This window comes from Solanum lycopersicum, chromosome 7 (genome assembly GCF_036512215.1).
Source record: "Solanum lycopersicum chromosome 7, SLM_r2.1".
NCBI lineage: Eukaryota > Viridiplantae > Streptophyta > Magnoliopsida > Solanales > Solanaceae > Solanum > Solanum lycopersicum.
This window is the reverse complement of record NC_090806.1, coordinates 68,099,497-68,217,815: the sequence shown is the minus strand read 5'-3', so window position 1 is coordinate 68,217,815 and position 118,319 is coordinate 68,099,497. Positions and strand designations below refer to the sequence as shown.

The window sequence follows — 118,319 nt, the reverse complement described above, 5'->3', positions numbered from 1 at the left end:
ACGTAGGGAGTAGAGACTTAATTATTATTTAATATATTTAATTGTGCCTAACATGCAGCTGTCCCTACGATTTATTATAGGTAACATCCTCAATAAGTTGAATAGTTTGTTTGCTTAATTATTTTGTGAATTTTGTTAGCAAATAGTGACACCCATTATCCTCATGTGCCATGTTCTAGACATTGATATTTGCCTCCAATCATTTAAAAATTATAATCGATCTCCCAGACTCATGATGACGTAATTATTTTTTACTTAGTTACAATAATATTTATTATAATTTTATAAATGGAGTTTGAAAAGATACGTTATATGCAGAACTTATCTCTATCTTTAAAGGTTTAGAAATAGTTTTCGATAGACCCTTGACTAAAAAATAAGCATCTTTTAGTTAGTTTTACTTATTCATTTTAATAAATTAAGAAGATTTTATTGAATTTCTTTTCTATGCTGTCTTTTAGTATTGAATAACTACGTAAAATAATGTTTGATCAAATTTAGAGTTCAAAGCATTAATTTTTATAAAATATATTTTTTATTAAAGCCTTGATAAAAAGTTATTAGATTAACATGTGTCAAGTAATATACGACTGAGAAAATATTTACTGATTTTTTCTTGTCCCTACTATTTTTGAATTATTGAGTTATTAGAGGCTTTATGCATCAAAAGAAGCACTTGACTTTGTTTTTCATAAAAAGAGGTTTGAGTCTGTCATTTGTGTCTTTTTTTATCTTATATATACTTTATGAATGTTTACACGCAATTAAAAATAAGGAAAATAAAAAAATATAGCTTGAACTATCGTAAATAATATATAGATATTTTTTATTATATTTTTGAGACATAGCTATTATTGTTATTAAAAAATTAGAATATATATACCCTTCAAAAGTCAGGAAAATGGACAAATATAGCTCAAACTATCGTAAATGGTATACAGATACCTTCCATCATATTTTTGAGACATAGCTATCATTATCATTCAAAAACTAGAGCATATATACCCTTTATACTAATAGACATACGTGTATCATAATCTTATTCACCGATTCGACATCGGATCAAATAATAAGATTGCGTCACGTGTTCCTATTTAATCTTCCGTTAGAGTGAAGGGCATATACACTCTAGTTTTTGGACGGTAAGACATCAATATTTCGAAAGTATGACGAAGGATATCTGCACACCATTTACGATAATTTGAGAATATATTTAACCTTTTTTTCTTGAAAGTAACTGTGTTTCACGCACAAAATAATAATACGATATGATATTTACAAATTCATAATTTAAAATGTATGAGTTATAATAATTATGTTTATGTAAATATTTTTTTTATCGTTCTTTAGCTTATGTCTTATGCTCTTTGTTGTCATAGAAGCTTTGACAGTGAGTAGCACTTACTCCATCCACCTATTTTTACATATTCGATATATTAAAACTAGTCATTTAATTTTACTTTTTTATTAAAAAAATTAAAAAATAAATTTATTATTTTTCGTGTATATTATCTTGCTATTAAATATTACAGGAAATCATTTTTCCATAATTAAATGACTTATAATTAATATAGATAATATAATTTTAAAATGTATTAAATCGATTTAAGATTGGAGTAACGTTCATACTTCATCGTGGATGGACTTTATTATATATATATATATTTTTTTTTATCTAAGTCAATCTAATATAAACATACCAATATATATATTTGACATTTCTATATAATTTTTTTTTTGAAAAAATTATAAATACCAGGGTTAAAATCGATCCTTCTTAGGTATTAATTTGTCAAAAAATTTTATTATAAAAATATATAAAAAATATAAAATAATATTAGCGTATAATATGCAATTTAATTTATTTCCTGATTCAATCAATTAAATACATTATTCATTTAAGCACGATAATTAAAAGTATGAAAATCTTTTTATTTTCTCTTCTTGTATAAATATATATTGGTGATCTGTATCATGATTAATTAATCAATAATAATAATCATTAACTCCCCTTATCACCAAGTTGGAGTAACTAATTATCAAATGGACCTTATCATTAAATTTGTAGCTAATTAGCTTAGCTAAGATCCACAGATCAACAACTTCCTTGATACACTCATCATGTTTTTTTTATATTATTTTTTCGACGTAAAATTAGAATTTTCATTAGGAGAGTCATCTGAAATATGAAAAAGTTAATATAATTGAAAAAGTTGAAACTCATTATCTATTAATACTATATATACATAATAAATAAATTTAACTTTATATATACAATATAATTTTTTATCGTATTTTGATTTCAATTGTGATAATTTTCGTACACAATATTATTATAGTAATAAAATATTATTAGAAGGTAGTATGCTAGATATTTAGTTGTTATTGTTTTGTGTATCCACGTTCTTGCATACATCATCTACCTAGTGAATCCCATTTCTTATTTTTCTTACACAATAAAAAAAACTATTTACATAATCAAACTACTTAAATAATTATTAAAGTAATTCTTTCTAATTTTTACGTTAATTAATATCTTAGAATAAATATTAGTACTTAGCATACTATGACATGATTAAATTGTTTAATAATGTCGAAATCATCATATTTTGTTTGTATTTAATTAACTTAAGCAATTACTTATGAGGTAAAAGTTAACCAGGGAAATTATATATTTTACCAACCATCTAATAACGTGAGATATATTATTGGTCCATTAATTAAATTTTAAATACTAAATATGTTAGAACTAATGAAAAGATATGTACTCAGTAAATTATTGTTGACTTGATAAGTAAAAGACTATCTAAAATCTATTCCTTTTGTCTCAATTTATATGACATATTTTATATTTTGAGAGTCAAATAGTATAAGATTGATCGGAAATTCGCGCATGAAATTGTTAATTTTTTAAAATAATATTTATATATTTGTAAACTACGTAACAAGACTATGAGTCACAATAGTTGATAACTCAAAATGTTTATAAGAATTATGAAAACTTTACGATAAAAAATAAATGTATTTGACTCTTAAAATCCAAAAAATGACATATAAAATGAGACGGAATTAATACCATTGACAGATTTTTTCATTAGTTTTTTTTTTTACTCGTAAGCTCAAACGTCATGCTCCTCACATTCAACAATTAGTAACTAGCTAGGTTGATCAATTTATTTAGTTTGTGTTCACTAAAGGTGAAGTGTTTTTTCTTAGAAGTGACATTATTCTCTTATAATTTAAACTCGAAATATATAAATAAAAAAAAATATTTAACGCGTCATTATAATTGAATTGATTAAACACGTGATTGAAATTCAAAATTTAGTTATGTAGATCATCAAGAGTAGACTTTCGTTACTGAAAAAGAGTTAATTAAGTTTTTTATTTTATTTGATTAGATGATCACATTCAATTTTTAATATCATAATAAAATAAAAATTAAATAATCATGTACAAAATTTATATATTCTAAAAAAACACGAGGTGCTAAAATAGTACATCAAAATTTTGTGAAACCAAAAATTCAATAAGTTCGAGAAGGAAGCATGGAAAAAAATGTTTGTTCAAAATAGTTAATGAGACAAAAATATTTATTTCAAAGTGCTTGATTATCGCCTTAATTTACTTTGAGGAATTGACGTAACAATTGAGCCATTTTTTTAAATAAAAAATAAATTATTTAAGGTTAGTACAGTGTGATAACTTTTTTACACATAAGAAATATTCACAAGAAAGTATATTTTTTTCCCGTAATCAATCAGCTACGTATTAAAAAAAATATTTCAATCAAAATAAAATAATTAAACTTTCAAAATCTTAATTACATTAGTCGATTTTTTTATTATACACAAAATGACATCAAAGGTGTGATTAATATGGAGAAAAAAAATACATATATTCGAGTTACTAATCAAAAACCATTTAATTTTTTTTTTTCTAAAAATACAACTTAAATAAGATAATTTCGTAAAAAATATTATTTTTATATATTTGTTAGTAAATTGTAGTATATTTCACACCCCTATTCATAGAGTTTTTGGAGATAGGGTGCGCTAGGGATTCATCGAAGACTTTGAATAATAATACTACTAGTATACTCTTCTCAATTTATATATATATATATATATATATCTGATATCGTATTAAAATTTAATTAAATTTGAATTTGTGTGAAAAATCTTACAAAGAGAACAAATCACTCAGGTGATTTCATGTATGTGGAAAATAATATTTGAAATATATGAAGAAATATTTATCAGTTTGCTACGATACTAATTGACGTGGTATATATATATATATTTTTTTACCTGAACTGGTGGAGGTCTATCTGTCAGTATTCAGTACGAAGTAGCAAAGAAATTAGAGTAGAGAAACTACAAGGAAGCTAATTAATCCTGCTTGCACCAGCTCATTTTCAGACATCAATGCCCAAAGAAGCTCCCACACTGTTTTTTTTCTTCAATTTTTTGCACTATTATTTAGTTAACCACACCATTTTTTGTCTTTTTATTTGGTTCTTTTCTGTAGTGAGTAGTGTTTCTTTCGTTAATTAACATTTTCCTAAAAGACACACACTTTACTCAGACAAAATCAGCTATTTTAAGCTCAAAACCCCCCTAAAGATTGGACCTTTTTACTATTAGTGAGAAAAGAGTAGTTGTTTTTAGTTTCAAGAATCATTTTGTTACCTCAAATTATTATTTGGGTCTTAGGTCTAGATATCAAATCAAATCTGTAGTAGTTGCACTGGCAAATCAAGAATTGTGGGTCTAATAAGCTTTTTTTTTTGTTTGTTTGCTGGTTTGAGTTCAAATCAGAGTCAATACATCTTTTTGGAAGTTTGAGTCTTTGTTGGAATAGCTAAAAAGAAACATACCCAAGTGGCAGATTTCACTATTTTAGAATGTGAAAGATTATACAAAAGACTCACAGTAGAGGGACAATGATATTTGATTTATTGTACTATGGGAAATGCAAGAAAGGTTGGGTTTTTATGTTGCTAGTAGAACTTATCAGTCAAGTGAACTGATAGAAAGTTTTGATTTTTGTCTGTAATTAGTAGAGTTTGATTTGATTTGAAGTTCTGGTAGATTAGTTAGAAAGACATTTGGCTAAAATGTCTGGAGAAGATACACAAGAACTTCGTTCCTTGGCCTTGACACCAACATGGTCTGTTGCTTCTGTATTGACTATATTTGTTGCTGTTTCACTGCTTGTGGAACGATCCATTCACAGGTTATCTAATGTAAGCAAGGTTTTCTTTTGCACTGTTTGGCTTGTGTAGTTTTGTTGGTTTTATTGGAAGAATTGACTCGAGCATGTATCGGAAATAGCCTCTCTACCTTTGAGGCAGGGGTAAGGTTTGCGTACGCTTTGCCCTCCCTGGACACCACTTGGTGGGATTACATCGTTATGTTGTTGTTGGTTTTATTGGGAGAGTGTTATAGGAGTCCGGTACCAAGGAGTTCATTGTCTACTGTACATACAAAAGAATCAATGTTGGAATATATAGTGTAATTTTCCGGGCAAAGGAGTTCATGACTAACTTTTGTTCATGTTTCAATCTGTGTTATTCTGGACTTTTGTAGATATTCATGTTGTATGTTCTCAGAAATATAGGGTTTTGATCCCCTTGTGGCACCCTGGGAATTCTCTCTGACATTATAGGAACTATGAAGGATATAAATATTCATCATTTCTTTTTCATATACAAACTTCCTGTTTATTACTCAAGCAGCTTAAGAATTGGATATGGTTTGAGTTACTTGTCCTAGATTTTACAGTTTTGGATAGTTGCTTATATTAACAAGCTCCCTCGGATAGAAGCGAACATCCAACCTCTTCGAGTCTTCGTGTCTCGAGGCCTCTGATTTCGTATGAGATTGTATTTGATTGATTATGTTTCTTGTAGAACCATCAATTATGGAACTTCGAAAACTAACAGTTTTTATTATTTTATCATGTCAGTGGTTGAGGAAAACCAATAGAAAGCCATTGTTAGCTGCTGTGGAGAAAATGAAAGAAGGTATTATATGTTTATGGACATTTGAACTTAGAGCATACATACGAAAAGAAAAAAACTATTTGAAATTTGGATTACCCTCCTTTCAACCCCAAATATTACTTTTCCTGTCATAACCGTTTTCGACATTTGGTGTACAGAGTTGATGCTTCTTGGATTCATTTCTCTCCTTCTCACAGCAACTTCCAGCATCATATCTAATATTTGCATACCTTCAAAGTTTTACAATAATGCATTTGCTCCATGTACAAAGTCTGAAGTTGATGAAGAAATGGAGAATAAAGATTTGAAGGAGCGTAAACTTTTGATGGCTTTTGGTCTTCATAGGAGAGTATTAAATTCCTTCAAACAAAATACGTGTGGAGAGGTAAATTCGATTTAATATGTGACATATGAATCCATTATTCCAATAACTTGTATCAATTCTACTCTTGTTGCTACAAGATGTACCTGCAATTGATTATCCTGCAAAAATGAAATAACTACTTTTTTTAGTTTATTTCCTCTGAGATTCTTAGGTTCTCTCTCTTTCTAAAGTTGTTTCTGAATTAGTGTCAATAATCTGAATCAAACATTTTGTCAGAACCATGAACCTTTTGTATCATATGAAGGCCTTGAGCAGCTGCATCGCTTCATTTTCGTCATGGCCATTACTCATATATCTTATAGTTGCTTGACAATGCTGCTGGCGATTGTTAAGGTAAAGTTCTCTTTTACTTGAACTTGATAAACTGATGCACATTGTTTTGGTGAACTTTACAAGTCCACTTATTTTCGAGTATATGTTAATCTATTGTCCATGGAGTGGCAAGTTTGATTGGATGGAAGTAAACTGTGATGTATTAATCTGACTTGCAAAGTTTACTGTCATATGTGGTGGTAATGCTATACATCCTCATTCAATGGCCCTATTACTTGTTACCTTGTGGACAACAGATTTGGAGTGAATTTGCTTTCTGTGTGAGCTTCGTGATATGCTTAATTTATAGACTGCTGGAGAGGCATAGTGTGTGATAACCGGAGGCATCTGATTTGTTGCTCATGTTCTGATAAAAGTATTTTGATGCCTATAGTGTTGCGGGAATTCATCTCTCTGTCAACAAGATTTTTTGCTTTTACTTCAGCATTTAAGCATATCCTCTCTAGTAGGGGCATTTGCCACTTCCTTGCAGAAGTTGCCATGCCTGTCCTACGAAATGACCACGTCTGGTCTTTATCCTCATTATCACCACTTCTCTCTTCTTCTTTACTTCTGTAAACTCTATTCACATGTTCTGCATTGCTAGCTGCCTGATAAGTGAAAATCTGGACAGGTCCACAGTTGGAGGGTGTGGGAAGATCAAGCTCAGAATGACAGGCATGATGTACTAACTGGTAAGTTATACTTGCATGTGATTTATCAAAAAGTAATCTTGTTCTCTAGCTTCTACCGTTTGTTGTTCTCTTGTAATCATTGTGGATAAAGTCTGCTGGTTTTAATTTCTTATTCTAACAAGAGATGTAAATTTGAATTTATTCAGAACAAGAAAACATAAGGTCTTAATATTATTTATCTAAAAGAAAATTATAAGGGCCTTTATAATTAAATGGAAAGTTGGTTGTGTCAAGAAGCGTGCATGTATTATGATGGAGATGGAGCAAATAATCAGTTGTATGACTCTTTGTACATGAAGTATAAGTGGACTCTAATTACCGAAATCTCCAGAGACTTGAGAATGTACATGCATCGGATGATTCCTGAAGTTGAGAGTTCGGAGACAAACTGATGGATTTTCTTCAACTTGTGTCAAGGGGATTCAATATTTCATATTCAACCAGAAAATCTCATTTTTACGCTTTTTGAATTGAACGACTTACTGATGAACGGGGATTCAATTGTACCCCCTTGGCTCTCCATAGTTCTTCCCTTGTGCACCACAAAGATTAATTCATTCTTTTCTCGTCATGTGTGGAGATGACAATGTTTGTGCTAATCTTTACATCAGTATCATGTTACTTTGTTTTCCAATATTATTATTATCCCATTGTGGTCTTTCCTGGAGCAAACATGTATTTGGCACTTATTTCTATTTCTAGACATCTATTGCTTCGTATTTATTGATTAATGCATTTAGAAATTCTCTACCTTGGTGTCTATCAGGTAGCTATCTTCAGCTGTTATGTTTGCTTTTCTCCTTTATTTTGGGTGGGGGGGAGATGCATGAACCGGGGTAATATATATTTCATTCCTGCTTGGTATTCGTTGAAGAGATCAGCCATTTGTCCTCTAGAAATGTCTCAAAACCTCAATCAGTGCCCCTTTGAAATGCGAAATGTGGAGAAATCCATCACGTTGTTTACTTTGATAGAACTTTGAAAAAACCTACAAGAAACTGAACTCGTTTCTATGGCAGAAATTTCTAGAGCCAAGACATTCCGAAGGCAGTCAACTTTTGTCAGAGTTCACACATCAAGTCCACTTGCCAGAAACCATTTCCTTGTTTGGGTGGTTAGTTCTTATATTGTTCTTACTAGATACTGATTTCCCTAGCCCTCACATAATTTATTCATCCAAAGTAAATAAAGTATTTGCTTTTTAATAGTTATGCTTTTAGATGAGATGGTTCCCATAATTACTCGTATCGACTTGCACTTTATTTTCCCTTTCACAATTGGTTTGAGTATAATGTGTGTATATTTCTATCATCAAATTTTGCAGACCTGTTTCTTCCGGCAGTTTGGCCGCACAGTTGTTCGTGCTGATTACCTTACTCTGCGCAAGGGTTTTATCATGGTATGGATCCAATCATGGACCACTTCCCTTCAATTCGCTTCTTGCATTTTGAAAGAACTAATCTCTTGCAAAACATTAAGGAAAATATTTGAATGCTTTTGAAGGCAGTACTGTGGAGTATCTTAGAAGTTAAAAAGTAGTTAGGATGTGAAATTTGTTAGTTTAGTTTTAAGGAAATTACTACGTCACAAAAAGACATCATCTGATTAGAAGCAGCTCATATCACAGTTTGACAAACAACAATCTTGAAATATACAATCATGATAAAAGTACAACTGATGCACATTATGAAGAATGGAACACTGTCTTTCAAAACTAGACATGAAACTAAGCCTGTGTTAGTTTATCGAAAAGATTAGGACGCTATGTTGCAAGCCCGGTTCATTTTGAACTCTAGTTTAGGGATCATTTTAAGTTATATTCATGTTTGCATCACTGATTTTCTTTTCCATCACAAGAGTGTCTATATATGATACAGATTTCTGTTATAGATTACTAGTTACGACCTTTCTCCTCTTATTCGTGGCAGAATCACAACCTTACATCAAACTATGATTTTCACAGCTATATGATTCGCTCGATGGAAGAAGAATTCCAAAGAATAGTTGGTGTAAGGTAAGAATAAAAGTACTCCTTCCCCATTTTCATCCTCTTCTTTGAGTAGGCAGAGAGTTAAAAGTTGTTTAAAGAGAATTAGGCCAAATGTGGAGAGAAATTCATTTGATTTAGTTCTAAGATTTGATGAAGAAGTGAATCTCATCTAATTGTTGTGTTAGCATTAAGCCCAAGTAATGTTTTCTCCAGTTCATTTGGTCCTTAATCTTTGCAAAAATTTTGAGGTAGTACATTGAATCGGTTAGTAAGCTCCTGATGGAATGAGTAATGAATTTAGGAATTTTTGTTTCTAGTTGTTTCTCCATTTACGGTGGCTCATGTATCATCTTTTGTTCAGTGCACCCTGTCCATATAAATGATCATTGGATAGCACAATAGTCGTGGAGAACACTAGAGTAGATCAATTTTACTTTGAAGTCTGTTACTACAACAGTTCTTACTTGCTTTCCATCATTTATTTCTTGATTGAACCTTCCTCTCATAACTTTTGTGTTGTATCTTTGCAGTGGCCCTTTGTGGGGATTTGTGGTGGGATTTATGCTGTTTAACGTAAAAGGTAATTCAGCCTTCATTGTTTGAGATGAGCAACATAAGCCACTTTTGTTTTTTATCATTAGATAAGTTTGCATATTTCCGCTCCCCGACATTTGTGTTCTGGTGAAAATAAACTCCATCCACAAGCTTATGCATGACCAATTGAACTTTAACATGCAGGATCGAATCTGTATTTCTGGATAGCGTTAATCCCTATCATTGTAAGTGCTTCCATTGCAATTATGTTTTGAAACTCTTCATAAATGCATGAACATATACTCTTACGTATATAAAGCGATGCCTATTTCCCTTTCTCTTTATTCCTTACCGTGTTGTGTTAGACTTGACTGTGACCCTGCATGAGTCATCTTTCTTAATATTTACCTCTTCCCTTGCATTCTGAATAATCTTATATATTATATGAACTTATGGATGTGATAGAAGATATAATTAGTCGTTTACTTGTGCTTCCGTGCAGCTAGTACTACTCGTGGGTACAAAACTGCAGCATGTGATCGCAACCTTGGCATTGGAGAGTGCTGGAATTACTGGCTCATTCTCAAGGGTCAAGCTAAAACCACGAGACGAACTTTTTTGGTTCAAAAAACCAGAATTACTTTTGTCCTTGATTCATTTTGTCCTTTTCCAGGTTTGTTTGTACAATCATACTTCATTTTTCATTTGTTTCGTCTATCTATTAACTTTCTTTAATGTCTATATACACTAACTTGTTTTTGCATAACTCTTGCAGAATGCATTTGAGCTAGCTTCATTTTTTTGGTTCTGGGTATTCACTGCTCCCTTTCTCGTAGCTTAAATTTTTTTTTCCTACCAAACATTTAATACCTAGTCAAAGCATATCCTTTTAACTGCATTAAACATTTGCAATCTCTAGTATTCGACATTGGCACATTCCCTGAAATATCTGAGTTTTTGATGACGTTACGTCTTTATTCCAGTGGCAATTTGGGTATAACTCATGCTTCATAAAGAACCACACACTTGTGTATCTACGACTCATTATGGGGTATGTGTAATTACAAACTGTATTTGTATGTATTGCTTAAGGTTTCAGATTTACCAACACATATTTATTAACCACAACGGTCTAAACCTATGCTGTTGTTCGTCACCAGGTTTGCTGGACAATTCCTTTGCAGTTATAGCACCTTGCCACTCTATGCCCTGGTTACACAGGTATTATGTCACGACGGATATAGCTAAATTGAGAAGTCAGAATAGTATGATCCTCTTGTTAACGTTCGACTTTGTACACCATTACCTCTCTGGCCTTCTACAATATTCTCATAGCCACCTTAAGGTTATGGATGACATGTCTCAAATTTTCTAGTTCCGTCTCCCTTTCTTTTTCCGCTTCTTGCTCATGACAAGGAAATACTAATAGATGGGAGACAGTAGAGACTGGAGTAGGTGAGGTAAATGAGCACGATGGCGTACGGGAAAGGGAAGACGCTCTACTCTTAAATGTGGTTTACTTTAAAACGTCAACGATATGTCCAGAGACTATAATATCTTCTTGATCATCGTTGAAATGTTAAACTTTACGAACTACTTCAACTGTGCTAGTAACTCTGCATGTTGCACTTCCACAGTAAACTCGTGAATCGGACTATTAGATGAGATTGTAGATATTTCCAAGAACAAAGCTTTGAACATATTATACTTGCCTCTTTGCAGATGGGTACAAACTATAAGGCTGCACTGATTCCACAGAGAATAAGAGAAACGATCCACGGATGGGGAAAGGCAGCAAGAAGAAAAAGGAGGATGCGTATGTTCCCAGACGATTCAACTGTCCACACTGATACAAGCACCGTAATGTCACTCGAGGAATATGATAATGACCAGTTGGTTGATAGCCCTCGAACAGTGCATGGTGCAGGTACAGAAATTGAGTTGCAGCCACCACCAACTGTCACGGAGGATCATCATCATTCAGTAACAATTAACGACACTTCAAGTCGTATTGGTACTCCTCTCCTTCGTCCCTGTGCTTCTATTTCTTCCGCAACTTCTCCAACTCTTCCACCTGAAGTAATATCAAGATCATCTTCAATGCCTGCTAGAGGACATTTGAATTTGGATAAACAATAACCATTATAGTGAAATAACAGAACAACACGAAGTGAAGTTGGTGTTGATACTTCTGCAGGTTTGTTTTAACGTTGCATATAACATATATACTTGAAGATGTTTGACATGTAAAATTCAAAGAAATATGCAGGTAGGAAAGAAATAGTTTCTGTAGTTACGTTGCAAAAATATTTGTCCAAAAAACGCTATGGATTGAAAAATCTATAATAACTGTTTCTCTATGTATAATCAGTTACACACATGAGCTATCTAGGTAAGATAGGGCATCTTAAAGAAAGCTTGTATGTTTTCCTCGTCAAATAGTTAAAGAGTTTAACTAGTATACATCGACAGTTTGATGGATTATACACCATCAATGTACTTTAATATGTCGCAATAGATAACTTGTCTTGCTTTTCAGATTAGTAATTACAGAAATGAGCATGTCTAGTTCAGCAATGTCTTTTCATTTACGAATATCACAAGTACTTAATACATCAAAATAGTTTCCAGAGTACTGTCAAACGATAAGAAAAAGACCTCTAATGGAAACGTATAAGCATTATCACAAATCCCATAATATTCAACTTTTCTCACTGGCATCTATACTTGATCCTGCATCAGCCAGTGCTTCAGCCATCATTTTTGCTCTATTCTGAGTTTGTCTTTCCACAGCAACCATATAGAAACCTAACAAGCAAGATACAGATTTTGAACAGCATCAAGTATTCAAACAGAAAAGCTAAAAATAATTAAAGCACTCAGCAGAGATTTGTCCCAGTAACACATAAACCTTTCAAAAATCTTGGTGTATCATTAAACTATACATAAATTTTCATTTGTCAAAGAGAGTCATTGTGCATACTGAGAATGGAAGTAGATCATCTCAGAAATCCATACCATAGCACCCCTCAAAGCATTCTGGAACTAAAAGAACCTAAAAGTTGGCAGGTGAATCAAATTCTACAGTATCAAAGTAATAATATTATCAAACTTTGGTGACCTCTATAAAAGGTGAAGAGTTGATCCATTCGCCTAGCGGGTTATTGGTTCAGTGGTTATCCTACTTTTCAGTTAATCAATTGTAGTTCACACAAAGATAGTTGAGAATCAGTTATTCCAAATGTAAGAAAAATTTAAAACAAAGCTATAACATTGAACGAGTTCTCACCTAACCTGGAAGATCTCTATGTTTTAACTGGTAGAGATGTAGAGTTTCTCTACCTAGTAACTTTTTTGAAGCTCATTGGGTTTTTCCTATAAGCTCTTTCCCTATAGAGCAAACACCTTCAGAATTTAACAAACACTTAGTTGATAAACACCACAACATGCAATATCTTTTGGATGAATACGGTAAGCATTTGGCAGTCACTGGGTACTTCTAGCTTTGTGGTGGAGATTTCATATGCATAGTACCTAATTCGTTAATAGTTGACTTTCAGCCAGTCCAGTACATGCTAAAAATAACCATTGCTCGTTAGAGAGAAAAATCTCAAGAGGAAGTCAGAGAAGATCGATGGTATACCAATTGCACTTCCAATTGCACAGACCCATAAAAGCCTCCCTGACCATTTGTCAGCAACGATTCCTCTATTCCCAAATCCCATCAGCTAAGACTGGAGCAAAAAGAACATGTATTAGAATGTGAATTTCTCACCATGAACTGATAAGTAAAGCTAACTTTAGCAAGGAAAACACATATTAGAATGTGAATTTCTCACCATGAACTGATAAGTAAAGTTCACTTTAGCAAGGAAAACACATATTAGAATGTGAATTTTTCACCAGCTCTAATTTATTTCATACTGTTCAATGTACCTGATGTACAACGAGACCTATCATTTTCGTATTTTCAAGTCTAGGAAATCCCTGGGATACATGTTTTCAATATTTTCTTGCTGTCTAAATTTGTTTTCTTTCCTCACTTTCTGCTCTAAAAGAGCAAACTGAAAAAAACTAATTACATTTTACCATATGGTCACACCATTTTGCAGAAAATAGCTTTGTAAAAGTACAGAATGCTCAACAAGGAAGAATCAGACGAGAGCAACCAACATAATTAAATGAAATCCAAACACTCATGTGTGAGAGAATGACACTGTCAAATTGTTCTTCAAGGGACCAACAGATCAGCAAAATCAATGAATGCTATTGAAAATGATTTCATCTACAGAACCTATTAATCAAAATTCAGGCATTCTGACATTCAGGCACTCAAGTTCTAGTTAAAGATGTCCATGAAATTCCATCACTAATACTTTGCCTGCTGAATTGAGGTAGTAAAGCAAACTAAATAATCCACCAATTCGATGATCACTGTGTTCACAACATCGTAACAACAACATACCCAGTGAAATCCCACGAGTAAAATCTGATATAATCTGATATATCACTTAAGAACTAGTTTCCCACCGTAAAAGCTAAACATCTCAAGCTATTTCTGTTTCAATTCCTTCTCTAATTCTTCATGCCAGTTCTTACACTTTTTCATTTAGATCATAAAATCAGATCATTTTGCCAAAACATTAGGAATATAGTAACCACTTCATCTGTTTCACCTGAAGTGAAAATATAACTATAATTTTCATCGATAAGAGGCGGTGCTGTATTACACAAGGAACTACTACAAAAGAAATCAGAAATAAACTATTATACTTCAGAAAGAATTGATGCGTTAATGCATATTTTTAAGTTTCTGCGAGATTATTGATAAGAAAAGGAACAGGAGAAGGAAGAACAGAGAATCACCAGTAGAAATAAGCTGCCGCCGGTTGCCTGATATTCTACGCTTGGTTTTCGCCGGGATCGAGAGAGACAGAGATAGAGAAACCGGGTGGTAAGTGGCAAACGGGTAAGGGCTAAGAATTTGGGCTTGGGCTTGGCTTGGGCTTATGGGTAAATTCATTGGGCTCAAAAAAAGTTTTTTGAAAAAAAAACAAAAATTAATAGCGAGATAAACTCATTAATTTATGTTGGGCAACTTTCACATATATCAAACAAAAAATTCATATTTGTATGCTATAGCAAACTTTGCATAATTGCGCTCCATAGCAAACATAAAAACTGTATAATTCGCTATACATATATAAGTGTATAATTCGCTGGCCTAAATTGTATAATTCGCTGGCCTATTTCGCTGCAATTGTATAATTAGCTTTGCATACAGTTGAATCGAATTAAAATGTATGTATATTGCATAATTATAAGTGTATAGCAAGAAGATATATGTTTTTCTCGCTTTATACAAAAACAGAAACACAATATATACACTTCTGTTGTATAAAGCTAGAAAAAATTGTATTTCACTGCAATTGTATAATTCACAATTGTATAATTCTTTGGACTTTTCTCTGCAATATTTGAAGTAAAATGTTTGTAAATTATATAATTAAGTGTTTAACACAAAGATATACATTTTTGCATGTGTATATACAATTTTCTCTCGCTTTATACAAAACAGAAAAAGAAATTATACACTTCTGTGTATAAAGCGAAAGAGGCGAGAATGGGAGAGTGGCGAGCGAGACTTCTGGGAGAGAGAGGCCTGGCAAATTTTTGCCAACGTTTGCTATGGAGTACAATTAAATCAAACCCTAGCTATTCCATTTAATTTAGGTTATTAGTTTGCTATTATATACAATTTTCCCATTTATCCTGGTGATATAAATAGGGAAAATTTCATATATAGCAAACATAATTTATTAAATAACATTATATGGGTGTAGTTTACTTAATTATATTTTATGGGTATAGTTTAGTTTGTTATGTATCTTTTAATTTGTATAAAGCATTTTTTTAAAAAAATATTTTAAAAGGAGGGAGTATTTTCAAAACATAACAATGCTTGATATCAAAGTGTAGCAAAATACATGTTTTTTTGTGGCATAAAATATTTCTTTCTAACTGAAAATCGCGTAGATTTATTATCTGGTCATAACTACACGTACATATATGTATGTGTGTGTGACCAATTATTATATGTGTATGTATGTGTGGGCAATGAAGGCTAGAGTTTTTAAATATATAAATAAGTCTAGAAGTATTGTAAGTAGCATATGTGTGAAGTTCTATAATCTTGTCGTGTTCATGTGATGTTTTCAAAATAACACTATAAAGAGTTAGGTTAACATGATTATTATTACTTGTCGTTCAGCAAAATACTTTTCAAATTTACAATTTTAGTTTTGATTAAACCAATTCAATATATATATTAAAACATTATCAATTTTAAAAGAAAAAACATCAATATAAATAATCATCGAATCGCCTATTTATCGGCAAAAAAGAAACCATCAAATCAAAAAGCCCACTTTGTCCTCTTGGACACTTTCGAGGGTCAAGCAAATGTGGGGACAATGATAATGTCTATGAACAGGAGAAAAACGCGTAAAAATGTGTTTTTTTAGATTGTTTAAAGTATATATTGAATTATTTTAAATAATAATTAAATTTATCGACTAAAAATCAATAAGGAACACCAATAATTATCTATTAAATTTGAAATTTTCATATTTTAAGTTAAAAAATTTGACTTTCAAATTTTAATAACTATAATATTCTTGATAAAGTAGAAGTGAGCTCAGGAAGAAATGTAAGAATGAAAAAGTATGAATATTATCAACAATAATGCATTTAATTAAAGTACGCAAAATAATAATAATTAAAAAAAAACTTATTTTGCGATATACCAAAAATGGAGACAAAAAATAAGCATCAGCTTGCTTAGAGGATATATCATACAATTTTATAATAAAATAGTTCAATATTTTGATTAATCACAATATTGATACTTTAAAACATATACGTGAACACAATCAAGCTTTTAAAAAATCAAACAAATAGCTTTTAAAATAAATAAATTACTCTTTTCGTTTCATTTTTCTATAAATAATTAATCCATATTACTTGTCATTTCATAAAGTCGATGCATATATTGTTTCTTTTTTATTTTTGCAAGTTATTAGTCTTGAAAATATATATTTGACCACTTTAGAAAAGATAACTAAATGATTCATGTTCATTGGTTAAATTAATTAATCAAAATAAATTGATTCATACTCACTTATTGAAAACTTGAGATCCAAAAAAAATTAAATAAGAATAAAAGAATAAAGTTACATTATTTCTTGATACGAGTATAAAGTATAAAGATGTCATATAAAATAATACAGAGAATAGAATATCAAAAATAGTACAATAATATGCCTTTAGAAATATTTATTTAGCAGTTCTTTTGACCATTTTTTAAAAGTAAACTTTTCTTTTTAAAAGAAATTCTTATTTGATATCCAAAATCCACTAGCGAATTCTCTTTATTTGTACAACCTTGGAAATGGACTATTACCATTCTATTACTCCTTCACAAAATTGAGTTAAATAAATAAATACCAATTTTAGAATTATAATTTAAGTTATACATATAATATATATTTTTATTTTATTATTATATATTATTATAAGTGGAAAGCTCCAAAAGTAAAAAATTGAATTATCAGTTTTGCCTCTCTACTAAATTAAAACTTTTATAATTTTCATACATGTATTTAATCTTCTTATTCTCATTTCAAAATCTTGACCTTTTAAATTTCTCGTACAAATTTTAAAAAAATATAAATGACTAACTATTTCTTAAAGAAAATAAATTAAAGTAGATTCATGTATCTTTAAAGTTAAATTTCATCTCTATTTTTTTTTATATTTATTTTAATAGTATTTGACCTTTCAATTTTCCATATGTCTTTTCATGTTTCCGTAATTTTATTCTATAAATTTAACTTTGTCAAGAACAATTTTATTTATTATTCGTGCAAATCTTATGTGTAGAAACTCTAAAATTTATTTCACTCATTAAATTTTCTTTCTTTCATCTTCTAATAGTAATAGAAACTTCATCCTACATTCTTCATTTATATTTTAATATATAAAATTTCTTTGTTATTATTGGTTGTACATAATTTAATTTTCTTAATAATATTTATTCTGATCAATCTTTTCACATTCATTAAATACTATATAAAATGTATCATAAGGTGGGTTTGTCCGATTCTTTCATTTGTCTTTTTTTATTAGATTTTTCCTCCATAAAAAGTCACTTCAGATAAATCTATTCTAATATAATTGATTTAGCTATAAATATTAATCAACATTTTTTATATTATTGCTAAGCTAGCAGCATATTAACTTCTTTTAATATAATATCTATTTATGAAAAACTTCTATTGCAATAAAACTTAAATTTAGATATAAGTTAATTTATGCATGCCTTTGCATATTTAAACTATAAAATATGGACATAATCTATATTTGGAACACAGTTAACTATGTGGTTCGAGAAATAGTAAGCTCATAAGTTTAAAATAACTTCACATAAATAGTTTCTAAATTTCATATGAATAAACTTTTATATCTTATCTTAATAAATATGTACAAAGTTATTTTAAAGTGAATGAACATACCTTCTTTAAAATTAAATAATAATATCCAAATAATACCTTCCAAATACTTTAGTCAAATTCAGACTCGATAAAACTAAACAAGTGTTTAATGGATGTGATGGAATAATAACACTATTTATCTATATTTAATTAAAGGCTATCATATTCGAAATTAAAATTAAAATTCCATAGAGCAAACATACCAAACACACTTTGAGAATCCTGTCCATTTGCTTTAGGCACTTTTAGCATGACTCGATCGATTCATCATCAAATAATTACAAAATCCACTTTTAATTTGTCTCTCTCCTCACTCTTTCTTCTTTTCTCCTTCCTTCATAGTTCCTTCCTTCCTTCTCCGAAAAGCTAGCGGTTGAGTCTGAAGAGTGAACAATATATTGTTCGAATGGAGAGAGCCGATAAAAAACTTCATTAAAGCTACTTCGTTTGGCTCTCATTCTCTATCTATCATCGGCCGGCAAGTTTATACAGTAAGATTTCGTTTCTCTTTTCTGTTCAATGATCAATCACACTGTTTATTGTTTCGTTGGCTGAAAAATTTGGTTCGGTTTCTATCATTGAATGATCTCCAGAAGTGATTTTGTAATTCGTATGAACCGAATTGGATTTTGCATTGTTTAGCATTTGTAGAAGTATGAATTATTATTAGTTTTTGGATTGGTTGCTTTTTGATGTTTAAATTTCAAGCTGAGAATGTTCATCTGGATGTTATATTCGTTGATTGATTTTGTTTTGTGTGAGTGCATTGTTGTGTTAGTTGTAATTTTTGGTGTGGAAAGTGATGGAATGAAATGCCTGATTTTAATTTGTGACCTAGACGTTTAGTATTGTTTCATTTCATGAATATTGTTTAGGAGTTCGGCTCTTAAATCACAGTGATTTTCTTCTCTTTTTTTTTCGTTCATTGGAATAGACTGAGTTATAGTGTGTCAGCATCTTTTCAGGGGTGATAGTTGTATGCTTAATGTAATCTTCATTGATTTGAGGAAGAATATCAAATTTTGTTAATGTGCTTTCATGCTGCATCTGAATAGTTCTAAACTTTGGCATTACTAACGAGATTCGTTTGGCCGTGGATGATTAGAGAAGTGGATTAGTTTGTTTCAGTTGTAAATCATTTGTTCAGACCAAAGGATTTTACTTACACACGTGTATGGCAGTGTAAATACTGTATAGACTAGTTCTTTGATCGCTTATGTTAGTTAGATCTAAACAACCAGTTAGTAGGAGTTCTCAATTTTACTTATCAAAAAGTAGTATTTCTCCATTTTTACTATTGTTATTAGTTGCTTTTCTCCTGTCACAACTGTTGGTTCTCTGTACATTCTGTTATCCGTGAAATGTTGGATTCTCTTGTTGTTATGCCATCCAATCTCTGCCATTTTCCTTTATTTTGCGGTTTCTGCTATTCTACAAATTGTTAAAAAGCCTTTGATTAATAAGTGATGTTCTCAATATGGTTGCTTCTTTACTTCTTATCAGCGGTTCTTATTTCATCTTATACTGCAAGGATGAAGATGGAGGCACCTCCTTCGACAATCTTGTTTACTGATGATGATAGCAAGAACCTGGAGCAATTGCTTGATGTCTTTGGATCTGTTGTCTCTCTCGATGACATCGCTGCAGCTTATTGTAAAGCAGGTCGGGATCCAATTATTGCAGGTGATATACTTGGAGATCAGAAACCTAGCAGCTCCGGAACTACTAACTCTGAGATGGAAGAAAACATAGAGGATTCCGTGACTCTGACTTCTGAATTTGAGGAAGTAGGGGACTCTATGATATCGACATCTGCATCTGTATCTGAGATTGATGCCAAGAGAGTTGGTCCCAGGTCATCAAAGCAAAAAAAGTTATCAGTGTCTATGGGGACTGTCTCAAGCATGATCCCAAAAGACTATCTGACGAATAGGCCACTAATTACAGAAACTTCTACGAGAATCAAGCCACTGAAATTAAGCGCAGATGATTTCTTAACCCCAGAGCTAAGGGAGGAGAAAGCTCCATTAGGTGCTGCAGCTATGAGTGAAACCCTGCCCAGCAGTGTAGAGGAGTTCCTCTTCAACATGCTGGGAAGCGGATTTTCTCTTGACAGGAGTGTAATTGGAGATGTTGTTGGTGAGCACTTTACCTATGTCTACACTTAGTGTTTGTAAGATTATTTGATAAGTAGTGCTGCCACATGGAGTAATTCTACTTATACTTCCAATGACCTGAACTTGTGTCATTTCTTTCTTCACTTCTTTTCATTGATCTTCTAATGAAACTTGCAAAAGTTGGTTAAATGTTTCTTTATAGTCTGTTTTGAGACTTGATTTGTTAAGTAGAATGCAACTTGAGGATGGTCCACTTGTTCAGTTTGTCTCAGATATCTTTAAATTCTGTTCCCTTTTTTCTTCCTTATAACTGCATTGTAATTCCTATGAGCTTATAACTGCATTCTAATTCCTAGGAGCTGTCACAACTTTTGGATAATCTCCTTCCTAATTTGGTATTGTTGGATATACAGGTCAATGCAGCTACGATCTGAACAAGGTTAGTGATATCAACTCAACCACTTTGTATACTTTATATGTGTTTTTCGAGGCATCAAATGCTAATATTATATTTGGCTCAATTTTATGTTTACATTCAGCATATGCATGTTTGCACTTAACTCTTATGCTGTTACTCCGTAATTGGCACCACATTGTTATATGCTAAGCACATATGTGAAAGTTGCTCTTCTAAGCACCTGCAAATACCATTTAACCTGCTTATTCTCCGCCCTCCTTTTATTATTACCTATGAAATCTTGAAAGTAAGTCCTCAAAACGCTTTTCTAGGTCCTTCTCAAAGTCAATCCCGTTGCTGGTTTGGTTTTTGTGGCTTAAGTTTAAGTAGTTTTGATGTATGTGGTTTGAAGTCCACATTTAACTAGAAAATAAATTATGCTCCATTCTACTTATCAGAATAGCTATTAAGCCTCTATCACAGTTAAAGTAATTACCTCATGTACCTAAATTTAGCTTGTGGATTTAGGAACCAATGAATGAATTTCTTGCTAACTGTGGTTAACTTTCATGGCGAGAAACCTCAATGCATGTGTGGGATCATACATAAATGCCAGGAGGATGAGGCCAGGTTGCAGAAGCTTAGTTCTCATACTAAGCAGAAAAGACAATGCTCGGTTATTGCTGTTTGATCTTCTGATTCCGAATATATCAGCCTGATAACAATTTTGTAGTTCCTGCTTGGGTGCTTCTATCTTTTCGTTTCAGAATTTTTGCATGCACACTAGACATAGATTGGCTTACTTCTCTACAGAGATTTATATATCGCTCTAATCTTGCATTTTCATTATATTACACCCCCTTTCCGCTGAATATGCAGAGTATGGATAAGCTGCTAGATATGTCCGCATCAACTTTGGGAAAGAGCGATGATATTATAAATATAGGTGTCAAGAAAGTAAGTTTTCTTGTATGTCACTTGGTGTTGCTCATGTCTGCTGTAAAACTAGATACATCACTTACAAGCGAACTGCTATTTAATGATAGTGATCTTAGTCAGGCAATCTGCTTCCTAGCCACGCTCTTGAAGGAAAATGAGACAGCTTTTTCACAATAAAATTCTAGGAAAGGATAGTGTCTTATCTTTCTCTTTATTCTCCTTTTCCTCTCCCTTAACCCATTCACTCCTCACCCAGTTTGTTCTCTCCACCATGCTCACTCTGTCACCTGACCTGAGAAAAGTCCTTATGACTGGAGTTACTACTGTACTAAGGATCAGTTTTGCTTTGAGAAAAGGGTTCCACATCTATACAATAGGTTGATATCTTGACAGAACAGCCAAAGACCAGATATGCAGTAGAATTTATTTTCAAAAATAGATTCAAGTTAAATAACCTACTGATGTGACTACAGACTACAAAAATGAGCAGTGTATTCCTTTTGGGAGGTAATTTTGTAAGGGATTCTATTCATAAAAAATAGGTTTCTATGAGGTAGCTTCTCTAGAACTGGAAACAGTTTTGGATCTGTAGTGATGCAGTCCGCTTGAACTACTTGACGTTGCATCTAGCTGTAAAAAGAGCTTACAAGATTAATAATGTTCAATTCATTCACCATATAAATATCCACATTCCTTTGAATTGTAGGAATTACTTTTGTATTTTGTTGGCTACTATACTGCTAAGTTAGGTCAGACCAGATTTCCCCGTCTCTGAAATCAAAGGGAATAGATAACCAACCACTCTTCTCCTATCCCTGATTACCTGAGGTGCTGCAGCATTAAGAATTTATTTTTAAAAGTAAGGATCACAAACTATCTTTCAGGCATTATATTTAGACAGCCTTTAAACTAGTCCAGATATTCTATTCAACCACTTAAACTCAACCTATGACCATTTGAACACCTTACCTGTACTAAAAGTGTCATTCAGCCCCAATTTATACAAAAAAAGCTGTGTAACTCACACACATATGATGTGGCAGAAAGACAAATAAAACCATGACATGTGCATATGGACTCAAATAATCATTAAAAGAAAGAAAAGCTTAGTTTCTATAACGCATTCCTGCCCACTCAATCCTCCATTTCCTCTTTCTTCCTCCTTGGAGATTTCCTTCGACCCCCCCATTGCTTTCCACCCATTTCTTTCTCATTTTTCTCTTTATTCCTTTTGCTTTCAAAAAAAATTCCGCCAGAAGTTTCTGCCCGACTCGAAAAGTATGAAGATTGGCTGAAATTTTTATGGATATTTGTCAGAAAAAAATTCTCTCTGGCCAACCTTTTCGTTCATCTATTTAATCTAATATTCTAGTTTAGCATTTGCATGATAAATTATGGACTAGAGTCATGAGAAAAATGATTGTTTATAGAACATGTGCGATATAGCTGAGGTTTATGATGGTTGAAAATGGTGGTCGGGTGGCAGACCACCTGAAAGAGAAGAAAGGGGGGTGGGGGGTGGACTATGTATTACACCTATCTTTAATGGTAATTCTATAGTAGTTCCATATGCAATTTAAATTGTTTAAATCACATAAAATAATTTCCTTACTTACTATGCTTTCTCTAATTTACTATAACAGTCTGTGGAGAGTTCAGATTTTGCATCAGTTGTATCAAAAGAGACATCTTCAATGACAGATCCAGCCATCCGGTACTCTGTCCTCCAGAAACTATAATTTAATGTCCAGGAAGTTCTCTTTTTTTTTTGGTTAAACTGATTTTGTAGATTTTCAAGGTGTTGTTATGGATTGACTGTCATCCTTCTATTTTTGCTGATGCAGTTCCAAAGCAAATGAGAAGACTAAAAATGGGCTCAAGTTATCTATGAAGGAGCAGGAAAGGTATGAGATTCAAAAGGAAGTTCTGCATGCATTGTTTGATGTACCTGCAGCTTCAAGATATGATAATGTGGATGAAGTGATTCGTCCGGTGAAGGAAGTTGGGAAGTCTAGTAGATTAAATCTCGTTGTAGATAAACCATTACAGGAGACTTTAGAACGCCAGATTCTTATCAGGACACCACAAAGTGATGCAAAAAGTAAGCAGCACTAACTGCTTATTACTTGTGTTGGACAGATGAAAAAGTGTTTATGGTACATTTGGCTTTTTCTAAAGGTTTCATATCTTCTTTTCAATTGCCTTTTTTTCTATGATTTTGTACTCTTTTATGGCAAGATTGCTTTTTCCAGTTGAATCTGCCGTTGGCAACCAGAAACTGGAGAACTTTTTTTTTTCTTTTTCTCTTCTTAGTCGTATAAGTTCTATATGTTGGAGCAAGTAAGAAATAGAAAAATGCTCCCCCTCTTTATGGTTCGTCTTTTACTTGAGGTACCTTGAGCTTTATTTTATGGAAGTGAAATTACCATTTAACTTAACTGGACCCATAAAGACATCCATTCGTATCGAACCATATGGATGTCGGCCTGGAACAAGTGCAAGTATATTCCTGTCTTAGGTATACACTTATCCCTTGGAAACAGAGACCTAAACCTCAAAGTACCCTATACATTCACAGAAAAGATATTAGAATATTATATGTACTGGTGAAAAGAACATACCCAGGTAAACCTCACTAGTGGGGTCTGGTAAGGGTAGGATGTATGCAAATGCATGGATATTTGTAGCTATCCAGTACTCCTTTAGGATAGCTATTTGCTTCATTTTCTCATGTAAAACACCTCTTGTTCTTCAATTTTAGATGGTGAGGAGGATGAAGAAAGCTACGAAGTTCTTCGGAAAGCTGTAAAGGAGTACTGGATTACAATGAAAGAGTACTATAATGCAGTGAGTCATGGATACCTCTCTTCTACAGTTTCATGATCTAAATACCATTAAGATGCTTCATTCTGTGTCGAGCGAGAAGAAGAAAGTTTAGTATGTTAAATCTTGACTGGTATTACAAACTTAAATTGTTACCCAGGCTTCTGAAGCATTCTCCAAAGGAGATCATGATCAAGCACGCAAATTCCTGGAAGAGGTAGGGTGTTTGTTCCTTTATGTAGAGTGTCTTGACTGTTTGTATTTGAAAATATAAGTGAAGAAATAACTAGCCTCCATAGTCTCTATGAGATATTCTACTGATTGGTGTCGGCTGAGTAGGTGGTGTAGAGTTACTATCTTAATTAGCTCCATTAGGTGGTCAGAGTCTGAGCATTTCGTCAACTTCCTTCAAAGTATCCAAATATTTTACTTGCTTCTTGCTTTACACCTATCAAGGGAGGTTTTAGCTTCAACTTAGCCTACAAACATCGTAAAAAGCAAAGTAACATGCCAGGTTCAAGTTCTTCATATTCATCGACAGCTTTCACTTCTAGCACAATGAAAGAGAAAATACTCATAACATCACCTGTCACGGGAAAAAGAAGAAAAATAGCTCCAAATTGATGCTGGGTATAAATGTCCAATTTGTGCAAACTGTTCTCTTCCCATAAAGTTGACCTTGCCTTGGCTGATCCACTTGTTTAAATTTTCATTATGGTGGTGTGCTGGCATTTTACTCATTATCTTCTCATGAAACAGGGACAATTTTTCATGACGAAGGCGCAAGTGACGGATGAAAAATCCTCTCAAAAGCTTCTTGAAACCAGGTTAGGCAGAAGTCTGGCTTCCTTTCTCTTTTCTTTCTCTACTCATGTATGTTGCTTACAGGGCTTGTATTTACCGAATACTCCAACCTTAGTTGCAGTTCCAGCAAAGAAATTGTGACACTCGACCTTCACGATTTGGAGCCAAAGGATGCAGTGCGCTTACTCAAACTTCAGTTGACTTCTCTTTGTGGATTCTCGTGTAGGTTATCGTCATTATAGGACTTCGTCAATTGTTTTTATATAAAAATGGCATTGATATTTTCCCTTCTATCAGCTATTCAATATCTCAAAATCTTAGTTGGGATCACTGCTGAAGAAGCTAAAGGTCCCCGGAAGCGTCTGGTATGACTTGTTTCTTCTCCTTTTCTTGGTGCTGATATGTTTGAATAATTTGGTCTATCTGCTGCTGTTTTTCTCACGGGTATATGTTACTGACAATTGGAATATTGTAATCTTCAATTTTTTGGGGCAACACTGTAAATATTACTATTGACAAACCAAGTCAGCATAGAATACAAGCCTAAGAGCACCTAGCCATTTCCTTCACCTCTTATGAAGGTAAAGATGATCATAGGCCTCAAAAACGAGTCTAATTACATGTATATTCTCTCTTTAAGCCCCCTAGATCTATCCAACTTCTTCTGCATATAAGGTAGATTTGATCTATCTATTAACTCCTTACTCTGTGTAATTGCCCTCTCTATATCTACAGTTTGTCCCTTGAACAGGTTCCAGTTCTGGGCCCTCCAAGTATAAATGACCATTGCCCCCCACACAGCAGCTACTATCTTCTTCTGGATTAACTTCTAATGCTTCCTTCTATTTCCTCCCTTACATTTTTAAACCAGTCACACTCAAATAACAGATGCTGAGATGTCTCCATATCAGCAGATCCACAAAGACAGCAGTGCAGGTCATCCACCTGAATGTTTAGCTGAAGAAGTCTCCTTTTCTGATAGCTAACAATAAACTTGTGTTTTGGTTGTGCAACATCGTTTCATCTCTGTTCTGCAGCATTTTCCTTTTTTTTCCTACAACATCATGTAGCTTCTAGAGATTGAGTACCTTCCTCCAGGTGTAAGATTATATCCCTGGGTAAACCAAGCCCAAACTGTGGAATCATCCTTCATTTCACCCTTAGTGAGCCCTTATCCACCACTAATTGCCATAACAGTTCCCTACTTATGCAAGATTCCAGATTCTGCTGCCCTTGATATTAAAGCCTTCATTACCCTTAGGTACGCAAACTGTATCCCAAGCTACAAGGCTCACTTTCCTCTTTTCTTCATTGCCCCCATAGGAACATTCTACATCTTCTATCAACCTTTTTCAACACACTCTGGGGCTGTATTAACACCATACCCCAGAAGTTATGAATGGAGAACAACACATCAACAATCACTTGTAATCTCCCAGCGTAGGACAATTGCTTAGAATACCCTGTACTAATTTTATCTGATATCTTATTAATCAGAGTGGCAGGATCTACAGAGTACTTTTGAAGAAAATGGTTGTTTTTTATTCTTCCTGCCTCTGCCATGTTATACACGTATGCCTCTGCCATTGTTCAGAAAATTTGGCCTCAAGTCTAAACAATTCAGTCCAGATTGGTAACTCAAGAAGATAATAGACCTTAAATCTGACATATGAGAACAATTAAGCTGTGTATGCCAGTTTATCTTTTCACCTCTTAAAATATGCAAGTGGAAATTCCATCTGCATCTTTCATAAATGTGAAAACCACAATGTTCTGACGTCGAAACACTGCTGAATGGACAGTATTAACTATACAGTCAAGTACCTTCTAGTACTCTACTATAGGTGTCAGTTTATGGTCCTTGTAACCAATTACAGTAGTATAAGTTACGAAAAATTAATGTGATATCCAAACTGTTTCTTTCTTCTAGGAAATAATATATAATCTATTTCAAAATGTACATATAAGAAACAATTGTGGTTTAGAGAATGTTTTAGTGTCGACTCTTCTCATTTTCATTATTTTGATCGCGAATATTATCTGTATAGGACTTTGGATAGGTTAGGGTTGAGACTTTCTCCCATGCTGTAGGATTAACAAAAAATTCATTATGAACTTATTCGATCTCTGTTGTTTCATATCCCAGATAGTATGTCCAATTGAATTATTTTTCTCCATTCTATGTCTATTACATCTCATTTCTTTAGCTACTTGAATCGACATTGGACAAATAGAAGTATGAGACAGATATTTGTAAACAGGTACTGAAATTTTTGGAGAGGGATTCCATACCATGGACGGAGGAAGAAAATGGCACAGTGCTTGTGATAAGAGTGGATGTGATAGATCCGCGGAAAATGACTTTTGCTAAAAAATCAACTGCCAGAGTCCGATAAATACATCACTGAATAGATCATTGTTCTAAAGCATGAATTTTGTATCAACTTGGATCTTGTGAAATGCTTTGATGCTTCTGCATTTTTTATAACCACAAGGAACAACCTTGGCCTTGCTACCAAAAAGACTTGTATTTGATTCTTTAATTTCTCTTCTTAATTCTCAAGCCGGTGAGCAAGTTTTGCTTAGGCACCGATTTACTTGGTAAAGACTAATAGCAAATTGATTTCAGAAGTACATTATATGAAACATGCAATGCTTTGACTTACCTATGCATGTTGCTTTCTGTTTTTAACTTAGAATGCACTGTACTTGTATAGTTGTGCTCCATGATAGTTAGCATCTGGTATTAAAGTGGATTACAGTCCCACGTTGGTTTGGGAATGTAATCGTGGTTTAGTTATATGGACTTCGGCAAATGGACTGGCATTGAGTTGAGTCCAAATTCTTCCTCGTTTAGGCTCCAAGTCCACATTCATCTCAGGGCTGGACCTAGTGGGTGTTAGAGTGGATTACATTCTCACATTGGTTGGGGAATGAAAAACAATCCAAAAATCGCATGTTATAGTGCTAAAGCAAACTCGTAATTGACAAAATGTGGACACTCGATCTAATTTAGAATTAAATTTATTTACATGTAAAGATGATACAAATCTATCAAAAATAACTAAAACCAAGTTAACTGACAAAAAAACACAGAATAAATTGAAGTGATCATCCATTCATTAACACTTGAAATGATAATAATTCAAGCTAATGCATGAGACACCATTGATCATTGTGTAAGTCTTTGCATCTCAGTTTGTTCATTCAATGTCTCAAGAAGAAGCGGAGGGGCGTATTGAGCAGTTCCTTGATGCTCCTCTGAATCTTGACAAAATGAAAGTATTATGGTATCAATTGACATCTCCACAACTGCAAAGAAGAGAGTTGCCACGACGTATCCAAGAAACCAGCACACCTGCATTAGAAACACGAATCTAGCTTAGAGATACAGAAGAGAAGTTCGACCCAAAGACAGTTCCATCACGGCATGTTCTATATCGTTCTCTTCTAGTAAAGGGGTCACAATCATGACTCAAAAAGAGATGCGTGCACATACTTCTAGTTAAAACAGTTTGTAAATTCATGGAAACACACTCATTTGAACCTCTTAATCATCACCATAAGTACTCATCAAGTGAAATCTTCGAACACTTTTTTACTAAATGAACTACAGAAGTTCACTTATGTAGTTCTTCACTCTCTATATTTCTCTATGTTGCATCATTTAAGGTGGTAATAAAAACTTCTCAAAGGAGCTGGGCTATTACTTAGTTCAGTTTTGTGAAATTGATGGTTGCATCTGCTTAAATGAAAAATCCGTCCAGAAGAATTAGACTTACCAGAACCGGGAAAATTGGTGACGAGATCTTGTTATGTCCAATGTTGTACTTGTGAGTATCCAACATGAGAAAAGCAAAAAGTGCACTTGCAAGACTGACACACAGCTTCCCAAGAAAGAGAATAACATCACCAATGACGTTCACCTTTCCAATCCGAAGGATGTTACTGATAATGAGATCAGTTGCAATCTCAGAAGACTTAAAAAAGCCTTTTCCTGTTATTGCAATCTGCAAAGCATCACAAACACTATCATTTCTGATGCTGTTAAGATAATCACTATAAATCTAGATCACGTGTAACAATGATGACATGTTCTCGTTAATTTAACGTTCTGAATTTACGAGAAGTTGAGGAACATTGAATGGGATTGCAACATTTTGTACTCTTACCAAGATGTAAGCATTACGATTCACAGATTTGATGATCCAACCAACACACTGCAGGAGACACTGTGAGGAACTATATACCATTCTTCCAAACCAACTTTCTGGTGCAGAGTTAGTAACTTTAAGTTTACGCCGGAGTGCTTCAAGTATAAACCTGATAGACTCTATAAATGAAACAATCAGAGAACCAAGAGCAACGGATCCAATGCTGTAACGTAAAAGCCGCTTCATAGAGGAGAGCACTGGGAGAAATGAAATTTCTGGCTGCACTTGCAAAAGTAAACTGATCAGTCACAAGTGCATACCGAAATACTATGTAACAAATCAGGATTTTTTTCTTCTGAAAGATATACGAAGCTGGCTACTGAAGCTGATTGCATACAAGTATCAAATGACAAACATGATTATGAGAAGAAATAGCAGAAATTCAGAATATTGTGGAATGTCGAGATGAATTTTTTCCCCGACATGGACTCGATGGACTTCATTGGTTTGTTCAAAATGAATCTGTCTAGAAAGTAAAGCAATTGGTTTTTGACCAGCATTGCTGGAAAAATGAGGAGGATTTATGACTCACCGATGTTCCACCTCGAGCCCAATAGTATGTAGCGACAGAGCCTGCAATGACCGTTGCAGAGCTTGCCACAAAAAACTGAGTGGCCCAAAATCCGCCAAACAAATGAAAAAAAATTGCAGCAGCAATATGAGAAGTATACTGGATGCTGTAACCGCAGCAACGATCACAGCTCACCCTTTTTGATTTAAGATCATAAGCACAGCAGTTGGTGTTGCAATCATTCTGGACAACGCGTCCAGAACTAAAAAGATGAAGAGCAGCTGAAAACCAAAACATGTAGAAGATTGCTAGGATAGCATACGGAATGATGGGGAAAATTATTAATGCTTGTACTTCTCCAATGACCTTAGCAGCTACCTGCAATTAAGATTATCATTCATAATCTCAGGTTTTAAGTAAATATATCTAGAGATAAGAAGCTTTATGATAGACTTACCTTCAGGACTGAAGTAGCCATAAGTATACGACGCACTATAGCGATGGATGACAAGACCGAAATAATCATTACAGCAGTCATGATAACAGCAGCAGCATGGAGATGACTTATTTCCTACCAAGCAGATAATCTAATTTAACGGTACAGCAAACTATTACATAGAGGATGATGAAACTGACAAAAGGCAAGCATACCCTTGCAGATACATGATAATACGGATCATGTTCACCAATGATGGGGGAGATAGGGTCGTTCCCTATCCATCCAGCTGGACAGGAAAGAAGAATAATTTTGTTAGTATACTCAATGGAAATATATGATGTTCAATTACACAACAAACATAAGATATAATGCAGGACTACGTGAGATCTTCACGAACTGTAGAAAAAAAAAAGATCTTTGCATAAGACAGAAAGACTTGAACTTATCAAAAAGAAAGAAAGGATTACATCAGGAAAAGTATCTATCTTGGTGAATGGGCGCAAAAGAGTGCAGCATACATTAAACAATAGGCATCTTGTCGGCCTTTTTACTAATTTTTGTTTGATAAATGTGGTGTTTGGGCTAGCTTTTGCGCACCTCGACTAACTCCAAGGAGAATGGAAAATGGAAATAAAAGGAAAGAAGATATGTTTCCCATGAATCATCTTAGTACAGAAGTCGTGTAGTTTTCTTTAAACCCAGGGAAGGGGGTGTGAAGATTAAAAAAATCCAGAATCACAAGTACTAATAGTGCTATGAGACTTTTGGACATAGAACAAATAATAGAAAGTATAAAGTTTGTCAGAGGGTACTACATCTCAATCACAACTTGGACATAGAACTGAAAATTGACATGAATTACAATTACTACGTAACGACAGAGGGAAAACACTAGGGAACAGTGCCTACCTTTTAGATAGTAGAACATTGTGACTGAAACTATGAGGCCATTAAAGAGGACGACAGTTATCCAAGGCATTGCAGCCACAAAGTGACGAATCATCAGAAGCCATATCACTGATAGAAAAACTGGCAAAATTCCTCCACAAACAATCAACACTCCCCATGACTTGCCAACATCAGCTACATATCTCTGAAAATGTAACTCAAATGTGAATTTTGAACTCTTAAATAAAGAATGTGATACCATAGAGAACACAATCAAGGCACATTGTTATAATATGTGTTACTTGAGCATTTCAGTGTTCTCTTGTTTTAGTCATCGTTAGACCATTGACACACAAGTCAAATGAAACATTTGTTATTTATGAAAATGAGTTACACTTGTACCGTTTGAACTAAAGATTTCGCAGAATTTGTGGGTATGAAAAGCAATTTTTTTTACACGTGGTTATGTATCCTGATGCAGGTCCAAGAGAAAATGTCATCTACAGCCAATCAAACGAGCAATCTACACTATACTATTGAGTGTCTCATTTTCTCCCGGCAAGTTCCGATGAAAAGATTCTATCTGCGTACTTTACAAGCAAAACAAGAGAAGTGTTAAGTCACTCAACCTTTAAGACCAAAGATCGAGAGTTAATTAAGCCATGGATAGACTTATCAACTGCGATATCCTCAACAATGTTTACACCACCCATCTCCTTCCAATGCCGCAAAGATACATTTGATGCACGGGCAATAAGCTGACAGCTCCAATAAACTGTCACAAAAGGTTAGGATATTGAAAAAGAAATTAAACATGTCAAAACACGTGAACTTCCAACAGATGGGGGGGGGGGGGGGGGGGAGTATGTTCCATTTTATCAGGTGTGGAGCTGAAATCATCAAAAAGACCTTTAATTAAGCTGGTTCCCAAATCAATAAGAAGTACTTAGCAAACAATATGATTGACATATCATGCCGCAAATGATACTTTCACTTACCATTAACACTTGGAAATATGACAGGGTAGCAAGGACCTTGTAGCTGAAGTGAAGTGTTTCTTAGGTCTGGAGTAAGGTCCGCAAAATAATCATAATTTCTATCGATCCAGTCATCTACTGACAGACGAACCTCGCCTTCTGGATAGTCACACACCCAATTTAGAGAATCTTCAGATGGGATAGGACAGTCCATCAAGCAAATAGTCCTAGCATTAGAAAGTTTGGCCTGATTATCCTTTGAACCACTTTCATAAACTTGATTTGGGTTCACCCAGTATCTGAGTTCCAATTCACGAAGATCAGGATCAGCATGTCTATCACCACAAACATTGCCCTTATAGTCCAGCCCAGATGTAAGCCTGATAAGCCATAACAGATGCATCAGCAATACAACAAATGAGTGAACAGATATATCCATTGAGAAAGGGAAGATCTTTTTCCTTTTTTTCGCATGGACAAGCTGAAAAACTCTTAAAATATAATTTCATTTAGAGAAAAGAACCTTTCACAGTTATGTGACCAGAATATAAAAGATATCACTGAAGACATATTATCAAAAAGAATTTCTACATGTTTAGCCATGAAAAGATGAATCAGGCCACATGTGAGGGGCTAGATGAGAACATTCTTGAGTTGATTTCACATATGGTCACTCAACTAATAATTATTATCTCGGAAGGTCACTTTCTTTGTTGAAGAAAATTGAAGTATAAGAAGAAAGGTGTATTCTTTATGAGATAATAACTATTAGTGGAGAGGCTATACGAGTAATCAACCCTCTCACAATTCCTTATTTCCAACAAGAAGTTCACATATCCATACCAATCTTTAACTTATAACATTGGCCATAAAATCAGGTTCTTTAATGACAATCTCAATAACAAAGAGCCAAAAAAGAACATTCTTTTCAACTTGTGGCAACAATTGTGCATTTTTCCACACCCTTCAGAAGGTTAAGTCTTAAAGAAGATAACTTTGTACCTCAGCAAGACAAAAACAAAGCAACATCTAAAATTTACATTCAGCCAAAACAATAAAAGACCAACCTTTCAAAGAAAAGTAAATCAAACCCACATTACACTACCACAAGATATGAACAAAAATGAACACCTTACACAAAACACATTAAACTAACAGATCAAAATGCCAAAAACAGCACAGACACACTTAGGGTATGCAAAAACAGCAAAAAAGATTGCAACTTTTTCATTTCTTGATTTTTTTTTACCTCAAGGGGTTTCCTTGGTTGAATCCAAAGCTGGAATTAACAATCATAGCAACCCAAAAAGTAATAAAGATAACAAGAAACACTACATCTCTACATTTCCTGTTGTGTTTGATAATTCCATCCCCTTTTTCAGCTACCCCACCATCACTTGAAGGGTACTTCCCTATTACAGCTCCTAAAGGTCCTCTCATTTCCACTACACCTAAATCTCTCTGTAAAAAATCTTCAAATCTTGAAAATGAAGTAGCAAAAAGGGTTCATAAAAATGGGATTTTTTTTTTCTTCAGAAAAGATGAAAAGGAAGTGAAGAGTGTGAAGAAAGAAGCAAAAAAGGAGTGTGAAAAAGGGACAGGGGTTTATGGGAATATGTTTCTGCTAATTCAGTAATTAGTCCCACTAGTTCTGATTAAAAATGTATACTTTTTTTTTTTAATGTAAAGTTTTATTTAGTGTTAAGACAAAGATTGTGTATTGGATATTTTTTTAAGGGTAAGAAGACAGAATCTAATGACAAAGTGCCAACAGGTGAAAGTGAACTGGTTTTGAGCTTCATTTTTTTCTCTCTTGTAAAGTTTTAGAAATACCCTTGTAATTTTTGTTATAATACAAGAATTGCCCCTCAGATATAAAAATAAATAACTTTTGATATATCTGAGTTTATAATTTGAAGTTTATGTATTTCTATGATAATTTCAAATTTTAATAATTGAAATTTGAAAGAGTTAATAGAGTTTTTATGTGGAGTGTGTGGATGCAAAATTTTGGTAATAATTTTTTTTTTATCAAAAATTAGAAAAAGAACTTAGATAAACATGAGAATGTTTTAAAGGAAATAAGGAGTTAGTATTGACCAATTATCATAGATTCTTGTAATTAGATTGATTAACTTTAAAATAAGAGTGATTATTTATGGAAATAAATTTAGATTTTATGTAAAAGTAGGTAGTGTAACAACATTTTAATTAAATGAAAGAAAATAATATATGAATAAGGAAAAAAAAACTATGAGATGAGTGTTTTTTTTTATTAGAAAAGCTTTCACTTTTTCCAAGAATAGATCATTTAACATTTTTTTAGTTTAATAATAATAATAATAAAAAAGAGGATATTCACTGCAAAAATCTGGACTTTTATATGTAGGCATCCGACAATAAAAACTGTTAGGAAAAGATGGACTATAACGTGGGATTATAATAATGAGATTAAATATAATGATATTTTTAATATATTTTTTTTCATTTTAGTTGTATGTATGTGTTATTGAATTAAAAATAAGATATACAGAATGTAATAATATAAAACATATGTTTGTTTACATATAATTGATAAATTTAGATAAAAAAATTATATATGCTCCTTAACTTGGCTCGAATCACATTATGCTCTTTAACTTTGAGTGTGTACAAATAGACACTTAAATTTATATAAAGTTGAACAAATAGACACACATGTCATTCTATGTGTCATTTTTTATCCTACGTGTGTTGTGTCATGTAGAACTCACGTGTTTATTTATTTAAAAGTTGAATAGTTAAAATGTCTGTTTGTGCATTATGAAAAATTGGAGGTCAAAATTAAAATTTAAAGTCAAATTTAGGATTCAATATATGTATTATACCATTCTTTTTACAATTTAATCTTTGTTCTTTAAAAAGAATTTAGAAGACAAATTATTTTATTTCGGAAACTTCAAAAAAGAAATTATATTTTATTCCCAAATTATTATTATTCAAGCCCTCTCAGCCACAATTTTTAAAAAGAAAAAAAAAAGAGTACTAAAATAGCCGCCGAAGAGTAGATACATTTTCCATAAAATCTGGAGATAGTTTGCTATTAGTAGAAATAATATAACATCCAATCCGATCGAACTCATTAACTTTTATTTAATACTTACATTAGTTTTCAGAAATTTTTTAAATATATATAAAATTTAGTAATATTAAAAAATTAAAATCTAGATTTCATAAATTTTAAATTTCGAAAAACTTGTTTGATTTGCGTGTATTAAATTATCACACAAGTATAATTTAATACAATCATATATAATATAAATTTGTTCAATGTTAATTAACAAATGAAAAGTATATCCATTAAGATTATAATTTAATATCGAATAGATTGAGTTTAATTTGTAATGCTCAACAAATCATATCAGTAGACTATCAAGATTTCATTTTAGCTGGATTTTGACTTACTTCACCATATGTGACATTGATATATCATTGAGGTCTTAATCATACAGTATTTCTTTTTTTTTTTTGAACATATCAATTGCAATTGTAAAACTGTTTATTCAAAAATTACATCCTTTTTATCTTTTTTTCAAACTCTAGCTTTAGAGTGAAAACGAATACTACTAAATAATAACTGTAAACACCTGGTAATGCTGATAGATCCGAACAAGGCTGCAAAATCGCCAGTTTTCTCCTCTCGTTTTGACAGTACAAGATGCAAGCTTGTTGCAATCGTGTACCATTGTTCATCACTGCTCTTCACATATCTTCAAGCACAGATAATGAATAAGTTCACAGTATACAAAGCTAGCCTCAACAGTAATAACAGTGTGGCTTACTCTTTTTTATCTCCGTTTTCTCCAAGCATATGGAGGTGGATAACAGAGAAAACGAGACAGGCGCATGTTCCTCCAGGCTTTGAGCAGAAGTTTACTTGCTCTGCTCATAGCTGAGAATTTCTTCGTTTTCATTCTCTTCTTCTATTCCACTGGCTTCTGTGTTCCTTGTCGCATCATGCACGTTTTTGTTTCCAGTAACTACTGTCTTTAATGAGCTAAGGAAAGCCTCTACTTCTCTAGAGTCTTGTTGGTCACCGAGCCATTTACTTATGCTTGACACCAGATGGGGTTTTGGTCTCCATGCGGGATTTTGTCCTCGTACAGCTATGGCTTTTTTCATGCATTCAAAAGCCTTTTCCATATTATTCATATTCAAGTACCCTGCAGCGATGATAGCCCAACTATTTGGGATTGGTGTCTGACCTTTCTTGATAATATCATGCAGCATGGTTTCAGCTTTATCAACTAAGTCATTCTGGCAATATCCAATAAGAAGGATATTTGGCACTCTAAAATCATAGGTGTGGCAAGAAGACTCCCACTCTTTTAGCACGGTCTCAGCTGTCTCTAGTTCACCAAGCTTCACTAAGGAACCTAACATGGTGATGTAGTCCCTGTTAATTTGCTTTTTACACACAACCTTATGTACACCCCACAATCGCAACATCTCTTCCTTGTTGCCTAGATTTCCGTAGTGGGAGATCAAATGATTGTAACCTATTGGATCTTTATGTAGCCTATCTTCTAACTTTTTCAAGAAAATAAGAGCTTTCTCCTTGAACTTGGCTTTAATATAAACATTAGCCATCATGGAATAGGTGATCCAGTCCGCCGATATGAAAGGCTGACTTTCCATTTCTTCAAGAAGCTTCTCCATACCATTAAAATCAGCTCTTTCTCCACAGCAATTGATGCAGATCCGATAGCTGAAGTTATTAGGGGTGACACCATTCTCCTTCATCTCCGATAGCACTTCAGAGACTTGCTCGAGTTGGCCAGTACTTCTGTAAAGGCACATGAGATTGTTGTAAACAAGAGTACAGTGAGCATAACCAAGTTCCTTCATTTTCTGAAAGTGGGTTAGGGACTTCTCAACTAGGCGTTCTCTAATATAACAGTTAAAAAGAGCACCGGAAGTCTTATCATTCTTCTGTTCATCGGTAAGGTTATTAAAGTAGCACTCTGCAGCTTCCCAACCATGCACAACACCAATAAGATCCAAATGCACAGCACAGTCTCCTGACTTGAAAGGGCAGAGACCTCTGACACTCATCCACTCTGAAACCTACATGGAAACAAGCATGCACCACCAGCTTTAGTAACAAGGGAAAGTCAGATGTAGCAGTAAAATTCAGAGACCAGAAGTTGAAACATGTTCCTTTCTCCCCTTCTACATCAGATGCACAAGCATTTCCTATCATACTCAATTTCTTCTTTGTAAGAAATAGGGTTGTCTAAGAAAACTTCATTTGCAATCCATTTTTGTTGAGACCTGAATCCCATCTTGCTTGGACTCTCCAAAATGTTGTCGTACCTATGCTCAATCCACTAAAAATGCACAACTTTTGGAGGATCTGACACATGCCCATCGACATTTTTGAAGAGTCCGAGCAACATAGCCTGAATCAATTAAGCAGAAAATGGGTTGGTTGAAGTCACGTGAGCAGACTTAGCTTTGCACCTCAGCTTTTCCATGTCTAGTGTTCAAACTTAGTCCATCTATATACGGATGAGCTATTACAGCAAAGGACGTCAGATTCCAGAATTATCTTGAAACTACTCCCCTTCAATCTTCATCTATCCTAACCGATTTCTCCCTCTATTCTTTCTACCTCTTATCTTTTCTCTGCTCCTTTATCCTTCTATCTTCCTAGTTCCTCCTATTATATCTTCCATTTCTACCTTGCTTCATATCAAGTAGAGGTTGATACCAACTGCCAAGAGCTTGTAATAGTATTTCCTTTAGTTTTTTTCATTCATTATCATTGCATTTAGTTTGTTATCATTCATATGAGTTGGATTTAGCGACTGTTAGATAGCATTGTCCCTGTTTCTCATTATAATCTCAATTTCAACATAAAAACTGCGGTGAAGCTGTTAAATTCTATTGATAGATCCACTAAGATCATTATAATTTATAAGCCTTTCGCTAAAGAAGATTAAAAATCAAAGAAACACCAGCTCAATCTCAATCTCATAACTCAAGTTCCGCATAATCCGCCTCCCCAAACAGAATTCAATCACTCAATCAACTTAGGACCCGATTATCATTAGCATAAGATATCACTTTTGTCAAATTTTTCACTCAAAACTTGAAGAAGAAAAAAACACGTATTTTCAAGAGAAATGCAACTTCAAACCTACATACTCTTACATCAAAATACCTCTCTTTTTTCAAATATCACTCAAATTCATATCGAAACGCCTACTAAACCTCGATCGAAAATTAACTGAGTCTGCTATTACTAATCATTCATATCTATTCCCCTCTATTCAGGACCTATCATATTCGAACACTAACAAAAACAACATCATACCCTACGGTTACATTCCAATACCAACTAAAAAAAAAGTGCAGGAAATGGAACCTGGAGAGCTTGAGAAAACCGTTTACGGCTACGGAGATCACGAACAATGCGTTGAAGCTCGAAGCTAGTGACTTTTCTGCCCTCATCCACCCATTCATCCAAAACTGGAATTATGAGATCCGCATGCCTCACAGGGCTAATTCTGGAAAACAAATTGTTACGCTTTGAATTTGAAGAATACACAGTAGCGCAATAAGCACGAACTGGAAAAGCTCTTTGAAGAAGATTGTAAGAAATTGATCTTCTCAAAATTGCGAAGTTCATTGATGAGCTTATTGGCTTTGTTGATTGTGATGATACTGAAGAACAACAATGGTTTAAGCTACCCAACATTGAAATTGAAGTAAGCTGAACAAAGAAGACAGTTGAGATTTAGGGTTTTAGAAAATTAATAATACCAATTTGACATTAATGATAAAGTAATAAGGAATATAAATTTTTCCATCTTTTATTTTCGATTTACATTAAAATACTACACATATTTCCTCATAACTTATACATATGTTAGTTACGAGGGATTTTAAATTACAAATCAAATGTCAAATTAAACTTATATATATGAATAAGTTACTCGCTAATTAGCTATCAAATGTTATATAAGATATGTACGAATAAGTTGTCTTTCTACTGGCTACCAGACAATTTCGAGCTTTTTCATTAAATTAGGCAATATATAATCATATCAGTTAAAAATTTAAGTGGAGAAGTAACTAATTCCCGTGTTACTAATTAATACATGCATAATTATTTCATTATTTCACTTTTAATTGTCATATTGCGTCTTTCAAAAGTTAATTTAATTAATTTTAAAATTAAATTAGATTTATTAATTTGATATTTTAAACAAAATTATATATATGTATATTTCACTTGTACTTCCGCATTTGTTTAGCTAGTTCTTTAGAATCCTTTTTGAAGTTTTATTATTGTATGTTGTATGCTTGTTCTTGCTACACTGTGATACTTGTATATGCGTAAATGTTGCAACGTTGATCACACTTATTGTAAATGAGATTTGGTACATTAACTTTCAGGTTCTAGGTTGTTTACTTCAGCATTTGTTTAGCTAGTTCTTTAAAATCTTGTTGAAGTTTATGAAAATCTTTTACTTAGTTTATTTAACTTGCTTCCGTAACTTAAATGTCTTAATTTTTAGATTATTTGCATTAGTTTGGATTGTTGTAATGATTCACCCACCAAAAAGTTAGTGTGAGTGTCAATCACAACGATTTAGATCGTGACAAAAAATAACTATTAGGATTGACAAAATGAAAAAAAAAAAAAAGGAATCAACTATATGTTAATTTTCTAAATGAAAAATAATGCAATCAACTATATGTTAATTTTCTAAATGACAATTATTTGAACCATCACATTTTTTCCCCAGCTCATTCATAAGAAATAATACATTTATTATTGAAATTAGTAAAATATAATAAGCTTTGTCACGCTCTTAAAATTCAAGAGCATAACAATTACATCGTGTTACATAATACATACAAATAAAATCATAAACATTATACATCGTATCGACTAATTCCAATAATGAAATTGCCATGCAAAAATAAAACGTAAAAATACAAAACAAAATAATTTAATTATTATTTTTTTGATTAACTTACTAGCATGTCCATGAACCATCTAAAAAAAATCTTAGGCCATGAACATGATGTAGGTTAAATACAAAATTTAAAAGTATACTTTCTATTTAGGTTTAATTAATTAAATTGTCTGCGTGAGGCAAAAGTTTGTCCAAATTTCCATACAGAAGGTACAACATTGATGAATTCTACCGTCTTACCATCAACCAATGTGATTCTAAACGACAACGTTTGTGATCGAAGATCGTTTCGACTTTGCCAATTGACACCCCAATTTCTATACATTGGAATCCAAGTTTTTGTTCTTGAGCCTCTAATGGAAACACTCTTAATATCACCACTACCTCCCACATTAGATATCATCACCATGTTGAAATTTGATTGTCCTTTTAATGTGAAACGTACTCCTCCACTCCTCTTACATGCCACCCTGAAAAAATAAATCATATTTTTTATATCAGAGAGCGGAGTTACAGTTCTATTTATGATTCGATAGAATACAAAATAACTTTGAATTTTAACTCGACACATGATACAATCATTGATATAACATCATTCCGTTATACGTAACAATTAATTATACCTGATTAAATGATGTCGTTATAAAAAAAGTTTAAATATTTTATCTAAATATATAATTCATTAAAATATCGTAGAAATAAAAAATTCAAAATTTTAGGAATATATAAAGTAAACGTGCCAAAAGGTGTTTTATATATATATATATACACACACAAAAGTTGTTGATCTTGTTGTAGTGTGATTCTTAATGTCTATAGGCTTTATTTTTGGACATAAAACAAGTTGCTCACATGCTAATTATTCTTTTTCTACATATATTGTCTTTTCTTTTTGTTTAGTCTTACAAGTTACAATGTACGTAGCATCATGATTTATTTATTAAAACAAAAAAAAAAAAAGAGTTTGACTTTTATTAACCAAAACATCTATAATAAAGGTATAATTAAATTTAAAAAAAAAAAATTTATAAATTCTGTGTACGTCACTGATCACTATAATTATATATACCTGGTGTAGAGAACGGGAACAACACCTTCATTGCCTTGTCTAGCAATACGAAGGAAAGCGGGCAAAGACATGTCAAAATGTTGACGTGGTGCGTCGCACCACCCTCCGTGGTTATTTGGAGGGCAGAAGTTAGTGGCCGTCACAGTGACGGCCCCATGTGGGATGCACCACCTGCGATCGAGCTGGCGGTTGCATCTCACTCTATAGCAAGCTCCACATGCTTGTCCATTTCTGAATAAGGCACTACTTAATGCCGCTGTGTTAACTCCAAATCCAGCATGATAAGGGTTATCATAACCACAAGCTCCACCTAATGACCAAATTTAATTAGTTTGTACTTCTTGATACGTCTAAATAAGATATTCAACAGGTGTTTCAGTTAGACAGAGTGAATCATGACTCATGATCTAGTATATTGAAATCGACGTGTTATAATATCGATTAGTCGAAAGTAGAGTAAAATGCAACTCAAATATAGAAAAGTACAAAAAAAAAAATGATAGAGGAAGTTTGATCATGTTGAACAAATTGAATTATGACTCTTTTATTGATCGATCTTGACAATAAATGTGTCATGATCAAACTTTTGAACAAATTAGGTTATATATATATATGACATGTTTATAATTTGATCTCTTTTCTGATTACATATTCATATTTGACTCTACACATTCGTTTACTGGTACTATAAAGTAAGCTATGTTTAAAGCTAATTTATTCTAGAAACAAAATAATTATGTTGTTTCAATCGATCGTAATCTTAATTCAACCTATAAAAAGCTAGCTCAACATGAGTAAAAAACGCTGGTGAGAACTTAACGAGATGCTTACCAAAAGTGCTTGGATCTTGATTGACTCCATAAAAAGTAGCACGACCATTAAGCCAATTTTGTGCGTTAATCTCCACAATAAACAAATTACAAGTAGTAAACAACAAAACAAACCTCAAAATCTTAATGTTAGGAACAAAATTCTCCATAATTAAAATTTTGAAATTTTCAAAATGGAACAAAGAATATAATGTAATAATATATTTCTTAGAATTGAAGTGAAAGATAATGAGTGGAATATTAATGCATGAATGAACGTGCCTATTTTATAGACTTTAGGATTCTATAATTTTTTTCAAACAAATAATTAATGCAGTAATAAGAAATACGCGTTTGTCGGTGATTATACTTATAATAGAAACTTTAATTAGTTATTCATCTTACAAAATACTATGAATTAGCAAAAATGATTAGAACTACTAATTGTTTAATTAGTATAAATTAGCATTTCTTATATATTATAAATCCACGAAACTGCTACTAGTACATAGTATCATGAATATTATTAGTCATAAACGATAGGTTTAAATCTATAATATTTTTTTAAAGTAAAATGGACTTAATCAACCATCAATACTAAGAATATTAAAAATTGAATATTATTATTAGGAAATATTTTGTATTCACACGACTTAGAATTACCTCTGCAAAAATTTCCATCATTTGAATTAATTAGAAAATTTTCTTCTTTTTTTTCCTCTCTTTTTCTTAACATCGAGATACTTCGGTCCACCTCTATCAGATACAGTACATTATAACTTAATTTGTGTTATGAAATTATATAAATTTAGAAGAAGAATAAAGTAGGGAGAAGAGAAAATACTTCTTAAATTCTATTGAAGTATATTTATCATTGATCTTTCACAAATCTTGTTTACGACGAAGGAAAACCTTTTATTTATAGGGAAAACCTTACTTGGTCCCCAAGTAGGATTTCTAAACATATCCTACAAAGACTCCGCGTAATTAGGCATTCACTGTAATACAAATTGTTTATAACACTTTGTATATAATATAAATATTATTGTCGGTATATATTAACCTCAAAACCCTAATTATTTCTAAGATTTAGTTTATAGTTGTGTGTAAGACTGTGTATTTGATACATAACTCATGTATTTGTTTGATATGTACCGAGCGAAGGAATAATGTATCCGCAAATTCAGAAAATTCCAAACTTATTTTAATTTAGAAAACTTTCGAAATAAGATGTAATTACCGCCCAAATTATTGAGAAATTAAAGTATAAAAAATACGCGTTTTTTCTTTTTATTATACGGAAATGTACGTAAAAGTTTGTTCAAAAAAAGGGTTGAAAATAGACAAGAAAAGACCACATGTCACAGTTTATGAAAAAAACTGTTTTTATTGCAATTCGTCGGTGATTATCCTATTTTTTCGGTCTCTAATTATTTATCGTTATTTTTTAAAATTATTTATGATGAATTAATATGGTTTTAGAAATTTAAAAAGACAAGACTATCGTTATTGTTCTTATCATAGAAGATAAAAATAGTTAAAATCGTCTCTTAATTAACGTTTCTTAAAAAATGTATAAAAATGAGAATTATGATAAATAATTTGAGACGGAGAAAAGTATATGAATTTATTCATGTTATATTGACTTTAGGATATATCTAATTAGTCAGTCGATTGATACAATTTCATTAACTTAATATTGGTTGTACGGAGTACGACTTTTATCACTTTCCTGGTACTTTCTTTCTATTAATTTGAATTTAAAAAAATTAATACTGGTAGACAGTAGCAGATGGAATAACTGAAATCTTGTTTGTCTTTGCTGTAATGGATTATCCACATGTTCATACGATAATGATGAGGTTGTTTTTTTTTTAATTAAAAGTTTCGGATATAAATTTTGAATAGAAACCCTATTTCGATTGAAGCCTTAAGCGGCGCAAATCCAAATATATGGATTCCTTATTTGTTGTTGTGTATATAGATGTTAAATTCACCTAGTATGTTCACTTCTTTATTTTTTAAAGCTCGTTAGAAAGAAAAAAAACCTTGTTGTTGTTGATACGAATGCAAGTATTGTGACTATGCGCACGGTTCGGAGAGCACTGAATTAGAATGAGAGGTTTACCACCACATCATTGCATGCAAGGGGAGCTCGCTCGATTCGCAGATTGGTCCGACTCGTAATTCACTTCTGACCCCGTGTTCGATAGCCCGACCGTAGTGATGTTAATTGTGGTTACATTCATAAGTAGCTTGGTCCATCTTTACCTCAACTATGTTATTTTTCTATTGAATTATTGAACCACCCATAATTTGTTCCTTTTAAGTATCGTTAGCTCATGTGAACCATAATTTGTGAGAGATATTGATAGAGGATACATATGTTGTCCCAGAACTCATTAGTCCAATTAATAGTGAAATTGTTCGAGAATAATTGTGTTTTACTTCAAGTCATTTGAACACATTAGAAAACAAATGAAACCAACACACGGTTTGTCTTCATTCCTTTAATCAAAAAATCTTTACAATACGAACATAATTGAAGGCATTTACAATTGAAAAATTGATCAAAACCAGTCAACAATGTTTAAAAGGAACAAATTATGGGTGGTTTAATGATTCAATAGGAAAATAGCGTAGTTAAGGCATCTGAAGGAAAAAACCCGTCAAGTTTAGAGATGTATTTATGAGTTCGGTCATTTAGAATCCTATTATTAACACAAGTATGAAATCTCTATGCAGAGATCCAGAGATCGAAAACTTAAATTGACTTATGAAAATCCAAACAATATTAAAACAAAAATAAGATGAAGATCAAAGAACACAGAAAAAAAATTGGAAAGTAACATGTTCATTATTCATATTACATTGCCAATTATCACAAAGACCATTCTGGGCCACAAAGCAAAAGGTTCACTGGGCTCCTTACAAGAGACTACCAAAGTAACAGAACAGATAGCCATGGCTATGTCTGTTGCCACTTTCTCAAGGGCAACAAAGTTCCGCGAAAGAGAAGGGAATGCACAACAATATAACAGTAGAAGGAAAAAAAAAAAGCAACCTTTACGCGGTATGAAGCTTTTCTTTGGTGGTTGTTCAATGTCTTATATGCCTATGTATTTCTACTATCTACTAATCGACTGTTAGCGACAACAGTCTGCATAATTTTCACAACTATACATCATATGTTAAACGCTCAGAATAAGAGAAGGCATAGGATAATGCAGCAGCAAAGAAAGATGGATAATCTGTTAAGAGATTTTTCCACTTGCCTCATTCTAAAACCGCCACTTCCTGGAATGGTGGAAGTGTTTGGGTGAGGATAAGCAAATAAACTTGTGTCTGAGTTCCCAAACATCCTTCCCAAAAACATTTCTCCGAATACCCCAACTGTTGGGCTGGACAAACTGATCGTTGAAGTACCCCCAAAGCTGGATGGAGCCAAAGCAGCATAGCTACCAAAGGCAGAGGGGACGGATCGTCTGTGATGAAGTTGCTGACTCACGTGAGAAGCTGGAGACAATGAATTAACGAGAGTTGCTATCTCGATGGCTTGAGGCCTGCGTGGTACTACAACATCCCGTTGAGACTTCTTGGATTCAGATTCTGGGGATGATGTTCCACGGCCATAAAGAGGTACCAGCGATGAGTTTGAGATGTGAGCCTTACAGACTGGACATTTACATTTCTCTTCTGATCCCGGAGTAGATCTATCAACTTGAAGCCACTTGTAAATGCAAGGCCAGCAGTAGAGGTGTCCGCAGAGGGTGACAACAGGATCGTGTGCCGAGTCGAGACAAATATTGCAATCATAACCTCCTGTTATATTGTCAGAACTTGATGTTGGAACTGGAACTGGAATTGCACTCCCCTTCTCAAGGGAAACATCTTCTTCAGATACAAAAGTGAACATATCTTCATCAACAAAATTTTGTTCCACAGCCATGAGGTCTGTTAAAACGGAAAAATTTGCAAACAAATCAGTCACCCTATAAAGTTCATTCAGACACTCCACAAATAAATCCATAGGAAGTAAATGACCATCGATACAAACTTAACCTGAAAATCTACAAGGACAGGATCTATAAAATAGCTTAAAACAAGAAATGAACCATTTGAATGAAAAGATACACATTCATCAACACAACAACATGATTGAATGTCAACAACTTCTATCGAAGCATGAAATCGGATATCCAAAAGACTTATTATATACAGTTGGTCCATTTCTGATGAGTTGACCATTTGGAAAGCAAAATGAAGAAGACAACTTAACAAAGCATCTTCCAGTTCTTCCTTTTTTTCGTTTTCCTTTTCTTTTAGAACTTAGCCTATAGGGAGTATGCGTGTGATTAGGGAGCAAGGGTTGGAAAAATTAGAGTCCCAACTCCCAAGTAAACACGCTTTAAATACTAAACCATATAATTGCATCCATTCGCTAGAACCTGTCTTCTTCAAACCAGAAGTGGCGGGGCTGAAAAATTAGATCACAAAGCTAGAGTGTGGCTAAAACTGCAGTTCAATTCGTTTTGATTGACAAACTCCAGTCTACATCTCCAAGCCTACATTTCAAGTCTAAAAGACGAAAACACATAGAAACGCAGTCGGAAAGGTTAATATTCTTATGCCGATAGGAGATAAAAACACAAAATTTTGATGGCACAAGTTTGACATATAACAAAATTATCTCCTCAATTCCTCTTTCCATTTCTCCATTTCATAAATGCACGCAAAACTTTCCCTATCATGCATTTGAAACGAAACAAATAAAATTCTTCAATTTCTGAAACAAAATAGGCATTGCACAAAACTAAAATCATCAAAAGAACTCACTTACACAAACAGTTCAATGAATATAAAGATTTTATTTTACACAAAACTAATCAACACCATTAATTCTTTCTGTTTTTGTTTCCACCCTGATCCAACAATACCCGCATTAGAACCCGACTAATTCATAGTAATTTTTTTCATTTCTTTGGCTCAAACCCGATTAAAACATGTAATTCATCCCCGATCCCACAACATAGCAACACTAACTACTCCTACCCATAACCAAAAAAAAAAATTAACCAAAAATTAAAGTAAGTTGACCAAATTCCTTCACAATGTCAAAATCCAAAATTAACAATCTTAACCTCAAATTGAAAATTTTCCATTTTCTCAATCAACACAAAACTCAAAACAAACATAGATTACAATGAACAGAAATCATAACAAATAATTCAATCAATAATATGCGAAAACAAAGATCTCAAAAACATAAACACAAAAACAAAAAATAAGATGAAAAACGTACCAATAGATGAAAAACGTAAGGACGAAGTTTCAACAATGGCGAATTGCAGAAAGCGAAGGTAAAGAGACGGTGAGAAAAAAGATGAAAAATTGAATGGAGGAGGATAACGGGTCAGTTTCGATATTTATTGGGGTTGATTTTGTATTTATAGAAAGTTCAGTTCTCAATTTTCATTTCTTATTATTACTTCTCAACCGCGTAATTTGAGAAAAATTAGGGACGTGCGTGTAACCCTATTTTCTCAGTAGTTACTATTTTTTTCGATATCTATTTTGGGACTCGATATATTTAATTTCTTATCCAAATGTTATTTAAAAAGTAAAACAGGTTATTGAAAGCGATTTTATATAATAAAAAAGTTATTACTCCGTTACTAATTGACAATGCGCTTTAGATTTTATTTTTTCGTTTAATCGAATTTTATTATTGATAATGTCTATTAATGTCAACATACGAATCTTTGAATCGAAACCCTTTCCAACTAAATATTTGTCTATTTCAATCTTTAGGGTCAAACTTGAAATATTTAAATAATACGAAGAAATTTCAGTTATTATATTATGCTTTATGATTATTATTTCGAATTCGATGAACGTAGTGGTTCATGATTTGGATTCTTACATGTGATATTATTCCTAAATATAATTAATTGTTGTGTATTTATATTACTTTATTAGTTTTAAGATGAATTTGAATATGAGTAAGATTTTTTGTTTTATATTTGATAGATATATTAAATGATTTTTCTTCATACGACCTAATATTGATTGACAAGATTAGTTGAAACCTATTATTTATTGATAGGAAGGAGTAAAATATTGTGTAACTAAAAAACATATATTTTAGCTGACTCAAATATTATCATTATTAAAAGAAAATAATATTTTTCATTACTTTTTGCAAGTTGTATGAACTAGTTTGCCAAAAATAAGATCATGTTTGGAATGACATTATGTTGGGAGGATAAGGTAAAAAATAAAAACTTTAACGTTACGATTAAAAGACACCATTTTAAGAAATTTTGTAATAACTTAATCATTAGATAAAATTTTTAACTTATGTAAAAAAATATCAATACTTATATATATATTCACAATTTAACTTATATACAATATAATTTTTTCGAAAAAAGAAGGATATATTCACAATTAAGTTGTATTTTCCTCTTTCTTTCATTCTTCAACTACCAAAAAGAAAAAGGGAAAATTGTTGGTGGAATTTTAAAATCACTATACTATTATAAAGAGTGATTGGCACGTAAAGTGTGTTTATTTTTCTATTTTTTCTTATTTCAATGTTCAAAACATGTTTCAAAACTAAACATATTATATTAATTATCTTTTTCTCGTCTTTAACCTGATTTCTATCTAAATATTTAAAATATATAAAAAATACGTGAAGTCTTAATTCTTTTTATATTAGTATTCTAAAAATATATATATTTAATAATTAATCAAAATTTATATAGATTTATTACCGAAAAGTGAAGTATGACAAATATCATAAAATGGGTGTAATTCTTCTTAAACTATGTTGGTGTTAATTTAATTGATACTTACATAGAAGATAAGTATACGTTTCTTATGACAATGAGTGCAAACTACACATGTTTAAGTGTTTGATTAATTCTTATAGTATATAATTAATTATAGTTTTAGTTTGAAAGTAATTAATGTTTTCATGTGCACCGTCAAAAAGTTCATTTAATCACGCTAATTTAATACAAGAGCACGTTAATATTTGGAAAAACAAGAGAAAGCATGATCGACTCATTTAAATTTGTGTAATGACAAGGATATATGTGAATCTCTAAATTTACGGGAAGGTTGTTGCACTCTTAACTTACAAATACATTCACATAATTTACTCTACATGATAAATAAGTTAAAAAATAACAAGATACACAAGAAAACTTATGATCATGGTGTTCAGACCACCTTTCACACACCTTGATTGATTGATTCCACAAAATAACTGCCACCTCCACCAACAATAACTCTATCCACCAAAACTAAGACAGATAAAAAAAAATCATATAAATTTTCATGATTCTCAACAACTTCGATCGATTGATTTAGATGTGTATTACTATTATTCAAGATTTCTGATATCTTTATCCCTAACGAAAAACACATGCAACAACCTTCCCAATATATTTGAGCAAATAATCAATGCTAGGTGGGCTTTGAGTAGAACTTATCCACAATATGTTTTGACAGTTTAAGAGTATCTTACAGCCTGTATGTCCATTATCTACAGAGACATAATAAAGTGGAGCACATTTTTTTGCCCTGTAGGTATATCAGAGGGATGGACCAATTAGTTTTTTAAACATACTGTTAATGCCATGTCAGCTGAGAATTATCATCCACATATCGAAGGGCCTGATATACCATCGTTACAGAAATGACTTACATATATTCTTACCATTACACGAATGCCCGGATTTGCTGCCATGAATTGCAGCTCTATCAAACACAAATTTGCTATCAGCAGTCGGCAAGGTATTGAACAGCCCAGAAAACTCTAGCAGTGAGTACCTGAACTCACAAAACCAAAGATTACTGAAAAACATATATAGCATATGTGCTTTGCCTGTGATAGTTTTGATGCTACGGGCACCAAATATTCGAGTTTTTAATCAAAGCATGAGTAGTATTATGCTTTGTTAAAAGCATTTATAAATAAAAAGTGAATTTCTAAACATGAGAAACGATCAACGTAACGTTTAAGTAAGGGGAAACACACAATGCAACCCAACTATACAGGAGCATTACTGGTTTACTTAAACCATCGCCGCACTAGAGGGTGAAAGGGAATAATACGAGTAAATTCCCAGATAATATATCTATATATGCAACATTTTACAAGAATTTTTCTATGGAGGTGGTAAGTGTTGATTTAGGAACTGCACCAATGATTGCATCTTTCTTCTCTCCATTCTTGAATATCATCACGGTTGGGATGCTTCGGATTCCAAATTCGGTTGCAATGGAAGGACTTTCATCTGTGTTCAGCTTTAAGCATGTAAGCTTGCCAACATATTCCTTCGCTAGTTCATCAATGACGGGGTGGATCATTCGGCATGGACCACACCACGGAGCCCAAAATTCAACCAGTACAGGTACAGTAGACTCAACTACAAGTGTCTTCCATGTTTTATCACTAACAGTAGCCACTGCAATTTCCAAGAACTGTGTTAAACCAGCAAATGATGCTAACTATAATGATTAATGAGAAATCTACAACAGCAATTCTCTCCACAATTAACTAGACAGGAAAAGGTTGTGTATCCAATTCTTTAAAAAAACTAATCATATTATGGAAGCTAAAGAGAAAAGTTGACAACAGAACTTCCCATTTTCCCAACTAACCATGGCTAATATAAGTACATAACTGGTGCAACATCTACATCTCACACAAAAGGTCTTAAGCCATGGTGAAACATGAAGATTCCGCAAGGCAAAGGAAGCACTGATATGACCAACAATGTTTAGGCAGTAGCTTCACATGCTAGCAACCAATATTCAATGAATTCTTAGCAGGTAAGTGAAACTATGAAAGCAACAAAGCTTTGAGGGTATTATACCATAGCGGCCCAATGACATCTTTTACACTTTATTGAGCTTATTGTCTTGACAAACTAGTTCGCTTATATAAATTGTTAAAGAGCACAGACCAACATAGTTCTTTTTATAGCTGAGAAATGCCCAAGAGTCAGTGGCGCATGGTTCAAAATTTCGTGGATATAAACCCACCCACTGCCCTTCTCCACTTAAATACCATGCATACAATGCTATTAACTGCAGTAGGATGCAAACCATTACATGCACCTAACATACTATTTCCAATAGAAAAGGAAACAAAGTAAACAAGCAAACAAGAGGAACTATGGAAGAGCTTAGCGCAGGGAACATTACAAGGGTCTTGTGGGAGATGTCAGGTGGTTGTGAAAGGTGAAGGAGCACATGAACGATGTTCCCAATATTTTTACACGAAGGATGTTTCAAATGTTTTGCATTCTCTTGTTTCCTTTCTTCTCTTTCGCAGAGTATCACAACATTATTCTTGTCTCTAAGACTCCTAAAGGACATCTAACACAAGTAATCGACATATTACTAGTGGTTTTCCGGGACAAATTCCAGTTATACTGACCTGAGAGCTAATCCAAAGTTATTAGCTATGTGCACAAAACAACAAACGGCAACTTTGAGGCTCTTACTTGCCTTCGATGTATCAGGATTTAAACACGAGGGAAGAGAAAACACAAAACTTGAGCATTTTCTTCCCTCTCTTTCTACGGAAAGTATCCAAATGTTCAACATTTCAACTGAGAGAGTAATAAATGACAAACACCAGCTCACTATTCAAGGAAAATATAAAGCATACTCTGTTCTCAAATCTACCAACTCTCGCACACTACATAAATCTAATTCAATTAATAAGGAAATTAGGCAAGCAAAGTAACCAACACCAAAATACCGATACTCACAAGCAGAATACAAGGAAAGACACACATATTGTTCACAGATTTCATTTCCCATTCCAAGTAAATATACCTTGAATGCGAAATAACTCAAGTTATTACTATTACTATGAGAACTTATTATCTATTTAGAACAGATGAAACTAAAAATTAACTCATCTTAATAGTAGAAACTTCCACCGTTAACACAATTCAATTTCCTGGAACTGAGTTTTCAGCTAAGGCATAAAGGAGCATGGAGAATTTCAATATAAAGAGTAGTAACAAATACTTTCAGTTACAAAATACCTTCCACGGCGGTATCCTGAGCTTCGCAAACGACTCGTCCTCCTCGGGGAATGATTTTAGAGCATGAGCTAGTGGATACAGATGAGCGAATTGGCTGGATCTTAAGGCCGCTGAATTGAGAGAAGCTAACAGAGAAACGAGGACCGGAGAAGGAATAACCGGCGACCTGAGCAAGCGATGACGACGGCAGCGCCGATGCGCGTGGGACTGTAATGGTTTCCAACACAGCAGCCATGGAAAGAGAAGAGAGAGATAGAGAGTGTGTGTGGATAGTGGGAGAGATGGGGAGGAGAGCGAGAGCGAGTGGATATTTACACAGAGATAGTGAGGTCTGTGGCTGAGGCGAAAATAGTTTGGTTATTGAGTTTTTTTTTTTAAAAAAAAGGTTAGCTAATGTAAGATATATCTTAATTAATTACTCTCTTCGTTTCATAGTTTAATTTATAACGAAATTTTAAAAAAAATTAATTTTGAGATTTTAATTTAAAATTTTATTAAATGTATTAAAATACTCCTTAATCTTGTGGTCATAAATATGCTACGTAAAAAGTTAAAATTAAAATGTAAAGAGATCATTTTTTTTTATAAAAATTAAAAAAAAATACAAAAAGAATATGAATTATGTATTTTATATTAAAATCTTCAACTTAAAAACGAATTATGTATGACTATAATAAAAAATTTTCATATGATATATATTCCAAATTAACTACGTTCCACTGTATCGGAGTTTGGTAATCGAGTTGAGTGGAGTGGAGCGGATGGATGAGGAGTTTTGTGTCTCTATCATCCACGTGCTCTCAGTAATGTTGTTATACATTTTTATTTGATTTGGGCCATTAGATACTTGGGCTGATTACCGTACTCCTAACAGGCCCATTTTAAAGACATTCTTTGAGAAAATAGCCTAATTTGTCATGTACTATTTGATAATTGGACAATTTTATTCTCTGATAATGATTCTCTTAGGATAATCATATCCCTTAATAGGAAATAAAAAGTCTCTTTTTTATATTTCAACTTCATGATTTTCTGTTATAGTTAAAAGTTATGGAGTAAATTTTAACTTCTATTTTATGGCAAAAGTATGAATGAACTAAAAGTCCAGATGAAAAAGTTGAAGCGTGATAGTAAGTATCTCTTTTATTTCTAATCAAATATTTCAAATTCAAATCTTAAAAATAAAATCAAGTTTCACTTTATTCCAAAGCAAAATTAGTCAGACTTTAAAATAAATATTATTCGGAGGAAACAAAACGAAAAGAAAGTGTTATTGGAGTTGGTAGAAAAGGAGACAAAAAGTGTGAATAATCCATTGGGAAGCACAACCTTTAGGAATCAATCTCCCATACCATCCTCGTGTAGTCAGAGTACTATTAGCACAAAGACTTAGAACTTAGAACCTCCCACCCAACATGCCCATTATTATTCTCCCTAATATAAGTATATCACCATTTCCACACCTATAACAACGGCACCAATTAATACTTTTTATGCGATATTAAATTTTGTATAAGTAATATCGTATTAGGTACGAAAAAAATTAGTATATTCAGGTAGTAGGTCAAATGGAAGTTCAAACGTACCGGCACTGGCCCTGTGGTTGGGTCTGTCTGTTTTCTCTGAATGGTCAAAAGTTTCAACTCACGTTTTTATGAATAGAGACAAATTCAGCCCAAATCAATATTGGAAACAGTAGCTTAGCAGCAATAACTCCTGGAAAATGCCCATGCATTCATCTTCTTCGTCTCTTTCACGGCGCCAGAAGCCTAATAACAACAATGAAAATGGCATTAGCAAGTCTATGTCGGCAGAAGAAGAAGTGAAGCTTGCAGCTCTTGCTATCAGCTTTAACATACGGCTCAGATCAGCAGATATGCCTTTCGCCATGCAAGCACATGCCCTTCGTTACGCCAGAACTCTTCTCCTCCAACCTGTGAATCACCGTCCTAATCCCTCCCTCCTCGCTCGCTCCCTAAAAAAGGTGAGTGTGATTCTTCCAATCTAGTTTTCAAATTTGAGTTCGAATTTGAAAATTTGACGCCGGTGAAACTTTTGTGGATTTTTAGGAGTTTGATTCGATGTATGGACCGGCATGGCACTGTGTGGTAGGGAAGAGTTTTGGATCGTTCGTGACTCATTCACCTGGTGGATTTGTGTATTTTTCACTTGAATCGTTCTCGTTTCTTCTGTTCAAGACGGAGGTTCAGTTGATCACTGAAGCAGTAGTACCAACACCTGCTGCCCGCTGATTGGTTGCTGCAGCTGGCGGAGACGGTTGTTGCTTGGTTGACGCCTGTCGGTGGTTAGTTTCCCAATCTCCATTCTGAAACAGATATAGTTGCGAACTTGTTTTGGAGGTAATTTCACAAGCTAATTATGATTGTACATAATACTATTGATATTTCTCTAAGAAAAAAAATACATGTAGCACACTGTTTCCTATTTCTAAGTTCTTTCATCTTCGAATACATAATTCAGCAATATCAATGGTGCACTAATTCCAATTGAGATGGTTCCATAAAGCTCAACGTCGCTCTAGACAACACTAAGTCATCTAATAGAATCTTACTCTGCTTTAAGACAAGTTTCTTTCTCTCCCACATGAACTGCTCTACCTTGTCTACATCTTCCGGGGTGTCAACACCATGAGTCTCATGGTCAACTTTTTATCACCTGAATACAGGACGAGATCCATCCAAAATAATAAAAACACTGATAAATTAACCGGAACGAGTAAACGGTTAAGTCAAGCTTGCAGATTTAGTACCTTCATCTATTATCTCAGGTTCAATAAGAGGTTCATCTCCTTGTATGTTAACAACAATGTTACATTTCTTCCCAAGCTTTTGAAATGCTTCATTACAACGCTCAGTTCCTCCAATTTAATAACTGAGCATTAGCAATCTCACCGACTGAAATTCTCATAAGTAGCAAAATTTAGGATTAAGAAAACGACGGATGTTCTGTTTACCATTTCTACATGATTCAGAGCTCATTATTACTTCAGCACCAAAACCTTGACAGCACTCTAGCTATCTTTTCATCATCTGTCTGAAATTCTCTCTTCCTTTTCTATTTTCTTCCAATAGTTCGACCTATCCATAAGTAGCAAAATTTAGGACTAAGAAAATGACGGATGTTCTGTTTACCATTTCTACATGATTCAGAGCTCATTTTTACTTCAGCACCAAACCTTGACAGCACTCACATATCAGCATTTGTGATTACTACCACCAACTATTGCTACTCTTTTCTTTCCTATTTTTCTTTGTCGAAGGTTGGGGTTGGGGTTACGAGAAGTAGTCAAGTTATGTGAAATGGAGACGTACCAACATGATCCAATGTAGCAGCAAGTTTAGCCTGTTCCCATGCTCTCTGCAATAATTCCGATGACCCAGCTCTGAAACCTGACGGATTGGACAAGGTACGCACGAGAACTGAGAACGGCGGCCATTGCAGCTCCTACAGCTAGACCATTTAGGATTTATGATTTTAGGATTTATGATTTTGAAGAGCCAGACGATGATGAATGGAGAGTTGAAAAAATTATGGCAGATCTAGTTTTGCTAGCTCCATGTTCAATTGAATAGGAGGTGTTACAACAAATAGGAGTAGATATTGTATTTAAATGGCTATAAAGGTCTTATTAAATGTGAAATGAATTACTATTAATTATAAATTAAGTATCACATAAATTATAAATTAGAACCGATACAAATGATTGATAGAATAGATAACTCTGTATCCAAGACTGCTCAAACCTAAAACCTCTTTAAAAGTTAGTAAATTAAAATGTGCTCTCTTATCTGTATTGTTACATCTATAATCTTAATTTGGCACAGATTTAGAGAGTAAAAATTATAAGAAATGTAAAAATGTGATGTTAAATTTATTTGCATGGAATATTGAAACTAAAAAGTAAAGCAAATAATGCAAATTGAAAATGTAACATTTGGAAAAGAGAACGAACCAATTACTTTGATCAGCAAAGCAAAAATACACTGATACTATTAGCCTATAGCAAAAGAAAAAAGTGCAAATCGGACTTGGTCCAAATTTCAAGCTGTATAAGCGCCGCCGCCACGGGAACCACCACTACGGCCGCCGCCACGACGGCCATAGTCATCGTCATCCTCATCAGAATCATCATAGCTTCCATACACATCATCAAATCCCTTCGATTCATCATCATCAGAATCGTCAAAATCATCTTCATCATCAGAATCGTCTTCGACATCTTCTTCCAGATTAGGACGTCTCATGCTACTGGTCGATCGGCTTCCACGAAGCTCCATCAAAGACAAATCAAAAACAGGCAAACCGGAGCCGATACCAATCGGGAAGTTCCAATTCAGAAGAAATTCATCCGCATTTGACACACTCAACTTTTTACTATCAGAGAAATGCCCAGTCAGAATCGACTTTGGTTGAAATTGAGGGGAAATGATAGATGAGCCTACAGAGGCGGCGGCGGTGGTAGCTCCGGGGCGGAGGAGCTGACGGTGAATGATATTTTGGAGTGAAGTTTTGTTGGTTAAGCTTTGAAACCTAGATACAGCAGCCATGGTTGCTAAAGCTGTTTAGCTTCACTGAAAACGAAAGGGTTTTATAAGGGTTTAAGAGCTCTAGGGTTTTGGAGGGTTCTAGAGATTTATTAAAAAAGAAGGAATAGTAGACTTATAAAATAATTTTAAGCTGCCGGCGAATATATAATTTTAATATATATTTACATATCAAATATAATAAATTCAATGTTTTAAGAAACGACTATAGCTAATAACAAAGATAAATATAACTAACACACAAAATTGAACAAATATTCATAGGACAAATATGAGAGATAATAAGAGATACAAGTAATACAGTAAAAGCCAAATACTGTTATACAACATGAAAGATATAAAAACGAAAGCAATTTGTTTCTTAAAAAAAACTATGCCCTGTTTATTCTGAATATGTAAAAACACTGTTTTTGTATATTTGATCAGTAAGAAAATAGCTAACAAAATTTTCGTAATGATAACATGTATTGGACATTCTACATAAGTATATTAGCTTTCTTCTTTTTTTAGAGAATTAGTTCTGTAACCAGTTTCAGACGTTGAAGCCTTCAGCTCGAAGGCATTTAAGATGAGCTTCGATCCATTTCTCACAAGCTGATTCACCGTGTTCAACAATGCATTCATCTCTCACCTTTTTAGTCTCTGGACAAGCACAGCAGATCTTCTTCTTTGGCTTTGAATCTGCCGGGACTGTAGCGGGGGCTAACTTTTCATCTTTTGGAAGTTGTGACGAAGATGTGGTTGTTGAAGTGTTCTCTTTTGATACTCCATCCCCCAGTTGCGATGAAGCACCACCCATTCTCAAAGAAGGCTGCAAAGAGTTGGGAAACAAAAGATCGATGATAGCTATCAGATTAGCATTATAATCAGCCAACAGAAGGGCAAAAGATATTCATACACCAAATCGTGTTAATAGAACCAGCCTTCCGAAAGACAAAAACTACAACAAAGGTAACTATCTTCTTTTTTTGATATAAGTAATGAAGAATATTTCAGATGGTAAACTTGTACTGAGGCAACGAAAAGAGATTACAGATTATGCAACTCCTTTGTCGTGCCTAACAATGCATGTACGTTATTTACAAGAGACAAGTTGCACCAAGAAAGCTAGTAAAACAACACATCTCTGTTTAAGGCCAATTATCTACGTCCTTAGCCTCGAAAAATTGTACTGTTCCTTTCCAGCCAACAGTCCACCAGATGACATGTGGTATAACGTTCCAAAGTTTCAATGGACTTCTTGTTCAGACTCTTTCTTTTCCAGCAATGCAGTAAACAACGGTCACTATCTAAAGTAGTGAAACCTACAAACTATAACCTTGTCAATCAGATATGCTCCCCTACCAAAAATGTTACCCACCAATTATCATTTCAAATTAAACTTCCCATGGTAACACTTTAAAATGATCAAACTTCTAATGACGCACGATGAATTGAGACAGAAAAAGTGCTATGAAATCCAATTCAAATACCTAACCACCACACCACCCATAAGAAGAGAACATGCAAGAGAGGAGAATACAAAGCCATTACAAGAATTTTACAATCTTCTGCAAATTTTCTTCTCTTTTTACTTCTTTCAAAGGGAACGCTCTAGAATCTACAGTACTTTTGCCGCATCTTACTGCATTCCAGTCATCAGAAAAACACATCCTATGTTACCTACACCAGTAGTAATAAATCTTAGTCTTTAGTATTCTTAAGTATCACCTCTTCTTCGTATTTTCTCCTTATTCAAGAGCTATTCCAGCTACTATAAGTAATGAAACTTTCTGCGTATCAACACACGCTCTAAAAGTTCCAAGCAATTTCAATAAACAAGGCTCTCATATGACATGATTTCTTCTTTCTACCCCTCCTTATTTGGCACCGTTTCCCAGTTAACATCTTTAAAACAAAAACACTTAGACACTTATCTATGTCTGCATATTAATATCTTCTAATCCTTCTACTCTCCTCTTTCCGTTACTTTGTGTAAATCACAGCAAACAAAAGTAGGGCTAATGCAAATTCCTTCAACAATATAAGAGACCTTCCGTTGGATACGCTACTTCTTATCACAAGATGTACTGTCCATCCAGGTCTGCATGATGCAGTCTAGATGCCTTCATCAAGTGAAATCCTAATAAACACAAATAGTACGCGTCCTATCTAAAGAACTTTACACTTCTGACAAGTGACAATACAACTACACACCGAGGCGGATCTATAGGATGAACCTCTCGACACAAAAATCACATTTAAACAAAAAAATTATGTATATATAGAGATTTTGAACCTCCTAAACATAAGATTAGAAGTTGACTTAGTAACTGAGAGCGTTCAAAATTCACCTTGAGGTTCCTAGTTAAAAATATCAAGCACTACATTTTTTCAATTTTTCGAATCCCTCGCTAAAGATCCTGGATCCGCCACAGACTACACAAACACAAACACAAACTGACACTGACAATACAGAAATATACAGCAATTGACACACAGTACATCATATAATAAGTATAAAAATCAGTAAGAAGATTTCATTACAGTAATCCTTTAACTTGTGAAGCTCAAATAAGCATCTCAAAAATTGTCTCTAACCCTAATATCCAAAGCGACGATGCAAATAAAAAAAATAATCAAGGATTTAAGCGTGTTACAAGAGATAATTGATTGAAAAACACCATGTAAGAGCAGTTGTAATCGGCAAAATAAACTGAAAATTCATAATTTTTACGTACCTTTAAGTTCGTTTTTTTCTTCTTCTTCTTCTTCTCGGAGAAGAGAGGGTTTATGAAAAGGTTTATGTGGACAAATTCCTTGCTACGTTTTACATCAATGGCTGCATTTATTGGCCTCGAGTTTATATGAAATGACAAAACAGCCCCTAAGTTTCCAAATAGACACCCCCACCCCTACTCTTTGTGTTATTACACAATTTATGTTCGCGTTGAAACGTGGTGTGTAAATTGCGTTTCGTGCTTGTACATCTTACATTCTCGGATGTGGTTTTATAAATTACGATTTTTTAAATAAGTCTAGAATGTGACTTGTGAGTTACGCTAATGTAATTTGAATTTTACATTTTACTTCTCGGTGCCCACCCCATTAAAAGAACTAAGAAATTAATTGAGAATAAAACTTATCTTTTACTTTTATCTTAGTCTGATTGTTTAGAGTGTGATTGCCGAGTCACTAAACGAAGTCCTCTGTTTCTTCCGAAGGTATCTACCAGCAATGAGAAAGAGATAACTAAGTACTAAATGAAGTCCTCTTTTTCTATCGGTGGACCAACAATGAGACATAGATGACTAAGTGACATGGAATATGACAACGACAACAACATATTGTAGAGGTGGAACCAACGACCCACTATTACTAACCTATCTATATTTACATGCCGAGCGATAGTCAAACGGGAGTAGTGTGAATGTGAGACACCAGCGGAATGATCGGCCAGAGAAAGGCTAGGGCTGCTTCCTTCCCATCACGTCCCTTTGAGTGTATAAGAGATATAAAGCGACTGTAGAGAAAAAAATTTGTGTCAAAATGAAGAAAAAAATGTGAATATTAACATTTTCTTTATGTAAATTTGTCTCGCCTTGGTTATATAGTTGTTTGTACTTCAATGGATTCAAAGTATATATTAACACATACATTTGTTACATTTATATAAGGTCATTTATAGTCATGAAAGTCGAAATAGTAGAAAATTTGTTTGACCAAAGTGTGGCGCATATATTACTAACTGTTTTTTTAATTTATAGAATATTAATTAAATCATATAATTTATTTATTTATATTATTTAGTGATAGTATTTAGGGAAGTTTTAAATGACTTATTCTACTGGTTATTAAAAAAGCATGTGTTTCCATCATAGCAAACTTTTTCAAGAACAAGTTGCGGACACTACCACATATTCTTTTCTCCATTTGGTGGTCTAAGTTTACAACATTACTGGAATTTCCGTGCAAATTCAAATTTAATCAAGCTTCAGATATCAAGTTTTAATATAGATATCAAATATCGAGTAAAAACCATAAAGAAAAAAGTTTACAACATTACTATCCTGCACTTGATCATCATGGCTAGAGGTAACACTAAATTCTGCTACAAAGTTAGTTATTTGTATGCATATGTTTCCGTCTATAAATTCTAATAGCAGTGAAAACGAGGGTTCAGTAGACAAAGTCAGAAAAAGGGCAGTGAAGTCTACAAAACAAGAAATGAGCAACCTATTATTTAAAAATTAGTGATATCTACAATGTTAATTGAATTGATATTCACAACCTCAAAGGCAAAAACTAATTTCTTTCTTCTCACATCGGACAAGTACCTATCAAAATTGTCCTAACCTTTTTGTTCAATCAATAGTGAGGAACAAAAACAGGTTTGTATAAATAGATTCTTCTCTTTTTGCTTCCCAAAAAAATGAAAGGCAAGAATATCAAAATGTAGTACTGCTTCCCTTACTCCCAGACCCAACTTTACGATGTCGCCTTGAGTTAGACTTCCTTTCACCTTTTCCGCGCTTTGGAGGTCTCCTTACTGGAGGTTTACTAGAAGAACTATCACGAACCAAAGCCGGTGGAGGATGTGCACGACTTCTCACTACTGTCATGTGAGCCCTTTGCTCCAGTAAATCTCTGTGGTATGCCTGCATAGATTTGGTATATGCTCTTTTACTATGCGAAAGTATTGTATGTACTGAACAGCAAAAATTAAGGCAAGTAACTAAGCTAAACCGTAAAACATTGTATCCAACGTAAGGGGGGATTTTCCCTTGTGGATGGATACCTGTATCACGAAATTTCGCCTCTCACAATCCAAAAACATGTTGACGTTCCAGCTAACTTTTGCCATCAATTTGTCCCTGACAGTGGAAAAGCTCAGTTGGTCCCTAGAGGTAAAACGGTCAACTTCATTGAACCACAGACAGGTGAACAGATTTGTGATGGGAATATGCTCCTTTATAATAACACATCCTTCGGGAACATCTGCAGAATGTTTAATGAGCTAAGTAAATTTTGAGAGCGAGTGGTCAAATGAAGACAAGGTGTAAGTGTGGACTCACCACTGGTAATAGGAAGCTTAGCCTCTGAATATGCAGTTAAACCTTCTTTCTTGTAGAAATCAATTTGGTGGTCGATGGATACATTATCATACTTCCCTGCAGCTTTATTAGCTTCAGCTTCTTCAAAGACGTCAAAACGTCTATAATGTCTTGAAATAGCAAAAGTAGCATTCTGGCGCCACAAGAATCTGACATAAAGGAATAGGAAAGAAGAAACTCATAAAGTTATAGTAGAGGTGAGATATCGCAACTAGAAGGGTACAGGCCAACAAGAGAATGAATCATTTATTCGGCTGCCGTACACACTACTAAAACAAATAGAATATGGCCATGTTGAAGAGAAACTATACCGCAACAGGGAAAAAAAATGAAAATAAACTACCAAACTGTTGCGCCTCTCAAGGTAATCCTCAATAACTCATTGGTCATTGTCTAAGGGGTGGCATCATAGGGAAACCCTAGGGCTGCACTATCCTGCCTAATAAATTCTTACAAAATGGTATGTACAAAGCACATTCAAGGTGCAACCCACAAATAAAAGATGGGTACCATCATTGCATTGACCGTTCATTGCTCAATCCTTTCACTACTACAATCATTTGATCAATACCTAAAATGAAAAGATACAAGTATGTATATTATTTTTTCTAAGTATGCATCTTATCCTTTTTCACCTTTGGAAAATCAACCTCATCATTGATAAAACCCCTTTGAGTTGGCATATAAAATCCAGGAAATACAAAAAAATCAGCAACAACAATCGGGTTTTTAGATGATGCAGACTTCATCAGCTCCAACCCCCAGTAATAACCCTGGAAATATCAGCTTCACCCCATAGCTAACAGCTTAGCACTAGCGCTATCATAAGAATAGGAAAAAGTGATGTGCATATAAGATGAAAACTATTATTGGGAAGCTTAAACGAAAATGAATTAGATCTATTACCAAATAAGAAACATGTACAGTAGCTAGCCATTATTAAAAACCGTTTTCCCTTATTACCAATAATAAGCCATTGCTAGAACTTAATAGTAGAATCTCTCCAAGCACAAGGCATTCCAACCGGCATACAAGGACACAAGAGTCAGTAAAACCAAATGTACCTCTCAAGAATCTGGTAGGGATCCACAATGAGCTGAAGCTTTCCATCTATCCAAATAGAATAGCGGACATTAGGAAAGAGCCTATGCAGTAGGAGCTTAGGTACCTGCCACAGATACATCTCTTTCAACCAAATCCATATTCATATGTTCTACTTCTAATCCACACTTCACATATGAAAGAGTTACTGTAATTATACGCCATGAAAGAAAAATATAATGAAGTCAATTCAAATTGAAAAGGAAAAAAAAAAGAAAAGGTAAAGACATTGCATATATTCTATTAACTCTTGGCATGTAGGTTTGTTCTCTCTTCTTCTTTTTTTCTAACTCTTGTAGGTTTGTTCTCATCACCATATGTGAAGATAAAGTTAGACAGTTACGTTGCCATAGGGCTAAGGTCTAGTGGTAAAAGTGCAGTGCTGATGTGTCGTTTAGGCACATGTAACGGGTTTAAACCCTTCTGTAGACAAAAAGCTTGATATTTAAGTGGAGAAGGGTAGAGTGATGGTCCCAATTTCCCACCGAGTTTCGAACCATGTGCCTCTAGCCCTCAGGGATTTCAGATTATCTAAAAAAGAAGTTTAAATTACTTCGGCAGCATGGCCTCAACCAAAAGAAAGTCCCTCAATCTGCTGACAATCATTTCCGGGCAGAGGTGTAAAAGACTAACTTAACAGTGATTGGGATGCTATACTACAGAGTCCCACAATAGATATTTAATCTTAGTAAAAGGCAAAAGAAATATATGATACACCCCAAGTTCATTACTTTTCTTTTTCTTTTTTTTTTTGTTTCCTACATACAGCATGCTTAGAATTTAGTGTCTTTTCATACCCAGATGCCACATCAAGCACTCGCATAACCTCAACTAGTCAACCCCTAAGAAGAAAGAAGATTAGAGAAACAACAACAAACCCAGTGTAATCTCATAGCTGGGGTCTGGGGAGGGTAGGATGTATGCAGGCCTTACCCTACCTTTGTGGGGTAGGGAGGTTGTTCCTGAAAGACCCTCAGCTTATTCCAAGCATGGTAGGAAGCAGGTTAGAGATCAGGTTTAAAATTTGATAGAAACCATGATTGAGATGGGGGGATTTAAAAGAAAACTATAAGAACAAACCTTCCCATTGCGTCTCGCATCAGAATAAGGCACATTGCGAACAAGAATAATCCTCCATAAACCAACCCTATTTCTGCTATCCAAGAGGCTAGAGTTCTTCAAGGATGCTTCTGTTTCTTCATCAACAAACATATAAAAGGGAACTTTTTCTCGTGTAGTTTTACCCCAGTTCTTTGGCTGTTGAATCACGTCATAATTTCCTGTAGAGCATTTATGTAGATATAGGTAAGGGATATCTGCATTTGCTTTATGCTTATAAGGTTCACAGTGCTGTAGATAGATGATTGTGGTTTTGTTACTAGCCACTTCTATCTTGGCTACATTTTCTAATCCTCTTTCACCTTATACTCCTAGATTATTAATTAAAAATAAAAAGATGAAACTATGGAGCATAGCTATAGAGTACCAAATATGGCTGATGCCACAATGACATCATGGAATTGCTCCATCTCCTTTAGATCCGCCGCGTCGATGTCAAACCCTGTTCTATCACCAGGTCTACAACCTTGGACAAATCTGACCCAAATATATTAGGGATGAGACAGAGAGCAAATACTCTGGAAGGAGGACAAAAAACTAAAGCCAACAACAATAAGACAAGTGATTGTGTCAAGATGACAAGTGCAACTTACCCACAATGCACAGTCATTGACTCTTTTATTTCAAACGAAGCATTCCTCTCCGCCAAAGAAGGGTACCCACCAAATGCAGAACCCCTATGAGGTTCAGTCTTCATGGGAATTTGCTCGTGGAAATAAGTTAAATGCTGAAGCCCGGGTGACACTGACGGGACTCTAGGCATACGCGCTATTGCTTGATCCACAGGAACGTAGCATACAGGACATGCTGAATGAAAATGAAAGAGAGCACAACCCAGATTTACACATTATGTGAAGTGCTGATCAAAGCAAAGGATATAATACAATATTGTAAAGCTACGAAATAAGATAGGGTTGGAAAAAGGTGAATTTTACACTTACGTCGAGGCCCAATTCGCCTCCTATCACCAGGTGGAGGAGGAGGAAATGCAAAATTTCGACAAGGATCGGGAAAAGCAGTGGAATCTTTAGTCTGTATCATAGACAAAGCATGGGGAGGAGGAAGCTGGGCATTATGCTCACCGCATACCACAACCTTCCCAGGCAATAATGCAGATAGATGGTATGTGCTGTTTTCAAACCACTCCTTGAAGTCCAATTCAGAACTCCTTGATGCATCCTCTGATAATCGCAAAAACTCTTGTAAGAAAATCAGGAAATCCATCTCATAACAAATTACAAAAGTAAGTTCAATACTAAATAAAATGCAGTATACAAGTGATGATGGTTTTGCCACTTCTCACGAAGAAATAAGGCTAGCACGACATTACCATGCCTTCTTTTTTTCTCTTTGTTGGACATGAAATAGATCGATACTCCAATGATGCTCCAAAAGAAGAAAGACAAGTAAGAGTGAACAAACAAATCACTGTAAATCTATGATTGCAGTAGTGACACAAATTAAGTGCATTTCTGATTTCACAGCTCAACAGGGGATAAATAACTACTCCTTTTGCTGCAACGCCACCCTCAGAGAAAAAAAAACTATCAAAGTTTTTCTTTATTATCAAATCATTATTCCCATTAACAGCTGTAGAACTTTAAGCTTATAACTTCCAAATAGGACCCTTACAGAGAAGACATGCTAATTTAACTAGATAATTTGTACGAACTAGAATATCTGTCTTTCCATATTTGTTTTATTATTTCACTCCCTGTTTCAATTTGTTTGTTTTACTTTCCTTTTTAGTCGGTTTCAAAAATCATGTCTCTTTCCTCTTTTGGCAACTATTTAGTTTCAACTCTCCACCTGGCATCTTTAAGACCACAAGATCAAATGACATTTCGGGATAGTACGAATATTTTAAATTTAAGACCACAAGCTTCTTGACTTTTTTAAACTCCGTGTCAAGTCAAACCCAACAAACAAACTGGACAGGAGGGAGTCCTAAATTTCATGATGATATTAGGCTACACCAATAGAGCTGGAGATCAAGAACAAAATTTAACACACTTCTCTTCAATACATTAGACGTTACAACACCAGAAGCCAACATAGAGCAAAAGTCCATTGCTCTCATTATACAGTCTAGAAAATGACAGACTTCATTCTATTAAAACCAACATTTTCATTTTAATTGGTCGTTCCCTTCACCTATCCACAATATGCATTAGGTCCTATTAATAAAAGGTATTAGAGCATGCACTCCTCGCAACCCATCAGAAGAAATAAAGCTACTAAAGTTTAAAACTTAAATACATCCCTATTCCAGACAACAAAGAAACCAAAAGGACTTTCAGGAAACGGACCTTTATTAACCATCCAAAATGCTGTAAGAAAAGCCAAAAGTGCAAACGCAGCTAAAATCAGCATTCCAACTTGTTTTCGCACCAAAAACCTGAAAATAGAGGGAAGAAACTTTTCCTTCTCTCTGTAAGTAGAGAGTGATATCTTTGAACCTTTACGCGAGACAAACGAATTACTGTGAGAGTACAGAACTCCATTCTGTGCCAATTGCTGCAAAGACCCATCGCTTACTGTACGAAGGCCCAATGACCACCCAGTCATTGTTCCTCAAACCACAAAATAACAGCAACAATCATCTCTTTCTTCCTTCTAAAAACCCTTTCATTCACTATACTCCCCAACTCTTCAGGCCTTCGCAACTTAAAAATTCCTCCTCCAAGGTAACACTGTCTCACCTCCTCATCACCCCGAGATCCCCAATGTTGACGTACTGAATCAGTATAAATATCCTTCTTCTAACACAACAAATCCAAATCCAATTCTATAGATCGCCAAATCAATCAAAATCCAATTCACTATACACCTATACTATAACCAAAAAAAAAAAAAACATCACAAACTAACTCCAACTCCAAATTAAACAATACTTCCAAAAAAAACATCAAATTGATCTCAAAACACAACGGAACAATTAACTAACCAAAAAATTCAAAAAAAAAAATTCACCATGAATAATGCAGTACAGAATTCAAATCTGGACAAGTTCCAGCAGAATAGATCAATTCAAAAACGGAGAAATAAAAGAGGTTTAACGATTTACCTGAATCGGACAGCAAATTTTTCTGAGAGCTGTAAGAATCCAAAATAGGGCTTGAATTTCGCTTTTTTCCGTTCGAATTACCGGAAAAAAGTTTCCTATTTGGGGGTCTGATTTTATAATTCTCTCTCTATACGACTCGGCTTTTTTTTTTTTCTTTTTCTAGTATTTCGTCCCCTTTTGTCTTTAATTAATTTTTTGCTAAATTTGATGATGAAGTGTAATAATATTATTTGTCTAGTACTATGATTAAATTAAATCATATGGATATGAGGATATTCCTTTTTATTTTTTCTTTATGTTTTATATAAGTAATTTATATTTAAGAAACGTTTGTTTAATAGAGTGATATATATTTTTGTCTTATTAATATATTTAATCATAATTTATAAGTTGATTTAGTTTGATAAAGTTATTAAGTGTTGGTACGTTTGTCAGATGTTTATCATTTTATTAAATGGCGAATTGATTAGAAGAAAATGTTGAGATATTAAGTTAGTCTTATTGAAAGGAGATATTTTATCAATTAATTATTTTGAAAAAGTAAAAAAATTTAAAATATTGAATTTTTAATTCATCTAATTCTTAATTAATAGAGGTAAAATAGTAAATTCATTATGTTAATTATTCTTTTTTTTTTTAATATATGAGTCAATTTAAAAGTAGACAAGTAATTGAGGACGGAGAGAGTAGGTGATAAATAGAGCTATCACTTGTTATAAGAGTTGTTAATTTGCATGTGTAAAATTATCGACAAGGAAACTAAGGCCTGTTTGAATTTAACTTTTGGCTTATTTTTATTATTTTAACTTTAATAAGCATTTTTTAATTTTATTCAAACACCTAAAATAATTCAATTCAAACGGCATCAATTCCAATGCACTATTTAATGTTGTTTTCTTTTGTCGTGTCTTTAATTACCGTCAAATTTTCCTAAAAAGGGAAAGCTATAAATATCCACAATTTTTTCTCTATAGGTAATAATATCTATAACAAAAATTAATTGGTTGCTTTAAAATTGAATAGTGTGAAATTTTAATGAAAACTTGGATGATTTGGAAAAACGTTTACTTCTATTATTATGTCATTGTAGAAGGAAATAACAAAATTTTATTTATTGATAAATTGTTGTCATTTCTAACACAATCACACGATACAACGTGTTGAAGATATGAAATATGTTGAACAAAATGAATAGAATTTGAGTCATACTAGGACTGGGCTACTAAAAATTGACTAGGCTGCCATGTCGACCACTACTCTTGTAAATTATTTTATATTGTAGTAAAACTCTAAGTATAGTAATCTAGTCGACTTTTAATAGCCCACTCCTGTGACTCTTAACACTAACATTTAACAGTTATACACAGTTGATTGTACCACGTTGTTCAATATGTTCCATATCCTTTAATCTTCAACACAAGGAAACTATAATATCCATTTAGTTACTAAATAAAAAAAGTCAAACTACAAATAAGAATGAAGCAATGAAGTTTTTTTATCCAAACATGAAATGGAAAAAAGTAGTCAAGTCTACCACTATTTTGAAGAGAATTTTGCTTTTGTAATAATATGGACTATATTCATATAAGTAGAGAAAGAAAAACGAAACTACCAGTACTAAATTCAACTCGTAAAATTGTAATCGAATTGATTTATGTTAATTCTTGAACATTCTCTCCTCTCCCATCTCTAATGGCTTCAAATTTCAAGATGATAGTGCTTGTGATGCTTTGCAGATATAGCGATAACTGGAAAGGGCTGTTCAAAGTCTTCTGAGATTCCAACTGATCACATTTATCAGTAACATTCTTTGGATTGGGAAGGTGAATGTCAATGGCAATGTTATTCTCCTTTGGAAAGCTGTGTGTATCAGTCTGGTAAATAGACTTGATTTCATTACCAAAATGAGCATGGAACTGTACAGATGAAGAGAGGGTGTTGACATTACGCTAATGAGCATGAAACAGTGTGAATGTTGGACATTGGCTAATGAGCATGGAACAGTACAGATGAAGGGAGGATATGTTGGACATAACGCTCCAACAGCCTCCTGGCAATGTAAAAGTAACTAAACGGGACTAAACCAGGCAACAACTATAATAAAATTGTATGATTGGAAAGTGATAGTGGTTCTCCAGTCAAGTACTGAGTTTGGCTACTCTCCTGCTTTGATATGGACTTCTTGAATCACCTGATCTGTCTAACTAGTTGTAGTCTATTTCTTTTGGATGGGATTTTCCATTTAAGCAGATGTAAACTTTCAACTTCACAGAACTAAGAACTAACAAATAGCACAGATAATTTGAGGAGTTTCTATTACCACTTCAAATGATGCAACATAGAGAGCTATAAAGAGAGTGAAGACCTATATAACTTCCACAATAGTATCATAGAGTAGAACTGCTCGAAAAAATCACTTGATGAGTACTTGTGCTGATGGTTGAGAGATTCAAATGAGTGTGTTTCCATGAATATGGACACTGTTTTGACTTAAAGGACGTGCACAAGGTGTTGTAGCTTGATAACTTATGAGGAACATGATTCACTTGAAAAGATTCAAGCATGAGGTTCTGTAGCCTGACAACTTAGATTGATAACTGTGAGGATAGGATACTTTCAAGCTCTAGCAATCGTATTCAACTGACAGTTGTACGATTACCAAAATTGAATGCTTACCAGCAAGAAAATAACACTTAACCAACTCCGGGAGTTTTGGGTCTTCAAGATCAACTTTGAATGGGAGGACATCTAAGAGCCAGTTTGGCCAAGCGGTTTGGAAGCCCAAATTACTTTTTGGGAGAAAGAAACACCTTTTTGGAAATTTGCGATGGTTGGCCAACAAGCAGTTTTAAACCGCTAGGCCAAACCAGCTCTAAAATAACTAGTTAACCTTCAGAGATGGTGAACACTTCTTAGGACACGACTCTTTCCGACCCATGATAATGATCCCCTTACTAGAGGTGTATAACATATAACATGACAAAGAGTTAAAATCACGATTAGTGAAGTCTCTCTGGTATTAATGGAGAAGGGTAAAAATAGAACGCATAAATCATCCACTATGAGTTTCGAAGCTGGATAATGAAACCTCTTTGAGGCTAACTTTTCTTTTGTATCTCTAAGGTTGATTCCTATTTCTAATGCAGGAGTGATGGTGTCTTGGATAAGTCGCGACAACTCTCTTCTTTGCAGTTGTGGAGATGTCAATTGAAACCATAATACTTTCATTTTGTCAAGATTCAGAGGAGCATCAAGGAACTGCTCAATACGCCCCCGCCTTTTCTTCTTGAGACTTTAAATGACCAAACTGAGATGCAAAGCCTTAAACAATGATCAACGATATCTCATGCATTTGCTTCAATTTTTAATATTTCAAGTGTTAATGTATGGATGATCACTTGAAAATAGCTATCGTGAATTCTTACCCCCATACATAAGCAATGCCTACTAACAACTAAATAACATATCAAAATTCTAATCACGATAACAATAACAATAACATATTCAGTAGAGTCTCACAAGGTAGAAAAAATCTTTCTAAAGACCCTCCACTCGACTCGAGTATAGCAAATCAAAGTAGGTAAATCCAATTTGCGACCATATATGAAATACTTTGCTAAGTTAAGAAGTTTCAATAGCACAATTCGATCGGGTTTTTTCAAATTAGCTCATAATTAATCGAGTTGCATGCAAGCTGATCCAAACAATTATACATTGCATCAAAATACATCTTGGAAAGAAAAATGGAGTGATGAAATGAAAAGTACCTAAACAACGTCACTCCTTATTGAGGACTTTGGGAACTTTGATGTAAGGGTCCTCAAAGCTTGGCACAGCAGAAATCAATTCTTCTCTATTCTCAAACTTCTCCGGTACGTCTCCACGCAAATTATCTCCTTCAGTATTTGCTCTAATCGCTGGCTCAATACTCTGTAAATCAACAGCTTGAAGTTGTCCAAACCAATCTACAACTTGTCTAATTTTGGGAGCGAATTCTTCAATTTCTTGTGGATTGAGTGAAATTCGAGCAGTTTCAGCCAAACGTGGAACATCTGGAGGTTCTAGAACACTCGATTTCACGGTGTAGCTTCGAAAAGCCACTGGTAATCGGGAAATGCGATTTTTACTGAAATTGAACAAGGATGTACCATTGGCAGTTCTTGTTGGTTTCAGATAATGCAAAGCACTGATGCTTCCCATGGATGGCGTTTGGAAAATGAAGACGGTGAGGTAGGCGGCGGTATACGGTGGCAGACGGCGGAAGACGGCACCACTGTGAGAAGTCTAGGATTACCAGATTTTGGAACAAAGGGATTTGGGCTTCAGATATCAATCTTCATGGGCTTTGGCCCATTAAATTTTGGGCTGAAATCAACTAAGCTAAGGGGCAAGTGCACAAATAGCCCAAATTTTTAAGAATCTTAAAGCTATATCGAAATTAAAAATTCAAATTTACGAGATTAAAGTTGAAAGTTTTGAGTCTAAAGTTTGATTTTTCGAGTCTAACTACGAACCTATATATACGAGATTGACATATTGTATTACAGTTCAAACTTCAGATGTTTGAGTTTAAAATTATATTTAACAATCTTCATCATTTTTGAATATTAAACTACAATTCAAACTTCAGATGTTAGTTTAGAATTAGATTTGACGGTCTTTATCGCTTTTGGTCCAAATGTCATAAAGTTGAAAGCTAATTAAGCCTAATTTCATATGTAAATGGTTGAAGTTCAACCTATTTGTCTTTAATTCATTAACTACACTTTATTTCTTGGTTGATATATTATCAATTGAAGTCTAATGTTTTTTATGTCATACAACAACTCATAAATTAGAAAATTTAAGTTTGTTTTTCTTCTTCTATTTTTTTTTAAAAAATGGGGGTAGGAAAAAAGAAAATAGGGAGGAGATTGTGAGATGGAAAATTGTATCTACACGAAAATTCGAATAGTCATTGAACCGAGTTACTAAGATTTTCCCATTTAAGTTTTGTTTTTATCAACTTACTATGGAGTAATGTCCTTTGAAGTTAATCTCTGGTTATTTAAACTCACACTCAAATTTGAAACTCTATATCCATAATCAAAATCAAAACTCTGATGTTTGACTTATAGGTGGTCAAATCTTAAAATTTCTACTATTCTTTACACAGTGATAATTCTAAAAATGACTATTTATATCCTTTACCTTCGAAATATTTTTTCTAATACTTTAATTTTCGCACATTAAAAATATATTTTTTCCTAAAAATTGATTGGATTATTTTGTTAATTTTATTTCCATTCCTAGTAGGACCAAAAAACACAGATAGAACTAAAGCCCCTTGATGTGGGCTGGTCCTACTCACCCGTTGCATTGTCTGGTCAAAACAAGGCACAACCATTAATTTCATGCATCAATTATTACTACTATTCATTATTAAATATCTTAGTATGTAATCATGTGCTTCTACTTTTTCTTATAATTATTATTTCTCGTTCGGCATCACAATTTATATTAAAGCTCTGATTAAATTTAGACCATGTATCACAGGGCTCTTTCAAAGGGTTGGCACTTCCAAATAAATTTTCTTCATATCTGTAATTAAAACTAAAAACTTCTGATTAAGATTAAAACAGTTTCATCATTACATCACAATTCGGATCGCTGCTTCTTTTAGTCTTCATTCACCTCAACCATATCTTCTCCTTTGCTATTTAAATACTACTATTTAATTTGGAAAAAAAAAACTTCAATATTGAAATCCAAAAGTATAGTTAGTAATGTCGTATTGTGATAATACACAAGTTTATTTATATACCAAATTTATTATGAGAGGTAGAGTTTGAATTTTAAGTTTACGTATGATAAATTTGTATCTAATTTCAAAATTAAAATTTGCTAATATTCTTAATATGAATATAAGATTTAAAAGAAAAATTATTAAGTTGATTTGAATACGTAAGTAAGGTTCTCCCTTCACAAATGGAACTGATGACCAAACAAAAATAATATTTACTTCATCCTATATTAGTTGTCAACATAATTAAAAAATAATTGTTTCAAATTATTTGTAAATTTACAAAAATATTTAATTTTTCTATTTTACATTAGCATTAATTCTTTTTGAAAATGTAAATAAGTGTAATTTTTTTTTTAAATAAATATCTTCAAAGTAAATTAATATAATCATCATTTTTATTTATTATTTTTAAGAGGTAGGTAAAGAAGAAAATATTATATGCTCGGATGAAAAAACCTTATTAGTTAACCCACATTTGATTATTTTATTACGTAAATAAGTGCATTGCAACGTTTTATTATTCATTAATTACGAATAGTTAAGAAATCTCACTTTATTTGTAATTATTATTAATTTAATATAAATATCAGTTACAAATATTTTTTTCTTTCATATGTTGCCATAGTAGGAATATATATGTTTTATTTGTTTTATTTCTTCTTAATGACTTAAATCAATATCAACTAATTCCGTTTCATGCTAATAACAATCAAGGATAAAATAATTAATTAAAGAGTCAATCCTTGACCATATTATAAAAGCTAAAATAGGGCCACTAATTTAGTTTAACTAAAATATATTTGGACTTGCCTTACTCAACATTAAATTCTTTCTTAAATTCACAAATTAAATTGTTTTCCTAAAAACACCTTTAAATAAAACTTTCTTATATCATCATAATAACTCGTTACAATTATTTTTAGAAAAAACTGAGTTGAATTAATTACAAGATTGCATGAAATCCATCAACATATATTTCTCCCTCCGTAAGATATTATTTGTCATAATTTATATTTTTAGAATTAAACTATAAAAATTTTAACTAAAATTTTAAGATATATTTTTTCATTATATTAATATGCAAAAAATTATAATTTATCGTACTTTTCATATAGTTTTAAAATATCTGATTTTTTTATTTAAAATATCGAATTAATATAACCTAATTTACCTTTAAAAATTAATCAAATTAACTTTCAATAAGCGTCACATGACAAACAATTTCGGACCAACAAAATATTTCAATATAAGGCAGGCATATGTTGAACAACTCTTAATATGGACCACGCTAATTAAAGTTATGCATTAACAAAAGAAAATCAACTGAAATGTCTTTTTTTTTATAGAAAATAGTGATATTTTCTTTTGTTTTCAAACTTTAAAAACTCACATCCAACAAGATAATAATTGTTTCGATAATTAATATTTTATATTTTCCTCTGATTATATTTTTATAAATCTATTGAAGAATTCACAATTGCATTGATAACCAATTTATATATAATATTGGTCAAGAGGAGATGATTATTCGGGTCCATATAAGAAGATTGTTACTCTGTTTCTAATTAGTATAATACATTACATCACTATGAAACGTTCTAATAAATATATGATCATTTCTATTGACTACAAAATTTTACTACTTCATCCATTAATTTTACTTGACGCTGTTTGATTTGGCACACCTATTACTATACTATCCCTGTTAAGTGATGTTCAATATTTAATATCAAGAGATAAGAGTCTGAAAAATATCCCAATTTTGGTCGAATTTATTGTTGCGATACTAAACTTTGATGAGGACCTATTACCACCCTAGACTATTTAATACCGTATTTAAAACATATATATTTGTCCACGGACATAAAAAACAATGCAAAATTATAAAAAAGTAATATGTCCACGCGAGCACACATGTACCTTTAAAATAACACTATTAAATAGTTCAGGAATAGAAAATACACTATTAAATAGTTTAGGAAGATAATAGATCCTCATAAAAGTTGAATATTGCAACAATAAATTCGATTAAAGTTGAGGTATTTTTCAAACCCTTACCTTACTATCAAGGGTAAATTATAAAAAAAAATAATTATCCTTTTTTTTATATGTAAAAAGTGCATGTAAACATGAAAATCTATTTTAAAAGTAAACATAAATACATGAATTATATGATACAAATTTAAATTAATTACGATTAGTAATATGAATATCGAATATCAAATTATTATTTTAATGAAAAAGGAAATATGAAGCAATTGGGTTTAAGGGGGGTGGAACCCACATATGCTTTAATTGGTGTAATTAAAACTCATAATTAATGACTTTTTTTAAAACAATGGTGGGGGTAATAAGTTGCTCAGTATGGTAAATGAGGAATAATAATTGCACTTAAAGGTCTCAACTTATCATATTAATGCGTGAAGACCCCACAATTTAAAAGTAGAAAACCAAACCAGTCCCCCACCCACCCCACCCCCTACCCCCACCCCCCAAAACAAAGCCACATTACTTTGTGCAGAAAACAGAGAACAGAAGTACAAGACACTTCTACCCCTACGCGCCTTTATTACCACGCGCCTTCACGACCACAACTGGAGTTTGTACTGCTCTACAGGTGGCTATATGGTCCCACTTATGGACAAAAACTACTAATTATGCTAAAAAAAAATGGAAAGAAAAATCTACTAATCACATGTGATAATAAATAATTTACAAAAATAAAATAAAATAGATATGAGTACAAAACAAAGTTTGACTATTGAGGCACTGGTGATTATTTTTATTTGGAAAATTTAAATTGAGTCTTATAATGTGTGATTTATATTTAAAAGAAATTTTAATATGGACATAGAAAATGAATAAAAATATATAGATAATTAAACTAATATTTTACTCCTACATTAATGCTCAATTTTGACTTAATTTGTTTGATACTGAAACATAATCATTATTATGTTAATTTTGTGTTTTTTGATATGATATTATTTATATATTTCATTTTGAATAAGAGTGAGTTTAAATTAAGGTGTGTGATTCAATAATTAATGAAATAAGTTAAAGGATTACGGAAATTCTTATTTAAAGTTTATTTAGAATTAAAATGTTAGCTAATTTCGATAAAGCTATGACATTAGGGCGTAAATTAATTAAAAAATTAGCTCGCGAGAAGAGGATTGTCCAAATCTATAAAAGCAGGCCTTATATGACACTTGACCTAAACCAATCCCAAAAGTTAGTTCATGGGAGGAGGATTGTAAGTTCACAAAGATAAACACCCAATCAATTCTCCAACCATATGAAACTTTTACTCAATTTAACGTCAGGATACAACAAATGACGTAATTCAACCCTAAAAACTAGCTGTCGGGTGAAGATTGTTGAATTCCATATAAACAGACCTCCCGTCTATTTTTTTAATGTGGGACATTTACCACTCTAACAGTCCCGTATCCATTTAACATCTTGCCATCTAGACTACTTCACCTTCCATTTCAAGTTTGTATCCTAGCATAAGAAGAAATCTATTGAGTGCAATTTAAGTTTGTACTTCGATTAAAGAGATGACAAAACAAATCAGCAAATAAAAAAAGTCTAATTAATGCGATTTAAGCTTGTATTATGATTAAAAAGTTAAAAAGAAAAAACAAGTAGAGAACAAGTCTATTAAATACGATTCAAATTTATATTCAGATTAAAAATAATATTATTCAACTCCGATTAAAAGGTTAAAAAGAAGAAAATAAAGTAAAAGAGGGAGTCTACTAAATACAATTGAAGTCTAATTTGGAGGTGATTTAGGTGGCATCATCAATAGAGCCAAAATGTAAGTTGAAGTAATATAGATAGCTTGAGCTGTCTTCTTCTTTGTTTTGATATGCGCGTGTCTTTAAACTAAACATGTTACTAAGATCTAAGAATGTCACAAACGGAACAGCATCGATCTTCTCAGCTTCCCTTTTCTCTGTTTTCTCACACACACACACACACAGTGGGTACTGTGAAGTGTATTTATTAAAAAAGCTGCTCTTCGGCGGTCAGAATATATAAAATCCCACCTAACAATTGTTTATGTTAAAAAAAAACGCCTTTTTTTCCCCTAAAAGATTAATCTTTTATCTCTCTTGTGTGTGTATGTATTGTGTACTCCTGTGAACTCAATCCATCTGTGCCCTAGATCCACAACTATGCTTTCTCCTCCACCCAACTATATGTACTGCATAGCAGTATTCATTTCTAGCACAACTGTTTTGACTGTTTTGTAGTGGCTGTACATTTTGTACTCTGTGTGTTATATGAACTGTTTTCTTGGTTTTCTGAAGTGTTAATGTTCTGTTGAAGTTTTTCTTTGATTTTGGTTATGTGGGTGTAAGTTTAACGGTGAAAAGGTGAGATTTTGGGAGGTGCGGTTTGTTTGATTTTTGATAAGATGATAATTGGTTATACTGTCGTAATTGGGGAGTGGTGTTCTCTTGAAAATTTTGAGGGGCATTGGTGAAAAGGAGTGATTTTGGGAGGAGGGGTTTGTTTGATTTTTGATAATTGGGTGTGCATTGGTGAAAAGGTGTGATTTTGGGAGGTGGGTGTAGGTTTATTAGCGAAAAGATGAGATTTTGAGAAGTGGGGTTTGTTTGATCTTGATAATTGGTTGTGCTGTAGTAATTGGTAGGTGCTGTTTTCTTGAAAATGAAGAGTTGTATTAGTGAAAAGGTGTGATTTTGGGAGGTGGGGTTGCATTCTTGGTGCTTTTTAGTTTGGTATTTTTGGGATGGGTTGTGTTTGTGGTAAGCCATCTGCCATTGAAGACAGTAGAGATAGTCCAAGGGAGAGGCTGTCAAGTAAAAGTGCTGCAAGTTTGAGAGGGCCAAGAACTGGTGGTTCATCAAGAAGAGAGGAAGCTTATAGAGTCAAAGATCGTTTGGATAGCATTGATGGGAAGACAATGTTGATTGATAAACAAGTAAATGGTTCAGTAAGACTGCAGACTGAGAATTATGAGAGGAAAAGAGAGAAGCAAGAGTTAATTGGGACATTACCTAAAAGCAGTGAAGGGGAACAGGTTGCTGCTGGATGGCCACCCTGGCTTGCTGCTGTTGCTGGAGAAGCTATCAGAGGATGGGTGCCTAGACGAGCAGATTCCTTTGAGAAATTGGATAAAGTATGCTCCTTTGTTTTGTCTCTTGACTTTCCATTCTACAGTAGAAACTTCAAACATTTCATGATAATGGTCACAAAAATAGTCTCTTTCTCTCTCCCCCACAAAAAGTGAGTCTTTACTTTCTATGTTCTTGGTAGACGTTTGGTGATGACTCGTGTGATTTGTCCTTACTAATTCATACTAGTGTTCTGCTTAGTTTTAATAATCCAGAAAACCGGTAATGTTTTACTTAAGCATCAAAAGATAGCTCAATTACCCCATCTGTAGCCAATGTAGTCTCTCACATTTGGAGTGTGAACAATATAATCTTGTGACCATGTTAAGAAATGGACATTGGTAGAGGCAGATCCAAGATTTTAGCTCTGTGGGTTCAATCTCTTTAAGGTTCTTAGTTTTGAACCCATGATAGTTTTGAAGTTATAGGCTCATTGCAGTTTTAGTAATTTTTACACATAAATTTACACTCCCTGTTGAAAGTACTGGGTTATGTCAAAGCTCTATCCATCCATAGTCAATGTGGAATTTTGACAAGCACAGAGCTGGAGTTGGAATTTTCTTTGTGTGGTATAGCCGATCACAAGTTTGTGCTGATATAAATCCTAGGGAAATGAGCAAGAAATTGATCTGTTTTCCTTATGTAATAAATCTACTTCTCCAAAGTCAAAACCCCTTTTACTGGGAGCCAACTGTGGGTTTTCCGCATTTGGCTGCTAGGCTGTTCAAGCCCCAACCTCATAGTTGGAAGCGTAGGCTCTTATAACTGGGCTATATTTCAGCTTTCAAGGCAAACATTAATTCATTAATGTACTTCATAATGTGAGTTTTTGAAAGCTGGTCCATAATTCAAAAGGAAGTGAAGGGTTGCAGGAGGTTGACATCCATTTTAAAATTGTCATAATATCATAAATCAAACATTGAATCCATAGGCATACGTTCCTTTAGGCATGCACTGCATTGGCACCCATGTTTAGTTTTGAATTGTCAATGGATGTATTGGAATTTCTTGCAACTATAGCAGAATATACACAATAAATATAGTTGACCCCATCTAGATTTTGATTGAGACAGAGTTAACTGATTGATTGATTTGTCTCAATTGTCTCTCTTTTGTATACTAGTGCATGTATTCGTTATGTTTGAATAGGCCTGATTTGGTTTCTCCAATGTTTTGCTACATTTGGCCCAATTTAGAGAACACTGCTATGCAGGTCGGATCCAGATCTTTCAGTTGTTTCAGATTACCATGAAACAACTCACATTTTCACCTTTTTAATTCTAAATATATGGTTTCAGGTTATAAGCGTAGGAAATTGCTACAGTTTTTGCCAGAATGCTATCTACCAGTAACATTCATCTAGTATTCTCACAGGGAGACATTTTATGCTTTTGTTAGTTGGAATGGAGTGGTAAAGTTTGGAGGAGAGGTGTAAAGCTTTGTGTCTTTTCTTATGAACTTTGAACCTTAAAGTCAATTGGTGTTTGTTTGCCCCAGACTTTCCCGTGATTTCGTTATCTAAGAAAAAAAGAGTTCCAGCGATTGGCTGCTGATTTTCCCTTTCGTTGAGGAATGCAAGAAGCTGGCTTTAGCTTTTTATATATGCCAGAGGATTACAAAAAAAATTGACAGTTCTGGATGATGCATATTCTCTTTCACTTTGAATCAAAATATCAGTAAAGAATATCTTCTTAAACAAGAAAATATCCTTTTGCTTGTATGTTACATAAAACCACTAAAGCATTGCAAACCAGCACGAATTGCTCCGGTCATGAAGGCCGATGACATGTCTGGAACTTGCTCCTTCCTAGATTTCTGTACACTTTGATCGGAGTTTTTCCACATGAACTATTGCATGCTCATTTTAGGTGTTGTACTTGTGTTTGGCAAGCTACCCTTATAACTTACAAGTTTAGCTGGTTCCTCAATTATTATAAACCCTGATAGTTCATAGTAATAAATTTGACATCTATTTCACACTCGTGAAATATTTTTCAGCGTGTTGTGATATATGTGAAAACATCACCCTCCCCAGACCCCACTTGTGGGATTACACTGTGTATGTTGTGTTGCTGTTGTTGTTGTGTGTTTCTGATATATGCAAACACTGTGATCTAAGGTGGCTTGAGAAGGGACAACACTCACACTTCCTGTTCTTCAAGAAAAAAAATTACAACTTCAAAAATATTCGAACATTTGTTTCTTATGATCACAAACAGAAACTTGTTTTCTTGTGGTAACACTAGTATGATCTGTTTACTTCTTGATATACTTGTCGAGTGAATGAGTCTAACTTGCTACTTGGTGTTGTGGCTTCCTTTTTCCATAGATTGGTCAGGGCACCTACAGCAACGTTTACCGTGCTCGTGATCTTGATCAAGGGAAGATCGTTGCATTGAAGAAAGTGAGATTTGATAATCTAGAACCTGAGAGTGTTCGGTTCATGGCTAGGGAGATTCACATATTACGGAGGCTTGATCATCCAAACATAATAAAACTAGAAGGTTTAGTTACTTCTCGGATGTCTTGCAGCCTGTACCTTGTATTTGAGTACATGGAACATGATCTGGCAGGACTAGCATCACATCCTGGTCTTAAGTTTACGGAGTCACAGGTGCTCATTTGAATTTGCTTGCAATGTCTATCCATTCAATGTCTTGCAAATTACACTAGTCTTTTTATCACCTTTTTTGCAAATTACATAATTCTCATAGTCAGACCTCATAATCCTTTTTCAGGGTTTATTCTGTTTGCTATCTAAATGGAAAATTGTACTTGCCTTTTGTAGGTCAAATGTTACATGCAACAACTTTTACGGGGACTTGATCATTGTCACAGTCGTGGTGTCTTACATCGTGATATAAAAGGCTCCAACCTTTTAATTGACAATAATGGTGTATTAAAGATTGCTGACTTTGGTCTAGCAAGCTTTTTTGATCCGCGTCAAAGCCAGCCTCTTACTAGCCGTGTAGTGACTCTCTGGTATCGGCCTCCTGAACTGCTACTTGGTGCTACTTACTATGGTACTGCTGTGGATTTATGGAGTGCTGGTTGCATACTAGCAGAACTTTATTCTGGAAAGCCCATAATGCCAGGAAGAACAGAGGTGTGTTCTTTGTTAATCGTTTGTTTTTTATGCTTGTACCCGATTCACTGATTTCAAAATAAAATGTAGCAGGTCCCATGGTTGAATATCATAATGGATAGTGAAGGTTTACTTCAAAAGTTATTAGGATCCAAATATATTCAGGGTCATCAGAGCTCATTGGTTAGATGTGCCAGTGAGACCAAATTGTGGAGTTTGTACCCTGCTTTTTGGTTCTTGATGCTGGTGGTAGATAAGACAATTCTTCGTGAAACCCGTCAATAGATCACACTTCATTTTAGAGAAGGTTCAAACCATTAAAATAATAAGAAGTCATATCAACCCTGTGAATGTTGAAGCATCCTATTAGAGTGTGTTAGTAATCTTTAAATACCCCTTTATTAGAAGTGCTTCAATGATACTATTAAGGTAAGATGTGATTTGCCACATAAATGGTATTGTCATGGTTTACTTCAACTTTGAAATGGAAGTAGTCGCTTTGCTGCTTGGTAAAAAAATTAGTAGAGCCGATGGTTAGTAATCTTGCTGTACGCGACAAGTTGTGCTGTTGCTCAAGGAATGATTATTTTCATTTTCTTCACTAGATGGTAGATGAAGTCACACTTCGTAGTTATTAGAATGTGAATGATCTTGATGTTACTTTGGTACTTTAACACAAGGAGTTGCAACACTGTAATTTTGATGTATCTTTGAAAAGATTCTTCTCATGTTTTTGACCTCTGATACAGTTCTATGCATCCTAGTCAAATGCAATATGGGTTGTAGCATGTGATCTTATATACTTCTTTGTTTGCAACCGTTTACAGATAATTTATCGTGTCATCCTGTTGCATCTTTTGCAGTCTAATATGATGAATAATCTATGGTGGTTTGAACTTTCTCTGACAGAGAACATTCATTAGTTGTGTCTTTTATTCAATTTGATATTACTGGCTGTTACTTGTCCTATACTTGTATGATTGTCTCTCTATAGAGCTTAACATGTTGATAAATTTGAAGTGCATACTCTGTGGTGTAGGTTGAGCAGCTTCATAAGATTTTCAAACTGTGTGGATCACCTTCTGAAGAATACTGGAGGAAATCGAGGTTGCCGCATGCAACAATATTTAAGCCCCAACAACCTTATAGGCGCTGTGTTGCAGAAACATTTAAAGAGTTCCCTGCACCAGCACTGGCACTTATAGAAACCTTACTCTCCATAGATCCTGCTGATCGTGGGTCCTCATGCTCTGCCTTGAAGTGTGAGGTATGAAGTTTCTTAAAGATAAAAATCTTTCTGTATCACTAGGACATTCACTTTGTCGAAGCTGTAGACTTGCCATCTCTCAAACTATCATTTGTACTCAAACAACCAATTGATGATGGTGCAATCTCATAAAATTTATTACAATCATATGTTTTGTGTTTGTGTTTTATGCTATGGACACTGAATGGCCATATGATTAGACAATTTTTCAGAATTTTCCTTATGAAACTTGCCTTTTTTTTTTCCTTACTGAAAAAGCCTGCTTATTTCAGTTCTTTACAACAAAGCCACTTCCTTGTGATCCTTCAAGCTTGCCAAAATATCCTCCGAGCAAGGAATTTGATGCAAAAGTTCGAGATGAAGAAGCCCGAAGGTAAATTAGCAGAAAACATAAATATTATTTGCGTAGCTTCATAGTTTAATGTGCTGCAGAATTTTCACAGTTTAAATGGGCATTAAGACGTAATTGATAGTGCTGATAGATCTGCTCTTGTTTATGTACTGATACTCTCACTGCTTTTGTAAATATTTAGGCAAGCGGCTGCTGGAGGTAAGGGTCATAGATATGACCCAGAAAGGAGAGGAACGAGAGAATCGCGTGCAGTTCCTGCACCCGAAGCCAATGCTGAGCTAGTTTCCTCTATGCAGGTAAATTTTCTATGACAGCTTGTTGACATTGATTTGCCCATGGAGTATTGCACTTTCCGGGTCACTGGCTTGAGTAAATCAAATAACCTTGAAATCTTTACTTATGACGCCGTGAAATTACAGCTTCCTCCTTCTCAATTTATGTGGCTGTGTTTGACTGGGAATGGAGTTAAGGAAAAAATGGATTTTTGAAACCTGTGGTCTAAAACAAGACATTGACATTTGTGTGACTTATAACTCTTCATTAAGGATCTAATCGAAGGAGTAAAAGCCTGGATGGCTTGGTAAGCAAAAAGTCAGTTATGTTGGCGCCAACTTCAAGTAAAATTGCAAGTTTTATGTTAAGTTGTTTCTAAATATTAAAACGGTGCAATTTTTGGGGTAGAGACGAAGCAAAAAGGAAGGTGTGCTAATATAAAATGGGACAGTGGGATTGTTGCTATTTCCTTTTCTGGTAGGGTGTCTGGGAAGAGGAGGTTGAGCATATGACATCTACTTATTTAACCTCTAAAATGTGAGAGCATAAAAGTGGACAGTTGCTCAAGTGACCATCGTGAGTACAGTTGCACTCTGACACTGTTAGACGGCAGTATCTGCAGATTTAGCTTCTTCAGTGGCCTTTTCCCTCACTCTTTAGCATAACAAAAACTTAAATTTTGTGTTGTTCAGAGATTAATAGCCCGTCTTTTTCACAAAATATTAAAATAGGTTGCTTGACCAATTCCGTGAATCTGTTGACAACAATCCAAGTGTTTAAATGTAGACTTCTGTCATGGCCTCGTTCTGAGTTTATGCTCTTTCTTTTTCTTTCTGGTATTCGTGTTATCGATGTCTTGCATTTACCTTATGTTTGCTCGTCCAGACCTTAAAAATACATTTTTTTGTTGATTATATTGTTTTGTTCCATATTCATGTGATGTGGTGCTCTCTACGCAGAAAAGACAAGGTCAATCCAATCCAAAAAGCAGAAGTGAGATGTTCAACTCTCATCCAGAAGAAGTTGCCTCTGGTTTTCCAATTGACCCTCCTAGACCATCTCAAGTCGTCGAAGAAGCAAGTAATGATCCCCACGTGCAGCTTCATAAGCGAGGTTCCCATTCCGGGCCATTGTCTCACCGAGCTGCTTGGGCAAAAGCTGGAAAGAATATGGATGATGCCCCAAAGCTTTCTGTAGCGGACATGTCAGCTATGTCTGGGCTAGTCGCTGCAAGGAGAAGCATGTTCTCTGAAGACCGTCCAGATAAGTCAGGTTCACACAAACAGGAGGTTCCTAAACTCATAGCCAGGTTTCCCGGATCCTATAAAGAGGCTTCACATTCCACAATGAAACAAGAACAGAAAAATCATGCACTTGCTAGCTCACATCATCAAAACGAGGACGGTAGAACCAGCAACAACGATCCCGTTCTTGTAAGAAGCCTATCCACATATTCTGTCTATACATCTGCAAAACTACCATGATCTGATTTACTTACTCACAATCTTTTTTCATGTCAGTTGGGATATGGATCAAAAGGCAACAAAATCCACTACTCTGGACCACTACTAGTTCCATCAGGCAAAATGGATCAAGTGTTGAAAGATCACGATCGCCACATCCAAGAAGCTGTAAGACGAGCACGCTTGGACAAGGCGAAAGCAAAGAAAATTCAGGTTGAAGGCAACAAATTATCAGCCAATTCATTATTTGTTTCTGGCCGTTGAGCTTCAACTGAGAGCGAATCGGCTAAGAACAACTAAAAGAGAATCCAGACTATAGAAAAATCACTAGTTAGTTAGTATTATCATGTAAAATGAGTCAAATTTGAGAAGGGTGAGTTGAGGGAGTTTGTATAGAAGTTGTTTAAGGAAGGATAGCGCGGGGCGTTTTTTTCGCCATTTGTAGAAGAATTTATCTGGAAAAGATCTCCCTTGTTTTCTGCTAATTTAAACAATGTAACTCTCTCTAAACATTGAATCATTCTTGCTGTTCAGGTAACTGTCTTCAGTCTCTGTGCAAGAATGATATGTTCAACAAATCTAAGTAACTTCAAATAATCTACTATGTCCAAACATGTCATAAGTATTAAAACTTAAAAAGGACATCATTATGGGAAATGGTTAGTTCAAAAAAAGCAACAATCTCGATACAGAGTTGTATTTGTTAGGGAGCGTTATAGATTTCACAGCGTGAATCTAAATTTAGTCAGGGTGGAAAAACAAAAAGGATTATTCCCCAACATCTTTTTATAGTATCAAGATGCCAAACATTTTCAGCTTATCAAATATGCTACATAATGAGAGGTGGTATCTACACATATCTTCTATTTACAAAAGAACAAAACTAGTTTGATGTGTAATATGGAGAAGCTTATCCAAATTAAAAACATGTTATAGTTACAAAACTTTTGATATATTGGTAGCTACCAGGGGCCGACCCAGTAAGCCAGATGCGGGTGCTCGAGCACTCATTGATTTCTGTAATTTTTTGTATATATATATATATAGAAAATATGATACATATGTTATTATAATTTAAATGAGCACCCATAGAACAAAAGCAGTTGTGGATGAGCTGACTTAAATCTCTGCAATAAGAGGCGCAGTGTTCGAATCCTCGCCAGTAATAGCATTTCTTTTTTTAAATTTTTTCTAGAACCTTTAAATTCTGGATCGGCCACTGGACAGAAATAATATTTCTAATAGATCAGTAATTTCCAATTCTTTCTCCATCAATGTTATTGCAACAACAAATACAAATCAAAGAAGCTGCATGGCTAATAATATAACCATTTACCAATCCACAATTATCTAAAAAAGATGAACAATATCAATGGAAACTTACATTTCCCTTTTAATGTAAATGTAAACATATTCCTGCTAAAAAAAAATGTTTTTATAATCGTTTTTTTTTATAGATAAGTTAATTAAATATAATTCTTTTTTTTTAGACTAAAGCCATTAAGTAGTATGACCATGAATAAAATTTACACCACCAAATCATTTTAACATAATTGTATTTATAAAATATATTTCTTCCTTATAATTTTTATATGACATGAAAATAAAAAACACATAATGTAAGATCGAAGGAATATTATTAATAGAGTAAGGTAAAGAGACCTCTCGTTTTTCCACGATGTTCATATTCATGCTCGATTAAATTTAATCAAGCTTTTAACAAAGAGTCGATTTCAGTAAAATTTTAATCCAAGACTTTTTTATTTAATATTTATTTGATCACTTATAAAGACATAATATACGAGAAAATTTGATTTCGAGACTTTTTTATTAAAAATTTATGTGAACTCTTAATAAAAACGAGATTTAATATAAAAAAAACTCTAACTCGAGACTTTTATAGGATGAAGGAGTGTTTATCGCTTTAAAAAAAAAAGCTCGACTGTACTGGAATTTCACAAATGGAAGAACAAACGTTGAATCTGTATCAGTACAGAAAATCAGCTCAGTTCTTCAGAGTTTCAACTGTATTGTATCGATTTCAAAGTAACCCGGGTCGATTCTATAATGCCCTAATTCAACAAATTTCACATCGTAAGAGCTAAAATGAAATCTGGGTACTGTCTATTAACCTGTCATTTTCATGGAGTTTTGTTAAATTTGAGGTTGAAACTCGAAACCCATTTTTTATTAGTTTGAAAGGGGGTTCAAGTAGTTGAGATTTCAACTCAAAACAAATTCCAAAATGATATTTTTTTTGTGTGTGGCTTCTGAATTGCATGATGTTTTAGGGTTTCCTCGAGTTGGCTGAAAAGTTGAATCTTGAGAATGACGTAAAAGGTGCGCACTTACCCATTTGTTAATTCATTGTATCACTGTGTTTCATAATATTAAATTACTCTATCTTGATTATTTTATGCATGTTTTATACTTTCTAGTAAGATTACAAAGATTTAAGTAATAATTAAACCAGATTATATACCCAAAATAGAAAACTTAGTTGTTAATATCGAGATCCTCTTGAAGATCCTTCTTGTTCATAATAACTCACATGTTGTAAGATATTCTTTTGTGATTAAAATACCATTTTGCCTGTCTGCTTTATTGAAAAAGCTTTGAGGATGTGAATGAGCCACGTACATGTAAAAAATAGAAGAGGGAACGAGTGGGTTTTAGATAATGAGGAGCTTCCTCTACTGTCCCCACAAGGTATTTTTTTTCTTTCAATTTTTAGAGTAATCCAAAAGAGAATTGATTTTTACTCATTTAAAACATCAGGTCTAGAACAACAACTGAATGTATTCTTTTGTGGAAGAAAAAAAACTAGTATAAAAAAAGCTTGTTTTTTTGGGTTCATTTGTGTTGTTGAGGAAAAATACTTTTTTTTTTGGCTATATTGTGAGGCTGTGGTGTTTCCTCGGAATAAAGCACACTTTTTGGTTTTGTGCTTTAAAGTTGAAGTATTTGGGGTGAGTGGTTGTTGTTATTTTGTTTGCTCTGGATGAAATAAGAGGTCAGCTTCTCTCCTTGGTAATATCGTTCTCTCTCTCTCATGAAAACGTGTAGCATAGCATGCCCTTGTGCATTTTGATGAGGCATTGGATTCTGTCTGCTGATTCTTTTTGAGTGAGTTTGTCTCTCTTAAGGAAGACCTTAGATTGCTTTTTTTTGCTTGTTTGTACTGTTTTTCTTGGTAAATAGGTTGATAACTTGAATAAAATGAAGTTGAGAGACTTCTGAAATGATGGGTTTGGCCTTCCTTTTACTGAAAATGTGTTCTTGATTCGATATGGCTATGGTGAAAGTGAAAGGATGTGCTAGGATTCTAAGAATTTCCCAGCTGGTTAATGTTGTGGCCCTTGGGCTACATACAAGTTATACGTAGATAACAATGGAGGGTTCATCTGAATCTGGTTGGGAGGGATCAGATAGTTATAGGGGTTTGAATTCTTCAGCTCTTGTGGACAGGAATCCTAGATTTCAAACGAGCAGCATTAGGTCCTCCAATGATGTGTTGCATGATTCTGGGTTTGTTCCAGGTAGAAAGGGGAGGGAGATAATTGAGTTCCCTCCTGCAAATCATCTTAAAGCCCAAGGTGGGGTTGCAGAGGATAGGCTCACTGTGGATCGAGGTTGTCGCGGAACAGACTTTAGTGGTGTTAGTTTGAGGCAGTGGCTGGACAACCCAGAGAGAGCTGTTGATGCTCTTGAATGTCTGCACATATTCACCCAAATTGTGGAGATTGTAAACCTGGCACATTCACAGGGAATAGTTGTTCATAATGCACGACCATCATGTTTTGTCATGTCCTCTTTCAAACGTATTGCATTCATCGAATCCGTATCCTGCTCGGATTCAGGTTCAGATTCATCAGATGATGGTTTAAACAGCCAAACTGTCGAGTTAAAGGATTCATCTTCAGTTTTGCCTCATAAATCGGAAGGGCTGGGGATTCATAGTTCTCAGCTTGAGAAGATTTCTGTAAAAGCTTCAATCGGATTATCTGAAAACTGTTGCTTACAGTCAAGCTCAGGCCATATGGTTCAGACTTTAGAAGCTAGTATGAACAGACTTGAAGAAAAACAGCACACCTTCCCAATGAAACAAATGTTGCTCATGGAAACCAATTGGTACACTAGTCCAGAAGAAATTGCTGGTGCTCCAAGCTCTTGTGCTTCAGACGTTTACCGACTTGGAGTCCTTCTCTTCGAGGTTAGTACTTGTTAGCTAGTATGTTGCTAAAGGGCCTGCTGAGTTATATTTCGCACGACTGCAAAGATGAAACTTAATGTTTTAATGATTATTATAATTTTGAGCAGCTATTCTGCACCTTCAGCTCATCAGAAGAGAAAAGCGCAACTATGCATAGTCTGAGACATCGTGTCCTCCCTCCTCAGTTGTTGTTGAAATGGCCAAAAGAAGCTTCATTTTGCTTATGGTTACTGCACCCCGAGCCGAGCAATAGGCCAAAAATGGGGTGGGTATTCTTTTTATGCATCAACCGGATAATTTTTTTCCTCGCTTTGTTCTCCCTCATGGAAAATGGTTCTTTGATTTGTTTGATACCTGGTTGATTTGTTGTCAGTCTTTTTATACCTACTTCAATCTGTAGCTCAATCCTTAGTTTTCAAAGCTGTTATTGGCATATAATGCTCACTACACTGTCAGAGTTTATAGTATACACGCTCTCTTTCTGGTAGAGAACTCTTATCTGGAGAAGTCACCAGATGTTGAGTTTTGTGCATGGATGAATAAATCTTATCACAGTAAATAAGGAAAATATAGGAAAGCATGCGTGCCTTTCTTTCAACAGCACTAATTCATTTCTTTTTTCTTTCCTCTCTTTGGTTGATGAGATGACCCAAGGTTACATTTTGGGTGTGTAACTTGTTAGAATAGGAGTAGAAACAAGAATAGTATGTAGAATTCTACTTAGAAAAGGATTGTAATGTAGTGTCCTAGTTGGAAAAAGAGTCTAATGTAGTGTCTAAAAGTAGGTCTCAATGTAATATATATAGATACAAAATTCAATATATTCTCCTATATTTCTTACACAACTCATTAGGAGTGGTTGCGGGGCTTGGTTGCCTCGACAGGCAAAACTGTTAGTTAATTGATCATCAGCTATGCTTCCCTCTTTGCATAATGCTATTTCATGTCTCATCCCTGGCGTCTTGAAACGTCTTATCAGCTTATTGTTATGGAAATTTGTCCATATTGTTGCTGTTATCTGCACAATTTGTTTGAACCTTAATTGATCACTGCAAAATGTTTTCCTGCGCTGTGGTAAAAGTAAAAGTAAAAGAATGGGAAAATGGCTCTTAAGACTTAGTGAGAGAGAAATAACTAGAAATGAGCAAAGTTTTCTACTAATTAACATCAAATGGTGGCCGAAGAAGTATTAGGAGAGGTGATTAGACACATGGCACAACTTTAGCTTACCGTGGACATGACCTTTCATAGGAGGGTATGAAGGTGGCAGATAAGGGTAGAAGGTAAGTGATAGTTGAGTGATGTTTTGCTTTTCGACGGGATTAGGCTTGATGGTAGTCTGGAGCACCGTGTTTGTCGTTGTATTAGCCTATTCATGTAATTTCTCGCCTTTTGGTGTCTATTACCATAATGTTTTACTGTGTTTCTGTTACCGCACTTTTGTGATGTTGTTGTTGTTCATTTTCTAAATGCTTTGTACTACTTTCCTTATTAGTTGCCGTGTTTTCTTCACAATTGTTTTTCCTTTTAATAACTTTTTTGATTTGAGTTACAGTTTGTTACATATATGTGCCACACTACTTTGCTTTTGGTTGTTATGTTTCTCCCCAATACCCTTTTTCGTTTTATGACTGCTTTGATTTGCTTGAGCCAAGGGTCTTTCGGAAACAACCTCTCTATCTCGGAGAGGTAGTGGCAAGGATTGCATACCCTCTACCATCCCAGACCCCACTTGGTGGGATTTCACTGGGTATGCTGTTTTTGTTGTGTTACTATTTTGATTTGCTGCACTTGAATTGAGGGTCCTTCAAAAACAACCTCTATGCCTCAACGAGGTAGGGGTAAGGACTACGTACACTCTACCTTGCCAATTACCATAACTCCACTTGTGGGATTTCATTGGCAGGTTGTTGTTGTTGCATTAAATGGTAGTCTTTACCTGTTGACCAGATTCATTTCAAGCGCCAAATATGATTCACTTGAAGAATCTACTGTCGCTAAAATCTTAGTTCATTTTATTTTTAACTGCAATGTCCCTCTCTCCTCTATTCTTGTTATTCTGATTCTACTTCTCACATCGATGACAGTGACTTGCTAGAAAGCGACTTCCTTAATGCTCCAAGAGATGAGTTTGAAGAACGTGAAGCAGCAATAGAACTTAGAGAAGAAATAGAGGAGCAAGAGTTATTGCTGGAATTCCTTTTGCTAATTCAACAACGAAAGCTGGAGGCTTTACACAACTTACGTGAGATTGTATCTTTTTTATCATCTGACATAGAAGAGGTCTCAAAGATGCAGAAGACCCTTAGAGTCGAAAGGGGTTCAAATCAGGAGCCAGTAAGGGATTTAGGTTCAGGAAAGATAAATATTGCTGAAGATGATGATGCTGGGTGCTTTGGATCTAGAAAGAGATTTAAGCCAGGCCTTTCTATACACACAGCTGAGGAATACAATGGCAATCCAGATGAGTCTGAGAAACATGTCGAAAACAAAGGGAGCATTCTGGCAAAAAATTCCCGGTTGATGAAGAACTTCAAGAAATTGGAGGTGGCTTATTTCATGACAAGACGTAGGGTTATCAAACCGACAGGCAAATCACTATATAGACATTCTCAGGCAAGTACGGATTGTAGAACTGCAGTTCTGGCACCTGAAAGAAGTTCAATGAGTAATTTGGCATCAAAAGAGGGGTGCAATGAGGATAGACAGAGTGGATCAATCAGTTCATTCCTGGAGGGACTGTGCAAGTATCTATCTTATAGCAAGCTGGAAGTGAAGGCTGACTTGAAGCAAGGGGATCTTCTAAATTCTTCCAATCTTGTATGTGCTCTAGGCTTTGATCGTGATGGTGAATATTTTGCAACTGCTGGTGTAAATAAGAAGATCAAAGTTTTTGAATATAATTCAATTGTTAATGAGGACCGCGATATCCACTATCCAGTTGTTGAAATGGCTAGTAGATCTAAGCTAAGCAGCATATGTTGGAATGGCTATATCAAAAGCCAGATCGCGTCAAGTAACTTTGAAGGTGTGGTGCAGGTGAGCTATATTCATGATCATGATTGTTTCTGTTTAATTTAATTGGGATGAAGTTTTTTGAATTCTTTTCCAGGTATGGGATGTCACAAGAAGTCAGGTTTTCATGGAAATGAGAGAACATGAAAGGCGTGTCTGGTCTGTTGACTTTTCTGCAGCAGATCCAACCATGTTGGCTAGCGGGAGTGATGATGGTTCTGTCAAACTCTGGAATATCAATCAGGCAATTCTATTTCTGCACTTGGTGGATGTCAGCTTTGAAACTAAACGTACTACTGTCATCTAGTATGTTAATGTGTAGATAAAAACTGTGTGTAATAAGTTGTTTTTCTTAACTGGGTTGGTACTGCAGGGAGTAAGTGTTGGAACCATCAAAACAAAAGCCAATGTCTGCTGCGTTCAGTTCCCCTTTGATTCTGGTCGCTCCCTTGCTTTTGGTTCAGCTGATCACAAGATATATTACTATGATCTACGTAACTCAAAAATGCCTCTATGCACATTAATCGGGCACAACAAGACTGTGAGCTATGTCAAGTTCATAGATTCCACAACGCTTGTGTCTGCATCTACAGATAACACATTAAAACTATGGGATTTGTCAATTTGCACATCCCGGATTCTTGATACACCTCTTCAGTCATTTACTGGACACATGAATGTAAAGGTATTTCTCTTTATCCATGTCACCTGAAGAAGACAGATTTTCATGTCTTCGCTGTACTCTTTGCTTCCTTTTGGCGCTCTTTGCTGCAGTTGAAAAGATGGGCTGTCATACAAATTTAAATTTAAATACATACAATTTGTAAATGCTTAATGAATCTGTAGCCTTTTAACATAGGAGATCATCCCTGAAATAATTTATCAGAAATGAGATTGAACTTCAGTTGTGGTTAAATGTGCTTTACTGTGAATGAGATAGAACATCATTTATGGTTGAATGTCCTTTGCTTCTGATAAAAGTATTCTTGCATTTCAGAACTTTGTTGGCTTATCTGTATCTGAAGGTTACATTGCTACTGGCTCGGAGACGAATGAGGTATCATTTACTACCGGATATATCACTAATATTACTTGCTTACTAATTCGATCGTAGATGAGCCTTTAGCAATGGTTACATTGTGATGAAAAATGTGTGTCCTGTATGCATCGAGGAAAAACTAGTTCCAGATGCTTGTTAAATTAAGCACATATACATCTAGGCGGAAACATGGGGCTGCAATCAATGTTCTATGTTCAAGCTATTTGTCAAAAATATATATTTAAATTCTTGTTGTGTCTGAAGCATTTTGGTTGATGCTGTTTGTAAATAATCAAATGAATGACTCACAAACTCTTATTTTATGTAAAAGCTGTACCATAATCTTGCTCCACCCTCTTCGTCACAGGCCAGGGTGATTGTTGCTGTTCTCTTTGGAGACACTGGGAATGGATAGAAAAGTATCACATAGATCCACATTGTTGCGCCTTCCCTGCTTCAAAAAATTAATTCTAGTATAGATCCTACTTTAAATCTCATGTGTCTGTAGAAACTTCTCCATCCTTCTGGTCCTTAGTAACATCACATAGATGCTTTATCTGATTTCTTCCCCATTCTATCCTGTGACCTCCATATTTATCACCAGCACCTATCCTTCACGTTTAATCCTCCTCAAAGTTATGATTATTAGCCTTAGGGCTAGCATCTCTCCCATAGTCCCATGGATAATTCCGTTACTTTTAGGCGTTTTTGCTTTTTTTCAGAATAAAACATGGTGTGTGTACTACAGTCTCATAGAAATGTAAGCCTCTCATGTGTAGTTCACAAAACTTATTCTCAGTTATCATTCCGTAACATGGGTAAACTAGATCCCTTTAGGTGTGATTTTGATTTCTTCTGTTTCTCCTTTCCTCTTTTTCACATCATTTGTACTGCCCTCGAAAACCAGTAAGGTATCAAGTTTGAAGGACAGTTCTTCACCTTATATTGTAGTTTCTAGTTTGTGTTAAAAAATTCTTCCATTTTTTGTCTTTTCTCATTATGTTCTTAGTTTTTTCTTAAATAAATTGATGAAATAACCCTAGCCTTTCTGGGATGTGCTTTTCGGATGAAAGTTCTGACATGATGTACGAAGGATCTAAACCTTGCCTGAATAGGTCATGTACATGCGGCAAAATCAGGAACTTTGTGTCTAACCCCCCCCCCCCCCCCAACCCAAACAGTAGTACAGAAAGAAAAGAAAATCTACTGTTCCATAAGACGAAACATTTTCCCACCTCTAACCCCCCCCCCCCCTAAACAGTAGTACAGAAAGAAAAGAAAATCTAAGGACTTACTGCATTTTATCCTTATAGGGGAGGAATGACTTTCTTCCACTTGACATATACATGCATACATGGGTTTGTATGTGCACGCCCTCATTTCTGTTTGGAAGTTGGGAGAACTTATTGGGAAACAACATCAATCAACCAACTGTGCATCAACACCAAAACTAGTTGGGAGCAGCACTGTTTTCCACAGAAACTATATAAGAAAATGAAGTATTTACGAGAGAGATAATTTGAAGAACTCAGTTTGACAAGCAAAGATATATACAATGAGGATCATTTTCATGTGCTGCCCAATTAGTAACAAGTCTCTGGCCATTGCCCCTGATATTATACATTAAATTTTTTTAAAAAATTAACAACATGGATTGTTAAGCGGCCAGTCTTGATGATTAAGCTTTCTTCTTTTTCTGATAGGACAACATGACACAATTGATACCAAAAGAAAAGAATTTCCTGTAAAAGTTGCTTTTGCGACCTCTTAGACAGTCCTCTTTCTCCATTAACATGTATTTGGTTACTTCTAATTAGCTGATAGTAACAGTTCCCACATTCACTGCTCATATTTGGTAAACATCAAGAATATGAAAACCTGGGAATAAATAGCACAGAAGAATACCATAGATAGGAAGAGTATTGCAGTGCCTATAGTATAAGATGGTTACGAGAATACTTTAAAAGGGTTGAAATATACCTTGGCAAAGAAAAAGGTGGTGAAGGAACTCCATTAAAATGATTATATATCATTGGTTCAATGCATTATCTTGTTTATTCCTATATCCCACCATCCTTCCAAAACTATCTTTATACTTGTATGTATTGTTCTACAAACAGCTATTGCTACGACTTTTTCGTGTTAATGTAATGGTGTGATCTGGATTGTGTTGCAGGTCTTTGTCTACCACAAAGCTTTTCCTATGCCTGCATTGTCATTTAAATTTAATAGCACAGATCCTCTATCTGGTGGTGAAGTGGATGACCAAGCACAGTTCATCTCATCTGTCTGTTGGCGTGATCAGTCCTCTACCTTAGTTGCTGCGAATTCTATGGGAAATATCAAGCTGTTGGAGATGGCTTAATGTGGTCCATGTTCTCCAAAGGTTCGTACTTGCCTTCAGGATAAAAAGACGTGAACGGTAAGGGTTCTGCATTGATGAACAAATAGGTTGCTGTGAAGAGGTCAACTAGATCGGATACCATAGTGAACATGGAGATTGCCATCATCAAGAAACCAAGATTTTTGCTAGTAGTAATCATATAGTGGAAGTAGATTCAACTGGAAATATGAGAACATATATTGGTCTTAGTGTGAAATGCTGTATATAAAAGGGAAAGGATGCAAATATGAATTTCTCTGTATATTCTGTAATTTCCAGAGTTCAAATGAATTTTCTTGAAGGAACTGTGTGAATGTGATCTCCAGAAAATTCTATGTTTTGGACTATGGAAGCAATTTAGCAGAAAAATACAAGCAGCATTTAGAAATCCATGTGTGTCATGTTGGTTCACTCTTGATCTCAATAGTTTGAAGTTATATTTTCAACATACCACGTGTAATCCCACAAGTGGGATCTGAGAGACCTCATCTCATCTCTATCTTTGTGGGTAAGGAGGTTATTCTCGACGAACCAAAGCCACAGATTATTAGGGCAGAAAGGATAAACTTACACAAAAACAGGAACACAATAGGGTGAAAAAGGATGTGTAAATCTTTATATTACAAAATAATCTGATGTCAATATTATTCTCTGGATCTATAAATGGAACTCTCTAATCCCCTCCCTTTTTTCATGGGAAAGTATAGCTACTTACACTGCTGTTGCCTAGTAGTATTAGTTGACAAAACTAGTTTACCAATAAGACGCCGAAGCCTTTTAGCCCCTGGACCTGGTTTAAGCTTTGCTGGATTTCCAACCTTTAAACAAGAAGGTCTGCTGGTACACCAACCCCCTGGGGTAAAGCTACCATTTTTTCGACGAAGGAGTTCTTTATCAATCTTGTCTAGAACAGGATCATCTCGCTTGAACTTGCGAGCAAATGCAGCACCACTTGCAATCATTCTTGATGTGTCATTTATGTTGAGATTGTGTGGATGTTGTTTTGGAGGGCGATCCCAAGAAATGAAGTGCAAGTCGTGGTTAATAACAGTTGTAGCAAATTCTGGGGCATTGCAAGCTACAGTCTGAAAGTAGCCTTCAGGAGAGGAGACAAAATTTGTGTAGTACATGAGTAAGGTTCTGGGAAGATTATCCCAACCCCATATGCAGTACTCCACAAAAGCACGAGAGAGGATCATCCACGCTGAACCTGTATCAAATTTGTAGCATTTTTCATAACTGCGGAAATAAGAAGATAACCGTATCTATTCTCTACTTGGCTTCTTCACTACTACATTTCCTTTTCATACTGTTTTTTATATGCTTTACTTGAGAGTTGAGCTGAGGGTCTTTCGAAAAAAAAACTCTCTAACTTCATAAGGTAAAGGGTTAATGCTGTGAACACAACACCCTCCCCAGACCCTACTTGATGAATTACACTAGGTATGGTGTTGTTGTTGTTAAGAAGATAAACCATATGGTGGATGCATTACACGGAGACTTCACTTCATTATCTATGCAGTTCATGCTGATTCTACGTATTTTCTTCCTAGATCTTACCTTATTCTTAGGGTCAAAAGTAATCTATCCATTTCCATACATGCATAAGATTGACAAATGCTTCACCGTGTTTCTAGAAAAAAAGATTTCAGTGTGGAGGAATACAGACGTAACAACAGTAATTGAAACACTTCGCTAACTGGTCCAACTGATGCAAAATGTCGTAGTTTCATCTAACCACAATAGTTGATAAACAAACATGCAGGTTGACAGCGTCCAAAGATAAGTTTCAAGTGTGTCTTAGCATACGTTCTTTTCAACTCGAGGAGTCTCTAACTGAAAATAATACCAATCGTTCAGCTTTTATAGTAGTGACTGATTCAAGTCTTAAGGTTTGACACAAAGCCCTTATGGTACAAGCACAAATTTTTACGGGGCCAAAGTAGTATCATGGCATCTTCTATTTGCTTTTGTGGTGAATCAACATCAGTAAACAACTTCAAGGATAGTTAAACAAGTATGTTAATTCAATCATAAAAAACTAACCTGTAAAGAGTTTAAAGGCTGTGGGAAGAGCTCTCTTCGGCGAGACCCAAAATATGTCAGACTTGGTTGTCTTATAGAGACCAGGGTCTATAATAAGCGGCATTGCCCTTTGACCCCTGAATAGAATCAATCCAGTTACACAGAAATTAAACCTCAGTATAATACAGTTACATTGCACAAAGTGAGAGATAGAAAGAGAGGATAGCATACTCTTTCCAACCCAGCCGGCTACTGTACTCAATGAAATTGTACTCTCGTTTTAAACCGGAAAAAGTATAGAGTAAATCTGTCAAACATTAAAGAAAGAAACATTACAGAACTACTCAAGACTGACTTAATACCAAAAAGAAAGTATTGGCTTTTCTGGTAGACAAAGCTAAACAAACAGAGAACTAACCATCTTGAGTCACCAGTGGATAATCAGAAGCACTCAGGTTAATAAACCAATCCCAGTCCGAATACTTCTTCAGGAGAATCGCGCAGGCATGAAGAGTGTTAGCAACCATGGTAGGTCCACGGTAGGTCACCATGTTTGCTTTGGTGATCATATGCACATTCCCAACCTGTGCAAAAATGGGTTCTTTCTCCACTCTGGAAGCAAGCTCTAACCTCTCCTGCACAGATGATTCTAGGTCCAGATGAACAACATAATAGTTCCGTGGATGATACAATGCTTGCAACGTTCTCCAAAGCTTTTCTAGATCATTCTTTGATCCAGATACCAAATACGCAAAACGGGGGACAGGAGGTCTAGCAGGAGGGGGTGGAGCTTGGTTAATTATCGATTCAGCAAAATATGGGTTGGTTTGATTCAGCTTAACATGAGACAAAAAGATTGAGTTGATTGTGTGTAACGAAGTAATAAGGCCCATGTTGAAGGAGGTTACAACAACGAAAAAACACACAATCGCGCTTAAAACCAAAGGAAACAGCCATTTCTTCTCTAAGTTCATTGACTTCATTGCTGAACCTTATCATTTAGTTCAATACCAGCTCAAAAATCACAACTCTCATCTACTCAACATTCCCAACTTAATCGCGCCACAATAGCCCGTTCTTGATTTGCTCTCCAGAACACACACCTATTCAAATGGATTCCTTCAATCTACACTCTGCCAAAATGTTAATTATATAAAAAGTCACCATCTAGAAGCTCAATCCGAATAATACAACTAGTACTATTAAATTAACAAGATAAAAGACACTCAAAGACTTCGTAAACAACTAGCTAAGAATTTGGTAGAATGACAAAAACAAGAATGTACATCCAATATATATATACACATATATACATAAGCAAGCTAACTTTCAACCATATTATATCTTAATGAGTTTTACATATTTTATTGGAAAACCAATAAGACAAGCAAGAAATTATATTTTTTTAGCAGAAACAGTCAGAATATTACACCAAGTTCATTGAAAACAGAGAGAATTTTGATATAAGAGTCCAAATAATTGGCAAAAATAGCATCAATCAATCCCCAAACCAAATCAAAATTTAGAATCTCAAATTTTTACCATTCCATAAATGCATATACACCCAAAAAGCCAGCAAACACATAAAAGGCAAAAAAAACCCAGAAAAACAAACAATCACACAAAAAATTCAAAAAATCAAGAAAACCCAGAAATTCATTACCCATTACACAGAAAAACAGTAAAAAAACAATCTTTTTCTACAAAATTGAATCAGCACCTAAAATAGCCACAAAAAAAATAAAAAAAGACTAACCCAGAATTCAACCATTACAAAGACTATTTCCTATAAACCCAGCTCAAGTAAAACTACTCATCATCAAACATAAATCGAAGATAAAAAAATTAGAATCAACAGCTAAAATAGAAATACTTGTGTAAGTATATATAAGCATTACTTCATTAATGGGTATGATTCAAATAAACCCCAAAACAAAAAAAAAATTAACAGAGTAAACAATAAGAAAGAAGAAGAACCTTCAAAAAATTTCGCCAAATAGTTATAGATTCTTGAACAAACTGGTTCATTTGAGAAGCAAAAGAATTAAATATAACAAAAACAGAATCAGTTTTTTTTTCTTTTTTTGAAGAAGATGAAATCAGCTAAAGATAAAGATAATTTAGTTAGTTAATTAGTAGATATTAATGGAAAAATTATAAATAAAAAAAAACAGTAGAGAAGTTATTAAAGGCAAGAACGTGAAGAACAAAGAGTCTCTCACGTTTCGTTTTTTGGATTTTTTTTTTTTTTTTTGGAATTTTATGTGTAAATTCCATTTTAGTCTTTTTATGTTTGAAAATAAGAGTCATTTTTTTTTTTGAGTATCGTGCGGATTATATTGAATTTATTATTATTTTTAATTATTTTTTAAAATTTTTTTTAGTTAAGTCGAAAGTTTTTTGAATATATTTTATATTATTTTTAAAAGTTAAAATTAAGATTTGCATATATTTTTATTGACTTTATTTTTAAAATTATATTAAGTATGTAAATTTTTAAAGAATGTAAACTCTAAGTCTTTCTTGAGTTTGACTCGAAAGACATATTTTCTGTTGGCTTATATTAAAGTAAAGTAAAGTATTTTTTAAAAATTATAGTTAAAGTATGATGAGATGAATAGGATTTTAATTTATTTTTTTACAAAATAGCTTTTGATATTTGAATATCGTATTAGTCGTATTAAATTATAATTAAATTTTAAATTTAAATAAGTATATATTAAAATATAAAAAAATAAAAGAATAAATGTTAAATAAAATGTTAGAGGCTACGTGTAATGTAGGAAGTGGAATTCCTAAGAAAAAGGAAAACAAAAAGTGAAAAGCAATTTATACCTGTCTTCTTTAATCATTATTAAACTCATAATGTGTCAAGTTAATCATATATTACTTTCGTTAATTTTTACTTGTCATTATTTAATTTGATACACGACTAAAAAAATAATTATTGACATATGTATTTTACTATACTATTCCCATTGATGATGTTTAGTAGAGTATTAGGTCTTAAAATAGTTTATAGAATAAGTATTTAACATTAAGAGTAAAATGTGGAAAAAAAACATAATTGTCTTTTAACATGGTAACAAATAAAAATAAAAATTTATTTTAAGAATAAGCGACTAATAAAGTGAACGGAGGGATTAATATATTTATTTGCTTCATACTTAATTAATCCATCGTGATAAGATTTACAAGAAAAAATATACTTATTTATATCATCAAAAATTTACGATTTATGACAATAAAAATAATGACATTTCTGGTTTAAAATCTCAGAAATGATAATTTTACCTTATCTTTCTTTGGTATAGTAAATTGAAGGGAAAAAAATTTATTCATAAACTCAAAAATTATTTTTATTACTCTTCGAATTCTATATATTTCTTTATACTTCCTTGTATTGAAAATAGTTAGCAATATTTTTATTTACAATAAAAAACAATAATATTAGAATTGAAATATAAACGAGTAATTAGAAATGTAGTTTTTCAAATTGATAATCAAATTAAGTCTAAAGATGGACATTTTCTTATAACCCAATACTAAAGAACATTAATTGAATTAACTTTTGATTTTACTATAACAAATTAATCAGAATTAATAGAACCCAAATTTTCTTTTTTCCCAAAATAAAGATGTTTTAAAGAACTTAAATAATTTACTATATATATACACATATTTAAAAGTTCATCGAAGTATCATCTCCTTGTTAAAAATATACTTTAATAGTATATCAAATAAATATAAATATTCACGAATTAAAGGTATACGCGAATTAAATTTAAAATATTATGATATGATACAATTTAATTTGACTCGCAATTCTCAATAAAGTATCCTTATTTTATAAGTGAAGTGAAATCTTTTAAGTAATTTTATGATAAATTTACGAATGAAATAATAAGAGATGAACTTCAATTAATTCACTTCTCTTAATTAATATTATTTCTTTTTGCGATATTTCTTCTTTACATAGAATTATTATTTTTTTCTATAAAAAGCTTTATTTTACAAGAAAACATACAGATAGAAAATCAATATCATAATTATGTCAGCTTCTAATGACATAAACTTTACATCTATTAATGAAATAGTAAACATTTTTGTACTAATATGTTGTACTTATAAAGATGGATATAATTTCAAATCATTTTAATATAAAAAGTTGGACACTTAATTTTTATTTATAAGTCTAACACTATAAAAAAATATTTAAAAATAAATCAATCCAAAAAAGTTAAACCAAAAACTTCACTCCAAATTTCTCCTCCCTTTTTTTTATTATTGAGTTACAAATAAATTGAATTTTAAAAAGCATACAAAATGGTTGACTTTGACTTAAATACATATCTAGTTAACGTGTCATTCCACTTTGCACGACAAATTCAATTATGTATTTTGACATTTAATAATATATATATATATATATAATATATATATATATATAAATATTAGATGATGATTTATAATATTGTACGTTATTTTACATAAATAAAATAGTATTGTCAAAATGATTTAAAATGATGCAGCGACGTGTATTATTCTCGTTGAGATTGTTCATTTATATATTATAGATATGTTTATTAGGTTGAAGATTCTATTTACTTGGCATATATATATATATATTTAGTAGCGTTTTATCTTTCAATTTTTATTGCTATCTGTTATTTTTTATATTTGATTATAAAAATGATAATTATAAATTACTTCCATATGTCTTATTTAAATCAGATGTATTATAGAAATAACATATCTATCTTTAAAAGGTGAAAGGAAGATCATATACATTACTCTACCCTCTCTAAACTCTACTTCTGAATTATATTGAATATATTATATTCTTTTTTTAGTCGTTAAGCCGTACATCAATAACTTTCAAAAGATAAATAATATTCAAATGAATTCGATTAAACTCGTAAGCTCTGGAACTCGAGACTCACATCCCTAATTAATAGTGACTTGTTTACTTAGACAAGCTACTATGTTAAAGCGACAAATACTATCTTTTACCCAATAGATTCATTCAATTCCGATATTTTTGACTTAGATCAATAATATACTCACAATTTATATCAAAATATTAAACATCTGAAAGATCGAGGAAAGATAAATTTTAATTTATTCACCGTTCTACATAAGTACAAACTTAGCTTTATTCCTATTGAGCATATACATACAACAAACAAATGATATAAAAATCTGAAATAATTTTCTTAAATAAATTAATTCTTTTTCTTTTTTTATGTAATTAATATTTATAGTAATTTATGGTTATAGCTTTCACAGTTAGCCGATCGAAAAGATCCAAAATGCGAGGAGGTGACGTTCATAAATGAGATGGAATTTTATGGGCCTTTAATTGGGCCTTCGAAATGGACATTACGTGAATGTGGGCCCACCTTTGGAGGTTAGGCGAATACACGTAAATATACGATAATAAAAAAATATTTATCATTCATACCAATGATTTTTTTTTTCACTTGATTATTTTTAATATATTTATATATAACTTTTATACATATTACAAAGAATAATTTATTATTCACATATAATACATATTTTAATAATGAATAATACATTTATCACATATTTTAATACAGTTATAATACAATGTGACAATTTTTTACCAAACAAACATGATATATTTCAAAAAACAATTATAATTCATATATATTGCATACATAATTCACTTTTAATACATATTACATATTTAACAAAGCATTGCTATAAGTGGTGACAAACAAAAAGTATCGCTAAAATCAGTAATTATTTTCTAAAATGTATTAATTTATGTAATTTTTCCAAATTGAAAGTAGTTGGGCCTACGTAATGATACGAGAGTTAATTATATTATATTTTTAAAAATTTCTTAAATTTGATGGAATATGAATGTATCACAAAACGTTGCGATATATCGTGTCTCAATACAAACATATGTCTCAACTTTCTAATACATCGCGACTCAATTTAGGATAGACCAGTTGACATTTCGACATATTGCATAAAGTAATGTATCTGAAAATAACAGAGAGTATAATCTTTTGTGACTTTTCCAAGTAACGGAAGATTTTAGATAATATAACGACATAAATTGTATATTTAGATAATTTATCTCGAAAGTTAGGCGAATAGAAGAATTTAAAAAGTAGTTGGCCCACATAACCAAAAAAAAAGGACAATCTAAGTTTAGTGGGGCCAGCCTCATTACCGCATTTTAATGCGGAAAATGTATATATTTATTAATTAATTTATTTTCGTCTTCAATTTTTCTACGAATTAATTGATTTCCTCTTTTTGTTGACTTAGATTGGCTTTTCCTTAAGCAGTAAAAGTTTTTCTCTATCGTTTTTATTAAAAATAGATAAAATTTTAATCTTTTTTTTCATCTTACTAAATGATATTTTATTAAAAAGTAATTAATTATATTTTATATTAGTAAATAATTAAGTAATATAAAATAATTCTTTTAGTAAGATATTCATTTCATATAGAACAAAAAATATTAGTTAGTCATAATTAAATTTTGGTTTTTAGTTAATTTTGCGGCTTAAAAGTAGGTGTTTAAAGACATTTTTTGCCTTTTTAAAAAATACATTCAAAAATAGAAAAGTTTTTATAAATGTGTTAATCCAAAATATCCTCATAATTTTCATGTTTTAATTGTACATAAATCATATTGAAGTTTGATTAGATCTTATATTCGAAAAAGGCTCAAATTTGAACCTCTCATTGAGAAAAAAGTAATTATCTTTCAATTATAATATTTGTAATATTTCTTTACTTCCTCAACTGTTGACTTATTTTTAATTCACATGTTTTCATTTTACAGTCGTGTTATTGTATCGTGAGTTTAACTAAATTTAATTCTTATATTGAAAAGTTATATATTAAAGCGTTTCTAATTAAAAATGATTATATATTTAATAAAGTTAAAATTCGAGATTATCTTATTAAAATTGAAATAGTACTCCCTCCATTCATATGAAGAAAAAAAAGATGATTTTAGATTATAGATATATTAAATAGATAAACAAAAATAAAAAGTTATTTCTGAAAATACTGAACAAGTTAAAATCAACAATACGAAACATTCCACAAAGTCTTGCTAGTTCATTTTTTGTTATTTCTTGGTTAATGATGGATAAAGGTTAGTCAACTTTCACAAAGGTAGGGTGCACAACTTCACCATCGTAGCTTCTATATTAATCACTATTTTATAAATTATTAATCACTATTTTATAAATTATTTTTAAGATTTAAAATATATTAAATTTAAAATGAACAAATAAAAACGAACGAAAGAAGTATTAAACGGTGTATTCTTCGATAAGCAACTAATTGTGATATATATATATATTCACTGTGCTAAGTTGTTTGGGCTACCAAATTGAAGCCCAATTAGTGCTATTATTGGGTATTAAAAGCCCAGAGTCTACATAAGCCATTGTTTGGTTAGAAATAAGCTATCTTACTATGTGTCTACGATAACTTATCTCGTTAACATGGTATAAATAAATCCATGACTATGTAATACCTTAAATAGGATAAAATAATCCTACATTATGAGATTATTATACTTTATACCTCACAAAACGAAGAAAACCCAAGTGATATGGAAAAACTTTTCAAAACTATTTAATATAGAACTCTTTGGATCGAATCCCTTAAAACAACAACAACAATATACCTTTGTAATCCCATAAGAGGGGTCTAAATAAGGTAGAATGTACTTCTATCTTGTTAGGTACGGAGATCATTTTCGATAGATCGAGACTCAAGAAAAACCAATTCGTTTATTGTGGGCTTTCATCTTCAACCAACTCCTTGAAGGCTAGGCCCAATAGCAACTAAGGGCTTCTTGTGATAATGGACCGAGCCCATGTATATTCCATCTCCATAGTCCACTATGAAATACTCTTTTCGTTTCAGTTTGTTTATCTGTTTTTTGTTAGGTACAGAGATCATTTTCGATAGATCAAGACTCAAGAAAAACCAATTCGTTTATTGTTGGCTTTCATCTTCAACCAATTCCTTGAAGGCTAGGCCCAATAACAACTAAGGGCTTCTTGTGATAATGGACCAAACCCATGTATATTCCATCTCTATAGTCCACTATGAAATACTCTTTTCGTTTTAATTTATTTATCTGTTTTTGAATTGACACGAAGTTTAAATAAATAAAATAAGCATAAATTTGTGTAGGATATAACAGATCTTTAATCTCACGATTTTAAACATGCCATATAGAAAGTCAGAAGAGTTATCATGAAAAAGGAAAGAGATTTCTCGCATTTTTTTTTTAAAAAAGGAAAAGACTTCTTTTATTAGCAAAACAAAAAGAAAATAAGACAAACAAATTGAAACACTATTACACTATATAACCGCTCATCAACATAATAACATACATTTTTTTAATATAATGAAATATATAAATAACATATACATAGTTATTGTAACTTTTTGTATGGTAATTTAATTCACATTATATACAAAAATTTAAATATCTTAATCTTAATAAAAAATAACCGAGTCTTATTAATTAAATTTTATAGGCATCAGAATATAGATTGTTGTGAATATTACAGATGCAATATCACATGGCCAGTGAGAAACAAGCCGATAATATTATAGTATTTAACTATTAGATTTAAAATAATAATGTTAATATCAATTTATTTCGAGTCAACTATATAATAAATAATATATAATTATTCAAGTGTTGATAAGTATTTTTTTATTGTAGTAAACTATTTGAGTTTATAATAAACAGTATATTTTACCAAATTATGTTGTATTTTTTTCTTTTGTTATCAAAATTAGTTGTGCAGGAAATTCATCTGCGAATCAAATTTTAATTTTGATAATAAATAAATCTCGATAAAAAATATTTTTTTTATTTTTATCATTTTTATAAATTTAAAAATCGATAAATATTGAATACGAAATAATTATTAAAAAAATATAATTATTTTTGGAATGTAGGCTAGATTGGTATTATCTCAGATCCAATGGGCCATTTCTTACCTGGTTTGTTACTTCATAATCCTGTCCTCTACCTATAAAGCTATAACAATATTTGTCATATTTCTATTCTCTCTTACTTTTTTTTTTAAGGTCTTTTATTCGGTGTTTGATGATTCAATTATTTAAAAATTATACATATAAAAAATATAGAGTAAATATATTCTTATATAAAAACTGATTTTATACTTATAATCCAAATTAGACATTTCATTTTATAAAAAAAATATATAGCATTTTCTGCTTACGTATAACTAATATATGTATTAATCCTATGCTTTAATCAATACTAATCCTATATAAAACAAATCAAAATGACCGATAAAAACGTAATCTTTCAATATTTTTAAAATTTTTTAAAATAATTCACAATTGCTGTAATTTTTGTACTTTCGTCCTTTTGATAATCAATATGTAGGTGAGCACTCTATGTGCATTGTGTAATAGCTTATAAATCACTTTGAAAATCTAAATCACAGTAGACAAGTGTTATACGACATATTCGACTCAAAAAGCATTGAGGGGGAATCGATCCCTGAATATCACTTCCAAACCAACTTAGTCAATCCCCAAAAACTAATCTCTCAACATATTTAATATATACCTTCTCTCTCTTTGTCAATCGTCAAGAAATCAACGAATCAACCTGCTCATTGTCTTGCTAAAGCATTTTATTTCTATATTTGGTTCGATGAAATTAATATTAAGTTACTAACCCTTCATCTTTCGTTCATGATATACTCGTTTTCAATTTGAATATTGCTTTGATACACTTTACCAAACTATCCCTCAATCCCCCTATATTGTGAAAGTATTTGAAGGGTAATGTTGGTCATTTGATGTAGATGGCTTTGTTTCTCGTAATCATCGACGAAGATATGTACTAAAAGTTAAAAAAAAATAAAAGAGTTTCAAAACAAAAGCACCAAAACACGTGTTGAATTTTTTGGCTATGGAAATACACACACCTAAACTCAAAAAATATAAAAACAGATAATAAAACCAAATAACAAAGAAGCAAAATATTGTTTTGGTTGTCTCGTGAGTAACCCACTGAATTTCTCAAAATGGCATTGTCCAAATTTTTTTAATTGCTAGATTTTTGATATTTATATTATAATATGATTGATTTAGATTTATGTTGTATAAGATTTTATTCGAGGAAAAGTGCTTTCTATTAAAATTATTCAAACTTGAAAATTTTTATTAAGAAAGAAGCAACCTTATTTGACATATCATTATATACTTTATTAAACGCTTAATACTTATCAATTATTTTTTAAAAATTTTAATCACCTGATCCAAACAAACTCTTAATAAAAAAATTCTATATATGTTGCACATTATTTAATATAGTTTATTGTCACAAAAAAGGAAAAAAATAAGCTAAAAATAGACAAAAATATCACACATCTCTTTCTTTATTGTTTCATAATTAAAAGTTAATTAAAACAGTCAATAAATATTTATAGGTCTGATCTTTATGCTTATTTGTACTAGTTTTTTTTTTAATAATAATAAAAATTAAAATACCATAATCTCTTCACTACCCCACCTACCTCCCACTCCCTATTGCAAAAAAAATAAAAAAATAATAAAAATAAATATTATTTTCAAGATTTTATAGTAGCAGAGAGAGAAAAAACTGAAGAGATCTGAAGAGGGGTCTGACTAGTTTCTTCTCTCAAAAAATCTCTCTTTTGAACGGCCCTCCCTAATTTTTGTCAAAAAGGGTATAATAGAGGGAGGAGTAACAGTCTTTTCTCTAAATCTCTGCATTTAGTTTTTGCTGTACTCAGTAAGTTTTTGCCAAATTCTGTTTTGATTTTGTTTCTTCTTAGTTTAACTATTTATTTTTTGGGGGTTTCTTTTCGATCTGTACTGATCTTGATATTTTTTAGGTAGTTTTTGTTTGCTTGTGTTTAATTTCTGTATTTATGGTGTGGGTTTTATGTTTTAGGATGAGCGTTGCTAAATTTACTCGTTCTTGATGTAAAAATCTGATCTTTTTGTGTTTCTGCTGGTGTGTTGTACTGATTGTACTTAGGGGTTTAATTTTTTTGTTACTGATGTGGGTTTTGTGTTTTAGGAGGAGGGTTGTTTGAATTTTAGCTGTTCTTGTGGTAAAAATCTGATCTTTTTTGTGGTATGTGTACTGATTGTACTTGGTTATTTAGTTTTGGGATTGGTGATGTGGGTTTTGTGTTTTAGGAGGAGGGTTGCTTAAATTTTAGCATTTCTTTATGCAAAAGTCTGATCTTTTTTTTTGTGCTCTAGCTATGTGTGTATTGATTGTAATTGGGGATTTGAGCTGATTTTTCAGTTTGTTTTTGCTTTGTTTTGCATCAATGCAAGGATGATTTGGTTTCTAGCTGATTCATTTTTTCTATCCGATGGGGTTTGTTTCCTTGTCTTCAATTTTAGCATAAATGATGTGGGTTTTGTTTTTTGGGAGGAGGGTAGCTAAAATTTTGCAGTTCTTGATGCAAAAATCTGATCCTTTTTGTGCTCTAGCTATATGTGTATTGATTGTACTTGGTGGGTTGAGCTGTTTTTCAGTTTGTTTTGCATCAGTGCACAGTTGATCTTTGGTTTCTAGTAGATTTAGTTTATCTATGTTAAAGATCTAATCGTTACTTTTGATTTTGAATTTGAATTAGTTTGTATGCTGCTTTCTTTTGTCCTTTAAGGTTTATGGATTTTCTCTTATCCAATTTCCTTCTTTTGATTGCTGTTAATGTATATGGGATCGTTTTTTTTTTCTGTGCTCAGCTTCTGAGATGATGACTCTGAAATCTTGTTGTTTATTGAGTCTCGAATGAGTAGCTGCTCTTTTAATCAAAGATCTATTTTTATACTGCTTCATAGCTTGATCATGGATTATTAGGATTCCCTGGGCTGAATCATTCTGCACCAATGGTTTAAAAATTTAGTCCATCTTGCGCCCAATTCATTATTTTGATAACCTTGGTGACTGGGCCGTATAACTTAAAAGTCTTCCATATCGTGTTATTCTTTCTGCCCTCAATTATCGTGTGTCTTCTTGATGCATCTTTCTCACTTGTGTTGAACATAATTTGCTAATGTATTCATTCTTTGCTTCAGGATCAGGGACTTCTCGGTTTGTATTTCATTGAAATATGGGTGTAGAGGTGGAAGCTAAGTTAGTTCATGTTCCAGTTGAAGCTGGAACTGAACAGATCAATCTTCTGAAAGAAAATGGAAAGCCGAATCATGTTTCAGGGATTACGGAGCCAATAAAATTCGGCTCTCATGGGACTGAAGAACCTAAGGAGGAAATAAGTAGAATTCCTGTGAGCAATGTTCCAAAGGATGCGGTTGAGGATTGGCCTGAACCTAAGCAGGTCCATTCGTTCTATACTGTTAAATTTCGGAGATTTGACGACCCTAAACTGAAAGCCAGAATTGAACTGGCTGAAAAAGAGCTACAGAAAAAGAACCAAGCTAGATCTCAGATCATTGAAAAATTGAAGGCCAAAAGGGTAAGTTTTTTGGTGAATCTTTCTTTGGCTGTATTTTTCAAGAGCATATTATTTGGTATCTCTCTAGTATTGTTAAAATCATGGAGTTGTTTATGACATGATCCTAAAATCAGATTTTTACCATGTGTTGCTGCGTTGAACTGGAAGTATTATAAAGTCAAAATGAAAGATCTTGTTATCCTACAGTTTTAACTAATTTCTGCAAATTCAGCAAGCTTTCGTAAGTTGATATTGCCAATTGCATGGCCCATTTTGTTAGTTGCCAATTCTTTTTCCAATTTATGGCCTTGTGGGAGTATGGCGGCTATAATTTAATGGTCTTTGTGTATTTTCAGGCTGAAAAATCAATTTTCATTGAACAAAGGAAAGCCCTCAGTGCTGAGAATAAGGAATTTCGGAGTGCTATTGATGGTAAGATAAAGGAAATGGCACCTCTGCATGAGGCTTTGGGCCAGCTCCGCGGTTCTAGGAATGCAGGCCGAGAGAGGGGTCCTACAGTGTGTTCATCTGAGGAGGAGCTCAATCATCTTGTAAGCACTCGTTTATAACTTTACTTAATTGGTTTGTTTTGTCATTATTTGCATTCATTCCTTTATTTCATATCGTACACAAACAATGATAATATGACATTTTCATTCTGGCAACTTTGTAGATCAAGGGTCTGCAATACCGCATTCAGCATGAAAGCATTCCTCTGAACGAAGAGAAGCAAATTCTTCGGGAAATCAAACAACTTGAAGGAACAAGGGAAGATGTTAAAAAGGTTGCTGCTGCAAGAGCACAGATTCATGAGACGATGGGTGAAAAAGAATCAATCCAGAGTCAGGTCAAAGTAAGGCCTTTATGTTATGTTTCTCTTATACAGATGCAAATATTTAGGTTTCATGGCTGTATCGTATCATGTGAGTTTGCTGTGATCTGCATATGATAACTGCTAACCTGCCGCTGGTATTTGTAGCTTATGAATGTTGGCTTGGATGGAGTTCGTAAGGGACAACAGGAAGTCAAGGGCAGGCTTAAGATAATAGATGATCAGATTGATGCCATAAACAAACAGATCGGTATATTGGATGAGGAATTGAAGGACGTTGTGGAGAAGAGGGACAAGACTTATGAACATATTCTGGAATTGAGAAAACAGCGTGAAGAAGGGGTATGCTGCTGCTTCCTGTCTTACTATTTTGGTTAAAAAAAGGGTTCATGGTATATGTTATGCTCAAATTAAATCCAATTAAAACAAAAAAAGATTCAATCCCATTGTTTTCCTTCGGTGAATCATCAACAATCAATTACATACGAGATGCTTCAATTACTGTGCTTCTACTTGTTACTGTTCTGATGATGCCATATGCTACCCATATATGGTCTATTGATCTATCTGTTTCCATGTTTGATTACATGTTTTTGTTGTGTTGTGTTGTCCTGTATCTTTGTAGTTGCCTTATGTGTAGGAATTTTATGAGTGATCAGAAAAATTTCTCCGTCGTCTACACTATTTTTTGTTAGGAGAGCAGGTAGAAACATTTCATTACTGGTCTAGATACATGCTTCACGGGCGCTGGTAAGTGACATGATGGTTGCCTGGAATTTTATAGTAATGACGACTTCTGGTTTTGCTCATGTATATTTGATTTCTAACTTGCTAGTGTCTTTCGTGTATATTTGACTGAGTACCGCAACTGTCCTTGGTAACTAACAGCTTCTAGAGACACACCCAAAAAGAAAAAATAACAGTTAAAAGGATGGCAGCTGAGAGGTAAGGAAGGTTGCTCTTCCTAAAAAGGAATAGAAAACAGTAGGAAATTTTACATCTCAAGGGAGAAGCCAGTTGATTTGTTTATGTCAACTCTCTGAAATCTTTCACGGGCGCTATTATCTTTAAAAAAATTGAAATGTTTTTTTTGATTACTGCAGTGTCAAGAGAAATAGTCTCTAAACTTATGTAGTCTTTATAACCAATTTCCTGCAATTTTCAGAATTCTTCTTTCTATCAAAACTCCAACGTGTTGCACAAAGTGAAACAACTTGCTGACCAAAAGGATGTTGGAGCCCTTAAAGAGCTTTCAGTTACAGAGGTATGATGTATTTTTCACCGGTAGTTGTTATATTTATGTGTTTGGTATTGACAACCATCTTTTTTCTTTCACTAGGTCGACAAGTTCATTTCTCTTTGGTGTGGTAGTAAGTCTTTTAGAGATGACTATGAGAGGAGACTCTTGCAGTCGCTTGATATTAGGCAGCTGAGCAGGGACGGCAGGATGAGGAATCCTGATGAAAAGCCACTGGTGTTACCAGAAGCACCTACTGTCTCCCGTGCTGAAGTTCCAGCAAGAGCTAATGCAAAACCCGTTAAGGAAGATCATGCACCCGTTGATGCTGCTCCGATTCAGAAAGAACAGCAAGAGGTTAGCGGCAAGCAGCTGAATGATGCTCGTGGTAAAAACTCAAAAAGCACAGAGAAAAAAGCTGTTGTTGATGATGATGAGGAAATCTATGGTTTGGACCTACACAAGGATTCTAAGCCCAAGAAAATCGAAATTGATGAGGCAACACTGAAGGAGATGAAGAAAGAGGAGGAGATGGCAAAAAATAAACAGGCTATGGAGAGGAAGCGTAAGTTGGCCGAGAAAGCAGCTGCAAAAGCTGCAAAGAAAGCTCAGCTAGAAGCTGAAAAGAAGCTCAAGGTAATTCTCTCTCTGATTCTTTATAGTCATACCATCTGTGTTGCTCGGACTCTTCAAAAATGTCAAACGAATCCAAAAGTGAAGAGTCCCTGCAACTTAGCTTTCCATTTCCTTGTAGTTTTAGGTTGTAAACGTTTCAGATTTACTTATCTCGTTACTTTGATCCCTTTCAGGAACGTGAGAAGAAAGCAAAGAAGAAGAGCGGAGCTTCTGCTGCTGGTCAGGAACCAATCGAGGAACCAACTGAAACACCCGAGGAAATTGCTGAGGAAGAAAATGCAGAGGAGACTGTTGAAACAGCCGTTGCACCCAAGGTCAAGGCACGGAAAGAGAACACCATCAGGCACAGAGCAACACGTGCAAGAGGCTCCGAGCTTCCCAAAGCTATACTAAAGCGCAAGAAAGCAACAAACTACTGGCTATGGGCAGCTGCTCCTGCTGCACTCGCGATTCTGGTACTTCTAGTCATCGGATACATGTATCTTCAAAAGTAGAAAGAGGCAGGTGGGGAGAGACAAAACAAAAAACAAAAACTTTGTTTTTAGTGTTTTAATTTTTTGTTTACAAATACTGCAATAGCAAGTACTGTTTAGTTTGATCATAACAATATTTCTTTTTCTTGCATCCTATATAGTTTAGGATGGAAAACTCATAAATGTTTTGCTGGTAGATGTGCGGCCTATCTTGAGATTACTTACTGGAGAGACAGTCTACATGTTTTTCTTTTGTTGCTGTAGTTGATATTATATTGACATTTTGCTTAATCGTCGACTTAGCATTTGATCGTAGATTTAGTTGAAACTTTTTAAAAAAAGAATGGTTGGACATGCCATTTGATATTTCGGGAGTGGAAGTGAAATTTCACCGAAAAATCGGTATGGATTATATTTTTGAAAGCCTACTTTCAAAATCTATGATCAAACGGGAGTTCGATTATAAAATGGTGACATGAGGGATTATTAAGTTCTACAAAATTTGTATAACGCTGTAATAATATACCAAGAAAGCTTTGATTTTGCTGATATTATTAAAATATTTACTTCTTTTTATCACCAATTTGTTACTTCTCTCTATAAAATCTAATTGTTAAAATTTGACAAAAAAGAAAGAAACATTTTTTACTGTTTCGAAATGAATTTAAAGAAAGACATAATATAATATAATTTTTTTGTTAAAAAATATTGGGTAATATTTATAATAATTCTATTATTATGAAAAATGGAGCACTCAAATTTGGATTCTAAGACGATACTTCATTTATAAAGACATTGAGTCGCACATAATCAGATATTTTAGGAGGACTTGAAATGAAATCTATGGAACTAAATATGGAAATTAACAATTCTTGTGTTTTTATAGCATTTTTTTTGGTAATGTATCCTATTATGCTTGTGGAATTATTTCGATCAGTGTTTTAAAAGATTTTTCTGGGACTTACTTCGGGCTTGCACTAGGGCGGGACTCTAGCAAAACGCGTCAAGGCTCAAGTGCGAGATTTAGTTAAGACTTACACCCTAAGCATCCGACTGTATGCCCTAAGCACGCTCAACGCTCGGGACTCGCCTAACTGATCTTACACAAATTATGTGTTAAAATAGTTAATTAACATTGTTGACCCTCATAGTTCTTGAATAAATGAATGATACATAACTTTTTAATCTATAAAGATAACAAGATTAAGAGTAACTCAAACAACAAATATAGTATCACATATTTACTATTTGGTAACACAACGAAGGTAATTATATATTACATAACATTTCTCTACTTTAATGATTCTTTTATTATTAGAAAGTGAAGATATTAAATTATTTTTACTTGTATAGTCATGTTTTATTATTATTGGTGTAATGATATTTTTCAAATAGTAATTAGTAATACGTTTTTTCTTTATTATAGAATATCAATACTTATCTCAAATAAAAATCATAATATAATTTCTATATATTATAGATTTTTCATGAAAAATTATTTGTAAAATCATTGAGAGGAATTTAATTAGTAATAAAACTATAAAATTGAATATATATGAGTGATGAGACTACGCCCCGTAGATCCATAGGACTTACACCCCATATTTCAATACTGTATAAAACGCCTCACCTCGCCTCGCCTCGTACCCCTGTCTTTTCAACCACTGATTTCAATTATACGTCTAACTGTGAATCTTAATATATGAATAAAATTGATCTTCTATTTCAAGAAATAAAAAAAGTTGTGATGAGTTATATCAATTTTAACCAACCAAAGTAAAAACTAAATAGAGAAAAATTAATTTGTTACGTAAAATTAGAATGGCTGCTGGTACTTTAATTGTATTTCCATCAAATAGATACAAATAAGTAGTATATATTATGACGTGGTTGTGATGTTGACATTCAATGATGCTGATGGTTTTAGAGCTCGAACTTGTAATCGATAAGTCACTTGGAGATTATTTTATCGTTGTTTTTAGCCAATTATTTAAATGATTCAACAATAATAATAACAATATTCGATAAAATCTAAAGAATGTAGAATGTACGCAAGCCTTATGATTATACCTCATTGAGATAGAGATGCTGTTTCTTAAAGACCCTTAACTCATATGCAACAAATTTCGGTATAAAATAAAAGGAGACAATGAAGAAAATATATGAGACAACGGGAACAATGCAAAAGTAACCAAAACATAAAAAAAATCATATGTTAATCGAAATACAATAGTCCATAAACAACATATTAGGATAGATCATAACTAAAAATAATTATAAACAATGATTAACCAAAAACAAGAACTACAATAGTACTTAGATGGTAGACTTTTTTTCAAATAATAAGAGTGTTCGAACCAACTTGAAACCTTGTAATTTTGCGTATGTTTATCACTGTTTCACTTATTTCATTAACGATTAGATCACACCCTCGTACAAAAATACCAGGAACAACATCACATACATTTTTATTAATGACAACATAGTCACAAGTATTTCTTCTTTGTATCAAATGGAGCTTGTTGAATCTTAGGTACAAAAATTAGTCCTCCTCCACTATGCAAAAAAAAAAAAAAAAAAAACTTGATATATAGTACTTACGATATGGAGTCACTCAACTAATTTCAGATCCCACTCGTGAAATTACACTGAATGTATTATAATCGTATCAGCTCAACCCGTTATAATTTCACCTTATAACTAAGCATACCCACAATATCCATTTTCACATTTCACCCCATCCTTACAAACTCTATTACATTTGCCACAATTCTTAGGATCATCAATCACTCTAGTACATACCCCACCACAACAACGTTGTAACAAATTACATTTATTTTGACATTTTCCACAATTGTTCATGTCACCTAACACATTTCTACAATGTTTCTTACAACAATAAAGCATACTTGTCCCTTTATTTGCCGATACTCCATCACAAATATTATTACGATTCGCGTCACAACTTGCTCCTTTTTTGATCGTTGTCACTTTTTTCGAGCTCCTCAAGCTAGAAAAAGGTGTATCGAGGATGTAAATCGACTCTTCTTCATCGTCGTAGCGAAAAAGAGAGTTTGGATTAGCATTTGTTGATGAAATAAGGAGAATAATGGCAATGAATTTGAGTAAAATGTATGCCATTTTTTTTTTTTAAAAAATGTGAGTGAAATTGAAGTTTGTGATATATGTCTTATATATATGATTTTGAGTTGATGGTTGTGTGATAAAATATTCCTTGTTTTAAGGGAGGGATTGTTCTCTGCTTGTGGCAGAATTAATTAGGTGAAAATTGTTAATTAATTTAATTAGTGAAAAGCTCTAGATCCTAGTGACATAAAGCTATGAATCTAATGAGGATTCCAAGGAGTAATTAGTTTGACATTTATAATTAAATTAGGTTAAGTGGAATATTTAAACGTGTTAATTAACATTGTTTTGAAAAAGTCTAAATCTGACTGTGGAAGTGTTTGTAGCAATGAAACAAAAATATTTTTGTACCTAGAAAAATAGTTTTAATTTGAAGTGATCGTCCAAACAAAAGCAAGATTTGTGATTAATTCAAAAAGTTTACGTCAATATATACTTCTTTATGATTAGAGGTGCAGGTGAAAAAGTTAACGTGTCGAATTGATAAATATTTTTTTCATATTCTTAATTAAAAATTTCAGGTTCATATGGAATAAAATAGATTTTCTTTGATGAAATGTGTTTATCTCAAAGTGAAATTTTTCGTAAACCAGTCAAACCACAAAGCAAGCTAAAAAATAAAATAAATTACGTTGTGCCTTACCTAATAAATCAAAATCATAAATAAGTCAATTATTCAAAACGTTTTATCATTATCACGAGTCCTTCACTTTCATGATATCCGATCGATTTTTATTTTTTTTACATAAATGATAAATAGTTGCATATAGAGTTAGTAGACCATCTCAACCACGAATAGAATGGATCCACCATATAATATAATTTTTTCTACATCTTACTTATTATATAGATTTAAATCCTAATTAAAAATCTTTGGATGCTATTATAGGTTAACACGTCATTACAAAGTCTTAAATTGTCATTAAGATGAAAAAGGCCACCAAATGATGGTAGAGTGAAGAGTAATTTAGGTGCCTTAGTTTAAAGAGACAATAAGTGATTAATTAATCTTGCTTAATACATAATCCTAATATTAATTTATTATTCACGTTGAAAGATCCGATTTCTCGGCGGGCAAACCGCGAGGCACTTGGTTTCTCACGGTCTCTCATGCTAGATCTCAGCCGACGAAAGGTCTAGTCAATTTGCAAGCGCACGATATGTGATTTCGATTATCATTACTCGATCGATCTGTTACGTATTGTTTCATAATATATTATGTTGCGATGTATGGTATTGGATTGTTTTCCCCGTAGGAAAAATTACATGATTAAACAAATATATACTAGTTAATTAGTCACCATAGCTGTAGTTTTTAGTAAATTATCACTTCCGACCAACATTCAGTGATAATTACGTGGGTTGAGGTTTCGAGTTTGTAGGATTCAGAATTTGTATGATATGATTTGTATAAATTTTTTTTATAATGTTATATTGAATAATATAATTCGTGTAATTGTTTAAAGTTCAGATGTTTGTGTTTGTATAAATTTGTTATTTTGAATTTATACAAAAAATGCGAGAATTCACCTTGTTTTAATGAAGAAGACCCTACATATTAAATTAGACATACTTCACTGCCATATGCCAATTTATACTATTATTATTTACAGTTTCAAAGTATTATGTATCTTACCACTAATTTCTATTATATATTGAGGAAGATACATTTAGCTACATGTATTTTTGTTATTAGATACACTAAAATAGGGAGAGAGACGTACAAGATTCGTTATGTATACATGAGAATCACATTAGATGTATGTATCTAGTGTGATTTAGAGATTCTGCATACATATTAGAGTAGTGAACGAGATGGTAGAGAGGCGTGAAAGGCTAGCGAGATTTGTTATGTATCTCAGGTACATGCGAATCCACTTGGATGAAGTATCTACGATAAATTACACATAATTTTGACCCATATATCTCAAGCTGAACGCACTAAAATCTGATAAGATAAGTAATATCACAACTTGGAGTTC

General features: G+C 33.3%; 17 protein-coding genes and 1 long non-coding RNA gene across 35 annotated transcripts; 6 read left to right on the top strand and 12 right to left on the bottom strand.

The window, feature by feature from the left end:
* The first annotated feature begins 4,291 nt into the window (after positions 1-4,291).
* On the top strand, positions 4,292-12,479 carry LOC101251796 (MLO-like protein 11). 2 transcript variants are annotated; one of them, XM_004244169.5, is made up of 15 exons: positions 4,292-5,248; positions 5,971-6,028; positions 6,166-6,392; positions 6,609-6,725; positions 7,339-7,399; positions 8,419-8,513; positions 8,724-8,798; positions 9,328-9,413; positions 9,920-9,969; positions 10,128-10,168; positions 10,426-10,596; positions 10,699-10,734; positions 10,907-10,974; positions 11,084-11,144; positions 11,646-12,479. In XM_004244169.5, exons 1-15 carry the CDS (start codon positions 5,120-5,122, stop codon positions 12,060-12,062), a joined length of 1,692 nt encoding a protein of 563 aa, XP_004244217.1. In that variant the 5' UTR covers positions 4,292-5,119; the 3' UTR covers positions 12,063-12,479. The 2 variants fall into 2 exon arrangements, with proteins under 2 accessions (XP_004244217.1, XP_025887927.1); XM_026032142.2 differs by lacking the exon at positions 4,292-5,248 and adding an exon at positions 5,763-5,877.
* A 13-nt stretch (positions 12,480-12,492) lies between these two features.
* On the bottom strand, positions 12,493-14,930 carry LOC101252100 (uncharacterized). Its single transcript, XM_004244170.5, has 3 exons — positions 14,790-14,930; positions 13,567-13,657; positions 12,493-12,731 (listed from the first exon to the last, which is right to left on the bottom strand). The coding sequence occupies exons 2-3, from the start codon at positions 13,646-13,648 to the stop codon at positions 12,625-12,627; spliced, it is 189 nt and encodes a 62-aa protein (XP_004244218.1). The 5' UTR covers positions 13,649-13,657; positions 14,790-14,930; the 3' UTR covers positions 12,493-12,624.
* A 3,735-nt stretch (positions 14,931-18,665) lies between these two features.
* On the top strand, positions 18,666-28,220 carry LOC101252606 (uncharacterized). Of its 4 annotated transcripts, none has more exons than XM_004244173.5 (12): positions 18,666-18,966; positions 20,007-20,614; positions 21,006-21,031; positions 21,869-21,946; positions 23,572-23,642; positions 23,773-24,029; positions 24,690-24,775; positions 24,912-24,968; positions 25,511-25,578; positions 25,671-25,777; positions 25,853-25,920; positions 27,817-28,220. In XM_004244173.5, the coding sequence occupies exons 2-12, from the start codon at positions 20,008-20,010 to the stop codon at positions 27,949-27,951; spliced, it is 1,560 nt and encodes a 519-aa protein (XP_004244221.1). In that variant the 5' UTR covers positions 18,666-18,966; position 20,007; the 3' UTR covers positions 27,952-28,220. The 4 variants fall into 4 exon arrangements, 3 of the variants coding, with proteins under 3 accessions (XP_004244221.1, XP_010324361.1, NP_001311039.1); XR_011221914.1 differs by having other exon boundaries at positions 18,677-18,966; positions 19,979-20,614; positions 25,640-25,777; XM_010326059.4 differs by having other exon boundaries at positions 18,677-18,966; positions 19,979-20,614; positions 25,677-25,777.
* Positions 28,221-28,539: 319 nt separating this feature from the next.
* LOC101253105 (choline transporter protein 1) lies at positions 28,540-34,452 on the bottom strand. The gene is made up of 10 exons (XM_004244174.5): positions 33,834-34,452; positions 32,606-32,964; positions 32,237-32,382; positions 31,629-31,812; positions 30,932-31,005; positions 30,738-30,851; positions 30,302-30,658; positions 29,728-29,988; positions 29,338-29,565; positions 28,540-28,913 (listed from the first exon to the last, which is right to left on the bottom strand). The coding sequence occupies exons 1-10, from the start codon at positions 34,022-34,024 to the stop codon at positions 28,728-28,730; spliced, it is 2,100 nt and encodes a 699-aa protein (XP_004244222.1). The 5' UTR covers positions 34,025-34,452; the 3' UTR covers positions 28,540-28,727.
* Positions 34,453-36,055: 1,603 nt separating this feature from the next.
* Positions 36,056-39,626, bottom strand: LOC101253400 (pentatricopeptide repeat-containing protein At4g21705, mitochondrial). 2 transcript variants are annotated; one of them, XR_003247526.2, is made up of 3 exons: positions 38,994-39,580; positions 36,406-37,690; positions 36,056-36,333 (listed from the first exon to the last, which is right to left on the bottom strand). XR_003247526.2 is itself a non-coding variant. In XM_004244175.5 (2 exons), exons 1-2 carry the CDS (start codon positions 39,324-39,326, stop codon positions 36,497-36,499), a joined length of 1,527 nt encoding a protein of 508 aa, XP_004244223.1. In that variant the 5' UTR covers positions 39,327-39,626; the 3' UTR covers positions 36,056-36,496. The 2 variants fall into 2 exon arrangements, 1 of the variants encoding a protein (XP_004244223.1); XM_004244175.5 differs by having other exon boundaries at positions 36,056-37,690; positions 38,994-39,626.
* Positions 39,627-40,384: 758 nt separating this feature from the next.
* Positions 40,385-42,688, bottom strand: LOC101253705 (expansin-A12). Its single transcript, XM_004244176.5, has 3 exons — positions 42,455-42,688; positions 41,624-41,933; positions 40,385-41,024 (listed from the first exon to the last, which is right to left on the bottom strand). Exons 1-3 carry the CDS (start codon positions 42,600-42,602, stop codon positions 40,712-40,714), a joined length of 771 nt encoding a protein of 256 aa, XP_004244224.1. The 5' UTR covers positions 42,603-42,688; the 3' UTR covers positions 40,385-40,711.
* A 2,582-nt stretch (positions 42,689-45,270) lies between these two features.
* On the bottom strand, positions 45,271-48,015 carry LOC101254012 (E3 ubiquitin-protein ligase RMA3-like). Of its 2 annotated transcripts, none has more exons than XM_004244177.5 (2): positions 47,735-48,015; positions 45,271-46,386 (listed from the first exon to the last, which is right to left on the bottom strand). In XM_004244177.5, the coding sequence occupies exon 2, from the start codon at positions 46,379-46,381 to the stop codon at positions 45,632-45,634; it is 750 nt and encodes a 249-aa protein (XP_004244225.1). In that variant the 5' UTR covers positions 46,382-46,386; positions 47,735-48,015; the 3' UTR covers positions 45,271-45,631. The 2 variants fall into 2 exon arrangements, with proteins under 2 accessions (XP_004244225.1, XP_069143638.1); XM_069287537.1 differs by having other exon boundaries at positions 46,881-47,853.
* Positions 48,016-49,918: 1,903 nt separating this feature from the next.
* Positions 49,919-50,290, bottom strand: LOC138337595 (uncharacterized). The gene is made up of 2 exons (XR_011210900.1): positions 50,162-50,290; positions 49,919-50,025 (listed from the first exon to the last, which is right to left on the bottom strand). It is a non-coding gene; the product is annotated as an uncharacterized lncRNA (long non-coding RNA).
* Positions 50,291-50,362: 72 nt separating this feature from the next.
* LOC101254317 (uncharacterized) lies at positions 50,363-54,230 on the bottom strand. 2 transcript variants are annotated; one of them, XM_069287536.1, is made up of 3 exons: positions 54,095-54,230; positions 52,509-53,971; positions 50,363-50,912 (listed from the first exon to the last, which is right to left on the bottom strand). In XM_069287536.1, the coding sequence occupies exons 2-3, from the start codon at positions 52,741-52,743 to the stop codon at positions 50,599-50,601; spliced, it is 549 nt and encodes a 182-aa protein (XP_069143637.1). In that variant the 5' UTR covers positions 52,744-53,971; positions 54,095-54,230; the 3' UTR covers positions 50,363-50,598. The 2 variants fall into 2 exon arrangements, with proteins under 2 accessions (XP_069143637.1, XP_004244226.1); XM_004244178.5 differs by lacking the exon at positions 54,095-54,230 and having other exon boundaries at positions 52,509-54,046.
* A 1-nt stretch (position 54,231) lies between these two features.
* On the top strand, positions 54,232-54,953 carry LOC101246737 (uncharacterized). The gene is made up of 2 exons (XM_004244319.5): positions 54,232-54,492; positions 54,578-54,953. The coding sequence occupies exons 1-2, from the start codon at positions 54,232-54,234 to the stop codon at positions 54,758-54,760; spliced, it is 444 nt and encodes a 147-aa protein (XP_004244367.1). The 3' UTR covers positions 54,761-54,953.
* A 1,509-nt stretch (positions 54,954-56,462) lies between these two features.
* Positions 56,463-57,076, bottom strand: LOC101254922 (uncharacterized). The gene has a single exon (XM_019214965.3). The coding sequence runs from the start codon at positions 57,074-57,076 to the stop codon at positions 56,570-56,572; it is 507 nt and encodes a 168-aa protein (XP_019070510.1). The 3' UTR covers positions 56,463-56,569.
* Positions 56,463-59,919, bottom strand: LOC101255513 (cytochrome c oxidase copper chaperone 2-like). The gene is made up of 2 exons (XM_004244182.5): positions 59,794-59,919; positions 56,463-57,884 (listed from the first exon to the last, which is right to left on the bottom strand). The coding sequence occupies exon 2, from the start codon at positions 57,870-57,872 to the stop codon at positions 57,606-57,608; it is 267 nt and encodes an 88-aa protein (XP_004244230.1). The 5' UTR covers positions 57,873-57,884; positions 59,794-59,919; the 3' UTR covers positions 56,463-57,605.
* A 1,347-nt stretch (positions 59,920-61,266) lies between these two features.
* Positions 61,267-67,675, bottom strand: LOC101254615 (probable hexosyltransferase MUCI70). 2 transcript variants are annotated; one of them, XM_004244179.5, is made up of 10 exons: positions 67,454-67,675; positions 66,696-67,221; positions 65,328-65,567; positions 64,980-65,193; positions 64,754-64,863; positions 64,348-64,547; positions 63,231-63,334; positions 62,128-62,315; positions 61,851-62,050; positions 61,267-61,710 (listed from the first exon to the last, which is right to left on the bottom strand). In XM_004244179.5, exons 2-10 carry the CDS (start codon positions 66,952-66,954, stop codon positions 61,501-61,503), a joined length of 1,725 nt encoding a protein of 574 aa, XP_004244227.1. In that variant the 5' UTR covers positions 66,955-67,221; positions 67,454-67,675; the 3' UTR covers positions 61,267-61,500. The 2 variants fall into 2 exon arrangements, with proteins under 2 accessions (XP_004244227.1, XP_010324362.1); XM_010326060.4 differs by having other exon boundaries at positions 66,696-67,216; positions 67,454-67,665.
* Positions 67,676-68,824: 1,149 nt separating this feature from the next.
* On the bottom strand, positions 68,825-71,820 carry LOC101255220 (glutamyl-tRNA(Gln) amidotransferase subunit C, chloroplastic/mitochondrial). 2 transcript variants are annotated; one of them, XM_010326062.4, is made up of 2 exons: positions 71,221-71,820; positions 68,825-69,369 (listed from the first exon to the last, which is right to left on the bottom strand). In XM_010326062.4, exon 1 carries the CDS (start codon positions 71,651-71,653, stop codon positions 71,231-71,233), a length of 423 nt encoding a protein of 140 aa, XP_010324364.1. In that variant the 5' UTR covers positions 71,654-71,820; the 3' UTR covers positions 68,825-69,369; positions 71,221-71,230. The 2 variants fall into 2 exon arrangements, with proteins under 2 accessions (XP_010324364.1, XP_019070523.1); XM_019214978.3 differs by having other exon boundaries at positions 68,825-69,327; positions 71,221-71,770.
* A 5,189-nt stretch (positions 71,821-77,009) lies between these two features.
* On the top strand, positions 77,010-85,428 carry LOC101255813 (probable serine/threonine-protein kinase At1g54610). Its single transcript, XM_004244183.5, has 8 exons — positions 77,010-78,396; positions 80,721-81,005; positions 81,180-81,497; positions 82,516-82,743; positions 83,016-83,116; positions 83,277-83,391; positions 84,328-84,801; positions 84,889-85,428. Exons 1-8 carry the CDS (start codon positions 78,007-78,009, stop codon positions 85,093-85,095), a joined length of 2,118 nt encoding a protein of 705 aa, XP_004244231.1. The 5' UTR covers positions 77,010-78,006; the 3' UTR covers positions 85,096-85,428.
* A 1,221-nt stretch (positions 85,429-86,649) lies between these two features.
* Positions 86,650-95,869, top strand: LOC101256107 (protein SPA1-RELATED 4-like). 9 transcript variants are annotated; one of them, XM_026032139.2, is made up of 9 exons: positions 86,789-86,948; positions 87,123-87,171; positions 88,371-89,044; positions 89,152-89,309; positions 91,132-92,083; positions 92,157-92,303; positions 92,433-92,744; positions 93,057-93,116; positions 95,275-95,869. In XM_026032139.2, exons 3-9 carry the CDS (start codon positions 88,637-88,639, stop codon positions 95,461-95,463), a joined length of 2,226 nt encoding a protein of 741 aa, XP_025887924.1. In that variant the 5' UTR covers positions 86,789-86,948; positions 87,123-87,171; positions 88,371-88,636; the 3' UTR covers positions 95,464-95,869. The 9 variants fall into 9 exon arrangements, 7 of the variants coding, with proteins under 7 accessions (XP_025887922.1, XP_025887919.1, XP_025887924.1 ...); XM_026032136.2 differs by having other exon boundaries at positions 88,300-89,044; XM_026032135.2 differs by having other exon boundaries at positions 88,033-89,044.
* A 206-nt stretch (positions 95,870-96,075) lies between these two features.
* On the bottom strand, positions 96,076-99,814 carry LOC101256691 (beta-glucuronosyltransferase GlcAT14B). Its single transcript, XM_004244186.4, has 5 exons — positions 99,484-99,814; positions 97,925-98,639; positions 97,738-97,813; positions 97,528-97,643; positions 96,076-96,691 (listed from the first exon to the last, which is right to left on the bottom strand). The coding sequence occupies exons 2-5, from the start codon at positions 98,487-98,489 to the stop codon at positions 96,189-96,191; spliced, it is 1,260 nt and encodes a 419-aa protein (XP_004244234.1). The 5' UTR covers positions 98,490-98,639; positions 99,484-99,814; the 3' UTR covers positions 96,076-96,188.
* Positions 99,815-108,020: 8,206 nt separating this feature from the next.
* On the top strand, positions 108,021-113,481 carry LOC101256399 (proton pump-interactor 1). The gene is made up of 8 exons (XM_004244185.5): positions 108,021-108,328; positions 109,636-110,033; positions 110,369-110,563; positions 110,686-110,865; positions 110,992-111,186; positions 112,010-112,108; positions 112,184-112,717; positions 112,891-113,481. Exons 2-8 carry the CDS (start codon positions 109,671-109,673, stop codon positions 113,209-113,211), a joined length of 1,887 nt encoding a protein of 628 aa, XP_004244233.1. The 5' UTR covers positions 108,021-108,328; positions 109,636-109,670; the 3' UTR covers positions 113,212-113,481.
* Positions 113,482-118,319: the final 4,838 nt, after the last annotated feature.

Bases quoted from the DNA above. Each gene is read 5' to 3' on its own strand.
- LOC101252100 (XM_004244170.5), bottom strand. From the start codon at position 13,648: ATGGGATTTGGGAATAGAGGAATCGTTGCTGACAAATGGTCAGGGAGG. The intron at 12,732-13,566 runs GTATACCATCGA...CTTGCTTGTTAG, and splicing joins TGCAATTGGAAGTGCAATTG to GTTTCTATATGGTTGCTGTG.
- LOC101254317 (XM_069287536.1), bottom strand. From the start codon at position 52,743: ATGGCTGCTGTGTTGGAAACCATTACAGTCCCACGCGCATCGGCGCTG. The intron at 50,913-52,508 runs GTATTTTGTAAC...TGGAAATTGCAG, and splicing joins TCAGGATACCGCCGTGGAAG to TGGCTACTGTTAGTGATAAA.
- LOC101256691 (XM_004244186.4), bottom strand. From the start codon at position 98,489: ATGAAGTCAATGAACTTAGAGAAGAAATGGCTGTTTCCTTTGGTTTTA. The intron at 97,814-97,924 runs GTTAGTTCTCTG...AATGTTTGACAG, and splicing joins TCCACTGGTGACTCAAGATG to ATTTACTCTATACTTTTTCC. The intron at 96,692-97,527 runs GTTAGTTTTTTA...AATTTGATACAG, and splicing joins AGCCTTTAAACTCTTTACAG to GTTCAGCGTGGATGATCCTC.
- LOC101252606 (XM_004244173.5), top strand. From the start codon at position 20,008: ATGAAGATGGAGGCACCTCCTTCGACAATCTTGTTTACTGATGATGAT. The intron at 21,947-23,571 runs GTAAGTTTTCTT...TTACTATAACAG, and splicing joins TAAATATAGGTGTCAAGAAA to TCTGTGGAGAGTTCAGATTT. The intron at 24,969-25,510 runs GTAGGGTGTTTG...CTCATGAAACAG, and splicing joins CACGCAAATTCCTGGAAGAG to GGACAATTTTTCATGACGAA.
- LOC101253105 (XM_004244174.5), bottom strand. From the start codon at position 34,024: ATGAGAGGACCTTTAGGAGCTGTAATAGGGAAGTACCCTTCAAGTGAT. The intron at 31,813-32,236 runs GTTGAGTGACTT...TTACATTTTCAG, and splicing joins CTCGATCTTTGGTCTTAAAG to AGATATGTAGCTGATGTTGG. The intron at 29,566-29,727 runs GTAAGAGTACAA...GATGCTTTGCAG, and splicing joins ATCGTAATGCTTACATCTTG to ATTGCAATAACAGGAAAAGG.
- LOC101255220 (XM_010326062.4), bottom strand. From the start codon at position 71,653: ATGGGAAGCATCAGTGCTTTGCATTATCTGAAACCAACAAGAACTGCC.
- LOC101256107 (XM_026032134.2), top strand. From the start codon at position 88,223: ATGGAGGGTTCATCTGAATCTGGTTGGGAGGGATCAGATAGTTATAGG. The intron at 92,084-92,156 runs GTGAGCTATATT...ATTCTTTTCCAG, and splicing joins ACTTTGAAGGTGTGGTGCAG to GTATGGGATGTCACAAGAAG. The intron at 92,304-92,432 runs GCAATTCTATTT...TTGGTACTGCAG, and splicing joins AACTCTGGAATATCAATCAG to GGAGTAAGTGTTGGAACCAT.
- LOC101256399 (XM_004244185.5), top strand. From the start codon at position 109,671: ATGGGTGTAGAGGTGGAAGCTAAGTTAGTTCATGTTCCAGTTGAAGCT. The intron at 111,187-112,009 runs GTATGCTGCTGC...TGCAATTTTCAG, and splicing joins GAAAACAGCGTGAAGAAGGG to AATTCTTCTTTCTATCAAAA. The intron at 112,109-112,183 runs GTATGATGTATT...TTCTTTCACTAG, and splicing joins AAGAGCTTTCAGTTACAGAG to GTCGACAAGTTCATTTCTCT.
- LOC101255813 (XM_004244183.5), top strand. From the start codon at position 78,007: ATGGGTTGTGTTTGTGGTAAGCCATCTGCCATTGAAGACAGTAGAGAT. The intron at 82,744-83,015 runs GTATGAAGTTTC...TGCTTATTTCAG, and splicing joins GCTCTGCCTTGAAGTGTGAG to TTCTTTACAACAAAGCCACT. The intron at 83,392-84,327 runs GTAAATTTTCTA...CTCTCTACGCAG, and splicing joins AGCTAGTTTCCTCTATGCAG to AAAAGACAAGGTCAATCCAA.
- LOC101246737 (XM_004244319.5), top strand. From the start codon at position 54,232: ATGCCCATGCATTCATCTTCTTCGTCTCTTTCACGGCGCCAGAAGCCT. The intron at 54,493-54,577 runs GTGAGTGTGATT...GTGGATTTTTAG, and splicing joins TCGCTCGCTCCCTAAAAAAG to GAGTTTGATTCGATGTATGG.
- LOC101251796 (XM_004244169.5), top strand. From the start codon at position 5,120: ATGTCTGGAGAAGATACACAAGAACTTCGTTCCTTGGCCTTGACACCA. The intron at 5,249-5,970 runs GTAAGCAAGGTT...TTATCATGTCAG, and splicing joins CCATTCACAGGTTATCTAAT to TGGTTGAGGAAAACCAATAG. The intron at 6,029-6,165 runs GTATTATATGTT...TTTGGTGTACAG, and splicing joins TGTGGAGAAAATGAAAGAAG to AGTTGATGCTTCTTGGATTC.
- LOC101254615 (XM_004244179.5), bottom strand. From the start codon at position 66,954: ATGACTGGGTGGTCATTGGGCCTTCGTACAGTAAGCGATGGGTCTTTG. The intron at 63,335-64,347 runs GTTTGTTCTTAT...TATCTGTGGCAG, and splicing joins ATGCGAGACGCAATGGGAAG to GTACCTAAGCTCCTACTGCA. The intron at 62,316-63,230 runs GTACATTTGGTT...CCTTTATGTCAG, and splicing joins CCCTACCAGATTCTTGAGAG to ATTCTTGTGGCGCCAGAATG.
- LOC101254922 (XM_019214965.3), bottom strand. From the start codon at position 57,076: ATGGCTGCTGTATCTAGGTTTCAAAGCTTAACCAACAAAACTTCACTC.
- LOC101253705 (XM_004244176.5), bottom strand. From the start codon at position 42,602: ATGGAGAATTTTGTTCCTAACATTAAGATTTTGAGGTTTGTTTTGTTG. The intron at 41,934-42,454 runs GTAAGCATCTCG...TTTGGTCATTAG, and splicing joins TCAAGATCCAAGCACTTTTG to GTGGAGCTTGTGGTTATGAT. The intron at 41,025-41,623 runs GTATATATAATT...TTATTTTTTCAG, and splicing joins GTTCCCGTTCTCTACACCAG to GGTGGCATGTAAGAGGAGTG.
- LOC101255513 (XM_004244182.5), bottom strand. From the start codon at position 57,872: ATGGGTGGTGCTTCATCGCAACTGGGGGATGGAGTATCAAAAGAGAAC.
- LOC101253400 (XM_004244175.5), bottom strand. From the start codon at position 39,326: ATGTTGGGTAGCTTAAACCATTGTTGTTCTTCAGTATCATCACAATCA. The intron at 37,691-38,993 runs GTTCCATTTCCT...GTTTCCATGTAG, and splicing joins GGTTTTCTCAAGCTCTCCAG to GTTTCAGAGTGGATGAGTGT.
- LOC101254012 (XM_004244177.5), bottom strand. From the start codon at position 46,381: ATGGCTGTGGAACAAAATTTTGTTGATGAAGATATGTTCACTTTTGTA.